General features: G+C 44.4%; 3 protein-coding genes across 3 annotated transcripts; all 3 read left to right on the top strand.

The window, feature by feature from the left end:
* The first annotated feature begins 62,641 nt into the window (after nt 1-62,641).
* MMP2 (matrix metallopeptidase 2) lies at nt 62,642-86,814 on the top strand. The gene is made up of 13 exons (XM_019749783.3): nt 62,642-63,177; nt 65,789-66,015; nt 66,950-67,098; nt 67,965-68,093; nt 68,307-68,480; nt 71,069-71,242; nt 72,086-72,259; nt 74,116-74,271; nt 75,294-75,435; nt 78,897-79,033; nt 80,113-80,272; nt 84,350-84,459; nt 85,923-86,814. The coding sequence occupies exons 1-13, from the start codon at nt 63,022-63,024 to the stop codon at nt 86,024-86,026; spliced, it is 1,992 nt and encodes a 663-aa protein (XP_019605342.1). The 5' UTR covers nt 62,642-63,021; the 3' UTR covers nt 86,027-86,814.
* A 2,039-nt stretch (nt 86,815-88,853) lies between these two features.
* On the top strand, nt 88,854-143,483 carry LPCAT2 (lysophosphatidylcholine acyltransferase 2). Its single transcript, XM_019749780.3, has 14 exons — nt 88,854-89,166; nt 96,033-96,172; nt 98,635-98,852; nt 100,170-100,282; nt 102,186-102,246; nt 103,152-103,210; nt 104,553-104,587; nt 107,445-107,499; nt 115,556-115,638; nt 117,662-117,787; nt 119,127-119,280; nt 134,343-134,441; nt 138,006-138,141; nt 141,625-143,483. Exons 1-14 carry the CDS (start codon nt 88,996-88,998, stop codon nt 141,807-141,809), a joined length of 1,635 nt encoding a protein of 544 aa, XP_019605339.3. The 5' UTR covers nt 88,854-88,995; the 3' UTR covers nt 141,810-143,483.
* Nucleotides 127,822-128,859, top strand: CAPNS2 (calpain small subunit 2). The gene has a single exon (XM_019749781.3). The coding sequence runs from the start codon at nt 127,964-127,966 to the stop codon at nt 128,711-128,713; it is 750 nt and encodes a 249-aa protein (XP_019605340.1). The 5' UTR covers nt 127,822-127,963; the 3' UTR covers nt 128,714-128,859.
* Nucleotides 143,484-144,179: the final 696 nt, after the last annotated feature.

Below are 144,179 nucleotides of genomic sequence, written 5' to 3'. Positions count from 1 at the left end.
CATCTGTTATCCTCCCCTAGGCTCAACTCATCTCTAGGCTCAACTCACATTGGCTCCCTCAAATATGCCAGACGCACCTCGTCTCAGCACCATGCTGGACCCTATGTCTACACCCTCTTTTCTCCCAGTTATCTTGCGTGGGTTGTATTCTCCACTCGTACAAGGCTTTCCTCAACCAGCAATTTCTCCTGTGGCCTTCCCAGATCACTTTATTTAAAATTGCTACCCACGCACCCCCACTTCCTGTCCCTTTTCTCTGCTTCATTTTTCTCCAAAGCACTTCCGCCTTTCCATGTTCCATCTATCTTCCTTATTTCTTTTCTGCATTGTCTGTCTCCCCTACTAGAAAGTGAGCTCCAGGAATTCAAAAATTTTCTGTTTTGTTCGCAGCTGCATTCCTCATGCCTAGAACAATACATTCATAGGAGCTCAATAATTATTGTCAAATGAAAGAATGAATCTGGATCTTTGAGAGTGAGCAACGGAAACTGACTCTGGAGAGTGTAAACAGATGCTGTTAGTTCCCAGGAAAGTTGTTGGGGTTCGGAGTCTGAACCAGAGCCAGGAATAGTGGACTCGGAACCAGCAGGAACCCAGCAATCTCAGGAGAGCCGGGCCACAAAACCGTAGCAGAGCTTCCTGGCAGAAATGATAGAAGAGTCATTGCTACTGGTGACAAATGACTTACTTCCTTGAGGTGTAGAGTCACCTGCTCGAGTTTCAGAGTCCAGGGAGCTGTGCCTGACTGCCTAGGTCTGTTTGTGTTCACCACTATCCTGGCCAGGGAAGGTGGACAAGGCCCGCTCAGCTTCCACACAGTGAGACATTCCCTAAAAGGGAGATCGCAATGCTTTTAGGAAGGAGGAAGTTGGATGCTGGACAGAAAAAATAAATAACAACAATAAATAATTTGGATATTTATTCCTTATGTTGTCTATTGATAGCAAGCATAGCTGTCAAGAGTGTAGTCTCTGCTCTAAGAATTATGGGAGAAAAAGATGAAAACCTCCAAAATGGGTAAATCTACTTTGTTGTTCACAGGAAAAGGTATACAAATGGTCTCTAAACGTATGAAAAGTTGCTCAACTGAACTCATAATAATAGAAATAATAATTGGAACTAGACCTAGATATTGTTTCTCACCTATCACATCACCAAAAATTCATAAATTCCTCAACACACTTTGCTGGAGGTGCTGCCGGGATATGGGCACTCGCAGGGATTGCTAGAGGAAACGCAAGAAGGCGTGACTCATACGGAGGGAATGTGGTACTATCTAACAGAATTATATATGCCTCTACCCTTTGCCACAGCCACCCTCTTATAGAAATATAGCCCCAAAAATGCACCTTTACAAATATAAATACCGAGTTTCTCTGAAAATAAGACCTAGCCAGACAATCAACTCTAATGCATCTTTTGGAGCAAAAATTAATATAAGACCCAGTCTTATTTTACTATAATATAAGACTGGGTCTTATATAATATGACATAATATAATATAATATAATATAATATAATATAATATAATATAATATAATACCAAGTCTTATATTAACTTTTGCTCCAAAAGATTCGTTAGAGCTGATTGTCCAGCTAGGTCTTATTTTCGGGGAAATATGGTAACATTTATCCACTGTGACATTTTTTGTTTTAGTCAAATATTGAAAACAACCTAAATGCCCATCCACAGAAGACTGGTTGAATAAATTATTGTATAGCCATACAACAGAGTACTATGCAACCACAAAAAAAGAATGAGCGAGACCTCTGTTTACTAATATGGAATAACTTCCAGCAACTATTGTTAAGTCATGTAACAAGGTACAAATAAATGTATATAACCTTGAGGGCACTATGCTAAGTGAAATAAACCAGTCGTAAAAAGAGAAATACTGTATGATTCCACTTCTATGACCTATCTAAAGTAGTCAAATTCATAGTAACAATAATTGTGGTGGTTTTCAGGGGTTGGTGGGAGAGAGAAATGGAGCATTGTTGTTTAATGGTATAGACTTTTAGTTTGGCAAGATGAAAAAGTTCTAGAGATCTGTTCCACAATACTTAGTATTACTGAACGGTACACTTAAAATAGTTAGGATGATAAGTTTTATGTTAGGTGTTTTTTACCACGATTAAACATTTTTTAAATGTATGTAATTTGCTATATTATATGTATATAATATGAGGGAATAAGAACATATATCATATTTGCTTATTTCTGTCAAAAGAAACTCAGGAGAGAACAGTTTCCCATGGGGATGGGCTGGAAAAAGGGAAAATGGAGGGGCACGGGAGGAAAACTTCACTAAATAGATCCTTTTAAATAAGGCTCTGACTTATGAACCTTGGGACTATTTTAAAAGAACAAAATTAAATTTCAAAAGGTCTAGAAAGCAAACCCTAACATTGAACTCAAATAGAAATGAACTCAAATGTATATAGGCACACGCCTACAAAAAAACAATTCTAGTAACTTTTGAACACAGTATTCTGACTGTCCATCCACATAGAGTAGAGTACAGTCTAAGAACAAATACAGTATGAAGAAAGCTTGAACTTCACTTAGAGATTTTTATTTTTTTATTTTTAGAGGCATCAATGTAGTAATTCTGAAACTATTTTGTGTGTATTGTAGGATAGGGCAAATGAAGAAATATATCAATATTGTTGCGATCCAGTGTCCTCACTGTGACAGGGGGGAATATATATATATATATATATATATTCTGAACACATATATATTCTGAATATAAATATGTTCGGTGTATATATATATATATATATTCAGTATACATATGTTCAGAATATATATATATATAGAGATAGATAGATCTATATATCTATATCTATCTATATCTATGTCTGTCTATCTATCTATCTATCTATCTATCTATCTATCTATCTATATATATATATATATATATATATATATATACATACAGAGAGAGAGAGAGAGAGAGAGAGAGAGAGAGAAGGACCCGTGATTTGGGGAGTCGAATTGAAGGTATCCTATAAACTCAGGAATTGTAACTGAACAGAAATGACATGAGGTCAAAATTGGTTGGAACTATTCTCCCTAAATATGGTTCCCAGAAGAGGCATTCTGTGTACCCTTGCTACTTGGACTTCGAAAATAGCCTTGGATCCTTTCCATGTGGTTTTTCCTTCATTCTCAGCACTTCTCATGCCCTCCTGTGACGGCCAGTTGTATGTGCCGACTTGGCTAGGCTGTGGTCCCAGTGATCTACTCAAACACTAAGCTCGGCGTGACTGCGAAGGTGTTCTCTAGATGTGATTAAAGTCCCTAATCAGTTGACTTTAAGCTTATCCTCGATGATCTGGGTAGGCCTGATTCAATCGGGTGGAAGGCTTTAAGAGCAGAATGGTGCCTTTCCAGGAGAGAAGAAATTCTGCCCATGCACAGCAGTTCCATGTGGGCCTGAGAGTTCCAGCCTGCCCTCCCTGCCAGCCTATCCCACAAATTTAGGACTTGTCTAGCCAGCCCCACCATTACGTAAGCCAATTCCTTGCAATACACCTCTTCTCCTGGTTCTGTTTCTTTGATTGAACCCTGGTTGATACACCTTCTCACAAACTTCTGTTTCTCCCTTAATTTAGTCAGTTTCTGCTCCTTATCACCAAGTAATAGAACCCCACTTAAACTTCAGTGTTGGGAAGGTCCCCATCACACTTCCTGTAGAGGCTTCTCAGCAGGGAGACGGTCAATCATAACCTCTACCCCATCAGACGTGGGCTCCTTGTTTGCAAAGGCCCCCTTCTTCCAGATTTGGGAGCCCCACTAGGATTCAATGAATAAATAACTAGTTTTATTAGCAACAGGTTGTAAGGTCAGGCGGTTCTGGTTCCTGCCTCTGTGCCCTGCTGGTCAGTCTCAGGATTTGTCAGAGGCCCTGAAATATTCATGAACAACTGCTTCAATGATTTTAACAGCTGCACAAATAGAGAGGGGGCCCACAGGGGAAGCAGGAAGGCAGGGGACCTAGGGTTTTCATGTCATCTTCTCACCTGTTCTCAATCCCATTAGACAAAGAAAGGAACTCTCATAGCCTGACAGTGGAAACTGCTGGAGCCCAGGGGCCAGGGCATCAGCATTCCCTGGGGGTGGGGGGGAACTTGTTAAATACAGGTTGCTGGGTCCCACTGTAGGTAATCTGATTCTGGGGTAGAGCCTGGGGTTTGGCATTTTAACAAGGGGTGCTAATACCTTAACTGCTCTACAGTATTAAAGCAACAGTCCCAAAAGAGAAAAGTGTAGGGAGTCAATGCTTTATCTGTCTAAAGAAAGCCAGCCTGAGTTGGATGCTCTCAGTCTCTTCTCTGAACTGCAGGGTTTGCCTGGAGCTGCTGGAGGTGCCTGGCTGTTCCGGGGTGTGTTCAGAAGCCCCTGAGTCATCAGTCTAAGCACCATGGTCACCCAGACCCATCTCACTGTCTTCAGATACCAGTCACCCTTATGAGACCTGATTTCCACCACTTTCCACCTGTGCATCTTGGCAAATGATTTAACCTCTCTGTCCTTAGTCTCCTCATCTATGAAATGGGTGTAACAATAGTCGCTGCCCCGGGGACTGCTGTAAGGACTCCACGGGTTGATGTGCATATGTGGTGTCTCCTAGTGAGCAGTTGTATCAGTCAGGATCTGGCAGGCAACAGAATTCAACGTGGAGGGGTCAAATGAGAAGGTTGCAATGAAGGAACTACTCAGAGATGTGTGGGCAGGGTTGTAGGAACCAGTGAGGGATGTTCAGGCTTCTGGAGGCTAGCAATAGAGAAAAACCCTTCCATCCCTTACTATGGAAGAGGCCAGGAGAGTTAGTTGCGCTACTGGAGGCCAGAGAGGTCTGGAGCTTGGAGGAAGAAGTGGTAGCTACAGAAGGGAGAAGCCATTGCCAGGGACGCTGTGCCCGTGTAGGGAAGTTGCATGGAAGACATACTCTGGCTTCTCTCTCCTCCTGCCCTCTGGTCTCCTGCTAGGCTTCCCATTGGCTAAAGCCAGAGAGCAATGAAACTGAGAGAGGCAGTGCACAGGAGTTCACTTCCTGGAGCACAGAGTGTGGAGAGAAGGGCAGAGTGAATGGGGGTAGAGCAGTGGCAAACAGAGAATCAGGAACAGTGTTCCATAAATGTGAACTGTCGGTACTGGTGTATGGTTGTTACTGAATGTGCATCCACCCTAGCTTCCTGGGACAATTTCAATGTATGCCTGTTGTACATTTTCACTCCCAAAGGGATGCCAGATAGGAATTATATGGTCACCCTACGTATTAGCCATTCCCAAAGAGAGACTCTGATCTGCAATGGGAAAAGAGTTCCAAAGAAATAATTTGGTCTTTTGCATGTAATGTGTCCAAACTAATGCTCTCTTCATTGATGTCCGTGGTGGTTACATGCGTGTGTTCAACTGGTGAACACACACATGTAGAACAGGGCACATTTATGTTTTACAGAAAATACTTTTCTGTATTAATATACATCCATAAGTAAGTTTATTGTTTTTAAGTATCCAAGCCACACCACTTTTGGAAGCTATCAGCTTAGCTGAGGCAAGAGCACCTGGAATAATTATATCACGAGAGCATTCTAGAATGTTCTGCAAAACCCCTCACACAGGAAACAGGGCGGTAGGTACCCCAGACCCGTGTACAAGAAATTCCCCAAGGAGGCTGTAAGGAGCCAAGATGGAATTAAGTCCCTGCCTCCACATCTGCTACCTGCTGGCTTTGTCTGTTTAGCAAACTACCCCCACGCCTCGTCTCCTCTTTGCGCCTGACATCTAGCAGGATCTTTGAAATTTATTTTCTCCTTTTAGCCTGCTGTATTTTTAATGTCTGAGTGAAAGAACAAAGGAAGGCGAACACCAGACAAGATCGTTTCATTCCTCCAATGAGCTGTTGTGTAGCCCAGCTCAAGCTCAGCCAACATAAATGTTTTAAAATTCCGCCCTTGCACGGAAGAAGTGCTGGTGTACTCATCAACTCCAAAGTCAGGCCCCTGTGTCTGTCTTTCATTTGGTGACATGAAAGGGCCCCGCATCAATCATTAACAACCTATTAACACAAGCAGCCCAGAGAAGTTTTCCTGGTCTGGTCAACCGCAGTGGAAGAAATTTCTGTCGTCCAGCTGGCTGGCCATCCGCGTGAACTGCCCGTGCAGGCTGTTTTCAGCTTTGAAAGGGCCTACTGATTCCCCTTTCATCTCTCTCCGAGTAACAGATACCTGGTCGGCCTGCTTTCCCCCTCCCCCACTGCAAAATTATCCACCTGCCTCCTCGGCTTCTGGCGTTAAGAGATGCTTGCACAAACACCGACGATATTGATTGTGTACAACTGGAATGCAGGGCTGGAAGATGTCCACCCAGCATGTGGGCCAGAACTCAGGGTTGTTTCATCCATGCATGTAAAGGGGAGGCGGGTCTTCAGGGGTCTGGAGAAGGCACTTGTCTGCCTGGTGTTTCTGAGTCTTGTATTTCATTGGTTTTCGTTCGAAGCAACACCAATCAACATGAAGAGGTTTTGTTAGTCAGCCCAAACCTGGTATTTTACAAAGCCCGCGTGGCTTGGACAAGACACATCCAGGAATGTAGCAGACCTGGAGTATTGGATTCTAGTCTTGATTTTAACCCTGATTCACCAAATGACCTTGAGGACAAGTCACTGGGCTGCGCTGAACTGGTTTCTTTGCCCAGAAACCAGAGGGTTGGTCTCTGACTTGAGACACTCTGACCACTAAGTCCCCGTGACAGCTCTGACACAGAGGCTGCCTGAATGTCTCACTCCCTCAGTGCTTCTGTGTCCTCGTCTTGCAAATGGGGACAATAGGACTGGCCTTTCCTTCCTCAAAGGGCTACTGTGCTGGTCAAGGATGGGGAAGCAGATTAAAGGACATTGGAGGAGTAAGAAATGAAAGCAGCAAGGACTTGAGAGCAGAACGCAGAGTTGCGCCACTCCCTCGCTGCGGCCTGGGCCTCGCAGCTTTTACCTGGAGGCTTTCGCCCTATACAATTGTGAGTTTCTTAAAAGATGAGATCACATTGTATCTACCTGGTACCTAACCCAGGAGCTGGCACCCAGTAACTAGTACTCACAATATTTGTGGACTAAATTGCCCTGAGAAATGTGTGACTAGTTAAGAGCAATGGGCAGTAGATAAATTAGCACATTTAAATTAAGCCATGAGAAAGAAGGAAATGGGCGTGGGGGGGAGGAGGCGAATACTATATACACCCCCTGCTGATTCTTCTGCCTCTTGCTATCTCAGCAGTCCAGTAGTAATTCTTTTTTCTGCACTGCTAAAGTCAATATCCTAACAGCGATATTTTAACCTCCAAATCTGCAAATGAGACAGGATTAACAAGAACCAGTATTCCAGTTGGGGAACTAGACATTCTACTTGTACTCCCAACCTACCCTTAGCAATCTTTATTCCCACCCTCTCCCCCTTCCTACTCAGCTGGCTCACACAATAACTGCTCTTTTTGAAGGTAAAGACTCTGTCTTCATTCATTTATTCATTCGGCAACTAATTATCGAAGGCCCACAGTATGTCAGGTACTATACTGGATCCAGGAGCTAGAAGAGTGAATAAGACATGAACGTCAGTCAGGAGAGGCTGGATCATGCTGCAAAGCCAACAAGCTCACCATCTCAGAAAAATAAAACCGTGAGTTAACGTCTCATTCATGCTGCATGTCCATCACCGGTCATCAAGGGGTGCTGCACCTTGGAGCCGCTCTGAGACTCAGGCTGGACAGGGGCGTCTGCATTTCTGCACCAACGGGAAGGGGATGTAGGAAATCATGTACTTGCTCTTTAAGCGTCCTCCTGGAAGGGACACATGTCACTTTGGCTCACATGTTGTTGCCTATGCCTAACTTTACAAGGGGCCTGGCAACGCAATCCTACCATGCACTGGAAGAGGGGAGGAACTGGAGTGTTTGCGATCTGCACTAATGACTCCCTACCCTCTGGGAGGTTACAGCCTGTGAAAGATTCAGGTGTGAAATCTGGAGCCCGGTAAGGGCTGGGCTTGGCAGAGGGCCACCCAGGCAGCCGTGGGAAGAGAGAGAAGAGAGGCCTGGTCCATGTCTCTGCAGCTGCAGAGGGGAAAAAATAATCTTTATCTTTTCCTGTTTAACAAAGATTTCTGAAGTTAAATGGGATAAAATCTATACTAGTCGATGCCAATGAAAGGACATATCGTTTTGGTAATGCAAGCAAAATTTTTAAACACTTTCTCTGTCTTTCTCATTTTGTTTTTCCAATATCTTTTCCCTTTTATCCCAAAGGAAGTAACGCTAAGTTTTCTCTTTCGAGTTTAAAGCACTGAGAAATTTGGAAGGCCTATCTATTGTTCACTTAACAAAGGTATCAGGAGCTCTTACAATATGCTAGGCAGTGTGCTGTGCTGTGCTGTGCTGTGCTAGGAGAATGCAGTGAGCTAAACAAACAAATCACTCCCTGCTTTGCTGCTTGAAGATGAAGACAGATATTAATCAAATAAACATGCAAATAGCCATATGATTGTACATTGTGACAAGTGCTATGTAGGCAAAGAATGGATTCCTGTAAGTTGTGTCAAAGAGATAGATGACAATCTCTACCTGCCAATTTACGAGCTCCCGGAAACCTGATCCAACCTATCATTTATTCATTCAGCCACCAGACATTGAACGTGAACCTCCCGTATGAAAGGCCTTGGAAAGGGCAGGGTGGGGGGGGGGGGGGACTCTAATCGGGAAAGAGTTACCTAAATTCAGTAAAACACAGGTCCTGCTCTGTCCAAGTTCACCAGCTCATTGGGAGGCAGAGAGGTAAATAGATGAATGGTGATACAGTGTGGTTGGTGCTACAATATAGGCATTTAAATCAAATGGGCTGAGTATTTAACACAGAAGGAATTTAATATAGGGAATTGATTTCCCATGGTTGAGGAAATAAGCCAAACATGTGATTGTGCAGAAGCCGAGAGATTGACAAGAGAAGGATGAAACTATCACCCCTAAACTGGAGAGACAAAGGGAGGAGGCAGGCGTGGAAGCCAGGGAGAAGGGTGACCCAGAGAAAGACGGAATTACCACAGGTCTGCTCATTGGGAACTGGAACGGTGGAGGAGACACAGCTGCCCTGCTGCTGCTACTGGAGGCTCCACCAGATGCAGAGAGGAAGGGGAGAAATACCCTGGCTTCTCCCTTCCTGCTGCCCCCCAGGCTCCAACAGTGCCTCTCATTGGTTGCATCCAGCTTGACTCAGGACCTGGGAAACATAGCTTTGGGGCTACGGCCCCTTCTCCCTCTGGCCTGCACTCAGAGTGGGGGAAGGATGGGGAATGGGTCCTCAGCAGCATAGGTGTGAAAAAAAATTCCAGAGAGCCGTGAAGGATGAGGTACATAGGCTGAGAGAGGAAGAAAGACATGGGAAATAATTTAGCTGTAGCAAAGCACTTTTTGCCTGGCCCCATAGCAAAGGCATCCGGTTTGGCCAAGGAGAGGCTACTGTCAGCACACACCCTCACCTCTGGATACTTGCAACACACAGTCACGTACACACATGTACACACCACAGCACTGGGTCCCAGTCTTGCAAGAACATGCTCCCCAATCGCAATCTTCCCTCCACCTAAGTCTGAAGTCTCTTTGGTCCTCACTGGGCTCATCTCTGCTCTCTCTCCTTGTACGGTCTTTGCTGTTTACGGGTCAGGATGGCGGAACAGACAGGGCCCATCCCACCAGCTGGTTCTGTCCAGAGGCCTGCAGCAGGCTCCTAAGGGGTTCTGCCACTTTAGTTGCTGGATCCAGAAGAGGTTCAGGAAATCCAAGGCAGGAGACAAGAAAGCCAGGACATCAGAGGCGTTCAGAGGATGTTGGATGCTGTCCCCCCAAAATTCAAGTTCACCCACAACCTCAGAAAGGTGACCCTATTTGGAAATAAGGTCTTTGTATATGTCATTAGTCAATGATCTCAAGATGAAAGCATTCTGGATTTGGGATGGGCCCTAAATCCAGTGACTGGTGCCCTTATAAGAAGAGGAGGGGACACAGAGAGATACGCAGAGATGGAGGCAGAGATTAGTCATGCTGCCACAAGCCACGGAACATCTGGAGCCCCCGCAAGTGGAAAGAGGCAGGAGAAGACTCTCCCCCAGAACCTTCAGAGGGAGCATGTCCCTGATGACACCTTGATTTTGGACTTCTAGCCTCCAGAACAGTGAGAGAATAAATTTCTGTTGTATTAAGCCACCCACTCTGTGGTTATTTATTATCGCAGCTCTAGAAGACTAATACAGGAGGGGGCTTTTTCCCAACCAGTGATTCAACATTTAAGAATTCGCACAGCAGAATCACAGCATAGCAGCCCGCATCTGGTGTAACCTCCCTGTATTCCTGATGGAAAACTGAAAGCCAGGATTAACAATGGGTCTGAGGGGAAGACACTGAGCATGCAGTGGGGGACGTCGCTTCTTTGTCCCCTGCTCCTTTCCCTGTCCGCTTCCCCATGCCCAGCCCTCTGGTCTGTTTGTCTGTGCTTTCCCAGCCACCCCAGGCCACCCTGCCTTGTTTGACTGCTAGAACCTCTGCCAAAACCCATATTTAGTTGTTGAAAGTTCCTTGCCTGGGCGCCTCTGAAGTTAATGATGGAATCTTTGAAAATGACATTCGAAGCAAAACATAAGCAGCAGAGACATGAAACCACCTCCAGTCCATCTGTTTGAGCGCGATCCACCTCAGAGCTCCCATTTCCCATGTAAAACAGAAGATATGATTTATAATTCATATCTCACCGGTACAACCCTGATTGAAGCAAACCACTTTGATGAAATGTTGGTTTCATGCTAGTGGAACACCATTCCAAATCAGAGAATATTTAGAACTCTAACTCCTCTGCTGCCACTTTGAAGTAGAAAGATTTGTATTTTATGTGCTTTTTCTAAAAAAAAGAAAAGAAAAATATGTACATGCCAATATGCATGTGGTGGAAATATAAAAACATTTACGTGTGAATCAGCCCCAGAATGTAATTACTGCTTTAAGCACTGAAAATATTTATAGACTCGTATCTCGTGCTGAAGACCTGGTTCCAATAATTCTCAGAAAACTGCAAAATTCATACTTTGTTTTCTTGGGACTAATTTAATTTATTTGAAATCTACAGCACATGAAGAACCAAATCAAAGAGCGTCAACTTTCCATCACCTCAGCTAATGAGCTAATAAAGTTGTTCTGAGTAGATGTATTATATGTGTATACTCGTGTATGTAGGACTCTGGTTAGCTGAGAAAGTGAGAGACGGAGTCAGAGAGACAGAAATGGAATGAGAACTAGATAGAAATTTGGAAGACAATTCCTCCTATTCTTATGGGAACAGCTAGAAAAATACCTATTACAATACACCTAAAATATCAGGCAATCAAGTTAAATTTCTTGCTTCCCCCAGTGACAAAAAGCAGCCAGTTTGCTGACATCATAATCAATAACTATTCATTCCCAGGTGTTCACTGAGCCCCTTCATGCCAGGCATTATTCTAGGGCCTAAGAGGCTGAAGATTCTGTGGTAAGCAAGACAGCTGGCTCCTCCCCTCATACAACATGTATTTCAGCGAAGGGTCAGAAAATAAACAACTGCATATGTAACATGCCTTTATAAAATCCATAATGAACAATTTAAAAAGCAGAGAACAATATAAAAATAGAGAGGAAAAAGGGTATGCTATTTTCAACTGGGAAGACCTTTCTGGAGAGATGACATTTGAACAGTTGCCTGAATTAAGTGAGAGAGACGATCATGCAAAGACCTGAGGGAAGAGCATTCCAGGCAGAAGAAACAAGAAGTGCAAAGGGCCTGAGGTTGAAACAAGCTTGCATCGTTTGAGGCAGAGTAAGAAGGCTGTGGTGGCCACATACACATTCGGTGTCCCTTGTACAGAGGAGATACGGAGTAGAGCGCCAGCGGACCTACTGGATTTGTAGCATGAGTCAGAAATCCACTTCTGACATCTTGACCCTCTGAGATCAGGAAATTGCTTGTTACTGCAGCGTAACCTAGCTTATCCTGCCCCTCCCAACCCTCGCAAAAAAAAAAAAAAGAAGAAAGAAAGAAAGAAAGAAAGAAAGAAAGAAAGGAAGGAAGGAAGGAAGGAAGGAAGGAAGGAAGGAAGGAAGGAAGGAAGGAAGGAAGGAAGGAAGGAAAGAAAGAAAGAAAGAAAGAAAGAAAGAAAGAAAGAAAAAGGAAGGAAGAAAGAAAGAAAGAAAGAAAGGGAGAAAGAAAAGAAAGGGAGAAGGAGGGCATGACTGGGACACAATTGGGAGGAATTGGAATGGAAATGACAATTCTCCTGAGATCTTTCTGGTGCTTCTTTGCAGACTGTTTCCAAGCACAACTCAGCACTCCCAGGGAGTCTGCTCTTGTCCCCTCCAAAAGCAATCTGATGCGATTCCATGTAATAGGAAGGGAAGCGAATCTATCTTCAGCGAATGTGGCCTGTAATGGTAGCAAAGTGCTTTGAAGATGAAAAGTTCCCTGTGAGTGCTAAGCATTATTATTCTGTATGAGATGTCAGTAGGCACTTGAAAGAAAAAAAGATTCAATTAAACTGCCGTGCCATTGTTTTATGATACAACCATCAGACATTTTCAAAAGGGTCAAGTCATGACAGGAATATTTAACTCCTAGTAGGAGCAGAGAGTAATTGGAGTGAACTGGAGGATGAGCCAGGAAAGACCGGGTGCTAATTTAGCAGTGGGATTTGTGGGCAAAAGAGTAATGGAGTCAGTGTACTCGCTGAAGGGGCCTGAGAGTACAGAACTGGGGGGGATGGATTGAAGGGAACCTGGGCCCTAGCCTCTGTACGTGGTCAGGTAAGACTGAGATAACCCATCTTGGACATAAAGAAGCGTGATGGGTGCAGACAGACACAGCAGGATCACTGGTGTTTTCTGTGCATCAATGTCTCTGATATAAGAAGCTGGGAAGCTAAGCTGGAACGCTAGGAAACTTACCACCTCAGCCCCATGCCCCATTTTGTGTTTGCTACTGGACTCCTGTAGTCATTCCGTGCTGGGCTTTTCATTACAAATGTGATGGAAGAGGGTGTGGAGGAAAATTACAACATGGAGGAGAAAGCACTCTTGAGACTGTTGGGTGGCTGGAGGGCGCCAAGAGGTGTAACAGTCTGAGCCTAAGGTTCTACCATTACAGGGTGTGAAGGGAGCCCGTGGCGATTTCGATCATACTCCTACCGTACAAAGAAAATGTACCTGCTTTATTCTGCATGATCGGCTTGATTGCCTGTCCAAGCCTCTTCCTGCGGGGGATGTGTGTTGGGTGGTAGGTCCAGGAATGCATATGTTAAGCTTTCTAATTAAAGATGATGCCTCAGTTTGCAGCATCTCCTCTCAGTTAAGACAGTCCCTCTAGTCCTCATGTTTATGACAGTATTTATCCACACTGTGCCCTCAAGGACTCCCCAGTGCCAGCTGCAAAATGGCTGCCGGTGTCTGCTTTGCTCCCAGCGATCTATGCCATCTGGCCATGTGAGCTGTTGCTCATGTGGAGATCGTGGCCCCCACGTTCCCCCCACCCTAGGAGGGTGGTCAACACTCCCGTGGCACATGGCTTGCTTCCCTACATGTCCAAGCCCTTTATTGTCCTCTTCTCACCTGGCAGGAAGGGGGCGCTCCACTTCCTCTTCCTGTCTCGCATGGACTTCCCCTGCCTCACACAATATTCCTTCCCAAGGTGCCATTCACCCTTCATTGGAGCAATCATGGTGGAACGGCTGCAGACAACGTTATTTATAGGGGAACTGGATGAAAACCACAGGCATTTAATATTTTAAAAATAATTTCTCCATTACAAGAGGTGCATTCCTTTAGCCTGTGCTCAAAGACCCCTTCTTGCTTGAACCTGCGGCAAGAAAAATGAAGCTCTACCCACAACCGAGCTCTCATCCAGGCTGCAGATTTATAACAGGAATAATCATCTTTATTAAGTGCTAAGTATTACATATGCTAAGTGTTGTGTCTGTATGTGTAATTCTTACAGAACCGAGATGAAAAGGGGAGTTATCAGCCCCATTTGGTAGATAAAGCAAATGATGATCAGAGAGGTTAAATGACTTGCCCAATGTCACACACTAGATAAGTGACCAAGCTGGGATTTGAACCCAAACAATCTAACTCTAGAATGGGGGTTGGCAAACTATGGCCCACTCCAACCCACTACATGTTTTGCACAGCCTGCAAGCTAAGAATTTCTAATACTTGGGGAAGGAGGGGGAATACGCAACAGAGACCATACACAGCCCACGAAGCCTAAGATGTTTACTGGAACAAATATATCAAATCACAAACGCCCTGGGCACGCCCCATGTGCACACAGCAGGTGAGGAGAAGAGAGGCATATTTAAGTAGCATCTACCGGGCTCCTCTTACGTTCCAGGCACCAGCTAAGCCCCTGTGTGGTTATTATCTTGTTGGATCATATCACAGCCTCCACCATAGAGACGAGAAGGAAAAAGAGGCCCAGAGAGTAAGTGACGTGGCCAAGGCCATTTTCTGAGTCACAGACTGGGTCTCTAAAGCTCATCTGTTTCAAGCTCCTTGCTTTATGGATTCAAAACAGAGAGCAGCCTCTTGGGGAGGCCAGGAGCAGCCCTTATCCTGTCCCTTGACCAGAAGTTTACCCCAATTCTGTTGGTCCTCCCCTCCCCCTCACTTCCAAATCCTTCTGTGTCTACCTTTGGCACAGCCCATTTCCTCTCCCCTCCTGACCTTCCTTCTCACCCACCACTGCTGTGCCTGTGTGGACAACTCCAACTACAAATTAAGTGAAGGGGAAACTGAATTGATATGATCTGAGCGAGGGAAGCACAAGGCCCCAATTTCCTCTCCACATTATACGGGAAGCTCTGGGCTCTGGGCTGTGTGGGGTGCCGGCGTGGGGCCTTTTGATGTTTGCCTTCCTGCAAGTAACAAGCAGGAGCACACAAGACACCTTCACCTCCTCCATGCAAACTCTCAACAGCAGGTTTCCAATCATGCTTGAAACAAATCCAGAGATGAAAAAACGAAGAAAGGAAGCGAAGAAGGAAGAGAGAGAGACGATTGTTGTCTCCCTTAAGGACAATGAGACCCTTTAAAACTAACTATAGGACACGTTAAAGAGCTTACAAACACCCCCAATGCAGCCCTGGGCTGAGCTCCTGTATCAGCAGAGGAATCAGCTTGAGCCAGGGCCAGGCTAGGCTCATTCAGGTTGGGGACGTGAGACCCTTCTCTACACACCTGAGCTGGGAATTCTGAAAACCAGGACCAGGATGCTGCCACCTGCCACAGACAGACTCCAGCTCTTAGTAGCTGGGGCACCAGTGTGTGAATATCCTTTGAGACCCTTATACCCAACTTGGGTATTAGTGGTTCAATTTGTAATGTGCCAGAAGTCATGGTGACATTTAGGCCCGAAGGGAAAGAACCAGTGAATATCTCTCTCTCTCTCTCTCTCTCTCTCTCTCTCTCTCTCTCTCTCTCTCTCTCTTCCTCTCTCCTTCCCTCCCTCCCTCCCTCTAACTTTTAATTGCAATGAGGTGGAGGAAGGTTAATGTGTGGCTCTCTGAGATTTTTGTCAAAACCACATTGAGCTTATGCTGTAGCACCAGAAGTTCTGGAACTTTCCAAGGTGCCAACTTAAGATCAAAGCTCTTACGTCATTGCAATACCTTCCTGTCTTCACTCACCACATTGACACCAAAATTTATTCAGGAACCCTGGAAAAAAATACATACAGACACGAAATAGCAGCAGTATTTTCCATTCGAAGAGAGGGGGGAATTAAGTAACATTCATTAGTCCCTTCTCTTAGTTGAATCCTTGATGGCATGATTTTTTTAAAAGATTTTTATTAAAAATACAGCTAACATACAATATTATATTAGTTTCAGGGGTACACCATACTTATTCAACATTTATATACCCGAAGAAGTGATGACTATGACAAGCCCAGCAACCATGTGACAATGTACCAGCTACCACAGTATTACAGACTACATTCCCTGTGCTGTACCTTACATCCCCATGACTTATGTGTTTGAGACCTGGAAATGTGAACCTCTTATTCCCCTTCACCTTTTCCCCCGTTTTAATTTTTCAATTACAGTTGATATTCAATATTATTTTATATTAGTTTCAGGTGTACAGTATAGTGGTTAGACATTTATATAATTTAAGAAATTATAGTTCAGTACTTGACTAGTCCAGTACCCACCTGGCACTATACACAGTTATTACCATATCATTGACTATATTCTCTGTGCTTTACTTTACATCCCCATGACTATTTTATAACTACCAATTTGTACTTGTTAATCCCTTCACATTTTTCATGCTGCCCCCTAATCCCTTCCCATCTATCACCCCCACAAATCCAGTACTCGTCTGACACCATACGTAGTTAGTACAATATTATTGACTATATTCCTTATGCTATACCCTACATCCCCATAACCACTTTGTAACAACCAATTTGTACTTCTTAATCCCTTCCCCTTTTTTCACCTACACCCTCAACCTCCCACCCTTCTGGTAATCATCAAAATGTTTTCTGTATCTATGAGTTTGTTTCTGTTTTGTTTGTTAATTGGTTCTTTGATTACACATATAACTGAAATCTCATTGTAACTGTCTTTCTCTATCTGACATACTCCCCTCAGACCCATCCATGCCACTGCAGAAGGCAAGAACACATTCCCTTCCCTGGCTGAGCAATATCCCATCGTATATATGTACCAACTCTTTATCCATTCTTTCATTGATGGACACCCAGGCTACCTCCATATCTTGGCCATTATAAACAATGCTGCAATGAACATATGATGCATATGTCCTCTGGAAGTTGCATTTTGGGTTTCTTTGTATAAATACCCAGAAGTGGGATTACTGGGTCCTTCATTGTCTTTTCTTATAGACTTTGTTTTAAATTCTGTTTTGTCTGGTATAAGTATTGCTACCCAGTTTCTTCTTCTTCTTCTTCTTCTTCTTCTTCTTCTTCTTCTTCTTCTTCTTCTTCTTCTTCTTCTTCTTCTTCCTTTTCTTTTCATTTCCATTTTCATGAAATATGTTTTTCCATCTCCATTCCTTTACTTTCTGTCTGTGTGTGTCTTTCAATCTGAAGTGAGTCTCTTGTAGGCAGCATATGTAAGGGTCTTATTTTCTTATCCATTTGGCCCTGCTATGTCTTTTGATTGGAGCATTTAATACATTTACGTTGAAAGCAATTGTTGATAGATATATAGCTATTGCCATTTTATTACTCATAATTTTGAAATTTTTTTCCCCGTCTTAAAGAAGTCTCTCTAACATTCCTTGTGACACTGGTTTGGCAGTGATGAACTCCTTTAGCTTTTTCTTGTCTAGCAAGCTCTTCATCTGTCATTCGATTCTAAATGATAACCTTGGTGGGTAGAGCAGTCTTGGTTGTAGGTCCTTATTTATCACCATGTTGAATTGTCCATGCCAATTCCTTCTGGTCTGCAAAGTTTCTGTTGAGAAATTAGCTGACAGTCTTATGGGAGCTCCCTTACAGGTTACTAGTTGCCTTTCTCTTGCTGCTTTTAGGATTCTCTCTTTGTCTTTAACCTTTGCCGTTTTAATTATAATGTGTCTAGGTTTGGGCCTGTTTGGGTTCATCTTGTTTGGGACTCTCTGTGCTTCCTGGACTTGTGTATCTATTTCCTTCACCAGATTAGGAAAGTTTTCAGCCATTATTTCTTCAAATAGGTTCTCAATCTCTTGTTTTCTATCTTCTCCTTCTGGTACCTCTATGATGCAAATGTTGTTATGTTTGATATTGGGCCAGAGGTCTCTTAAACGATCCTCATTTTTTTTTTTTTCTTTTTTGCTGTTTTGATTGGGTGTCTTGTGCTACCTTATCTTCCAAATTGCTGGTTTGATCCTCTGCTTCTAGTCTGCTGGAGATTCCTTCTCATGCATCCTTCATTTCAGTATTGTATTCTTCACTTCTGACTGGATCTTTTTTTTTATGGTTTCTATGTGTTTTTTTATGCTTTCAATCTCTTTATTGAAGTTCTCACTAAGTTCCTTGAGCCATCAAATAACCATTGTTTTGAACTCTGTCTCTGGTAGGTTGCTTGCCTCCATTTTGTTTAGTTCTTTTTCTGGATTTTTCTTCTGTTCTTTCATTTGGGATGCATTTCTTTGTTTTCTCATTTTGGCTGCCTCTCTGTGTTTATTTCTATGCATTATATAGATCTGCTATGTCTCCCAGTCTTGGCTGGGTGGCCTTATGTAGCAGGTGTCCTATGGGGCCCAGTGGCACAGTCTCCCTGGTCACCTGAGCCAGTGCTCCAGGAGTGTCCCTTCTGTGGGTTGTGCTCTCCTGTTATAGTTGAGCCTTGATTGCTGTTGGCATGTCAGTGGGTGGGATTGACCCTCAGGCTGACTGGCTGTGGGGTTTGTCCATGTTCACAGTTTATGGGTTGCTGTGTGGGAGGCTTACCCCACTGAGTGGGATTTGCCCCAGTGGGCTCTGGATCCTGTTGAGACCACCCTTTGTGTGTGCTGCTTGTGAGACTAATTGGGTGGTGCTCTGCTATGGTCTGAAGCCAACCTTCAAGTATCTTGGCTCTGGGGCCTCTTGGGAGGGGATCCGGTGCAAGCCCAAGTCAGCCATTGCCAGTGACTAGCCAAGGGCTACCTGGTAGGAGCTACAAAGTGATCTGCAGTTGTTTGCTGCCTGTGTTAAACCTGGAGGTGTGTGGGAGAGGCCACACTGCAAACTGAGGATGGCTGCCATCAGTACGAGGCCTGGGGTAACTCCACAAAAAGCCAGGACACCCGGACGCCTGCTGCCACCTACCAGCTCTTTTAAGGTCCAGCACTGATAAAGCCTCATGTAGCACGTGAGTTGGGTGAGGCAGAGTCTCAGGAAGTTACTAGAGTGGGAAGAGTTGTGGTCACCAGATTAATGTAAACTCCGGTTTGGTACCAGTTCTGAGCCTGGAGCAACTCAGCCAAAGTCTCAGAGCACACCGAGGCCCGTCGCTGCTCGCCTGAGGCCCATGGATTCCCATAGTTTTCTAAGAAAGTGTGCAATATGGGACGGGCTGGCTGCTCGCAGAGAAAGTGCCTCCAGCAGTGTGTGAGTTGGGTTGAGTGGGTCCAGCTGAGTCAGCAGGGCAGAGCAGTGGAGCTCACCAGACCAATCACATTCAGATTTGGCCTGTGGGGGTGGGCTCAACACAGGAAAGATGGTGTCTACCTGCTGGCTGCACAGGAGAAGGACCTCTCACTAGGAAAATACTGTCTGTCCTCCAGTCCTTCCCCTGGAACCACACACCTCAGTCTGCCCCCTGTATGTCTCCAATGACCCCAAGTTACCATCCCTCCGCTGGAGCCCAAGGTGAGTGCCTGCAAGCGAGTGAGTCTGTGCACAGGCCCTTTAAGAGGACGTCTGGGTTTCCCGCAGCCTTTCGTCCCACCCAATGGTCCGAATCTTCACTGTTTTTCACAGACAAATATTGTGGGGGCTCGTCTTCCTGGCATCAGTATTCCAGGCTGGGGAGCCTGATGCAGGGGCTGGAGACCCTCGCTCCTCCAGGGGGAACCAAGATGGCTGAGATATCCCTCCTGATTCTCAACCATCACCAGTAGGTTTGGGGCCGGGCCATGTCTCCACCCCTCCTACCAGTCTCGATGTGGCCCCTTCTTTGTATTTTCAGTCATAGGACTTCTGTTCAGCCAGACTTCAGATGGTTCTCCAGGTTGGTTGTTCTATAATTTAGTTGTAATTTAATGTCTTCAAGGCAGGCACAGTATTTTTCTGCTCTGCCATCTTGGATCTCCCTTCAGTGGGATTTTTTTTTAATCTTAGTATCCCTACAAATTCTGTTGTCATTATTTTATAAGTGGTGGAAGTAAGGCTCAGAGAAGTTAATTGACTTGTCCAAGAACAACATGTTATTAAGTGATGGAGCCAGACACCCAGCAAAGGCCTGCCTGATTTTAAAGCCTGAGCTTTTTCAGATAATATCCACTTGTATCCATTTTAAAATGGCCATTTGGCCCCTTCACTTTTGCATATTGTGAAAGCAAGGTCCTGTTGAGCCTGAATGTTCCTGAAAATGATATCAAAATTACTTAGACTTGGCACCTGCCTAGATTTATACTTGTCAGCATTGTCCACTCTGCCAGCAAAGTTGGAAGGCTCAGCTGGGGCTAAAGAATGCACTTCCAGACTTACTTACATGGTTGTTGGCAGACCTCATCTCCTCACTCACTGTTGGCTGGAGGCTTCAGTTGTTTGCAATCTCTCTGTAGGGCTGCTCACAACATAGCATCTTGCTTTCTGCAGAGCACAAGAGCCAAAGGAGAGAGGCCTGGAAGAAAGGTAGAGAGAGGGAGTGTGGGGGTGGTAAAAACCAAGATGGAAGTCACATTCTCAGATAAGACACACCATCACATCTTCCATTTTCTTTTGGTCACACAGACCAACCGTGGTGCAATGCGGGAGAGGACTACACACGCATGTGAATACGAGGAGGTTATATTGAATATGTATGGGCCATCTTGAAGGCTAGCTACCAACCATGGGTAGGCAAAGGAGAGCCAGGGTTTGGACGCAGATCATCAGTAGAAAGAGTTCCTTGAATTCAGGAAGACTGCACAGGTTTAGGAAGGCGGGCTGGCCCTAGACAGCAGCAGAGAAAAAGTTAAGGAATGTAACAGAATGTCCCTTGTGATCGCCTCCTGGTACCTACCCTGAGGGATAAATCTTTTTACCAATGGAGAGAGAGAGAGAGAGAGAGAGAGAGAGAGAGAGAGAGAGAGAGAGAGAGAGAGAGAGAGAGATTTACAAGCATGTAGTAATTAGCACTCCTACCCACAATACACACAGCTCAAGCCTCCCCAGATGTGCAAGGCGAAGTCCACTGAACAGATAAACATCCCGGCTAAGTATGGGCGCAGGGCATAATCAGGGAAGTGAACATACACAGGACTTTGCCAACTTCTCAAAGACTACTGCTTGTCTTTGAAAGTCACTGATATGGACAAGCCGGTCATTCCAAAGACTGACAGTCTCCACTGGCCTGTTACCTGAAACTGGGGGCCCAATACCATGTGGATGGTCTAAGTTATTATGAAGGTAATTAAGTGATCACCTCCATAGCCAGATGCCAACATGCAAGCCTTCATGCATGGCTGACTTGGCTCTTTCTGCAGGGAAAAAATCTTTAGTCTTATTTTCTCCCAAGCCTCGAGGTTACTTAGGAAGCCAGCTTCGATGACTTGTACACAGAGGCTAATTTGTACGGCCATTGCCCAAAAACTGGGGGACGCAATGACACGCAAAGAACACTGCTCGAGACAGTCAGCCATTGAATTCGATCTTAGTATTCCAGTCCATGAGCCAGCAGTTGTACTAGAGCCTGGTTTAAAAAAAAAAAAAAGAAAAAGGAAAAAAAAGAAAAAAAAAAAACAGGCAGGAAAAACCCACACACATTCTTTCAATTTCTAAAGGGAAATTTGACTCGAGCTGTAGAACAAAGGACGAAGAAATAGAAGTAAAAGAAAATCAAAGAAAAAGTGATTTGGATTCAAGGGGATCAGATGTTTTATTTATTGCAGGTTGGAGACCTTCAATCAGTCAAATGAAAGGAACATTTGTATTAAAATACCTACGAGGCAGAGAGAAAGGCTTGACCGGGTGTGGGAGAGTTAAGTTACAGCAATGTTGCTGAGAGATATGAACCCACCTTCGAGGCTATCTGTTCCCAATATTGAAGGTTTTCTGTGTTACAAACCTGAGATGAAAGGTAGTTGTTTTGACGTCTGGGTCTGGAAGCCAGACGCTGAAATTAGCAGCGATCTCGAAGTATGTGTTGCAGGGATGGGGAGCCCAGGACGGGGTGAAAATGTAGCTGCTTTATTAAAATGAAAAGACGTTAATGTAACACCGAGGGCCCAAGTCACCCATGCGGGCAGGGTGTGGATAGGGATATGAAAACACCTTCCACCAGATGGGAAGGGGCAGGAAAGGAGCAGTAGATGGGGTCAGGGTACCTGGGGTACAGTCCCTCCTCTGCCCCTGGGATGGTCACTGCTTGATGACCGGGACTTGGGTGTGTGGTGCCAGGCTTACAGGAGATGTTCCGTAGAGAGATGGCAAATGAACGCGTGAATGAATGCATGAAAGGGACCTTGGGTAAGCCCTCCTCCTCTTTGGGCCTAAGTCTTATAACATGAAGGGGTTGGATAGCTGAGGATTTCCCCGGGAGGTTGAGTACCGTATCGATGGGTTTGGGTGATAAACATGGATATAGCATGAAATCATGCTGGTACATACAGGGCGAAAGGCATCACTTCTGAACTCTCTTTCAAGATTTCTGGTTCCCTTTAAGAGACAGTCCAACGTGAGTATTGTCTTGAACAACCTCTCCCATAAACCTTGCTTCATAATAATAAGAGTGGAGGGCTCAGGTTCCCATCACTTCACAGACAATGGCATCCAGCTAAATTTCGTAACGTGATGTCTTTCCTTTGTACTGATTTTCACCATGACCTATTTATGGCAAATGATAGTTTTTCCTTTACAGAACTTATTTTTTAAGGTTTCATTGTCAGACAAATGTATATAAGTAAACACACGTTAATGTTAAAAAATAGTTCAAGAGGGATGTAGATATGGCAAACGTCTTGCTGGTGAGACCCAAACGCCTTTGGCTTGGGAAACTGTCCTAGAGGACCTCCAAGGTACCTTCTGGAAACACTGATCATCTGAAGTTTAGGAATACATACCCCTGATTTGTGTAGTGCAGACTCAGCCGTCCAGCAGAGGCAGCTCTATAGCCTGGACCTTAGGAGATAGGGTTCCTTCATCCATCCACTCACCCATTGTTTCAGAAAATATTTATCGAGGATATACTGTGTGCTCACTGCTGTTGCATGTACTGGGGGGGAGGACAGCTGGGGGGAAACAAACAAACAAATCTCTGTTCTCCAGACGTGTCTGAGGCAACGCAGGGACTGGGTGAAGCATCAGGGCACAAAAGGTAAGGAGGTCCCCACTCTCAGTGGCTGCACAGCCTGGCTCTGGCTTAAGGACAGAACCCCACCCTGACCGTAAGCTGACATAGCTGTCATCATTATGGGACCCATGGGCTCTGCTTCCAGAGGTTCCCGTGTAATTGGTCTTGGGTGGGCTCCCAGAATCAGTATTTTCCCAGAGTTCTCCAGGTGATTCTGATGTCCGTCATGGTAGTGAACCACTGAGTGAAGACCAAGGGGTTTTAGACCTTTAAAGTGTGTGGTCTGGCATTTTTTCAGTGGCATCTACCTTCTTAATCAGTAAGTCAAAAATTATTTACCAAATGAATTAATGAGTGAATAAGTCAATATGTTGTCACTCACCATAATGACAAAAATAGCTTCTTTCCTCTGTGTACTTACAAAGTACCAGGAGTTGATCTGAGCTGTTCATGCTTCTTGCCTCATTTAATCCTCATAACCCCTTACAAGACAGGTATTATTATTATTATCATCATCCCATTTTGCAGATGAGGAAAACAGAGGCAGAGAGAGGTTAAGAAACTTGCCCAAGGTCATCTAGAAAGCCCACTGTTTCTGTGGGATGAGCTTTGATGCCTGAGTCCTTGGGCACAGGAATCACCGTGAAAATGAGTAAAGTAGGTGGTCATTTGCACTGTAAAGACGGCATGTCAGAGTAGTCATGACTTCCACTAAAAAATACATGCTCCCTCATTCTCTAAATATGAGGCCCACTCCAGCTTCACTTTGCATCCATGTTTGTTAAAGCCATCACTATGCAACAATGTTTCTCTCTGTAGGAAAAACAGTGCCAGCACAAAAATACATAGCAACTGTCCTTCCTGCCAGTGTTAGGGGGACTTTCGGGAATGGTGGGTCGTGTGGAAAATTAGGAAGAGGAGCCTGTCCAATATCTCCAGATCGGACTTATCAGAAGCAACAAGAAATTCAGACTTCGTTGTTAAGACTCCCAATTTTCACATGGGCTCTAACTTACAAATAACGGTGTGGAGCAAATATGTGTTTTGCAAAACATGAATGAGGTCTCTTGGGAAAGGCAAAGCTGGGGAAAAGTGCTTCGGGTCCTGGCCTAAGATCATTGTGCGATCAGGGTAAAGCTCTTGGGTTTCTCTGTGCCTTGAATCTAAAGCTGTAAAAAGGATATAAAAGTATTATTTATTTGTTCTTCAAGTGTTAGTGACAATTTCTATATATTAAACACTGTGCCAGATGGCGGATTTAAAGATTAAATCAATATGCTTATCATTGAGAGAGAGACAGGAACAGTGAACTCTAGGTTTACAGGACAAGGGCTGCTGTGAAATAAGAGCGTGGGAGCAAGGGGGTGGGGGTGGAGGGAAAGTCAGTTGTTCTGCCTGGAGGAGATGACATTTCCACCAGACCTGGACGGCTGATGGGGACTGTCCCTACCAGCAAGGGCAGGAAGACAATGACTCTTCCTTGATACCAAAGTGTTCTATACACCAACACAGCGTGAATCTTTTCTGAGCTCAAATGCATGCATGCACACCCACTAGTAGTCTGCAGTGTGCAAATCGAGACTCCAAACTGCCTCTCTGTCTTGCATATCAATGATTAGGTTGGTGCAAAAGTAATTGCAGTTTTTGCAATTATTTTTAACCTTTTAAACTTTTGCACCAACCTAATACTTATCTACCTGTAAAAGCAGACCCATTGGTTTTTCCCCTGAGCTGTCCCCCTTCCTTTGTCTTACTGGACTCAGGTTAGACATTTTAGTGTCATCTCCAATTCTTTCCCTCTCTTACCCTCCACATGCAAACCAGAGACGGGTCCCTCAGGTTAAGTGGGTGTCCTCACCCAGCCCCCGCAGTCATGCTACCACCATTTATTGTTCAGCCACTTGTCTCCTGGGTGGACTCTCGCTGCCGTCTTCTCTCTGCTCCTCTGGTCTCTCTTCCAGTCAAACCACTGCTGTTCTCCCACCCAGATGTGACTACATTGGTCTCTGTAAACACCCAATGGCTCCCGCTGATCTTAGGACAAGGTCTAGCATGACAGCCACAGCCCTTGGCCCTCTGGGCCCCCCCCCCAGTCATCCTTCCTCACTGTCCTTTAGTCAGCACCCCTAAAACAGACGCCTTACCCTCCTGCCTGCCAGATGCTCCCAAAAGTGCCTGCCACAGGCTCTTCTCTCTTCCTTGTGTGACTTTTCTAACATGTTTAGCTGTAGACCCATGGTCATGTTCAAGCATTCCCTCCTCTGGAAGCTTTCTCTGGCTATAGCCCCCCACTCCATTGTCCCCCGCTTGCCCTCACTGAGGCCCAGCAAGCTGGGGATACGAGTTGGACAGTTAAGAGGGTAAGGTAGGCAGGGTCTTGAAAATCTGGGAGGGAAAAGTCTTTCTGAAAAGTCATTTTTGCAAAAGCCTCAACCCAGAAAGTCATTTTTGCAAAAGCCTCAACCCGCAGAACCCTTTCACCAAGCATGGAGACCCACCCACAGAAAGAAAGAGAAAGCAATTTCACACGTTGGAAAAAGGCCCGGGGCAGAAGAAATGAAAAGCCACCAGTTGGCAGTAGGTGCTGTGGAGGTTGAGCAGGAAAGCCAGATCAAATGGGAGGTGGGGACGTTTCTGAGAAGCATATGGACCCCAGCCCTGCACAGGCTGACACTGGCTTCCGAGGGGCGGGGCAGCCAGGCCTCCATAAAGCTCCAACAGCCTCCAGTCCTCGGGCTTGTTCAAGGCCAGCAATGGGGAGGGGTCGCTGCCAAGGCCGTTCTGAGCGGAGGCAAGTAGGCTGACCATTTGAAGGCAGAGCAGGCTGTGTCTGCATCAATCACCAGCAGGAGAATAATACTTCCAACAGGACCTCTCCCTTCCTGCCTTGAACATCCAGACATTCTACGTGTAAAGCAAAGCCTCAAACAACACCTGGGCTGGGGGCAGGTGACGAGAGAATAATGTCACCTAGCAGGGACTAGGACGCGCACACTATGGCCGTGAAGGGCTGGTGCCCTCTGCTCAGCTCCCTCTGATTGTCACCAACTCCGCTGATTTTTCTATAGACGTCAGATATTGGAATTTTCATGGGAAATCTGTTATTAAAAATCTGCTATTTAAAAAGCCTGTACAGTTCAAAGAAAGGCCACCAGTGTCCGAATGCTGATGTATAGGTGCAGGTTAAGCTCATTATTGGGAACAAATAAACATGGCCTTTCGGTCTGCATGACTCCATCTCTTTAGCTGAAAACCGAGATTCTGTCATCGAACTAGACGTTTCTTAATATCTAGGTATTTGGCCCTACAGGGCTTCAGTGTGCAATTTTATTCACAAGTACTTCTCTGTGTGATCCCTGTGTATCTGTATTTCTATGTGAGGGCAGCGTCCATATCATTGTTATTATTTTTAAGTTTGAGAACAAGAAGAGCTCTTGGACACCCAGTAGCCTTGTCTCCCTCCGCCATTCCCCCCAGTCCACCCCCCCTCGGCCACCACTGCTCCGCACACACAGTTTTAAAGTGCAGGCAACTGAGGTCCAGGGAGGCGACAAGCTTGTTCAGGCCCAAAGAGCAAGTTAGGACGTCCACTCTCAGGCTCCTCCCCCACCCTGTCTTCGCGCACCTCGGGTGTATTTATACAGCGTGCGCACCCACGCGCTGCTGTGTTTGTGTTTTCTCTGGTGCTGGAGAAAAAGCCCACCAGGTTGCCAGATGTGCTGAGCTCAAGGGAGCCTCAGGAAGTGGTTTGCCAGCGATGAGAAGCAGGCTGGTCTGGGATGTAATCTGGCCTTCCCATCAGCCTCGCCTTTCCGCCCACAGGAGATAAGAAGCCAGAGTGGAGGAAACTGACGCACAGTCACGCGCCACAGGAATGGTTTCCTTGGCGTCCTTTCATCTGGGCGCTTTGGAAGGCTTCCCCTCCCCCTCTTAGGCATGTAGGAAGCCCCAGGACCTCTCAGTCCTGGTGTGAGAGAGAGGCATCTACCTCTGGTGAGTCCTGTCCTTTTACCCTTCCGTCTGTTTCTCAGGGTCCCCCCTTTCCTGATGTCCTTGTTGAAAGAAAGCCCCTGAAACATGCATCTCTACTTTATGAGTCAGCCCTTGCATTTCTTCGAGAACTTGCAGAAAAGAGGGCCATCCCTAACTCAAAGGCATGAGGTTCTAGTGGCAGAATCTCAGCGGTTTGGCTGTGAGGGACTTCCCGGTACATGTCAGATGATACCTCTTGAGGGACCCTGTGCTTCAGCTTCTGGTAAGATGCCCTGAAGCTCCAAGGGCTCCATCTGTCTCTGCCTTTCTTGTCCCACGTGTCCCACTTATTTTCACGTGACTGCAGACCTCGGCTACAAACTCCCTGTTTTCACCTTAAATAATACACACATCAGTGTGTGTTTGTGTGTATGTATGAGAGAGGGAAGGCGAGGAAAGGAGAGGGAGAGTGAAGCACCTACTATGTGTTCAAATCCTCCCAATTCATCCTGTGAGGCAGGTTTTATAACCCCCATTTTCCAGATGCCCCCAAGGTGTGTCAATACCATCTTCCTTGGCTAAGTCCAAGTTGATCCAATGTTGCCGGCTGTGTGCACATTACTGTCACACGATGTGGGGCTGCAAGCCTAGAGTGCATCTCACCATGGGGTTTCATACCAGGAAGTTTGTACCTGGATGGATGTCTGGTCTTGGAAGACCACAGGGATTCACAGGTTGCTGCAAAATACTCTCTTCCTGGGAAGATGTGGCCACAGAACCGAATACCACTGTGGTCAAGCCGCCTGAGGATGGGAGCTCCAAGTCTGGGTCGAAGAAAACAGGGTGTCCCTGATGGCTGTGCCACCTCAGGCTAATGGAGCAGCCTCTCTGTACGCCTCAAATGGGGCAGTACTAACTAGGACAAGTACTAACTAGTACAAGTACTAACTAGGACAAGTACTAACTAGTACAAGTACTAACTAATACAAGTACTGACTAGGACTAGGACTAACTGCATAGGGTGGTTATGAGGATGAACTGACATAATAGTGTTTTGAGACTAACAGAGATCACAGATGATACAAAATGATTTTAAATGCTGCTCAGACAGGGCATTAAATAACATTGACTCACACAGTAAGTACATTATGTTCTTTCTAACTCTCTCTGGACCCTCCTAATTACATCAAGAAAGTCTCTGTTTGATGCCAGTGTGTCTTGAAGAGGTTCAGAACAGACCTCTCCAAGAGGAGCTACTTTGGCGTGTGGATTATTTTAAACTGAAGGCAATTGAGATCCTGTAGGCTCAAGAGAAACTTTTACCTCTTTCTGAAAGAATTTAAATTTGGGGCCTTGCCCATAATAAGAGTTATCACCAAAAATAACTTTTTATGGCCTATCTATAGGACACGGAAAACTTCTAATTATTGAACATCTGCTCTTCTTATCGTCCTGCAAATTACCCTTCTCCCCTCTGAAGCTGCGAGGCCCCTTACCTCATCCTTAGCTCAGAATGCCACGTATGTCTTATTTTCCTTTCTGTCTCTGAAGCGCGCCTGTATATTGGGTTCCTGTATGTACATATGTAATTAAACTTGGTTATTTTTTTCACTTGTTACTGTGTCTCATGTAGATTGATTTTTATTTTTTTTAGATTGTATTTTTAGACTTTCCTAGAATTGGAATCACGTAATGTTTGTCCTTTTGTGATGGGCTTTTATTTCACTTAGCACACTGTCTTCAAGGTTCATGACAGAATGTTTTTACAGGCATAAAATAAAGAGAATAGGATTACAAAGTAAACAACTGATAATAAATGATTATCCAAATAATTTTAAAAGATATAGTAATTCATGGGTTTTTATTAACCTTTAAATAACAACATATAGAGGTGTATCTAATAGTTATAATTTCAAGATAGTGAGTCTATTTTAAGATCTCTGATAGCAACTATAATGTGATATGAAATATCTGTGTTTTCTGTTGATGACAAAGCTATAAAAGTCATCCAGATGTAGTGCTGACACAGTTGTGGTTTGTTGCCTGCATTCAGAATGGAAGAAAATGCTAACTTTCAGATAGAAATTAGTACACAAAAAAAAAGTGTGTGTGTGTGTGTATGCGTGTGTATGTGCGTGTATGTGTGTATGCGATATATATATGTATACATTCTCCCCATGCAAACTCACAGACTCTCTGAATTCTTCCCATGGATCTTTCAGGGGTGCCCTGTGCTCCATGGACCCCAAGTTAAGGAGCCCCACCCCAGAGAAGAGACATTTTGATTCTCCAGCAGCTTATTTTAGTCTTGGCTCACAGGTGGGGCAAAGGCCAGAGACACTGACCCATTGGCATGGACAGTAGGCGGGTTTCTGGAGACCAAACAACCTTCACTAACCCCCATCCCCACCCCTGGCGTTGTGTTCTTGCAGCAGCCTATGAAAGGGAGTAACTAAAATAGAGAACAAGCCTAATTTTCTCTGAGAGCTGTTCCTTGTGGCTCATTTCTATTTGTGGTACCACAAAGTACTCAGATGAAGATGATGGGATGGCCTGAAACACAGGAGACCCTCAACATATGTAGACAGTGGTTTTCTAACCAACAGAGGAGACCCAGTAGTTAATTTTTCTCATCTGCAAACCCGCTTTGGATAACCAATCTTTAATTAAGATGCAGTTTTGTTTTGTTTTGTTTTCAAAAGCAATGTGTTCTAATAAATACCATCTGAACCGGGGTGGGGGTGCCACAGAAATTATAACTGCAGCTGAAAAACCATGAGACTTGCTAACCATGGAGGCCTTCTGGAAGGGAATAGTTTCCATGTGCTTCAGAAATGAGGACATGCCTCATGGACCACGTTCCCTGGCTTCAAAGCCAAGCCACCGTGCGGTGGGTTCTGCCTTCGTGTGGGGAGGGAGGAGAGGAAGAAGCAGGGCATTGGCTTAGATGACCTCTGCCCTGGCGTTTTATGACTTGAGAATCAAGAAAGTACAGGAGGTGAAGTTGGAAGTATTCTTTCTGTGGGTGAAACTTACCAGCTTTGGGAAAAGGAATTCCTTGAAAAGAAAGTGTTTCTGCAGTATGAAGTGGCTTGGTGTCCCTGCGACCTCTTCATACCCCCTACTTAAAGTGGCCAAAGAACGTGAACTTTGGAATCGTAAAGATGGAAAGTGGCTGCCAATTCGGGCCTGTCACTTCCGAGGGGGTTGACCTTGAAAAGGTTCCTTGGCCTCACAGAGACTCATCTTCGTTCTCTGCAGAATGGGGAGACTCCATCACGACGAATGTTCAGCCATAGTCAATGGTACAGCCTGTGCTGCTTGTTTAAAAAGTCAGGTACTTCCCAGGCAAATTTGTAAAGAGACCCCCAAGGCCCCCTCCACCTTACCAGCCACGCTGGCTCCTCCTCTAGTCCCCCCAACCCGCTCTGGTCTTCCTCTTGCAACGAGTCCCTGGCACAGACAAGGGCTTCCAGTGCTCTGCCTGGTGCCCTTCCTGATTGGCAGGTATCATGGTTTATTGATAGTTACATTGACTATCACTCCTGTTAGGAATACCCACTTTAAACGGTTGTTGTAAGGGTTAAATGAAATGATGCAGAACTGTGTGATATAAGAACGGGCCCACAGATGACACATGTACACACAAACACACACCCCAGGAATGAATGAATCCATATGCTACTTATAAGGAAAAGCCTTGGTTTTCTTGTAGATAGTGACGTTCTCTCAATACAGATACAGATACAGCTATAGATCCGGGCATACCTCATTGTATTACACTTTGCTTTATTGCTCTTCGCAGATAGGCATTTTCATCAACATCGAGGCAAGACCCTCCTCCAGCAAAAAGATTATGAGTCACTGAAGACTCAGAAGGTGGTTAGCAACTTTTAGCAAGAAAATATTATTAAATTAAGGTATATACCTTATTTTTTAGACACAATGCTGTTGCACACTGAATAGACTACAGGGTCACGTAAACATAACTTTTCTATGCAGCAGGAAACCAACAAATTTGTGTGACTCACTTTATTGTGATACTCTGGAACCAAACCTGCAATATCTCTGAGAAATGCCTGTAGAGATACAGATAGAGATACAGATTATGCATATACACACGCATGTATATGTGTATGTGTGTGTGTAAGAAGCAGTCATTATACCGGCTTTAAGAAATCTTAAAACTCATCCTAGTTACAGTTCAGTGCCTTCCACTTTACACAGAGGAAAACTGAGATCTGGCTTAATGTACTGACTTGTCTAAACAAGGCCATCTCTATGCATTGGAGGAGACTTGGCTTGAAGAATTGCTAGAAAGATTTTTGCTCAAAAATATCCCTTTCATCCAACTGCAACAAGCCTGAAATTCCACCATTCGCATTTTAGCCGTCTTTTAAAACTGAACTAAAGCTTGCCAAGGTGTTTCTGAAAGCCCACTGTCTTTAAGCTAGAAATGACCCAGGGCCATCCTGAGAGACTTAAGCACTGGGCTAGAGGCGTGGTGGAGAGGAGATTTAAAAAAGAAGCCGAAAGGACACCTACGACTTGCCAGAGATACATGTGGCCAACATTAAAACTTTGTGACAGGCTGGCTATGGATTATATTGTCCCACTGTGACAGTTGTACATTTATGCTACTGCATAATACAGAAGAACAAAATGCATAAATACTAACTGATCATTTCATTCAAAAAAACTTTGAGAAGAAAGCCGGACCCCTTGATGCTGTCGTTTGCTAAACAAAGCTAAAAGTCTTGCTTATATTGTTGGTCAAGGGTGCTTCAACTGGGTGGATGAAAATCTTTTTCACAGATCTACAAAGCGTGGATGGTAAAGCAAAGCCTCAAAATATCCAGGGGCAAAAATGTAGCTGAGACTGTTTCTGTTCACAGATGCAGATTGTTTCTCCCACCTGCGTAAATGCTAACTGTGGGAGTTCAGACACATTTGGATGTGTCTTATCTGCTGTCATTTAATTCAGTCCACCTACATGTTATACTGGGGATAGCTATAGATTAGACTATAGATTAGAGCTATAGATTAGACTGATCTCTACAAAACATAACAAATATAACCTCTAATAATTTGATGGGTGTAGTTTGGAAGGTTAGAATCTAAGGAAATAAAGAAGGGAACTTCTAGAAAACTAAGGGCTAAAATCCTGTCATTTTCTTCCAATATGAATATTTGTGATTTACTCATTACCAATAGACGGTCACTAAACAAGGTAGGCCTTTCCCATCAGCATCTAGTTTCATTGTCTTTTTTTCCGAATCCTGTTGTATTCCACTCTACCCGCCGGATGCCTGTTTTAATTAATTTTGCGCAGCATTCAAAGGTTTTGCTTTTGTGCCTCTCTGTTTGATTTAAATTCCTTTTTGCAAATAAATAAATAAATATCAAAGCTAATGAGGCTCTGAAGATTTGAGATGTAAATATCATATGCAGATTCTTTTTGGGGTCCCAGCTCAGCGGAAGACCAAAAATAAAACTTGGAAGTTTGATTAAGAAATCTCAGGCATGTCTCCCTCTAGACAATCCTTCTGCTGGCAATTTCAGTTATTTGACAAAAAATCATGCCCCACACACTCAAAGCCCCGGAAGCAAGTTCCTTTCAAGAGCATCTCAGACGGGCCCAAGACTGGGCTGAGCTGCTGTTTCTGATCCATCTTCAACTGACTGACTCATGTTTATCTTGAGAGGTTTCCTTCTATGTGTGTGTCTATATGTACACACTCACACACTCAATACAACTCACCTTCTATACACACACTTTCTCACCGGCACTCACACACACACACTAACTCATACAGGCACAATCTATATACACACTTTCACATACCTTGTTTCGCCGAAAATAAGACCTAGCCGTACAATCAGCTCTAATGCGTCTTTTGGAGCAAAAATTAATATAAGACCTGGTCTTATTTTACAACAATATAAGACTGGGTCTTATCTAACATAATATAATATAAAACCAGGTCTCATATTAATTTTTGCTCCAAAAGACGCATTAGGGCTGATTGTACGGCTAGGTCTTATTTTCGGGGAAACACGGTATATACACCAAACATGTGTACACACACATGCAAAATCATACACAGTTACACTCAAGCTCCCCCATATTCATACACACAGACACTCACACACAAACTCACAACATGCACATTTACACACACAGTCGCACACTCTTCATTCACTCATACCCATGTGCACATTCACACACAAATTCACACACACACACACATTCTCTCACACACCCAACACATGTAGCATTCTTTGACCAGTCAAGGTTCTCTGTCTCAAACCTATGCCATGTAAGTTTTAACCAGATTTCCCACAAGACATCCCTGCCATCCCAGGGCCCCTCCTGTCTGTGTGTCGTAGGGCTGCTGGGGGCACAGTTATTAAGCAATTGCAGAGTGCTTCCATGGGGCAATCTACTTTTGCCCGGGATATTTGTATCCTTTGCTGAGAAAGTCTGATTCATTTCCCAGAAATTTTCATCTGCTATTAATCTTACAGGATATGGTTAGTGTTGTGATATTTCAGATATTGTTTTCTTGTGGCGGGGGGCGGGGAGGGTGGATTTCACATGTCTGTCCCCTGGCAGCCTCTGAGATTACTCAGTGCTTATAAGCAGCTCAGAATTGTGTGACAGCATTTCCATGCAAGGGACTTACAATCATGTTTCATTAATTCGACGTGAATGAAGCCTCATTTCTGGCCTTGAGGAGCTTAAGATTTATGTGAAATTAATAACAGAACAGATGTCTTCACAATTTGGTTCCTCTGGAAAGAAAAAAAAAAAGGACCTGATTACTTTGAAAACTTCAATGCTTTAAAATGCAGACCCAGGGAGTTTTTACTCCAGGGTAAAGAGTTATGCCTTGATATCATCCACATCTCAGAACTAAGTGGAATTTAAATGTCAGATTTATATTAAATAGTCATATTCCCCATTATGACATATATAAACAACAGCTTATTACTTTCATTAATAAGACGTGTTGGACATTTAAACTAAAGCTTCCGAGCTAAAGCTGGTACCTCATAAGAAGGGGACACTGGGGAGGTGTGGGGAGATCTGCAAGCAGCCTGCTTTTTAGTTTAGTTTCTGATAATTTAATCATTGGTTCCTCATAGGAAAACAAAATGCATCTGTGCTCACACAAAACTCACCACTTTATAAAGCAGTTGAGTCATCTCCCGCAGATGTGTGTGCTGTGCTCTCCATTTCATGGGGCATTTTAAGTCCTGCCTCTTTGTTTTATGTTTTCCTCCTGCCTGAAATCCCTTTTCTTTATCTAAGCTTCTGTCGCACTAGGTGCCTCTCTAGCTAAATTTTAACTCTCCTCCAGTCTCCAGGGTGGCTGCACACCAGTGGGGGCTGGGTGTTTCCTTCTCAAAGTCCAAAGAAGGGAAGTGTTGTGGAAAGGTCACCCGTGGACATGTTCTGGAGGAAGGGCTGAGAAAACAAAGACCCCCCCAGGCCGGGCCAGGAGTACCCATCCCTCTGGCTAAGCAAGTTAATGAGCGTGTTTTGTTTTTTTTTTGGTGGGGGGGTTGGACATTAAATGGCAAAGCCCAGAGCTAAGGTGTTAGGTTCCAGAATCAGGTCCCTGCAAGCACTATGATGATCCTTTTCTCTGTTGCAACCTACTGTGTGCCCTTGAACTTCTCACCCTCCTCGTTTCCCTCATGGAGAACACAAGAGCATTGATCCAATCATCGGAAAGCTCCTCGATGTCACATTCCCTATTTCCTCCAAACTTGGGCTTTCCTGATACTTCTCCTCTCCACCTCCCTCCTTTCAAAGCCAGGCGGGGTTGGGGGGTCCCATGCTCCAGTCACCTCTGCTGATTGACCCACAGATGGTGGTCAACGGAAGCTTTCAGGTCCGGCCCTAAGGGTGTGGCCTTGGGCAGGACACAGAGTATGTTGGACCCTCTGTCTCCTCATCTGAAAGCGGACAGAATAACCCTCACCCAGGGGTGTTGTACAGAGGGTGCTGAAAAAGGAGGAGGTGAGGAGAGCCAGTACTCTAATAAGCAGACACACACACACACACACACACACACACACACACGTGTGCCCCATGAATGAGGGTCAGAGCCCTCCGTCAGCAGGTTTATTCTGAAGAACCCATCATGTATCTTTCCTTTTTCTCTTCTCTCTCACACCTCAGGACAGGCCTCTACTGATGCTGGCAGAGAGTTAGCACTGAACACATGTCACCAAGATTATTGTTGTTAGTTATTATTTCTAGTACTATTATGTACGTATCCTCACCCACACTCTCCTTGGCCAAACCTATTCATTTACCCCAAGGTACAAATGATTGAAAGCAGAGGGAGCACGAATAGCTGAGAAGAAGGACCAGAGTTGATCTTTTTTATAGGGGCCAAAGCTTGATTTCAGCAAAAGGCATGAAAGCCCTAATAATCACGAATGTGCTTAGCTCTTTCCAGTGTGCAGACCGCTTTCTTTTCATCACCTCGTCTGATTCTTAAAAAAAACAATGAAACCCAATTCTAGGAGTGAAATCAGGAAGGGAAGGTTATCTTCAATCACAAGTGAAAACATGGGGCCCCTGCCCCCTAAAGAAGCATTTACCTGAGGTTTCCCAGGTCCTAAATAGTGGAATTGGGGGAGAACCTGAGTCTTAGTTCAGACGTTTTTCTACTGAATGCACATGTGTATGCGTGGAACACATACGCTGAAAGAGCTACGCACATGCAGAATAACTAAGGTTTTCATGCCTTTTGCTGAATTCATGTCCATACATACACTAGTGGAAATACAGAGAAATAGAGAAACAAATTAACTGATGGGTCAAAAAGCCTAGCAAATCACAAACACTCATAGGGCCTTACATGACCCAGGTCTTGAGTCAACTTTACATACAAGTAGCAAAAGCTCCCTGGGCCGGAAATCTTTCAGCCTTGTGTCAAACCAACCTCAATATCAAATTCCCCAACATTTCTCTTCTCTGCTCTTCTTCCGTCACCCAAGGTAGGGCCACTGCACTGATGCTTTTTCTTATTTCCACCCTGATTTATCTCAGTCATGACCAAGAGGTTTCTCTTCCCTTGGCTGATAAGAACTCTATTCATTCAGTTAGCATTTTCTGATCTCCTGGGAGGTAGTTCTTATTATCTCTATATTACTGACCGGGAAACAGACTTGAAGCATTTAAGTAACTTGTTCCGAGCTGTACATCTGGACCCAACCATTTCCTCCTGTCATCCTAGGGCCCAGGTGGGATGTCACCGATTCTACCCAACTTTCCTCTATTTGAAACTGGAAAGAATGAGCGTTTGGGACCTACCCTTGAAAAAAGTGGAAAGGCAGTGGTGAAGCATGTGTCAATGAGACTACTTATTTCTCCAGAACCTTCCCCAATGTATTATCAAACTTTGTCATGTTTGCCACCCTGATCAATGAAAAACAGTATTTCATTTATCTTGAATTGCCTGTTCATAGTCTTAGAACATTTATCTGTTTAGTTTTTCTTACTAATTTATAGGAACTCTTTACATATTCGATAAATTCAACTTTGTATGATATAAACTGCAAATATTTTTCCATATTTAGATTGCTTTTAATGTTTTTTTGTTAGGCAGCCTTAAAAATATTTCTTTGTGGGCAAATTGATCAATATTTTCTTTTACGGCTTCTGGTGTTTCAGTCATAGTTTAAAAACTCCTACCCATTTTGAGATTATTTTAAAGTTCTCCAATACTTTCTTCCCATTCTTTTATGTTTTATTGAATGTATAAAAATGTTAATTTATCTGGAACTTATTTTGCTATAAATTGTGAGGTAGGGATCCAACTTTATATTTTTTCCAGATGAGTCCCCAGTTATTCCAAAGACATTTACTAAATCAACCAAGGCTATAGAGTTGTTTCAGATTGATAATATCACTCCCAATGCTTGTGAAAACCATTTTGCACAAAATTTAGGTGATACAAACAAAACGGCTTGTAAACAACAAGAGCTGTAAGCACACACGCGTCAGAGGGCTGCCTCGGACTGACGCGATGAAAGCTTGGTGGGAACACTTCATATCATGAACTTTGGATTGTGTTCAGGTTTCAGCCACCCAGAGAAAAACTTTGGATACATAATGAGATATGACAGTCCATAGCTCTGTAAACAAAAACTTGTCAGGTGAGGGTTGAGGAGGTTCTTGTGTGAGGTGCACGTTGGCTGCCATGTGGACACAGCCCCAGCTACGACAGCTTCTGGAACATGCTGTTAAGGTTGTGATTCCGCAGCCATGAGCACACCGCTGCCCCCCTCCCCAGGAGCCCACCTCACCCTTGACAACAACCATTTTAATGATTGGGTCCTACCTTGACCTTGAGGTGATCCTGAGACTTCTTCCCACAGGAGAAGGCCTGAGTGCCCTTTAATCTTCTTAGAGCAAAATTAGAATTTGATATGGCTACGCTCAGCCAATGGAAACGCATAAACTGTCTCACCATCATCATGCATTGTGCAAAAGAATCGCCGAGCACCATGAAACATATGAGAACCCCAGGCTTCCATTCATCTCTCGCTTGATGCTAAGGCAGCATATTAAAGTGATTTCAACTTCAGAGCAGAGCTCCCCAAAGAGTGCTCCTGTCTTAATTAAAATGTCAATGAAATACAAACGTGCGTGAGGGACATTTTCAGAAATCATTCCCTCTTAACTTCCCATAGCTGGCTGCTCCTCCCCCAAAGCCTGCCTGCTGGTCCACTCAGTGGAAGCACTGGACCCACCGCCTTCTCTGCCTTGGGAGAGCCCTGTCCAGACACTTGACCATGTCCATGGGAGACAGGAGGGAGGGAGCTGCAGACACCTGCTTGAGGCTTCCTGTACCTTGAGCTGCCTGAATTATAAAGCGAGAGTTAGCAGCACCTGGGGACACAGCCCAGAACTGCAGGGTGACACGTGGGGTGGAAAAATAAGGGGATGTTCCAGGAGAAGACGTGGGGCTCAGACGGGCTAGAGCCAGCATCCGTGAACCGAGGGACACAGGAGTGACACGGGAATGTTTTGAACTCAGGAGTTGAAAACGCACATGCCTATAAGGCTAGACACCTAACGTAACTGAAGAAGTGGGGAGGTGCCGGGTCGTAGGGAGGGGCGGGGCTTGTGCTAAACTAGAAATCATTCTCCCCTCAAAAGGGGCAGTTGTTACTCAGCTTCAAAAAGCTTTACATGTGGGGATGCAAGCCTGGTATTCCTGTCTTCTGAGTTTTTTCAAGAAAATCCAGAAATCTGATTTTTTTTTAAATGTGAAATCTCCTGATTTTGTAGTGGCTCCTTATTAACTATTTAAAACCCTTGTGTGGGATGAGTCTGTGACCAAAATAAACTGCGGATGTAGATGAACTCTGGCTGTCAGTCCTGGGAGGGGACTATTAGACTTCAGGCTTGTTCCTTCCTTAAGTTTAACATCCATCCATCCATCCATCCATCCATCCATCCATCCATCCATCCATCCACTGAATATTAATTAATGCCTTCAGGTGCAAGGAAATGTAATAGAAGCCAGAATGAGTCTAACTCAAGTTCAATCTTATCTCTAGCCCCATTCTGGTCTTCTCTTGACTTTAGTGAGGGAGGTAGGCAGACACAGTTTTTAAATAATACTGTGTGTATGTGTTTTAAGCACAAACCAGGAATCAAAAGTCAAGGTCGTTAGCCCTATCTTGGCTTCTAGATTGCATGTGACCTTGGGCTAATGTCTTCTTTTCTTTAGGCTTCTCTTTTCCCATAGCACTTGCCGGAGAAGCTTTCATGAGACTTTAAGCTGTCACAGTGACATTTCTGGTCTGGTTCTTAACCTCATTTCAGGCCCCAGGCTAATGCTAACCTGTGTGCTGACATCCCCTCGGTTTGGTGAGCTCGTCTTCACAGATTCTTCTGCCTGAATCTGCCATGACTTCCTCCCTGCATCCTGCGGGGACCATAACCACAAGAAACGCCTCCAGCATTGCTGAATTATATGTTAGCCGCAGGAGGACATAGGAACGTGGCATCCATTCTCTCAGAGACGGGTGACTGCTGGGACTGTAGTCGGAAGAACTCCTGCTAAGAGGGGGGACTTCCTCCTCTGTCCCCCAAACTCCCACCTGTCCTCGTGCGTGGTAGGTGGGGGTGCTGGAGTCTTTTACAACACATGCAAGGCAGGCCCTCTTTTATGGTGGTGGCCTTCCTTGTTGCAGGTGTAAGGACCCTAGCGTGATGCCAGCCCTGAACTATCCCCTACCTGAGGCCACTGATCCCTTGTGAAGACAAGACCTTGACTTCTGCCTTCTGTATCCCCAGTGCCTAGCACAGAAGCTGCACATAGTAGGTGCAACATTTGTAGATCAACTGCTCACTATCTTCACACACCCATGCACTCGTGGCACACATACATGTCCTCACAATCTCTGCCCCACCTTTGGCTCCTGGAGGCCACTTCTGCAACCCACCCCCAGGTCCCCTACTCACACTCACCTCCCAAGTGCAGAGGCTGCGCTTTCTCTCACACCTCTGTCAAAAGGTGCCCATGTTCATGCTAAATATTTGACTCTCATTCATGGGGCCCTCCCAGGAAAAGTTGTCAGGTTAGCAGGGAACTCCTAGGCCTCAGGCAGAGGAATAAATCTGGAAGGACATTTCTGCTGATAGGCAGAAAATTCCCCATCGTTCTCAAAATCCCGTCTTTGAGGAAGTGTTTACTTTTCTTGAGGCCCGTGGAGGGAACACACCCGTTTGTGGTGTGTCCAGCCCTGACTTTAACAGGAGTATAAAGCATTCGCTCATTCACGTCCAGAGTTACAGAACTGCAGCTGGCGTCTAGGCTATTCTGTACTAAAAGCTCAGGGTGGTACACTTAGACCAGGAATGCCTGCTCTCAAGTGTGTCTGTTTGTTCGAGTTCAAGGTTTCCACTTCCCTTACTTGCTTATCTTTTCTTTTACATCCCAGGGCGTGGGTCTCTATGCAGGAGATTGACAGTTAAGTTTGTGAACTTGTTACAACAATGTTGCTAACCTTTTTTTTTTGTATATCAGAGGGATTATTCCATAAGGAATTTGTACCAACTGGACAAACTTTAACCAAGTTAACCAAGTTTACTCTTTGGAAGTGCTGAAAAAGCTGTGTGAAAAAAATTAGACAACCTGAACTTTTCGCCAACAGTTCATGGCTCTTACATCACGACAAGGCACCAGCTCACACGGCCCTGTCTGTGAGGGAGTTTTTAGCCAGTAAACAAATAACTGTATTGGAACACCCTCCCTACTCACCTGATCTGGCTCCCAATGCCTTCTTTCTTTACCCAAAGATAAAGGAAATATTGAAAGGAAGGCATTTTGATGACATTCAGGACATCAAGGGTAATATGACGACAGCTCTGATGGCCATTCCAGAAAAAGAGTTCCAAAATTGCTTTGAAGGGTGGACTAGCATAGCTTCCCAAGGGGAGTACTTCGAAGATGACCATAGTGATATTCAGCAAGGAGTTATGTAGCACTTTTTCTAGGATGAGTTTGCGAACTTAATTGTCAGAGCTCATAAGTCTCCCGCACGTATTCACTGATTTGGGGCTGTTCAGGGCCTGTTTTCTACTTATCCAGCCTGGGGCCTGTACTCAACTGCTTTTCAAAATTTATGGGTCTGCGTCTTCTCCAGCAGATAATTTGGCCATAACTTAACATTTGTGTTTTTTCAACTATTTCAAAAAATTCTTCTTCCAAGGTGCTCGCTGCCCTCTTTGAAAGGCAGGAATGGGAGAGACATGCTCAGGTTTGCTCTGTCTTTGTTTAAGCCTGTTGCTGAGAAAGCGTATATATTTTGTTCATCTTATCTGTCTTTCCAGCTCTTGATCAATAGCAGAGTGTGTGTTTTTTTGTGTAAGAACTAACCAAATATATTCAACAGATTATACATTCATTTTACCATTATGACATCTTACAAACAGATAATCCACAAAAAATACGCTTTGGATTTCTTAAAAGTGAATTTAATTATAAGCAGTAATATGTGCTAGAGAATTATAATTATGAAAAGTCATGTTCTATAAGTCTGAAATGACGGATTATATTTCAAAGGCTTATTGCAGAGGAATTAAAGGACCCAATTTATTAGTTGTAAATGTATGATTATTGCAGCTTTGCTCAAAACACATACACAGACACACAGACACACATGCATACACTCAAGATCACAGTATATTCTAGCTGGATTTAGTCTAATCCTTTCAACAAGAATCGTATTTTGCACCAAAAGCTGCCATTCCATTAATTTGTTTGTGAGACAGAGACGAGCAACTGATCTTTGTCTTCTGATCCCGAATGGCAATAATTTCAAGTACTTTGCAGGCGTGTTTTGCATCCCTCCCGTCCTTGCAAAGAGCTTAAGAAGTGGACATGGATCAAAGAACAGAAATATTATTGTTGTGGAAAAAAATGGAAATATTTGCTGAGCACCTACTATATTCCAGGCATCGTACTAAGCACATTCTATGTGCTGTCTCGAGTAAGCCTCCCACAACAACCCCCTGAGGTAGATATATTGTGAATTTATTTTACAGATGGGGAAACTGAGGCTCCGAGAGGTCATCCAGCAACTTGCCCGGAGGAACGGTTCATGAGCGCTGGAGCCAGGGTTTGACTGCAGGCCTGTCTGGCCCCAAAGCCTATGTTCTCACCGTGGCCTCCTGAGCTTCTTGAAACCATACGTGACCCACCCAGGTGGGACTCACAGCCTCACTGGAGAGAAAAAAAGTGGTGGGCAGCCGGCATGTACGTGGTAAGAAGGGTGAGAGGGCTGTGTTTACAGCACTTTCGAAGGCAAAGGGAGAGCATTAACTGGGCTGGGTCGGGATGGGGACGGTGGCATTGGGGGAGGCCCACAAGGACGAAGCAAGACTTTGTGTGACACTGAACTGGGCCCTGGGGGGAGGAAGGATCCAGATGGAGGAAGAGCATGCCCAGAGGAGGAATCAGCCTGTGAACCAGACAGATTCCGAGGTGAACAAAGAAAGTGTCTCGTGTTTGCAAATATGTGACAAGAGCTTAGGGTGTGAGGGGAAGCAGGGGAGAGGGATGGAGAGCAGAGCAGGAAGTAGGCCTGGAATAGTCACAGTGAAAAGCTGTTAATGCCGCACTACGGAGCTTCGACTTTCCCCTGTAGACGATGGTGAGCCATCGATGGTGAATGAGCATGAGTTGGTAGCATTCGGGGAAGAGGTTGCCAATTCACTTATTTAACAGGGGCCGGGCAGGTAACGGATATGGGTGACGCAGGCCTGGAGAGGACACCTATTTAAAGGGTGGCCCCCCTTGGCTCCAGTCCACTGAGGACAGTGACAATCCACATCTTACAACGCGTTAAGAGAAGCTAGAAGAATAAGCAATTTAGGAAACTGATAACAAAACTAGTGCACGTCTGTCTTTATCCGTGCCCCGTACAACGTGGTGTCCTAGCTCTGCCTGTCACGCACTGCAGTCTGTGTTCTCACCCACTGAATCTGCTTTGACCCACTGAATGGGACAGAGGTCAAAGTGTGCCTGTTCTGAGCCTGGGCTTCACGTAGCCTTGACGCATCCACCATCCCCCTGACCCCCTCCCTCGACTGAGGTACTCATCCCTCCTGAGCTTCCTGAAACCATAAGTGACCTCTCATCAGTTTCTGCCTTGTCCTGGGGGGTTTCCAGCACCTGTTAGTCACCCCAGCAGACATCAGGCTCCTTTGTGGGCAGGGAGGGGTGCTCACTTGTGATTCATGGGGGGGGGGTGCCCATGGGCTGTGTGGCAGGAGCCTAGGGAGAGAGGTGGCATCTCGGAAGGAAGGTGCTGGAAGGACCCCTCCCTTTGCCATCACACTTATCACCACCCCCACTCCACTGCAGAGGAGCCAGTGAGGGGCCCTGGGCTGGGTCCTCTGGGACTCTGAATCAAGAGGCTTACAAAGGAGGCCAGCTTCTCTCGCCCCCACTTTGCACGGCTTGGGGTGATGTGCCTGATGAATAGTCCCTCGGGAGGCTGGGCCCCCCACAGCACTTTGGGAACCCCAATCTCTTCCCCAGTCCTCCCCCACGCCCCCCAGCTACCCGCCTGCAAGTCCATCAGAAGTCCCTCTTGGGTTCTAGACAGAGCTCTTATGTCAGTGAGGCTCCACGAGGTGCAGGAAGGGCAGTGCCTGCTGTGCTGGCCGCCCTTAGTGCTGCTCTCTGACCTGGAAGGCAAGGACCAGCTGAGTTTGATGAGCGTGGGCATAGGACAGAGAGAAAGTTCCAGAGTTGGAGACTAGGGCACACAGTTGGGCCTCCAGGAGGTGCCAGCCTTTCGTGGCAGTCTGTGGTCCCTGGGCTGTGGCTGGGCAGGCAGTGGACTCAGTCAAGCGGTCGCTTTCCTGTTGGAAAGGAAAAAGGGGAGGAGGGAGGCTGACGCTCTGGGCAGCAACAAGGAGGCAGGCAGTGTGTGCAGTGACCTCCGTGGGGGGAGGATGGGTGGTGCTTTCAGGAAAAGGGATTGACTGGATTCTTAGAAAAGCAATAGCCAGCGCTTCTTGCTGACAGAAGGATTGGGGTCAACAGCTGGATAGTGTGATTGGTTCCTGATGCTTTGGAATTCAAGGGCGGGAGGCGCTTGGGGCACCTGCTAACCCTTGGGCCCCCCTCCTGGTCCCACGCTATGTAGGAAGTTCTGATTGTCCATTTCTCCTTCTCACTTTACTCTTCTTTCGCTGGAGTGTGTTGTGGGGATAAAGTCTGAGGCATTGCTCTGAGCTATGCAGAGACCTCATGGAAGTGCCCAGGAAACAGACAAATCATCTCATGCTCAAAGCCACTGGCTTCCTGGTCTTTGCCTGGGTGCCTTTGGAGGGCAGTCACTTGCCCGTCTCAGAGTCGGGCCTGGCTTGGCTGGGAAGGGAGACATCCTGGACAGGGGCTGGTAGGGTAAAGGTCATCCCTACAAGTCAGAAGCTACCGACACACATCATGGGATCTCAGAAGGGCTGTGCCAGGAGAAGTCACAGGGACCCCGTTGTCCTCAGGACACCATCCAACTCCTTAGCTTGGCCAACCAGCACGATGTGGCCCCACTGACACCCCAACTTCATCTTTCTTTATTCCTGCTTCCTTTATTGCCTGGCTCTCTTCACTCTACTCCCATATGCAAGCACCGTGAGAGCAAGGGCTGTAGTTAATAACTGCTGCATATTCAGTGCCCAGCACAGGGCTTAATAAACATTTACCAGGTCAATAAACAAATAGGGAAAAGAGATCCAGACGGGGAGGGAGGCGTGGCCACGGAGGCCCAAAGAGGGAACCGAGAGGTCATCGACAGTGCAGAAGCCAAGCCTTGTCTGCTCTGGGGCACTGAGTGGCAGTTGGCTAAGAGCGCCGACTCGGAGAACATTGCTTCAACACTCACTAACTGTGCCTCAGTTTCCTCATGTGTAAAGGGATAGTCATCATACTAATATATTCTCAGGAGCTTGTTTATAGGATCAGAGGAACTAATACATATAAAATGCTTGGAATAGGGCCTGACAATAGCATAACACGTGCCAACAAATGTCAGTTATTATTATTCTAAACCTCCATGTCCTTACCTTTGATTGACAGGTCAGGGCCCACCCCAACCCAACTGGGATGAAAGACGGGCAAGCAAGATCATTATATTAATAATCAGACAGACAAACGGGTAAACTGCAGCATCATGTGACCAGAGGCCAGGAGGTCCTATCCTAGTGACACCATCTCACCTTTGCAGAGCCTCTGATTTGCAGAGTGCAGGTAGGGGAACCTGGGTCTCTGTCCTTTCAACTCTACCACATGCCACAGAGCTAGGAGGGAAGGTGCCTGCGGGCTCGCTGTGTGGCAGTGGGTGAGTGACGGCTGCTCTCTGGGCCTCAGTCTTCTCACCTTTAGATTGGAAATGAGAATCTCAGGTGTGAAGTGGGTGGCGATTTTTTATTACTGAACAGGTGGGGAGTGGGTACAAACACATTGGCCGAAGTCCCTTTTAAGGTCATACTTCTCAAACTTAACTTTCCCAGAAGTAAGAATCACCTGGGAATATTGTGTAAAATGCAGGTTCTAAAGATGCGCCGCTCCAAAATTCTGATTCAGTAGCTGTCAAGTGGAGTCCTGGAATGGCAAGAACGCCTCAGATGAAGTTAAAACAGATAGGCTGTGATTGCGCATGATTGCCGCTAAAGGGAGCTATGAGCCCAGAAAATGGTCTGATTCGGGCGTCTCTGAGCCTTGAGGCTGCTTTGCCAAGAGTGGCCACCAGGTGACGCAGTCTATCTGCAGAAGGAGCCGCTCATCTGACATGGAGCGGGGAGGGATAACTCCGCCGTACAAAATCAGCATTCTGAGGGGCACACGCATCCTTCTCTGCTGAGGTGGTTCTAGCCCTCAGGAGGAGGAGCCCTGAAGCAGGAGGAGGGGCAGTTATATTTCAAGGTGATGGGTGTCCAAACCCCTGTCCCCAGTAGAGCCCCATCTTCCAGTGGTCTTGGCACTTGCCCCCAGTGTAAAGGCCTTGCATTCAGCAGGTGCTCAGCAGAGACTTTTGATGATTTGAACAGATAGGCGCGTGTGCGCACACATGCACACACACCTGTTTGGTGAGCCCTGTGGGGAACACCATTATTATAAAGATAATGATCAATTAATTATTAAGTGCCTACTGCATGCGTGCCAGGCACTGTTAAGTGTTAATAAACATTAACAGATTCTCACCCCAGCCCTGAGGGATGGTTATCATGATTGTTGGACTAATAAAACCTCCATGAGGTGAAGTCACCAGGGGTCGCAGTCAGTGAGCCATGGCCAGTACGCGAACGTGTTTGCAGAAGGGCTCTGAATCAAGGTGGGCTCCCTGGGGGTGAGTTCTGAGCTGGCTTCTAAGTAGGGTAGAGTCATGGATCAGCCAAAGCCGGGGCTGGGGGCATTTGGAGAACATCCCAGAGCAAAGGAGAAACCAGTGAGCTGAGGGGGGATGTTTGGCTGCAGGGGTGCTGGGAGGGGTAGAAGTCAGGGGAGAAGATAGTGGTATTCGGGACCTGGCTGACAGAAGACCCCCCACAATTGAGGAGGTACCAGCTGCTGGGTGGGGGAAAGAATCAACTCGGTTCCGGCACTGCACTTCCGTGCTGTGTGTCCTTGGTCGAGCTACTTAACTTCTCTGGGCTCACTTTCCCTCACATCCACAGCCTAGTCACAGGGTCATTGAGAGGACTGCATGAAGGCGACTGCCACAGTTCCCGGTTCAGAGTGTGCCCCTGGAGCTTGCTTGTTTTGTTTTCCAGGGAAATCCTTCTCTGTGCCTCAGTTTCCCCATCTCTCCAGGGTGGCCATGTAGTGTGGTGGTGGGGTACAAGGGCTCTGGTGTCGGAGAGCCCCGAGGGGTATCCTGCTTCTGATGCTGGGTGTATGACCTTGAGCAAGTCCTCCTCTCTGTGCCTCAGTTTCCTCAACTATAAAACAGAGATGCTAACCATCCCACCTGCTTCAAAGGAGCACGGCTGGAATCCAACCTCCATAAAAGACCCGGCATAGTGCGTGCCCTGCGATCAGTGCTCAGACTCTTCCAGCAGTGACCTTCATTACACAGAGGTGTGATTGAATCATCTCTAGGATCCATCCAACTCTGACATGCTAGATTGTCTTTTGTTAGTGGCCTCTTACTTCCTATTTCCTTCCTTCCTGACCACACCTGCCTCTCATCCAGGGTCCCGAGTGCTTGGACAAGCCCTATAACCTCTGGCAATGACCCAGAGTTGGGCCACCCCCTCCCCAGACCATGTGTAGCTTCCCATCCTCCTGGAAGGCCAACCTACAACACAACATACACAGTACAACAAATGAATGGGCTATCCCTTCCCTGGAAAAGCATTTTCCCCAACCCTGCCCACATAAGGGACAGTGTCTTAACCCAAAGGAGCCCACGACTCTGTGGAGGGATTGTCACCGGATGGATAGCCTGGGAAGCCCAGAATCTGAGATGAAGATTCGTGAGCGGGAGGTTAACGAGGGATGCTATCAGGACCACCCCCATGGGACGGCAGGAAAGGAGGCAGGATGGGGCCGTGTGATCTCAGCAAGGCCTCATCCAGGCTCCTGTGGAAACTCTAAAACTGGGATGCCCTTCAGAGGTATTCAACTGGGGCAAGGAGATGGAGGCTTTATTTATACTGCTGCACCAACCCGTCATGGGTGCCGGCTGCTCCAGGAAGGGGACGTGACCTTGGAGGCAGGGGGCAGTGCTCTCCTGCCAAAGCAATTCCCTATTGCCTGCAGCATACCAGCAGCCAAGGAAAAAGGTCTTCCAGTCCAAGGGGGCCTTGGCAGCCCATCGCTGCCCCCACTGCAGAGGTCATTTCACGGAGGCCCAGCTTGTTTGAACATGTCCAAGTCCGGGGAGCGCACTGCCTGCTTTCCATCAGCCTTGCAGTAACCTGCGCCTGTCAGGGCCACTCAGACAGCAGCGGGAATGTGGTCCTTTCCTCGCTGATGCCCTGAGCCCATGGGGGCTGCATCTCTACTCTGACAGCTCTTCCACCTCGTGATGCCCAGACAGGAAGACCCACCCCCAGGAGCAGAGGAAGGGGTGGTTCTCTGCTACAGACAGACAGACTGACATTGTCACAGACTGGCACAGCCTCATCCACTGGGGACTCCTACCCCCCGGGTGGCATTGAAAATGTACCCCCAAATTGGACAAAGGCTCATGAAACTGAGAAATCCAAGGCATCTGGTTTTAGGGGTAGTGGCATCCAGGGTCTCAGTGCCCCCCAAGTCTGACTTTTGCTTCCTTATCCACTCTACGGGGCAAACTTTACCCCCCAGACAAACTCTGTCAAGTAGCTGCAGTGCCCCCAGGGCTCTGACTGGCCAGGCCAGGGCCACCTGGCAGGGAAGTGTGATTTCCCAAGGGTAGCTGAGTGTGCTGTGAACAGAAGAATGGAGAAGAGAGGTGCAGAGCAAGCACGAACAACAGCTGCCCCAGCACTACTCCTGTCCTGAGCGTCCCAGCCACAGGCCACACATCTGGACAAACACAAAGGCAGAGGCTGCAGCGGAGCACAGCAGGGAGAGAAAGGGGAGGTGCCTGGGGCAGAGCCCTAGGGGAGGCAGTGACCCAGGGACTCAGAGACCCGACTGGGCATGGTAGGGAGAGAATGGAGGGCCAATGGGCAAAGTGGGGTGGCAAGGAGAGATGTCAATGGCCTACTTGTTCTTCCCAGCCCAGCCAAGATCTTTAAGCTGTCCAAAGGTCCTTGTGTCCGCCCAACTAGTCTGGGCTAAGCCAAACATGGCTTTGCCTATCCTTTGTCTCCCTTAGGGAGTCAGTTATCTCAGCCTAACTTATGGACCTTCTAAGGCCTCATTTCACTGTTGGGAAGTCCCATCTGAAGTCTCCCCTAAGCTCTTCCTGCTGTTGATCACAAATTAACAACTCTGCTCCCAGACTCCCCAAAGTCTAAAGTGGTCTGTTCTTACCCGACCTCCACATGGCAGAAAGGGAGGACCTAGGATGGAGTCTGAGCCTTTATAAGACAAGAGAAGCCCCAGAGTCCTGAGTCATCCGAAATGACTCCTAGATAACCCAGCTCGTGACATTCTAACATGGAGTTAGGACTTCTATTTGTTTATCCAGATGGTATTCCACTTCCTTCCCTCCCTTGGATGGCATCGCCCAGCTCCTGTGTCCCTGGCTTTGGTCTGGGGAATCCCAGCAAAAGATCAGAGGGAGGGAAGAGAAAAATGCCAGGACATTTATTCCTGGATCCCTCCTTGGGAGGTCTCTTGGGCTGGCTGCTTCATTCAAGGTACCTGCTCTGTGCAATTCCCTCTCCTTCTGGGTTCCTGTAACTGCCCTCTTCTGTCAGCCCTCAGGGCCGGAGATGGTCACAGTCCTGGAGCTTCTAGCTTGGGTCCCTGCACCACAGGTTGGTTCCCCCTACACCCCACTCACACACTTCGGATTTAATCCCTTTGCTAGTAAGCTCTCCTCAAATTACATTTATCCAGCAGTGCCATCTGCTGCCTCCTGGGCTCCTGACAGTTCTGGAGAGGTCATGGAAGGTTATATAGGGTCTGCTGTCCATGGCAAAGAAATGGGGTTTATTCTAAGAGTGAGATGAAGTCAGGGAAGGGTTTTAAGCAGAGAGTAGCCAGACCTGCTGAGCCTCTGAGCCTGGAATCCACAAGCCTGGGCCTGGGTTTGGGGTCCTGGCAGGAAACCCAAAGGTTCCTGGGACTCCCCGGTCCCAGAGAAGGTTCTGTCTCCACCCCTCTCGGGCTGTGTGTGCTGGCACACTGGTGTGTCCTGAGAGTGCTGCTCAGATGTCCCTGGGACCTGAGGCAGAGACAAAATGAGGGAGGGCCGTGACCTCAGGCAGCAGGTCTGACTGGTCCTGCGTTCTCAGCTAAGTCTTTCACTAGGTCAGTTAGGGCTCTCTGGTTGCAAGCGACAGAAATTCAATCCACACAGGCCTAAATGAAACAAAACAAGAGTGAAAGGGATTAAGAAGTACAAATTGCTGGTTATAAAAACAGTCATGGGGATGTTCAGTACAGCACAGGGAATATAGTCAACAGTATTGTAAAAACTAGGTATGGTGTCACGTGGGTACAAGACTCGTTAGGATTAGCACTTTGTAACGTATATAAATGTCGAATCACTATGTTGTAACCCTGAAACTAATATAATATTGCATGTCAACTGTAATTGAAAATTTTTAAAAAGAAGAAAGGAAAAAACCCCCACACAAAACATGAAGTTGGGAGGAGGGGATGTATTGGCTCTGGCTGCAGGCCAAGCTGGATTCAGGAATTCAGCCCGTGGGCAGCGGGAGCTCAGTGTCACCATTGCCACTATCTGTGGTGTGACTGCACCTCAGGAAGCCTCTGTCCTTAGGGCACCTCCACCCTTGCACCACACCAACTTCATTTACAGCTGAAGGTATAGGCCGCATCCCAGATACCTCCATCGAAAATCCTGGAATTAATTAATCGATTAATTAGAATTAGTCAATTAATTAAATTGATTAATTAAAATTAATTTTCATTGGCACCAATGGACTCACAAGCCCAGCTGTGAGACATCGCCCAGCCAGCAGTATTAGATCCACTTTTCAGCCAGGCCTGGGTCACATGGACCCAGGAGCCAGGAGAGAGGCCACATCCTCTGAGCCTCACAGACCAAGAGTTGAACACAGGAGGTTCCCCAAAGGAAAAGTAAGGGGCATCTTCCAAAAGCAGGAAGATGGGCTCTTGGGAAGGCATGAATATGGGGACCACTACCTCCCATAGCTCCGTGTCTTCCTACGCTTGGCATCTTGCGTATTGTTTTTCTTCTTCATCAATACAAGCTTGATCTTGAGGCTGCTGGGCCCCAGCATCTGGAATACTGTTCACTAATGTTTTCCTGAATGAATGAATGAATGAATGAATGAATGAATGAATGAATGACAGAAATGTATGCCATGTCCTGGTGTCTCTTAATTATAATCTGTATTAATTTCCTCCGGCTGCCGTAATCAAGTAGCACAAACCTGGTGCCTTAAAACATCAGAAATTTATTCTCTCACCTATGTGGAGACCAGAAGTCCAAAATCAAGGTGTCAGCAGTGCCATGTTCCCTGTGAAGGTTCTAGGGAAGAATCCTCCCATATCTCTTCCAGCTTCTGGGGGCTCCTAACAATCCTTGGCATTCCCTGTCTTTCACCTGCAAGACAGAGATTCCGAGCGCTGCCTCTGTGGTCACGTGATCTCACTGTCTATATCTGTGTGCAAAGTCCATCTTCTTACAAGGACACCAGTCATTGGGTTAGAGCCCACCCTAACCCAGTACGACCTCATCTTAACTAGATTATATTTGCAAAGACGCTTTCCAAATGAGGACACATTTACAAGTAAGGGGGCGTTAGGACCTGAACTTTTGGGGGGACACAATTCTACCCACTCGATAGCCCCTTACAGCTGTATTAGGACTGACTAAAAGATGTGGCGGTCACAAAGGAATCTAAAGAGCAAAATAAATGAACAAACAAAGCAGAAACAGACTCATAGGTACAGAGAACAAACTGATGGTTGCCAGATGGAAGGGGGGTTAGGGGGGCTGGGTGAAAAAGGTGAAGGGATTAAGAAGTACAAAATGGTTGTTAGAAAGCAGTCATGGGGATGTAAAAAACAGCATAGGGAATATAGTCAATAATATTGTAATAACTATGTACGGTGCCAGGTGGGTACTAGACTTATTATTGGAGCAATCACTTCATAAATTACATAAATGTCTAACCACTATGCTGTACACCTGAAACTAATATCAAATAATATTGAATGTCAGCTGTAATGGAACAAAAAACATATCCCCAAAGTTCAGTGGTTGTTCTGTAAAAAGTTTGTTTTTCACTTACAAAGTTTACACTGGGTCTGGCTTCTTTCAGTCTGGGGTTCTCTGCCACATCAACATAGGGCTCCCAGGGTTATCACGGCATGGCAGAGAGAGCCTGAGGGGTACACAAGGACACTGGGTGTATCGCATGTGCTCCCCAACAGGTCCGTTACCCGTAGGCTCTGCCTGTGCTCTCCAAGTGCCTTGGGCTGTAGTCATTGCTGGGCACTGAGGCTTCTGTCACTGACAGCTGTTTCTGCAGCTGTTCCCATCTCTCAACGGGCACCAAGCAGCTACACTGGACACCGATGCCCTTGGAATGCCAAAGCTATACAGGTTGTGAAGAGCCACCGTCAACGCTGCCTTCTGCCAGAGGAGCCCCAAGCAACGTTGTTTAAGCTCCAACGTCTTGCAAAGACTTCTGGGCAAAGGTTAAACATCAAATGGAGTCTCAACGAAAGAACGTTCAGCTGAAGAAAAACGTCTTATAAGAGTTTATTTGAGCCAAACTGATGACAATTGCCGGGAAACAAAATCTCAACAGACTGAGAAAATGCTCCAGAGAACGGCAGTTTTGCATCTTCTTTTACACATTAGAATCAAAGGAGAGGACATAAGGAGGGTTACGTGAAATCCATTAGTGGTAGGTTAAGGGGGCAGGAGAAAGCAAAGCAGGGAAATCTCTGGGATTGGATAAAAAGTGAAATGGAGAGACAGACACACACTTCTCTTACATCGGTGGATGCAGGATAGTTAATAATAATTAACATTTAGGGCACATAGAGATGGTATTCGGGGAACAAGATAATGATGAGGGGTTCTGTGGTCTCTAGATGGTGCTTACAGTTGTGCCGTGAGGGGTCTGGCAAAGGAGATCATGCTGACATTTCAAAGGTATGTTATCTTACAGGCAAAAAGACCAACAGACAGGCTCACTTATGGCAAAGATTGACCTTTGTCAAGGAAGCCACAGGCCTAGGATGTGACGACCGCCATGACCTGCTTTCAGTTAGGAGTTTTTATGTTCAGACCATCCTCTGTGAAGGGCCCGCCATGCTGGCCTCAGGTTTAATGTGTGGCTCCTTTTTTATCCACAATTCCCCCTTTTTGGTTACATATTAATCCAAAGGGTGCATTGATAACCAGCCTTTTGGTTGGATAATGTGGGGCCACAGTGCCAGGAAGGCTCACTTCTAGGAACTCTCAGTGTTGTCATGTGTCTTGCTGAAGTGGTGGACCATTAGAGATGGGGCAAGACCATGACCTTGGATGGAAATCAAGGTCGAATTTTTCTCAAAAAGGAAAGGGAGGTGAATGGGAGGCAGTCAGACCTAATGGGCCTTCATTAAGAAAAAAACACCAAACCCTCTGGATCATTTCTAACCTGAAAGCTATCATGCAAGTTTTGCTCTGTCTCACTTTTCTGTATTTTGCATCCATTATAACATATAGTTTGAGGGCACACCGTATACCTTTTCAGATTTTATAATCTGACCACGAGATGAGTTCCCATGGACTGGTATTAGTACTATGTTACTTTAATATGGCCAACCTTCTCCCCATTGGAAGCCCTCAGTGTCGTTCATTATTCATCTGATTCCTGCGAGTTGTGCAATTGGGATCTGTTACCTTAAGGTTTAATAGGGGCCACGGCTGTATGAACACAATGGTATAAATTACAATTACCATCTAAAAACGTTCAGAGGACAGGAGGACGGTAAGTGTTTCACAGGTAAACTTGTGGTGCCTTAGCAGCCGCTGTGGAGTGCAATTTTTTTTCCTCTTTTTTTAGCCACTTCAGCTTCCATCTGAATTAATACAGTTAGCAGCAGTCCTTGTTGGGTTAGCGGGTAAGCACGTTCCCATAATTGGGGTCTAGTGTTTACATGTCAAATTCCTTTCTCAATATTCCTTTCCCACTAACCTTCTACAGCTTCCCTTGTTCTTCTCAGTTTGTCTCTTGTTTTACTCATTCGAAAATCACCAACTTATTAGGACAGACTACTTCCTTTTAACTTCTCTGAAAAACCCACACATCCCTTTCCTTCCTTCTGTAATAACATTCCTTCTAAATTTCAAGCGAGAAACTATACATATATATATATATATATATATATATATATATATATATATATATATATATATATATTACAAAAGTTACCTTATATACCCTCAGCAATGATTAATAGTTGGGCTATATAAGAAGAAGGTTTGAGAAAAGCCCAAAGAACAAGTATTATTATGACTAGTAGTTATTAGCAGACAGGTAACGACAATTGCACAAATGGTTCTTCAGGTTCAACATCAATTTGCAGGTATACGGGCCTTGTCTATGTCTTGGGACAGCTGTCTGGCGCTGAGGGCAGCAGCTATTCGTCCTTGGGGACTGTTTCATGTCCTGTAGGCAGAGGCGAGTGTCAGAGGCAGGGGCAGATGTCCGTTCGTGGTCAGGCATCTTTTACTTTTGGTGAGAAATGTGAATCTTTGCGCTAACACCTTTAAGTTTAGCTGCACATGGATTGGTTGGTAATACCAGATAAGGTTCCTTCCAACGAGCTTGGAGAGAATCTTTAACTGATGTCTTTTCCAATGGGCAAAAATCTCCCGGTTGTGAGGCATGGTCTTTGAAGTCTTCCTCTCCCGGAAACACAGTGTGAAGTATATCAGTTACTAATTTATCGATTTCTTTAAGCTGGTTGGTAAGTCCTTGGTAATAATGCAGAATGTCTCCGTTTAGTAAGTTTGGTTCGTATGCCCCTTCATCCAGAGGCATAGAGGGACTGGTGACTGTTTAATGAGGAGAAAGGTTATGTTTACCAAAAGGAGTAGGTCTCAGGTGGAGAAGCACTATAGGGAGAGCTTTTGGCCAAGGGAAATCAAAAGGTTCTGAAATGTTACCTAGTTCAGTTTTAATTGTGCCAGTTGTACGTTCAACCAACCCAGAGGACCGGGGTGACAGGCATAATGAAAATGCTGTAGAAAGGGCCAAATGCTACCGATGGAGTGCATCCTTTGCCCAGTGAAATGAGTCCCTCAGTCACTACCCTGTTTCCCTGAAAATAAGACCTAGCCAGACCATCAGCTCTAATGCATCCTTTGGAGCAAAAAAGTAATATAAGACCCGATCTGATATTATGTTAGATAAGACCTGGTCTTATATTACAGTAAAATAAGACCGGGTCTTACATTAATTTTTGCTCCAAAAGACCCATTAATGCTGATCGTCCAGCTAGGTCTTATTTTCGGGGAAACACGGTATGTAACACAGAAGGAATTCCCCAATTGGAATTTTTCCCCCAATAATAATTTACCTTCCATTAAGGCTGTTGCTCTCCTGAAAGGGAATGCCTCAACCCAGTGAGACAACATACAAATCATAACGAATACACATTTGTATCCTTGAGATGGTGGCATTTGGATAAAATCCAATTACCATACCTCAAATGGACCTAAAGGAAATGGGAAATGTCCTTGGGACCCTTGGAGTGATTTTCCAGGGTTATATTTTGGACAGATAGAACATCTGCTATACACTTTGAGCTACAGTAGGAGAAGGTTTCCAATAATATTCTTTACTCCATGAAATCATCTTTTCAAGACCCCCATGTGTGAGCTCATGCACATGTTGAAGTGTAAGGTAATTAAGTCTCTATAAGTAAGATTGCTTTCTGATTGGGTCCAAGCTACATCTGTTTGTCTGGGTCAATGACTCCCCCTTTTTGTTGCCGTATCCCCTTTTCTTCTTCTGTAGCTGTCTGTTGGAACCCTAAAAGAGAGTCTCTTGTTGATTTACTAGGAAACAAGGAGCATTCTTGGGTCTGGATAATCTGGCTGCTTATTGCTGCTTGTCTAGCTGTACCATCAGCTAAAGTATTTCCTTTTGCTTCCACAGTGGCAACATTAGAATGTCCTGGAATTTTGATAATTGCCAATTGTCTCGGTTGCTGCATGCATCTAATAATTTTGCAACCTGTTTTCCATTCTTTATGGGCTTCCCTGAGAAAGTTAAGAAGGCTCGCTGCTTCCACAACATTCCAAAGTTGTGAGTTTCACCACCCGGACTGTCAGTGTACATATTGGCTATTTGATCTTGGGCCACTGACAAGCTCAAGTTAGAGCAATTAATTTAGCTTGTTGTGCAGATCTTATTCAGATAAATAAAAACCTTCAGTGATGTCCACCATGGATCTTATTGCATGTCCAGCTCAGTAATGTCCCTGTTCATCTTTCAGATAATCTGTAAACCAGATTATGTCAGCATTACTAATAGGCGTTTTCGGTAAATCATTCTAGGCACAAGAAAGGGGGTCAGTAAGCAAAATGCAATTGCGGATGTCTTCATCCTGCAAAGAAGGTAGCAAAGTCGCTGGTTAAGACTGTTACATCAAGTTAAGGTAGCATTAGGCACAGACAGCAAGAGTGCTTCATAAGAAGCCAGTTGACTGACAGAAGGGTTGAGGTGATGAAAATGGGGATTTAACAGAAAGAGGAACATACATAAAGGAGAGCTGATAACTGTTTGTTCTGTTTGTTTGCACAACATGGCTGTAGCACAGATGGCGGTCATGCAGGGACGGGTCCCTTTGACTACTGAGTTTAATTGTTGACTATAATATCCTATAGATCTCAGATGAATGCTATGTTTTTGAGCTAAAACTCCAAAAGCAGTTCCTTTATTTTCATGTAAAAAAGGAAGAAAGTTTATCAGTAAGGTGTCTCAGAGCAGGAGCTTTAGATAATTTTTCCTTGGGAGCTTCACAGCTTGTTTCTCTTTCAGGTTCCATTGAATTGGATCAGGTTGAGCTGGTTTTAATAAGACATATAGAGGATGGGCCATTGACGAAACATTTAGAATCCAACTGTGACAGTAACCAGTCAGACCCAGGAACTCGCTGTTTTTGTTTTTGTTTTTAGAAGAGGAAAGGAAATTATTCCTCTGAGCCTGTCAGGGTTCATTAGGAGCCCATCTTTAGATGTTAGATGACCAAAGTATTTTACTTGGGATAAACAGAGTCAAAGCTTGTCCTTTGAGGCCCTATGTCCCTTTATAGCTAGTAGCTGTTGTAATAGGTAGATAGATTGTGTCCTCTTGGGAAGCTACTATATCCTAGAACATAAAGTAAATCAGCCACATACTGGATTAGAGTGGAATTTCTGGGAAATTCAGTATCATTCAAGTCAGCATTTAGTATCTGAGAGAAATAGGTGGGACTCTCTGTATACCCCTGAGAGTCCCATTACTGGATACCCATTACTGTCCAAGTAAAGCCCCGATCTTCCTAGGTGAAAGCGAAGATGTGTTTACTGTCTTTTTTTTCCTTTTTTTTTTCTGACAGGAATGCTGAAAAAGGTACTACATAAATCCATCACTGAAAAATATTGGCAATCCACAGGAATACCTAATAATAGGGTATGTAGATTTGGACCCACAGGATATCTTTATTTATAGCTCTGAGATCCTGTACAAATCTCTATCTTTTCCCATTAGGTTTCTTTACTGGAAGGATAAGAGAATTACAGGGGCTCATGCATGGAGTTATAAGCCCCCTTTTTTATGTATCTTGTAGAATGGGCTTAATTCCAGCTAGTGCATTAGGTCTTAAAGGATATTGGTGAATATTAGATAGAGGCAAAGTACTGTCAATAGTTATTTTAATAGGAGTGGCTTAGTCTTGCCAATATCTATACCAGAAAAGGCCCCGAGTTGCATCGGAACGTCCTATAACAAACGTTCAGTCAGTCTCAAGACTAGTTTTCTCTTGTGGAGTTTCCTTTAAAGTCATTATTTTCTCAGTTGGTTCAGTACCTGATTCATTTAGTTCTAAATACCTTTCACCCTTTTGGGAAAAGGATATGTGGGTATCATCGGTTTCAAGAAAGTCTCACCATATCAGGTGAATTGGGACAGATTTGACTAGTAAAAAATATATGTATGTTACATATAACATTCCCAAGTTGGAAGGGAACAGGTTCTGACTTAAAAACAGACATTAGTTGATCAGATGTCCCTACCATTTGTAAAGAAGCTCAGTCCAAGGGCTAGGACAGCTTAGTTGGGTAGTGTTAAGAATAGATAAAGTAGCTCCCATTGCTACAGTGGCCTTAGTAATTTCTCTTTTTATGGTAATTTCAATTTCTCCTAAAGTATTTGTAACAAGAAGGGGAAATGCCCTCTCAGTCCTTGGAGCAGCCCAATGCATGCTTCTGTTTCTTTTCTTTTTCTAGATCCCATTTCAGTTTTCTGCAGTCCTTCTGAAGGCAACCTGACTTTTTACGGTAAGAAAAGATTCCTCTCTCCCCTTATCTAAGAGACCTCCAGGGAGGTCTGACCTGATTGTTTAATTGCTGGAGCTGTAAGTTCATGATTTTGGCAGCTTTGTATTTTTGTACCTTTTGAATAGTTTTAGATAGTTGATCAGCCAGAATTGCCAATTCATTAGTACACGTGGTCAGCCAGTTTATGCGGTTTAATCAGAGTTCAAGTTCTTCATCTTGTCGTTCCAAAAAGGCCGAATTTATTATAGTAAGGGATCATTCTGATGACCTTTAAACTGTCTGGAGACAGACCTGTGCATTGTTTGAACGTTTCTTTGTAAAGTTCAAGGAAATCAAACCCTGCTTCATCAGGCTCTCTTTTACATGGCTGGATCTTAATCCTGTCCATTTTCTGGGGCAAAACATCTCAGACATGGCTTGGTAACGCCACTGGGCTAATTCTCTGCATTTTTCCTGGTCTGTCTCTGTTTTAACAAGTCCTCTATAGGGGCTTCTCGGTGCACCTTATTTACCCATTCTGTTGCTTTCCTCTCAGAAACCAGTAGGTATATTAACTGGAAAAGGTCAGAATAGCCAGGATCATATGTTCTAACAGTTAAATCAAATTCCTTTGCAAACTCATATGGTCCCGGAGAGTGAGGGAAATCTTAAGGTAGATTCCTTAATTCTGTTCTAGTCCAAGGAATGTGTACAATCACTGGTTTTCCTTTGCCTGGCTTTTCTCCAAAGGGAGCTGCCAGAATTTCTGTTGGATTTTGTTTTTTTCCCCTAGTCTATCGTGGTCTGGTTTTCTAGTCTGAGTGTCCCCTAGGTCAATAGAGAGCTCTGGTGAAAGAGGTGGAGGAGAGAGAGAGAAGGGGGAGGGGAAAAGAAAGTCCAGACAACGAAGAGCTCCAGCAGAGCAGTTGGAGAAGAGAGAAAAGTGGGGGTGTTGGCATTGAGCAGCGTCAGAAACTTTCCTTACTTAAGAGACAGTCTCTAAAATTTCCTTATTAACTTCTTGGAGGGCAGATAGTATCTCTGTGCTCTGTTTCAGAGGCTTTTGTGTGCCAATTGAGGTAAGCCTCCCATTCATTCTGTTTGATTTTAGAGATGGCTTTTTTCTCCTATGGTGCATGGAAAAAAAAAAATTAATTTAGGTGTAAAAATAACTCCATTTCGGTCATCTTAAGTTGCTATCACTTCTAGTTAAATCTTTTTTCTGTAAGTACTTGCAAGTAGAGTTTATGAATTGTAAGTCTACAGGAATATTAATGGGGCTGGAGGCTGGGGGCTTGTTATTCTGGGAGGGAAAATTTCCCAAGTTAATTTTAGTTTTCTTCCGAGATCTGTAAAGCCTGAACACATTTCTAGGCATATTGTGTAGTGGGTTGAAGTGTACTGCTTATGAGCTCCAAGGCGCTGTCACCTCCCGAGTCACTCCAAACTTCTTATGTGTCTCAGCTTCTTTCCCCACCTTTCTAATAAAACTGTGAGGACCCAGAGCGCGCTAGGTAATAAGCTTGTATATGCGTGTCCCAGGGCAAGTCAATTGTTTAATTGCAGTGGTGTTGGAATTTCCTATGGAGCCCTGCTCATTTTGAGGACTACCCTCAAACACCTCCACATTGTTTCTTAGTCACCTAGTACCCGAAATTTGAGCTGGAGGGAGTAAGTACCCCTTATCTTTGGAGCCGAACAAGTTCAGACTCTCATTGATCCAGCAAATGGTTTTGTTCAGACTCACAGTAAGTAATTTCAGTTGGAAAGCCAAAATTAAAAACCCGGTGGCTCAGGCGGTTGGAGCTCCGTGCTCCTAACTCTGAAGGCTGCTGGTTCGATTCACATTTGGGCCAGTCGGCTCTCAACGACAAGGTTGCCAGGTTCGATTTCCCGCAAGGGATGGTGGATCCTGCAACTAATGATTGAACACGGCACCTTGAGCTGAGCTGCCACTGAGCTCCCAGATGGCTCAGTTGGTTGGAGCGCGTCCTCTCAACCACAAGGTTGCTGGTTCGACTCCCGCAAGGGATGGTGGGCTGCTCCCCCTATAACTAGCAACTGCAACTGGACCTGGAGCTGAGCTGTGCCCTCCACAACTAAGACTGAAAGGACAACAACTTGAAGCTGAACGGCACCCTACACAACTAAGATTGAAAGGACAACAACTTGGGAAAAAAATCCTGGAAAAATACACACTGTTCCCCAATAAAGTCCTGTTCCCCTTCCCCAATAAAATCTTGAAAAAAAAACAACAAAAAAAACCAGCCACCCATTTCTTTTTCTCTGGTCCCTGAGTTATCTCAACCCTTGTCCTTAGCCTGGGTTATTTCAACCCTTAACCTTTAGTGCCACCTTGAGGATTTTTTTTTCCCCTAAGATCAGCTCAAAGTTAGGGCCTTTAAAAACCTACCTTAAAATAGGGAGGTTCAGAATTCCAAAAAAACTCACCCAAGGTCACCTAATGCAAAGTGGGGAGTCCATAGTGCACAGTGGGCCCTGCTGGTACCGAGCACCGGGTCAGGGTCCCCAGGGTGGTCCTGGGTGGGCTTCTTTGGAATCCTGCCAGCTGCACCAAGTAAATGTCAATGAAAGAACAACCAGCCTAAAAAAAAGTTTTATAAGAGTTTATTTGAGCCAAACTGATGACAATTGCTGGGAAGCAAAATCTCAGCAGACTGAGAAAATGCTCCAGAGAATGGCAGTTTTGCAGCTTCTTTTACACTTTAGAATCAAGGGAGAGGACATAAGGAGGGTTACGTGAAATCCACTAGTGGTAGGTTAAGGGGGCGGGAGAAAGCAAAGCAGGGAAATCTCTGGGATTGGATAAAAAGTGAAACGGAGAGACAGACACACACTTCTCTTACATCGGTGGATGCAGGATAGTTAATAATTAACATTTAGGGCACATAGAGATGGTATTCGGGGAACAAGATAATGATGAGGGGTTCTGTGGTCTCTAGATGGTGCTTACAGTTGTGCCGTGAGGGGTCTGGCAGAGATTATGCTGACATTTCAAAGGTATGTTATCTTACAGGCAAAAAGACCAACAGACAGGCTCACTTATGGCAAAGACTGACCTTTGTCAAGGAAGGCACAGGCCTAGGATGTGACTACCCGCCATGACTCGCTTTCAGTTAGAAATTTTTATGTTCAGATCATCCTATGTGGTTACTTTTGGTCTCTGAGTTTGTCGGGCCCACCATGCAGGCCTCCACTGAGCTTGTCAAGTTTAGTGCGTGGCCCCTTTTTCATCCACAGGGGCAAGTGATATCAATGAGCAAAACTAAGCTAAGTGAGTCACATGCAAGGCAATAGAGAATGGTGGGGACTGTGGCAAACCAAAATGCATGCCTCATCTAAAGGGAATAGCAACTATTTAGCTTCAGCTAATTGTTGCCATGTGGAAACTGGATTGCCAGAGCTTTGGGAATTTTTAAAAGGATAGCAAAAAGTCAGATTTTGACATGAAGTTTCCCAAGTTTCAAAATGCTGTTCCGGCTGGATTCAGCCCACAGGCCACGAGTTTGCAAGCCCTGCTTTAGTGAGACAACTTTTTCCATTTTCACTCCCAGCTCTGGCCTCTCCAACTTGGCTCTCTGACTCTCCACAGGCCATGGACTTGGGCCAAGTGGGGCCCAGACAGGAGGCAACCCCCTCCCCACTGACCTCAGACTCACCCTCTCCCAAACAGCCAAGGCTTCTCCCTAATCAGGCTGATAGGCCAGCCTCGCTCTTGCAGGGCAAAGTCCCTCCCAAGTGGCTCCTTTCAGACTGACCTCTTGCAGGACAGGAGAACATGCCTGCCAGGCAAGCCTGTACTTGTCTTAAGGCCACTGAGATCCAAGCTGCAGAGGCTTTTTCTGATATTAAGATAAAGGCCAGGTTCATCACCATGACCCCCAAAGCCCTCACAGGCAGATTGTTGCTGACCCTTTCAATCCATGGTTTTCTTCCTCAAATTGGACCCTGCTGACCGCCAGGCCCATCTCATCACCCTGCCCCCTACCTTTCTCAGATAAAGGGAACTCCCTTCTCCAGTGCATCCTGCTGTCTTTCATCTCTGGACCTTTGTATGTGTTGCCCCAGACTGTGCCTGAAACATCCCTTTCAACCCCACCCAACAATCCTTTGTTTTGTAGCTCTTCAGGTCTCAGCTCAGAAGTCGCTTCTTCCAGGAAGCCTTCCCTGACCATCTATACTAGTTTAGAGGCTGAGGTAAGGTGTTGCCAGGGCCCGCTGGAGTTCCCCAATCACAGCTTAGCACTTAATTATTCTTCCTGAGAGAGGGAGGGGACATTCCTGAGAGACAGGTAGCAGGACTTCTATGTTTCCAAGTGTATATCTATTAGGTTGGTGCAAAAGTCATTGCGGTTTAAAAGGTTAAAAATAATTGCAATAACCGCAATTACTTTTGCACCAACCTAACAGAACCTAACATTATGCCTGAGGCCCGGTAAATGCTTAAATATTTGCAGAAGGAAGAAAGAAAGGAGGCAAAGAAGGAAGGCAGGAAGGGAGGAAGGAAAGAAGGGAGGAAGGAGAGTGGGACACTCCAGTTTATCTGTTCTCATCTCTCGCTTTCCATTTTGTCCATCTCTCTCTACCTTCATCTCTAAACATCTACAATCTCTTTCTCCATCACGTAGCTGACGTCTGCTTCTGACCCTCGCTTCCCATCGCTGACCCATGTCCCTGGAAGTGCAGACATTCTTGCCCCCCGGGCGTCGTTCCAAGAACTGCTGTTCTCCGATATCGTGAGTCTACAGTGGTCGTGGCAGATGTTTCCCCGCAGGGGGTCTCGGGCTTTGTGCCCGGATTGGTGTGTTGGGGTAAAAATGTCGCGCGCTGCGGCTACACGCAGAGGCCTGGGGCAGAAGGCGGCAGGGAAAAGAGGCGGAGAAAGGCAAAGAGGATAAAAGAGGAGGGCGAGTGGGGGAGTGGTGCCGAGAGAGGCGGGCCTGAGCGCGCCCCCCCACCTCCCTACATTGCCAGCGCCCTCCCAGCCCAGCCGGCCACATCTGGCGGCTGCCCTCCCTTGTTTCCGCTGCATCCAGACTTCCTCCGGCAGTGGCTGGAGGCTGCGCATCTGGGGCTTTAAACATACAAAGGGACTCCAAGACCGGCAAGCACAGGCGGTGGTGGCACGGGCCGGGGCGCGGGGGCCGGACCATGCGCGGCTGAGCCGGGCAAAGCAGAGGCCACCGAGTCTAGTGGTCCCTTGGAGCGCAGCGCTGCGCGGCGGAGCAAGCGCCAGCCAGGAGGCGACTCAGCCACACGCGCAGAGCCAGTGACCCCTGGGCGACGTGTGGGCCCGGGAGAGCAATGACCGATGCGCGAGTGGCCCGGGGCGCGCTTGCCGGCCCCCTACGGGCGCTTTGCGTCCTGGGCTGCCTGTTGGGCCGGGCCGCCACCCGGCCATCTCCCATCATCAAGTTCCCCGGAGATGTCGCCCCCAAAACGGACAAAGAGTTGGCTGTGGTGAGTTGCTCCGCGGGCCTCAGCAAGCCAACTTTATAAAAACTAGGAGGCGGAGGGTGGAGGTCCCCCAGCCATACCTCCTCCCTACCCCTGGAGACACACAACATGGGGGAGGGGCTTCAGTAAACAGCCTGGTGGGGGTGGGGGTGGGGGTAAAGTCGGCCTGCTGGAGGAGGGATCTGTTTTGGAAACCATAGGGGATCTTTGGTAAGTGGAGAAGGTCTTTGATAAACAACTTGGCAACTTTCAGGACACAGCAGGGAGGAGAGAAACACTCAGGGAAGGGAAGGAGGTGCTTTGGCAAACAGCTGGAAAAGGCCCCTTTTGTAAATAACGGGGACATTGTATAGTATCTGGGGGATTTGGCAAGGGGGACGGCTTTGTAAACAACTTTTGGACACATCTGTAGGGTTGGCTCACCAGGCCTTTGGCAAGCGTCTTGGTAGGCCTTTGGCAAAAGGCCCAAAGGGGTCCCTTTTGTAAACGGTGGAGGATCTTTTTAACTCCCTGCAGCACTTTGGGAAGGGGATTCTTTGACGTACAATTTGGATAAACTCTTGCACACATTAGGTTGGGAGTTCCAGGCCAAGCAGGACTTGGCAAACATCTGGTAACCTTTGGCACACATCTGGAGAGGGGCCTTGGACAAACCTGCGTGAGGGGACCTTTGGGCAAATATTCAGGGCAGGAAGGAAAAGGAGAGCGCATCTTTTTTGCCTGGCTCAGTGGACAAGTTGGCCTGGAGGGTCAAGGGTTGGACCTCAGAAAGTTTCCTCGAACTTCTGCAAAGAGGTCGGAGGGCGGGAGAGAGGTGGCCAGTGGGGTGGGGATGGAGAGAGGGGCAGGCGCAGGAGGCCTGGCGCGTGGGGCGGGGGCGGTGGAACCCGCGGGTGGGAGAGTGGCCAGCCAGCCCTCCCTCCTGGCGGGACTCCCGAGCTGCGGCTCAGATGTTGTTCTGAGAGCGAGCGCGCCTGGCTCCAGGGGCACCCAGGCCTCAGCGGGATTCCGGGGCAGCGGAAGGGCACTACCCCTCACCCTGTCAGTGCCTCAAGCAGAAGACCCCTCAAAATGTTCCTTCTAGCCCACACGACATCTGCCCCTTATTGCTTTAACTCCCTAGAAATCCCCTATGCTCCATCAGCCTGATCCCCAACCTGCCCAAGACAGCACTTGTATGCCCCAGGTCACCCTGGGCACCCCTTCTCAGGATGTGACCCCCCCCCCTTTTCCTGCATCTAAGCCTCTGTCCCCTCTGCATAAATGGGTTGGGAGACCTTACATTTTTAGGAGGCTACTTTTCTCACGGGTCTGGAGCTGGCTGGCATTGTGATGTGGCTCTTGGTTGGGGGTGAGGGTAGAATTTTGGAGCATTGACAAAGCTACCTTGGTCCCCACACCTTCCACAGCGTGTGGAAGTCTATGTTGCCTATAGGTCATGCAGTGGGAGGTTTGAGAAGTGGGCTTCAAATGCCGGAGTGCACTCACCAGCTGGCCTAGTAAGTGTGGGCAAATGACAACCTCTCAGTCTCAGCTTCTTGTGCAAAGGGAGGATGATAATGGTACCTCTTGGACACTTTGAAGTAGCACATGGTAAGCCCTCCATAAGTATTACTCATTATTGTTATTATGATGATGATTATTATTATACCCTGTATCTTTCCTTTTCTAACTATCCCGCCAAACAAGGTTATGGCCCCTGTGATAAGGTCTCCTGGCTCCTTTCCCCATTCCAATGCAGCATCCATCACATATTTAATTTGGCATTTATTTCTGGTCCATCAGCCTTCTCACATTGGGGTTTGAACCCTACAGACTAGAAACATCTGTCGTGTTCACCAGTTTATCCCAACACTAGCACCAGGCCTAGAACATGGGACATACCAAAAAGGATTTGTTGACCAAATAAATGAGCTGGTTGGTGCCTGACTCTTTGTAGGGGCCTGTTTGGTTTCGGCCTCGGTTTCGGCAGAGCCACTGCACAGCCCCTGAAGGGCAGGACTATTTTCTTTTTGACAATGATCATTCCAGGATTTGAACCCAGGTCTCTGCTGCTGGAGCCCATGCACATAGCCCCTGAATCTCTATAAGAAAAGTGAGAAAAATAATCCTTATGTCATCAGCAATTAGGTGGATTAAAAGAGATGATGGAGGTAAAGAAGGGTGGTGGAGCGTTACAGTTCTGGTCATGGCTCTGGAGCCAGATTGCTGGGGTCCAAATCCAGCTCTGCCATTTGTGAGCTGTGTGATCTTAGGCTAGTTTCTTAACCTCTCTGTACTTTAGTTTCTTCCTCTGTATGACGGGGAGAGTAATAATAACTACATTATAGAGTTACTGTGAGCATTACAGTTACATGCTAGCTTCAGTGCTTAGGCATACAGTAAGCACCCAGTGCATGGTAGCCGTGCTCTCTGTGGCTGGTAAGTCTCTCAGCTAGTGGGTATCAGAACCCAGGTGGGTTTGGGAACCCAGGACTCTACCTCGTGCCCTTCGGCCCCTGGGTTATGTCCTCTCTGAGCTATGGGGCTGGACTGGGGACTAGTTATTGTAGTGCTTTGGTCAGTACTATGCCATCCTAATTGTGGCTGCTTGCCTGTTGCCCATTTCTTCCAGCAATACCTGAATACCTTCTATGGCTGCCCCAAGGAGAGGTGCAACCTGTTTGTGCTGAAGGACACACTGAAGAAGATGCAGAAGTTCTTTGGACTACCTCAGACAGGTGCCCTTGACCAGCGTACCATCGAGACCATGCGGAAGCCACGCTGCGGGAACCCCGACGTGGCCAACTACAACTTCTTCCCCCGCAAGCCCAAGTGGGACAAGAACCAGATCACGTACAGGTGCCGAGGCAGGGCTGGGGCAGCGGGGCCTCTGGGCTACGGGACACAGGGTCTCCTTGGGCCTCTCCCCACTCCGGGCAGCCAGGAGGTGACTCAGGAGGACTTAGCATCTTAAGAAGTTTGCATACAAAGTTCTTAGGAACCGGAGTCAGACAGACCTGTGCTAGAATCTCACACTTACTAGGTGTGGGGCATCGGGGCTACTTATTTTTCAGTGCCCTAAGCCTTGACTTTCCAATCTACAAAATGGGACTAAAACAAAACCTTCCTCATAGGTTGGTTGGGAACGAAGCTAGATCACATTTATAAAGGGCTTTCACAGTGTCCAGAGTATAGTAACAGTGTAATACCTGCTAGCCACCATTGTTACTAGATGCGGTCATTGGTGTAGGTGGAGGGAACTGGATGCTTGGTTGCTAATTGGTTTTATATTACAGTATAGAGTGGTTATAATTGGCTGTTGATCGAGCTAAGAGCTCTGTTCTGTACAGCTCATGCTGGATTTCAAGGATGAGGTCTCTGTCCTGTGTCCCATAGGCACTATGCATGTCCCTGTGTGTCCCCGCAGCAAGAAGTAAGGGATAGGAGTGCTGAGACAGGGCCTGAAGATGTTGGCTAATCTAGGACTGCACAGAGCCTCAAGGCATTCTGGGCAGGCCGTTCTCCCCGTGAGCTCTGCTCAGCACACACGTATACCTGCACAAGCATGGACACTCACAGGCACACACCTGTGCACACTCCAGCGCCTGCACCCCTCCTGCTTATGCACACACCCACACACCTGTGCACATACACCCACGCTTGCACACATTCATGCACTCACACAGTTGCATATACACACACTTGTACACATGCATATATGCTTGCATGCGTGTGTATACACATGTTCCTTTGCACACACGTACACATTCATATGCATTTCTCCTACCTCCAGGATCATTGGCTACACACCTGACCTTGACTCTGAGACGGTGGATGATGCCTTTGCTCGTGCCTTCCAAGTCTGGAGCGATGTGACCCCCCTGCGGTTTTCTCGTATCCACGATGGAGAGGCTGACATAATGATTAACTTCGGCCGCTGGGGTAGGAGAACTGGGGCCAGCAGGGGTTCAGTATGGAGAGGGGGTGATCTCGCCATTTGAGCGGCACGGGGTCCTGAGGGCAGCTGAGCGAGGAGAGGAGGTGTAGACACTGGAGCGGCTTAGATGGGCCATGTGGGTGTGAGGGCAGATGACCTGACACTGGGCATCCCTGGAGGCCGTGTAACCCTGAAAGCAAGTACTCTCCTGCTGTCCAGCCTGGCAGCCCTGAGACACATAGGGCTGTTTGATTTAAGTGAGTTACAATCAAATGGAACGTAGAATTCAGTTTCTCTAGCCACATTGCCGGTGCTCAGTAGCCCTACGGGCCAGTTGTGATGGACTCACACAGCACAAAGAACATTCCCGTCATCGCAGAAAGTGCAGTTGGGTGACACTGGGAGACACTGAGGACCTCTAGGTGTGAGAGTGGATCCGAAACAGCGGAGCAGTGTAAACATGAGAATGAGTGGAATAGAACCTGGGGTTGGTGGTGTGAATACTGGCGGTAGTGGAGGCACGAAGGTAGGTAGTGTAGATGTTGTGAGCCGTATAGTGATGTGGGTAAATAGCACAGCACAGAAAAGAGTGTAGACGTGTGGGTGGGTGGTATGCACCTGGGTGGCACAGTCAGCATGGGGTTGGTGTTATGGATACTCGTGGTGGACTTGCCAGCACAGTGTAGACCTTAGGATGGTAACAATCAAATCAGCAACTCTCTACTGACTTGCTGTGTCCCCGCTTCTGGATAACAGAACAGGGAAGGGGATAGATGCCACGTGGGCTAAAGGGCTCCAACTGTGGATGGGGTGTGGCTGGGTTTCAGGGCCCAGCATGGGCAGCTAGCAGCTGAGACCCAGTGTGTTTCAGAGCATGGAGATGGATACCCCTTTGATGGCAAGGATGGACTCCTGGCTCACGCCTTCGCCCCGGGTCCTGGTGTTGGAGGAGACTCTCACTTTGATGATGATGAGATGTGGACCCTGGGAGAAGGGCAAGGTAAGCAAGTGACCATCCACAGGCCTCCTCTCTGGTCCTCTGCACGGCTCCCTGTAACCTAGTAACAAGGACTGTGCCTCCCTTAGCAATCTTGGGCACCTCCATCTGCTCTGATGGGACCAGAGAGATGGGAAGGGGCGAGGAGTCATGCAGAATTCGAGTCTTCAAGGAAAGGCCTGGAGAGGCTCACCCCCATCCTGTGTCACCCCTCAGTGGTCCGTGTGAAGTACGGGAATGCTGATGGGGAGTTCTGCAAGTTCCCCTTCCTCTTCAATGGCAAGGAGTACACCAGCTGCACCGACACGGGCCGCAGTGACGGCTTCCTCTGGTGTTCCACCACCTACAACTTCGACAAGGACGGCAAATACGGCTTCTGCCCCCATGAATGTGAGTGCATCTGGCCCCAGGCTTCCCACCTCAGACTCTCGCCTTTCTGGGCTCCCTGCTATCCCCCGCCATCTACACGCCCCAGGTCTGGCACTGCCAGTCAACCAGCATCTCCCCAACTTCCTTCAAACCCCACTGTCCCTCTCACCTGTACAATTATTTACGTAATGTTGTCACTAAATCAATACTGTTTTAAGTGTCACCAGGAACAATAATATTTGTGAAATCACAGGTTTGATATGCTAAATATTTTTTTTTCTGACATACGTTAGAATGAACTTAGAGCTATTAAAATGCTTAGTGGTTCTCTGTAGACCCACACTCTACCCTCTGGCCGGGATTGGGGGCTCAAAGGCATGAGAACAGGCTTGGGATGGGTCAGAAGTGTAGCAGTAGGATCAGGCGTGAGACAGACACCAAGGCTGGTTGGTACCCAGCCTGGCTTGGGGATACAGACCCCTGGAATTTCAGCCATTACCCCTGGTTCTGATGACAATTCCAGTGGAGTGTGTGTGTGTGTGTGTGTGTGTGTGTGTGTGTGCAAGGGGACAGTTCATCTGCCTCTTTCGATTGCTGTCTGTCTTTGCTTGTGTCTGCATCTCTCGATCTTGGTAAAGGTATTAGACTTGACTCAGTATTTGTGTGTGTGTGTGTGTTTGTCAATGCTCAAGACATAAAATTTTCAGATGTTTTGAAGCCACGTAGAAGGAAAAAAAATTTTAAAGGTGTAAGGGTATTGATATACACACTCAATTCTTTTTAAAAATATCCTTGACACACTTCATGATCAGAAATCATAAAGTGATAGTATGTATAACTTTATACTTGGTCAAGCTGTCATAGTTGATGATTCTGGAGATTGAAAGTCCAGAACATTAGAGGAAAATGGGAGAAAATCCAAACGTTTTTCTAAATACTCCTTTCTCCTCTATCCTATGAAGACTCCTTGATTTATATATTTTACATGTTTGTGAATCTCTCTGACTCCATTGCAACTGAACACTGACCACCAGCCCCAGGATACTTTGTATTAAGTATGAATTCAAGCCATTGACTATTAATAAGTCAGTAATTTTAAATAGAAATATTTTATGTATCTTGAATTTCCAACAGGGATTCAAGCAGCATTAACCCTCCCATGTGTCAACCCCTGTGATTAGAACCAAATGCCTTGATGATAGAAGTGGAAACAGCTGTAATTCATTAGTTTGGGAAGGGTTTTTCCCTGCATTGGACATCAGCCATTTACTTGGTCTTAGCCAGATGCAAGTACGCACAGCATGCACGTGTTTGGGTCTTGGGGCAGAGGTTTTGGTTATTCAGCCCCTCCTGACTGCTGAGTCAGTGTCTGTTTCTCTTCATCCTTGTTGGGGGCAGGATCTGAAAGGATATGGGGGTTCCTGGGTGGCAGAAATGCAGCTGATGGGAGGCCAGAGGCTGGCCTCTGTGGAGGTCAACACTCAACCTTTCCCCCCTCAGAGGCCACCGAGGCATCTGGCCTCAGTTTTGCCTCTTTCCTTAGTTCCGTTGTTTCTGGGATTGTAGGAGAAGGTCCCTTGACTGGGGAGAGGGGAGCGGTGAGGATAAGGGACCCACGTCCTACAATGGGTGGCGGGGCAGGGATTGGGCTCCATTCTGGTTGTGGTGGAGTTAACAGGGGCTGCTGAGGTCACCTCTGGCACAGCTGTACACAGATGGTCCTTGTTACTCACTTGTGGTTTTGCTAGTTGGCAAATCTAGAGACGCACCATTTTGTAGCTTTGGGGTAGATGAGGGCACGGGAGCAGGGGGAGAACTCAAGACAGACGAGCCTCGGCTCTGAATCCCACTCTCTCCCCAAGTTCTCCAGTCACGGCCTCTGTCTTGGGGAGCTCAGAGTGGGGGCCTGAGGTATGTAATAAAAGGTCCCCGAAGACACCACCTCCTCTCCCTCCCCCATCCTCCTCCGCTGCTTCCTGCAGGGACCACAGAAGAGTCATCCAGGAAAGTGCCTGGGGTTTAAAGGAGGTGAAGCTCTGTGTGTGTGTGTGTGTGTGTGTGTGTGTGTGTGTGTGTGTGTCAAAGAGAGTGAGCAAGACAGATTGAGATTGGTGTGTTTTGTAATTTTCAGTTACACCCTTTATCCTACTCTTCCATTTATGGGACCATGAACAGTGCTGAAACCAACTTTCTCTGTGCCTCAGCTTCCCTACCTATCAAATGGAGAGACCCTTGTGGTCCTGCCTTCCATGGATGATATATTTAGCCATCCACACAGTGTGGGCATCAACCAGGCAGCGTGAACAGGGAGCCTGGGGTGGGGGCAGCATTCTGGAGGCTCTGTGCTGTGTGCCCTGTAGTCACCATTTCACTGTGGGTGGAGGGTTTATAAGGTCCCAGGGAAGGATGGGGTTGGCCAGGAAGCCAGGGGTGGTCCCCAGGAGAAGCAGCAATGTGTACATGAGTTTTAACATTTTGACAACCTTGCTGGTGTGAACTGGCGGGTTGGTGGCCAGCCAGCTCTGTGCCCACACAGGTGCCCATCTGATGTTCAGGTGGGCAGGTGGGTGGCGTCCATTCACATCCTCCCCCTCTCTCCCTACTCCTAGCCCTGCTCACCCTGGGTGGCAACGGCGATGGACAGCCCTGCAAGTTCCCGTTCCGGTTCCAGGGCACAAGCTACAACAGCTGCACCACAGAGGGCCGCACGGATGGCTACCGCTGGTGCGGCACCACCGAGGACTATGACCGCGACAAGAAGTACGGCTTCTGCCCCGAGACCGGTGGGTGTCGCTGCCTCTCCCTGCCCCTCAGAGCCAGCACCCTGCCTTCTGATAGAAAGCCCATGAGACCCCCAACCTCCTTTCCCCAGGATGGGATACTGGTTAGAATACTGAACAGCTGGCACAGCAGGGGCACGGAAATCACAATAGACGTTGGGTACCAACAGCCATCACAGCCGTCCTGGTGATGCCTAGTGTCATGCCCACCCAGGACCTGCTCCGAATGACCCACACTCTCTCAGCCTCCCTGTTAATTGTTTCTCTCTCCCTCTGTCTGATCTCGAAGTCTCTCTTTCCTGCCTCCTTTGTCAGTAAGGACTCTCTTCTGCTTTCCGCCCTTCTTCTTTCCTTCCTTCCTCCCTTCCTCCAACAGGTATTTATTGAGCCCTACTTTCTGCAGGAGACACAAATAGGTCTTCTGTAGGACCCTGTGTGGTGAAGCTCATGGTTTAGGGAAGTGTGTTGGCACCACTAGCTCCGCCCTGCCCCCTTTGCCTCTGGACCCTCTGTCCCCCATGCGTGGGAGGCTAATTAAAGCTCTGGGTTCTGGCTGCCTGGGTTTGAACCCCAGCTCTGACCCTCCCTAGCAGTATGTGCTCAGGTAAGTTTCTTAATCTCTCTGAGCTCCGGTTTCCCCATCCATGAAGTGGGGGTAACACACGGTCCCAACTGCACAGGGTTGTTGTGAGGGGGCTGAGGCGTGTATAGAGCACTTAATCCAGTACCCAGGACTGAGCGAGCACTCAGTGAGTGTGGTTGTTACTGTCCAGATCGTGTCGTCGTTACCTGGTGGTGCTGGGCTCGGATCCTCACTGCCCCTGACCCGTGTCCCTAACTCCACAGTCATGTCCACGGTTGGCGGAAACTCGGAAGGGGCCCCTTGTGTTTTCCCCTTCACCTTCCTGGGCAAAAAGCACGAGCGCTGCACCAGCGAAGGCCGCGGTGATGGGAAGATGTGGTGCTCCACCACGGACAGCTACGACGATGACCGCAAGTGGGGCTTCTGCCCTGACCAAGGTAAGAGGCTCTGGCCATGGGGCAGACTCACCACCCCTACCCCCACATCTGGGCTGGAAACCTTCCTGAGTCCCCACCCCCCTCAGGCAGAAACAGTGCCCCCCAGGTACCCACTTACCCTGGTAGAGACATTACTCTGGCTGAAGCCCTGCCCATCTGTGGTGGGGACACTGTCCACTCTAGGTCCACCCACTGCAGAGACACGGCCCATTCCTGGTGGGCGCGGGGCTTAGGCCATCCAGGCAGAGACACAGCCTCTAAAATGAGTCCCTATCCGCCCTGGTACCTGCTTTCACTGAGTCTACCCCAAATGTCATAATACTGGGATCAGGGTACTCCCTGCGAGGCGTTCCCACTTGAATGGACAGCTGCCTCCAAGGAGCTGGGTGGGCAGGAGAAGAGAGGAAAACAGGAGCACTCATCCTGGCTCCAACCCCGCTCTCCATGCAGCACTGGAGAGCCCCAGAGCCTTCCCTGCCCCGGTGGCACCAACCTTTGCCAAGATGTGAATGGGGGGGTCCTCGTCAGCACTGCATGCTGAGGACACAGCCAGGTAGGGCAGCTCTCTGCCCTCTCAGACTTACAGGTGGGATGACAGAGTGACCAGAAGATCGGCCGTGACCTTACTGTGGGGTCAGTGCAGTGAGCAGGGTGCTTGTGCCCTCTCTAGTCTGCAAGGCTCAGGGTCACTGGGCTCATTGATGGACCAAGACGGCCAAGTGAGAGGGCTGGTCCAGGGCCGGCCAGAAATAGGTCTGCCTCCCTTTATGTTACTTGTATTTTTTATTTACAATGAGATGGGACGTGGAGAAGGCCAACGGACAGAGGCTGGAAAGGAGTTTTCTTATCCCCGCCAAATGCCAGGCTAGGACACAGCCTGACTTTACCTGCTCTGCTCCAGTTTCTACCTAATGGTGGGATTCTCCATCTCTCAGATGGTTAGGGCTCCAGGCTGGCGAGGCACACCTGGGCTGTATATTAGTTCCCTATGGCTGCCCTAACAAAGTATCCTAAACTGGGTAGCTTAAAACAACAGAAATGTGCTGTCTTGTGCTTCTGGAAGCTCGAAGTCTAAAACCAAGTAGGGCCACGTTTCCTCTGCAGGCCACCTCACCCCACTCCTGCCTGTCATTACATGGCCTTTTCCCCTCTGTGTTCATCTCTGTGTCTTTCCTTATAAGGATATGAGTGGTACTGGATGAGGGGCCCATCCTACACCCGTATGACCTCATTTTAACTTATATCTTAATTACCTCTGCAAAGAACCTGTTTCCAGATAAGGTCAGCTTCACAGGTATTGGGGGTTAGGACTTGGACATTTTTTGTGGGGACACGATTCAACCCATCAACAGGGTGTGATATAGGGTTTTCCTGCCGTCTGTGGCTGAGTGTGGACAGCCACTCCATGTAGGAATGCCTTCACTACTTTCCCTGGGGCAGGAATGGCAGACCCTCAGGGCCAGCCTGTCCCCGTTCTTACCTATTTGGAGACCCTGCGGAGCAGGTTTTGCTGCTCCTCTGTATAGAGGAACACAAAAAGCCAGGAAGTACAACTTTTAACGAATGGGACTTTAAGTAGAGAATTTGCAGATGTTGCTGCTTCTCCCTTATAGCACATGTACAGCCTGCCCCGGAGAGGAACAACAGGGGACTTTGGCTGACCCTGCGTGAAAAGAATAGGTATGATCTGTTAATCCCAGAATTGTCAGGAGAAGGAAAAATCAATACGTGCCATTTCCAGGGCTGTCAGTCCCACCATGGGATGTCGTCAGAAGTTTCCATTGCTGGGGCCCGGGCCTGACTCCTCCCTTGTCTCTCCTTGTCTTTCTGCCCCCTCCCCTCCCTACGGCCCTCAGGGTACAGCCTGTTCCTGGTGGCAGCCCACGAGTTTGGCCACGCAATGGGCCTGGAGCACTCGGAGGACCCTGGTGCCCTGATGGCACCCATTTACACCTACACCAAGAACTTCCGCCTGTCCCAGGACGACGTCAAGGGCATTCAAGACCTGTATGGTAAGCCCCAGCTTGGGGCTGTGAGGTGGGGTCTGGGATGGAGGCCCAGCGGGTGCAACCAGCAAGGTCCCATCTATCCAGGATTGCAGGACACAAGTGCAGGAGGTGGGAGTGTTGACCTGGTCTAGAGGACCCTGGGATCGTCCCTTGTGTCTCCAAATAACATCAGTGTTGGTGCCCCTGTTGGTTCCCCAGCGCCATGCTGTGAGGCATGTGGGGTAGAAAAGGGGCTGTCCGTCTTCTAAGCAAGTAAACTGAGGCCCGAGAACAGTAACCTTTCTGGCCCAAGGTCACCAGTTTCCATCAACTAAGTTAGGTTTAGAATCCAGAAGAATTAGCTAAATACAGTGTAGAAGTGTTCCCTGTGTGGGGAATGACCTTAATGACACAGGGGTGCAAGTTTCTAGTTTTCATAATGATTCCTTTATTTTAATATGTAATGGGAACAATACACCTCGTACCTGAGACCAGTGATTGATTTATTATTAATGCTTACAATGAGGCTAGAGTTTAAAAAGTAAGTCCATGTTTTAAAAAAAATAGTAGATATATGGTACCTGGACCATGCCAAAATAGTGAAAGTGGCGCTTGAGCCATGAACCTGGGGAAACACTGGATTTGGAAAGAACCCGAGACTGAATGAGAGATGCTAGATTCTAGCGCTGCCTCTGCCACTCACCAGCTGCAAGAGCTGGAGCAGGTCTTTACCTCCCTGGACTCAGTTTCCTCATCTGTGAAATGGGAATAATAATGATGCCGACCTCCCAGGGATCTAGTGCGGACTGATTTGGGTGATGTCAGTGAAGCACGTTATAAAGTGCGAAGGGCCCTGGGATTCTGGTTTCTCTTCAGTCTCCTCTCCACATCCAGGCGTTGTCTCCCTCTCTCACCCAGGCTTACACTAGGCCAGAATAGTCTTTCTTCTGATGCTTAGCAAGGTGGGTGGGCAGCCCTGGGGGGCTCAGCCTGATGGGAGAAGCCATGGAGCTGGGCAGAGTCTGAGGTCAGGTGTCCTCCCCCAGGGGTCTCCCCTGACATTGATCCTGGCACTGGCACCGGCCCCACCCCCACGCTGGGACCTGTCACTCCAAAGCTCTGCACACAGGACTTAATCTTTGATGGCATCTCTCAGATTCGTGGGGAGATCTTCTTCTTCAAGGACCGGTGAGTGCGGGAGCTTGCTTCTTGTCCTCTGCCCTCATTCTTCTTGTGTCCCACCCGTTGCCCAGGGACCGCACTGGGTGCTTTGCAGAATGCCCTGTAGAGACAGTCCCCCCCCCACCCCCACCCCCGATCGCAGTGGCTTACCACCCCAGGCATTTCTTTTGCTCTCTCTTCGTCTGTGGCTCTCCTGGGTGTCTTGGCTTCAGGTTGCAGTTTGGGGTAGGTATGCTTTACCATCACTCATTCTCCTGGGATGAGTGGCTACTCGTGGCAGATGGCAGAAGCCCAAGAGGCCAAATCAAACCACATGAGCACATTAAAGCATCATGTTGCAGAATCTCCCATTGACTGAAGCAAATCACGTGGCCAAGCCCAACACCAACTCTGGGGGTGGAACTGTGAAGTCACATGACAACAGACATGATGTGTGTTTCTAAAAGAGGGACGGAGGGAAGAATTAGAAACAATAATCTGGGCTACCACAGGCCTTCTCCTGGAATGGCCTTGACCTCAAATAGCCCAAGTGCTCTATGTACAGGGAAGAAGTAACCAGAGGGTAGAGAAAGGGGATATCCTTCATGCTATAAAGGCCTGCACTTAATTGACCAAGCTCTGAGACTCACCCAGCTGCCCTTGGCCTTCTGGGTAATGGCAGACAGGATCAGGACTGCATTAAAGGACCCATCCATCATCCAGCTGCACATACATACTTGTACACATATCCATCCATCCATCCTTCCATCCATCTGTCCATTTATCCATTCATAGAGCATGGTAGTTGACAGAATGGGCTCTGGAGCCAAATTGCCTGGGTTAGAATCCTGGACCTACTACTTACTGGTTACATGATCAAAGGCAAGTTAATTACATATCTTCTTTGTGTCTCAGGTTTCTCATCTATAAAATGGGACTAACTTCCCAACCTATCTCACCAGGCTGTTGTGAGAATTAGATGAGCTTAGTGCCTAGAACAATGTCTGACACAGAGCAAGTGTGTTCAGTCCTACTAGCTATTATTACCAACAAATAAGTACTTGGTCTCTGCTGTACCACGTGCTTCACTAGGCTTTAGGGACTGGGGAGGCAGAGGACATGTTTGGGGCACAGGAGCTTCTTAATGCCTAGAGCAGTGTTCTCGAAGAGCGGTCCATGGGCCTCCTACCTCAGCACCCCTTAGGGTGTGAGTGTTAAAAGTGTGGGTTTCTGCTCCCACCCCCAGTCCCTCTGACTGGAACCTCTAGGAGTGGGCCCCAGGAATCTGCATTTTTGCAAATGCCCCTGTTGATTCTGCTGCACATTAGAGTTTGAACATCACCAGTCTGGTTTAGGAAACAGAGGCAGAGAGAACTGACAGTCGTAATACATGGCAGAATGAAAGGAATGTGGTCACAGAAGCATTAACAAAAGCTTTGTGGACACATCCGAGTCAAGGAGCCTCCACAGGTGAGGCAGCACTTGAGGGGCCTGTAAGGAGAAGTGGATTCGGGTGGATAGTGATGGGGCTGACAGGTTGGGAGGGTGTTTGAGACAAGCGGAACTGCAAGGGCAGAGCCATGGAGAGGTGAAAGTTCCTGGCTTAGACGGGGAGGAGCAGAGAGCCTGGTGAGGCTGGAAGCTGTTCCACACACTCTTGGAAAGGGCCTTTTTTACTCCCAGCACTAGATTTGGTGCTGGGGCACAGATGCCAGCAGAGAGATGACGAGAGAGAGACTCGATGCAGAGAGAGAGAGAGAGATGAGACTCAAAATGCAATGAGAAGTCAGGTGCTGTCAGGCCTTGAATGCCCAAACCAGGATGTAACAACAGACGTCCTTGCTGTCCTGCAGCCCCCATTACAGGGACGGGGAAGAAGTGAGTCTGGGGGTCCCGCTTCCCAGCACCATCTTAGCCTGGAATTCTTCCCACGAAGGGGAGCCCTGACCACACATGCTGATCTGAGCTGTGTGGACCTAGGACAGGGTGCAGAACCCAGGCCCAAGGTGCAGCCATCCCTGACCTGACACATCACACTTTCAAAAGGAAGTTGATGAGTGTGTAGTGGGCTCATTAAATTAAGTGGTGAATATTGAAGCCCCGATCAAGTACAAAAATTGGTGCTAGGCCTGGGGTGGAGGGTGGGAAAGGTAGTACTGCAAGATGATTCAACTCGGACTTGGGAGTGAGATCTGAATTCGAATCCTGGGAACCTCTCTGAGCTTCATTTGCCAAACAAGGATCATTGTGATACCTTCCTGTACCAGGATGTTTTGGCTGCAAGTATCAGAGAACCTCAACTCAAACCAGCTTTAACAATGGAGAGAAATTTCTCTCACATGGCATGAAGTCCAGGGTTAGGGCTGCTTCCAGCGACAGAGAGAGGGCCCGTGACTCAGTGATAATTTTGTCCATTGCCGTCCTCTGACTTCATCCTAAGGCCACGTTCCTCATGGGTAGAGTGGCTGCCAGTGGCAAGTTGGGTGACAGGCTTCCTTGCCCACATCCAGCAGGGGAGAGAAGGAGAGAGAGAAAGAGAGAGATCTCCACATATGAAATGCAAGTCAGTCTGTTCAATCTCATTGTGCCAACATAAGTCATATGACAACGGCCAAATCAATAACCATTGCCAGGGAATGCTAAAGCTCTGACAGGCTTAAACCAGTGGTTCTCAAACTTTGGCAAGCATCAGAATCATCAGGAAGGCCCGTTAAAACACAGTGCTGGACCCAAGCCGAGAGAGTGATCCACAGGTCTTGGGTATAGCCTAATTTGCATTTCTAATGAGTTCCCAAGCGATGGTCTGGGGATCACACTTTGAGAACCAGTGGCTTAAACTAATCAGAATGGGGATTCAGTCCACCTGCAAGTGACGATGGATCATAACCGGGGGAGTTCTGTAAGGAAGGATGGTAGGAAAATGAATAGATCATAGATTCTGCATAGATCACCAAGAGTGCATATTATCTTATTGTGAGGATTACAGTTTACAAGACATATAAAGTGCTGGCACTTAGTATGCCCTCAATAAACAATAACTCCTGCCGCAGTGTACAAATCCATTCCGTTTCAGTTCAGGAAATGCTATTGAGTGCCATCAGCCCCTGCCTCAGTTGGCTTCTAATCTAGTAGTAGAAATAGGCTATTTAAAAAAACCCATCAAACTACCATTCCAGGCACTCAGTGTTGATGATTTTGAGAGGCTCGGAAGAGGGGGAATACAGTATGGACAGCAGTAGTTAGGGAAGGCTTCCTGGAGGAGGGAGCAAGTGAGGGAGAGAAAAGGTTGCTTCTCAGTGCCAGCATCTTGCAAAGGGGGCTCTGCCCATTCTGCAGTCCTTCTGCCACCTTCCTTTGATCTTGTTCCCCCCTCTCGGGGCGTGATCTCCAGGATGTTTCTGAAGGGAGTTGGGGAGATAGCTGTACCTGTGGTTACAGCTGCAGAGTGACTGACGGGGTGGTTTCCTGTGTCCCTTTCCTCTCCTCAGGTTCATTTGGCGAACAGTGACGGCCCATGACAAACCCACGGGGCCCCTGCTGGTGGCCACATTCTGGCCTGAGCTCCCAGAAAAGATCGATGCTGTGTACGAGGCCCCACAGGAGGAGAAGGCTGTGTTCTTTGCAGGTGTGTGGGGAAGGTCCTGCCTGGCCCTTGGCTCCACAGATCCCTGCGCCATGGCTCCTGTGTACCTGTGGGTGCTTCCTCCACATTATGGACCCACTCTTTCTGCCATCATTTCCCAAAGGGTGGGATGCATGGGGGTGCAGACACCAAGCATCAAATAGCACTGGCCCATCAAGGGAACGTTTCATTACCTTTTAATTATTTTTCAATCCTTTCGGTTCCCTGTCTAGAAGGAAAATTGCAGTTCAGTGCTTGGTGTCTCTACCACCTTTCTAGAGCTAGGGCCTTTGGCAGGCAACAATTTTAGTTAGAATTTTTTTAAAAAGCCAATTTGTTTTTGTCTTTCAATTTTAAAGTACGCTGTTTCTAAAGATTTCATAATGAACTCCTTGAAAGTAAAATATTAAATAAATCATTGTACAAGGAGTCACCATAAGTGGTAAAAGTCATCAAGGGTCGCATGGCTAACATTTGGGGAACCCTGCTCATTCAGCCTTTATTTGAGCACCTGCCATGTGCCGGGGACCCAGCCCCTGCCCTCACAGAGCTCAGAAGCTAGTTGGGGAAACAGAAGGGCAGGCTGTTGTGGGGAGACCAGTAAGGGCTGTGGCTCAAGAGGAGGACCGTCAGGGTCCCTGCCCTGTCTGAGCTGGGGGCACAGGGACAGCTTCCCAGAGGAGCCGAAGGCTCGACCAACCCTGTGGATGCATGTTCCCCAGTTTGGCTCCCCATTTCCTCCAACCCAGAACCGTCATGGGTCAAGGTCAGGGCAGTACTGGCCCCCCAGGGCATCTTTGTGCAAATTAGGGAAAGGTACCTCTTCATGGCAGGCGTGGCACTTAGAGGGCCTGGCTTGGTGAGGCGAGCCAGGGCCGGGCTCATCCCCCACTCTCCTCCTTGGCCAGGAACATTTTCTAAGCAATTGTAAAACTGTCTATGTGGGCTCTGATCTGGGCTCCGAATCTGAAGTGAGCAGGAACTTGTCTCCCTGTTGAGAACGGCCACAGATGACGGGAGGAACAGGCTGGCCTGGGGCATTTCAGCGCCCGTCACCAACACACCCTTTGCTTCCACCCCAGGGAATGAATACTGGGTGTATTCAGCCAGCACCCTGGAGCCAGGGTACCCCAAGCCACTGACCAACCTGGGGCTGCCCCCTGATGTTGAACGAGTGGACGCTGCCTTTAACTGGAGCAAGAACAAGAAGACATACATCTTTGCTGGAGAGAAGTTCTGGAGGTAAGGGGGTGGGGGGGTGGGAAGGAGGGCAGCATAGCCAGCTGCGTGGACATAGAGGAGACACTCCTGGCTCGAGTTCGGAGGCTGGTGGGTCATGGATGCCCCCTCTCTGGTCTCTAACCTGCTAGGGCTGCAGCGCCGTTGAGAAGTCACCAAAGGACGACCCATCCTTGTGCATATTACGTACAATTCTGGTTAGAACCTCCCTTCCCTTCTCAGAGGTTTTTTGATTGGGCCCATGTCTGTTTGGTCTGGAGTGTCACAATTTGGAATTACTCGCTGAAGAAGGGGATAACAAAAATAAAGATAATAGCTGCTGTTACTAACACTCTTCCAAGGGCTTTATGAGGTGGGTATTATGATTATTAGTCCCATTTGATAGATGAGGACACTTGGGTTCAGAGAGGTTAAATATCTAGCTTAAAGTCACACAGCAGGTAATGGTTGGATTTGAACCCTAGAATTCTGGCTCCGAGAGAACATGCTGTTTCTCACTATTCTACATTGTACCTGAGATAGTGGGGTTCCAAGAAATGGGGGTGGTGGAAGCAGGGATGGCAGAGGGCAAAATAGGATGAAGACTGACAGACAGATGCACCAGTTTCCCTCAGGAGCCAGTGTCCATATCAGGCCCCGTGGAAGCAGCAGGCACCCTCTGGCATGTCTGCAACAGGCCCACTGGCAGTGGGTGCAGGCTGGCAGGGGGCCAGCTCGGAAGCAGGTAGCTCTCTGCTCCGGGTCATCTAACGGGAAGGATTCAACTCTGAGAGACCATGGTCAGGGCTAAGGGTCAGGGAGCCCAATAGCTAGGAATGGTCGGTGAGAAGCAGCCCAGACCTCAGGACTTTGATTAAAAATCTTCATATCCCCAGATAAGGAAACTGCTCCAAAGTGAAATAATATGTCTAAGTTATTAATATGCTGGTGTGTTGGCCACAGAGCCCGGGTGAGAGCTGCTTCTCCTGTCCTCTATCCCCATCCCCCTGCACTGTGCCCTCAGGGTCATTTGGTGGGGGCGGAGAGGTGGTTGGGTGTCTTCAAACACCCTTCCACCTAGTGTCCCCATGTTCTTCCTGTGGCTGCCACTGCATCCGGGCCCTTGTCTCTCACCCCTTAATTGATCCTGCTTTCCTCCTAAGGCCCCTCACTTCTCCCCTTCCCACCACTGCTACCTCCAGCTTCCCTGCATTCAGAAGCTGGTTTTGTCGCAGGTTGCCCGTGTCCAGGTGCAATTCCAGACGTATTGCTAAGATACTTAGCAACGTAGGCTAATTGATATCTCAAGCCTCAAAAATAAATAAATAAATAAATAAAGTCAGGAAACCACAGAGCGGGCTTTCTGCCCATGGGCTCCGGAATACTCCCAGGTACTGCAAATGGTGTCTTGACCTGACAGGCGTTCTGAATCTCCAAATCTTAGAATGTGGATAGTGAGGGCACAGACTCACAGAGATGGGAATTGTACAATCATAGAACCCTAGTGTCTTCAAATCATGGAGGTAGAAGGACTTTTATAATCACCCTCCATCGCATTCTGTGTATGTAAACATATAGGAACAGATGTGTCCATGTGTGACTATGAGTGTGCACACCCACGCATGTACACACACACACACACACACACACACACACACACACACAATCAGGCTATAGCAGTGCTTTGCCGGGTTTCTAGCAGAATTATCCGCCTCCCAGTTCTTTTCCGAAATAAGCTCACCTCCCAAAGCCAAGGTCCAGGACGGACAGCCTGCTTTGTAAAGGAAGCTCCATGAAACTTCCTTAAAGGCGGCAGAGCTGCAGGGCCTGTCAGAAGCTCTGGGCTGGGTTTCCAGAAGAGACAGATGTCTCTCCCAGGAGAGATGCTTCATGAGCTTGAGGCATTGGTCCTAATGCAGCATCTGCAGGGGTCCTAGGACCTCCTTGCTGGAGAAGGAGAGAAAGCCCTAGAGTGATAGAGGACGAGCATCCCCTAGTTCATGCCAGGGAGTGCTCAGCCCCTGCTTCTGGACTCTTCCACTAAACCCTCAAATATCTGTTCAATATCTCCTATGTGCCAGGCACTTAGCTAGGTGCTGGAAGACAGTGATCAAGAAATAGTCACTCCTATTTCATGGAGTTTACAGTAGGGTGAGGGAAAGAGACACATTTGAATAAAATAATAGTAGCTCTCATGATGGGCCCTGTACCACATTCCAGGCTGTGCATTTTACCCGTATATTTCAGTTATGGTAGATACTATTTATTAGCTCCATTTTCCAGGTGTGGAAACTGAGGCTGATGTGCTTCAGAATACACCACTTGGAAAGCTCGGACACAAATGTCTGTGTTCTTAAACACCTGATTTACTGTAATTTCTACAGTCTCAGAGAAGTAGAGAGTGTCACAGAGAAAACTTTCAAAACAGTGTACCAGTGAATGGGAAACACTGTAGGAGGAGACTGTGGGGACAGAGAGGAAAGTGAAGAGAGGGGGTCCCCTTCAGAGCCGGCATCTTCTGATGCCTCAATGTCATGTTCTTCCTGCAGGAAAAGAACTTGGAAGCAAATTGATTCACTTATTTGAGCCTCAGTTTCCTCATCTTTAAAATGGAGTTGATTCCTGCCCTCCCTATCTTCTGTGGGTTGAGTGAGAAAGAACTGAGGACAAGTTCAAGATCACAGAACTTTGAGCCATCATCACTTTAGAGAGTGTAGGTGGAGGTGTCAGTGGAAGTGATGCAGGTGGGATGCTGGGCGTTTGAGGTGGGACACTTGCTTTTCGTATCCCAGGTCATGAGGAGGCACATTAGGTTTTGCAAGAAGAAGTCTTATGATGCAGCTGGGATTAAGGAAGGCTTTTCTGGCAGTTTTCAGGGTACCGGGCAGAGAGGAAACACCCCTGTGGAAGGGAGTTCAGAGGAGAAGCTGTTGTTGGCGTCTGAGGTGGAGCTTGTCGGGCTGGTCATGGGGAAGAAGGGAGTCAGCTATGAGGTGCTGTAGAAGCATGCGTGGCTGTCACCAGGATGGCATTCAAATACAGATGTTATCTTGTTGACTGCAATATCCACAGGCACACAGTGGGGTCTCGTTAAATATTTATAGAATAATGAATAGGTTGAGTGTAAGTGGAGAAACAAAGGAATCAAAAGGACCCCAGCATTTAAAAAGTTCTCCCAAAAATTAAAAAGACACAGGTGTTACTAGCCAGGAAGAAGTATATGCCAACTAATACTCAAGGTATTTACCCGAATTAAAGGCAGAGCCCAGCATAACGATGCAGCCAGGACTGAGGTGGGGGAGGTCCACTTCGTGACCAGCAGGGCTTGGACTCATGCACCAGCTGGCATTGTAACCTCGCTGTCCCAGCTGACGTCATCTCCCAGGACGCAGACTGTCATCTCCACCTGACAGATAAAAAAGTAGTAGTTTGTCCGAGCTACGCAGGAAAAGAATGATGGGGCAAGTCCCGTCCCTGGACTTCTAGTCCTGTGCTCCTCACATTGCACTAGGGATCAAAGTTTGTAAAGGGACTAGTATTTCCCAAATACCCACCAATGACTAGATATGGCGCTAGGCACTCTGTGTGTTATTATATTTCGTATATCAGTATACATTAATACATTAAATGAAATAGAGCCCCAGCTTCCAGCTGGTAAACCTGAGACTCAGAGAACACCTCGCAGCCCTGGGGCCAGAGAGACCTGGGTTGGACCACCACTTCGAAGCTGGGTGTCCTTTTTTAAGGGTCTGGTCTGGAACATGGGTATTGGGGTAAGAAGAGTGTCATGGGATTGCCGTAAGGACTGACTGAGAAAGTAAATGAAAAGTGGTTAACACTCTGCTTAAAGACTAACAATACTCATAAGATTGTTTTTCTGGGCCTGTGAAGGTCCTATAATGACTGAGTGGTGGAGCTGGGATTCAGACCCAGTTCTGACAACGTGTCCTTCCATTCCAGTCAGCAGCTTGCCTCCCTGAAGGGCTAGGTCTGCTTTCCCAGGCCCACCCAGGAGCCATCAGCTGGGCCCTCCCCTCCAGGTCCAGGGAGGGGTGGCTTTTAGGGAGGCCGCACTGCTTCACCATGTCTGGGTCCTTGCAGATACAATGAGGTGAAGAAGAAAATGGATCCTGGCTTCCCCAAGCTCATCGCAGACGCCTGGACCGCCGTCCCTGATAACCTGGACGCCATTCTGGACCTGCAGGGTAGTGGTAAGCTGCCCAGGCCTCTGTCCGCTTTCTAGGACTCCCCGCCCCCAGCCAGGGCCCAGCTCCTGCAAGCACACACTCCTTCATTGTGCGTGGAGGCATGCAGTGCCCGGGAAAACAAACCAGCCCCTTCAGCCCAGTGCTGGGAAGGCATCCAGACCCCTGACCTTTGCTCACTCAGCGGGCTCCAGGCAGTAAGACCCAGAAAGGCCCCTCACAGCTGCAGGGCGTGGAGCCAGGGAAGGGGAGGGCGGGAGGCCTGTGGGGGACGGGGAAAACACGAGCTCTGTGCCCTGGATTCATTCCAGGGTTTCATCCAGGCCCTTTTGGTTTCCACAGGAGGCCTCGTGACCGCCTCCCATTAGCAGAAGGATGGCTCCATTTGAGACAGGACAAACTTTGTCATGGCCTCTTGCTGATGTGGCAAAGATCCCCCACTCATCTCAATTTGCCTCTGGTCCCTTGCTGAATAAAAACAACCAGCATCATCGAGGGATAGAATTTGGAGTTTGAAAACCATATTCCTAAGGAGGCTTCTGTGAGCTCTCTAGGGTGCTGGAAATAGTCCAGTTCGGCTTTTTAGAGGATAATTTAATTAAATTCCACAAAGTTTTTTGTTTTGTTTTTGAGCCCCTATCATACGCTGGCTAAGTACATGGCCCTGACCTCCAGTAGCTAAAGGTCTTACATGTCCAACAAAAAGCAGTATACAGTCAGGTGCTGGGTCAAGGATTATCTTCAGGAATAAACATCTATTAAGCACCTACTGTGTACTAGGGTTTTAAAGGAAGTAAACGAGATCGTGTATGTCAGGAGTCACAATTCCAAAGCCCATAGGGGCCAGGCCAGTAGCACAAATGAGTGAAGTAGGCGAGGCAGACAGTAGGGAGTGGTGGGGTCTGTAGTGAACCAGAGAGCACATGGCTCATTCACAGGGCAAAGCTGCTTCCCTGCTTCTGGTGGCTGCTGTCCTGCAAGAGCTGGGTCCAGTGTTGCTGGCTATTCTGGTCCTTTTAAAAGGAAGCAAAACACCTGTGTTTTCATGTGAAATTTCCAGATGTTTACACATTGGCAACTTTTTCAGAATTTAAAACAACACAAAACAACTTGTGTGAGCCAAATCAAACCCGTCTGTGAGCCAGTAGAATGAGCAGCCCCCTGGTTTGCTGCCTCTGGGATGTGGAACGTGCTCAGTTTGGTGATTATGCGCAGTGAAATACTGTTATTTATGTTAATAATAGCATATATTATCTAACTTCATCCTCACCACAAGCCCTACGAGGTTGCTGTCTTTATAGAGAGTTTACTTCCACAGCCATTTTCCTTTCTCCAGCCTCAGAGGGGTCCTCTCTGGTTTAAAAGCTTCTTCCCTATGGCAGGCAGACTTTCAAAGCTCCCAAGAACCTTCCAGGTGCCAGAATGTCCAAGGATGGGGTGGTCACAGCCTTTCCTCTTTCTCGTCCCAGGTTACACCTACTTCTTCAAGGGTGCCTATTACCTGAAGTTGGATAACCAAAGTCTGAAGAGTGTGAAGTTTGGTGGCATCAGATCTGACTGGCTGGGCTGCTGAGCTGGCCCCTGCTCCCACAGGCCCTGCCTCTCCGTCACTTCTGCACATTGGGCCCTGAGCATCAGGGAAGGACCCAGAAGGGCCTGGCAGCCTTCAGCTCTGTGGTTAATCAGCATTCCTAACCCCACCTGGTAATTTAAGATTCCGGAGAGTGGCTCTGCCCCGTGCAAGGAAAGGTGCTGACTGTACCCCTCCCAGGTTCCCCTTCCCCCTTCCATATCCCACTAGCCCTCCAGAGCCACCCCCAAAGAGATGCTTTGATATCCTCCATGCGGCCCTGCCATGGGCTGCCCTGGTGCTGTTATACTTCCGGCTCCTCTCCCTCCACAACCTTCTGTGGCTTACAGCACCCTCAGAGCCAACAGAGACTGTCTCAAGAGGGCACTGGTGGCCCAACAGCCTGGCCTGGGGCAGTGGGAAAGAGGCATGGCCAGGAGACCTCCCAGACCCCTGGCTTCTTACTGCTGGCTGCCTTAGAACCTTCCCTACATTAGCAGTTTGCTTGGTATGCACTTTGTTCTTTTATGTTGATGGTTTTTATTTTTCCACTTTGAAATTGCGTTTCCTGACAGAAGGACTCAGGCTATCTGAAGCCACTGCACGATGCGTCTCAGCCCACCTAGCAATGGTTTCCTTGTTCACTCTATTTAGTATGCTCCCACCCCGTCACTTCCTCCACTGGATGGAGGAAAACCAAGCCATGGTTTCCCGCTCAGCGCTCCCCTCCTCGCCCTTCAACAATTCCCCATGGGAAATGTCAACAGGTATGAATAAAAACACCAACTGAGTGGCAGTGTTTGCCTCTGTTTCTGCAGAGCCTAGAGAGGGGCTATAGCCCCAGCCATAGAAGGAAACTTACACAGTCTAACTCTCTGCTGGGCACAGGTGACTTGCTGAAAAGGTTAGAACAGCCAAAATAAACAGCATCAGACCCTCAGAGGGGATAAGCTGGAATCTCTCCCATGGAAAAAGCCTGTTACTGTAATTGCAGCGTCTTGTTCAAGGTTCCCTTCCTCTTTGAGTCTCAGGTTCTTCATTAACAATAATCCCAATTCTAATACTACTAATAATACTGAACAACAATGTCCCCCTCCATTAATAGAGGGCTTACTATAATATGTGCTGGGCACTGTGCATGCATTACTTCATTTAACTTTGACAACAACCTAAAGAGAGGGCTGTTATAATTAGCCCAATTTTTACTGATGAGGAAACTGAGGCCCGGAGAAAAGTGATTTGCCCATAGCTGTTAGGTAATAACCCAAGTCAAGGCCAAAGATGACCTAGAGGCAGAGTTTTAGCCCTCAGCCCAGAACCTCCATCAGTAGCCACCTTAAGTAAACAGCTAGGGGACAGATGTGGGTTTGCTTTCTAAGCACAGCTAGCACGGCTTCTATTAATGGATAAGCTCCTTACCCTTCCTTCCCACCAGATTGTCACCCCTAAAATCCTCTTCTCTGTAGAAATTCTGTAGCTGCTGCAAAACAGAAATTTAAGGCCTACAAGTGTTTCAGAGGCCCCGTCTGGCTTCAATAGTCTCTTGCTTCAGACCTCTAATGGTAGGGTTGGAGGGAAAGAGGATGAGGAGTGGACAGGACTCTGGAGGTGACCTTGGTGGGCCTAGAGTCAGCTTTTTTCCTGTGGCCTCCCCAGTGGCTCAGGCCCTTGAGAGCCCTGGGGACACAGCCTTCTGTGCAAGTATCTGGCTACAAGGGTCTGCCAGCCCCATAAGAAGACCCCCGAGGCTGGGGAAGCTTATAGCATGGCTGTAATACACTGTTACTAAGGTTCTCTGTTACACTGAGAAACTTCAACTGCTCCACAACATAATACCTAAAAGGGGCCATTTCTTGATTGCTTTTCTATGAAAACTACACGTGCATTCTTTTAATTGTTATTACAACCCTATGGAGTAGAAATTTATCTTTTACCATTCCTAGATGAGACTACAAGCTCAGAGAAGTTAAGTGAGTAGCTGAAGGCCATATATCTATTGTGGGGTTGGAAGATTCTAGAATTTCCAGTAGATAAGTTTGAAGGAGCAGCTGTCCCAGGGCCCCCCCGACTCAGATTCTCATCATGCGTACAGCCTGCTGTGAGAAGTTGATCAGAAAGGATAAGTCATTGACCCTCTCCATCTGACTCTCAGCCACTCAGGGTTTGACCAACTGGTCTCAGGTTCGCAGAAAACCCCTCTCTGCCCCCTTTCCCCGACCACACATATAGGGCCAGACAGGCAACTAGTGTGGAGGACAGTAGTGGTTTTTGCCTTTTTCTAGTAATAGCGGCTCAATATTCCTTTGGAAAACCATTTCCCCACTGTCAGTCCATGTTTTCAGTGGAACAGATTCCACTCCTGGTATCAATATATTAGGACTCTTTCAGCTATAACATCCAATCAGAAGCCAAAGAAAAACGGACACCAGATGTAAAATCCATCCTGGATATATTATCTTAATGGAACAGCCCAGGGGTTTCTCTTCTAATTGCTGGATTCAGGTTCTGTTTATCGAAGTTCTGCTCATCCCCATTTTACAGGCGGGGGCAACTGAGGATCATAGAGACAGTAATTTGGCCAACATTACAGAGACCTCAAAAGCGATTGGAAGTCCAGGTCTCCCTGACCCTAAAGCAAAGAACTCTACCGAAACTGTCTGTCATTGGGGTGCGTTGCTCTAAAGGAGAAACATTCACTTCCACGGGGCGGAGCTGTATTGCCCAAGAGGAAGAGCCAGATACCTAAGAGGGTGGGGCTGGGGCTCAGGGGGTGGGGCCAGAGCTTGGCCGCGTTCAGAGCCAGGGGGCGGGGCGAGGCCGGATGGCGTTAAGTAACTCGGGCGCCTGCGCGGAGGCCAGGTAGTGGCGCCTCCGGCTGGGACTCCCTTGCGATTCCACTCAGCGTTGGCGGTTTCGCTGGCTCCCGCGTTCCGCGACGGTCGTTTCTGTCCGTTTCGACGCCCGGCTCTGCCATGAGCCGGTGCGGCGAGGCTGCGGCCGTGGCGGCCACGGTGCCGGGCGCGGACGTCGGGAATGCGGGGCTGCGGCCGCCCATGGTGCCCCGCCAAGCGTCGTTCTTCCCGCCGCCCGTGCCCAACCCCTTCGTGCAGCAGACACGGATGGGCGCTGCGAAGCGCGTCCAGGTGAGGGGCGTAGGTCCTAGAGAGGATGCAGGTCAGGTGACGGGCGTGGGTCGTAGAGAGAAGGCGCGTCCAGGTGAGGGGCGTGGGTCGTAGAGGAGGCAGGTCAGGTGACGGGCGTGGGTCGTAGAGAGAAGGCACGTCCAAGTGAGGGGCGTGGGTCGTAGAGGAGGCAGGTCAGGTGAGGGGCGTGGGTCGTAGAGGAGGCAGGTCAGGTGAGGGGCGTGGGTCGTAGGAGGCGCAGAGGAGGCTTATGCAGGTGAGGGGTGTGGGTCGTAGAGGAGGCAGGTCAGGTGAGGGGCGTGGGTCCTAGAGAGGATGCAGGTCAGGTGAGGGGCGTGGGTCATAGGAGGCGCAGAGGAGGCTTATGCAGGTGAGGGGCGTGGGTCCTAGAGAGGAGACAGATCTAGGTGCGGGGTGAGGGCCTGAGAGGAGGTGCATCCAGGTGAGGGATGTGAGCCTGAGAGGAGGCAGATTGAGGTTAGGGGTCTGAGAGAGGACATGTTCTGAGGGGCCCGTGTGTCTGTCAGTGGAAGTGTGTGTGTGTGTGGGGGGGGGGGCGTGAGTCTGAGAAGCAAAGGCTCTGAGGAAGAAAGATGTAGATCTGAGAGGGGAGGGCTTATTCGGGGGCCATGAGCCTGCAAGGGACAGAGATGTGGGGCTGACGATTGAGGGCACATGGAGGGGGGGTGTGAGAAGCTGCAGAGAACATGTGGGTCTGAGAGGAAGGTCCTAAACAGGAGGAGGCTGAGCAGGCCAGTGATAGAGGAAACAGTCTATGCTGAGAAGGGGGAAGGAATCTGTGAGAACTTCAACTTGAGTGAGAATGTAGCGGGAGGCCAGCCTACCACAGGGAAGTCGGGCTCTCTCTCTCTCTCTCTCTCCCTCCCTCTCCCTCTCCCCCCACCCCCCGCCTCCCCTTAGGGAAGGAGAAAAGTCAGTCTGGGTTGGGAAGAGTAAGAGACAAGGCAGAGAACCCAGGTTTGGAATTAGAACAAGTAAGGCTGTGACGATCTACCTGAGCAGGAGCATAAAGAGCAAGAAATCAGAATCTAGGAAAAGGGATAACGGGAGTCAACTTAAGACGTTTCAGAGTTTTTGGTTCTGAATCAGTCTTCACCCAAACCCATCTCCTAGATTCAAGGATAAGAGGTAGCCTAACTTTCTTCCACTGTGAAAAATGGCTATGTACAAAACGGAAGTTTCCTTTCCTTTTTCATGTAAAGTGCTGTAATGGGTTACATTCACTCTTCGGACTTCCTCTTTTGGTGAGGTTAGTGATCAAAGAACAAGATAGACGATGCACGCTACATTTGTCCTGTGTGTTCTGTACGAAAAATGGTTTTGATGTTTTCCATCTCACACATTTCTTTACTTTGGATTTGAAGTAGTGTAATTTTTGCATAGCCTACTTGTATGCACTGAGACCTTTGTTTGCCTTCTACAGTAGAGGCAGGTTAAGTACTGGGCGAAGCAGCATGCGGTGGTGGGTAGAGTGATGACAGATGGGTGTCTGGTGAAAGAAGGGCGTGGGAGAGGAAGAGGAACAGCATGTAGTAATACCTCTTTGTAAAGAACCTACATGTTTAAAACTTAGACCTTCGTGACGTTAACTATCTCAAAACTTTTGAAACACTTCTAAGTACATTGACTATCATTTAAGTTAATTTTCGTCCTTTTTAATCAAATCAGTCATATTTAAATGAAAGTATGTCCATCTATTTGGCTTTATATTTTGGACAGAGGATCAAAGGGACATATGATAAGTATACTACTCCTAGAGTAAATTATTAAGTGTCTTTTTTTTCTTATAGCATGGCCTGTTACTGTTTAGACAGCACTTCCAAATAGCTCTACAAGAGCTGTGATATGATGCAAAGAACACTAGTCTTAGAACATATCTCAGGCCCTGCCATTTATTAGTTGTATGACTTTGGCCGAATCACTTAACCAAGATGATGGACTTCACTTTCATCATCTACTAAATTGGAATAATAATACATTAAAGAAGGGTTAAAATTAAATAAGATAATGTGTGAAAGAATCTGGTATTGTTTGATGATCTTAATATTGATATTTATGTTATTTGTTGTCTACAAATTGTAAAAGTACTTAAAACTAAGTACTACAAATTAAAAAGTACTTAAAATTTGCTACTTGGATTGAATGGAATTGAATATAGTCAGGTATTTTTTAAAAAATTAAAAATCCATACAGATCAGACACAGAACAGGTTTCAATGGCTTAAATGGTCTGGATAAATTGAAAAACAATGTTGGCTACATTATCCAGTTTAAAAGAGGGATATACTTTCATTTGAGTATAACTTAATATTATTAATTCAGACTAACCTGAATTTGAACTCAAATTTATCTTGAATGATGATCAATGTCTTGCTTAAGGACTGTTATTACTTTTGCATCTCATTGTAGGGCTTAGCTTTGCTCCTCTCCTTCTCTTTTTGACTATTTAAGGGTCTGCTACTTAGTGGCATAGAAAAAAGTAGCCTGGCTTTCAATTCCTCCGTAGAAATAGGAATTGAAATGAATGTTTGATAGTAATTGTGTGGTAATTTACCATGTCAAAAATATTTCTTGAATGCCTACTATGTGCCAGACACAATGCTAATCTCTAAAGATACAGCAGTGAACAAGAAAAATAAGGACCTTGCCTATCTAAAGCTTCTATTTCACTGAAAAAAATTAAACAAGTACAAAAATATATAATTTCATGTTTTAGTGCTACGAAGACAAACCAGAGAAGAGGATAACCTTGACAGAGTACTGAAAGAATGCCTCTCTACAGAGGTGACATATTACCAAATGGAAATATAGAAAATCCCCTTAATTTGTCAAAGACTGACTCAAAATTGGTTTACTGTTAAGTACTATTATTTGTTGCAAACCTGGAAATGACACAGAAAAAAAGTTGCCCAACATTTGACAACTTGTCAATTAAAATCCATCATTAGCTGCTCATTGCAAATGTTAGTAAATCTTATATGAATATGTTATTACTTCATTCTAACTCTATCTTCAGTGTCTATGCTATTGTCCTTTCTTACAGTCAAAATTATTTCTTGGTCATTTGCAAGGCTGTCTTTATTTGACCTTGGGGCCTACCCACTGTACTCTTTTCTCTGAGGGTGTTTTTGTCAAAAACAATCAGAGGCAGTTGCTTAACAGCACAGCTGCCTGAAGCAGTGAGTAATTATCAGAGCAAACAATAAGCTGGCCAAAAAGCTTATAAGAAAAAGCTTGTAACTATATGCTATCTAAAAAATACACACTTTTGATTCAAAGACCCAAATAGGTTGAAACTGAAAGGATGGATATGGTATACCCTACAAACAGTAACAAAGAACTAGAGGGGCTCTATTAATATTTGATAAAATAGACTTTAAGACAGAAAACTAGAGATAAAGGAGGCCATTTTATGACTTCTTGATTTATCGAGGAGATATAACAATTGTAACCATATATACACCTAACAACAGAACGACAAATACACAAAGCAAAACTGACAGATTGAAGGGAGAAATAGACAACTCAACAATAGTAGTTAGAGGCTTCAATTCCCCACTTCCAATAATGGTAGAACAATGAAACAGAATATCAACAAGGAAATAGAAGACTTGAGCAACAGTATAACCATCTGCACCTAACAGATTATATTGAACACTCCACCCAACGACAGCAGAAGACACATTCCTCTCAAGGGCCTACGGAACATCCCAAGATAGACAATAATATTAGGCCGTAAAAGAAGTCTCACTAAAGTATTACAATAATACATTGTTCTCCAACCACAATGGATTGAAATTAGAAATTAGAAATCAATAATAAAATTTGGGAAATTTGCAAATGTGTGGAAATTAAATCACATACTCCTAAAATAATCACGGTTCAAAGAAGAAATAAAAAAAGCTAGCAAATACTTTGGCATGAGTGAAAATGAAGACAATATATAAAAAACATGTGGCTAGCATTGTTTCAAAGTCTGAAAAGACATTATAAGAAAAGGAAATTATAGACCAATTTCCCTTATGATCACAGATACAAGAAATTTTGGTGAACTATCAGCAGGTCAAATACCGCAATATGTGGACAGGATAATATATCTTTCCAAGTTTGGTTTATACCAGGAATACGAGGTTGGTTTAACATACAAAAATTTATATTCCAACATAATTCATCATATTAGCATATTAGATAAGAAGCATATGTTCATTTCAGTCGATGCAGAAATTTTGTTAACTTATTTGACAAAATTCAACATCTACTGATGTTTAAAAAAAAATTTCAGTAAAATAGGAACAAAAGGGAACTCTTTCAACCTAATAAAGGGCACCTATTTTTATGTGTGTGGAAACAAATTCATTCTGAAATTTATGTGGAAATGCAAAGGATCTAGGTTAGCCCAAAAAAACTTTGAAGAGGAAAAGTTGGAGGACACACAGTACCTGACCAACAAACACTTGGAAAATGTACTCAGCATCATTTGTTCATCAAGGAAGTGTGAAGTAAAACCACAATGAGGTATCGTTTTTCACCCACTTGAATGGCTGCAAAGACTGACAACACTGAATACTGGTGAGGATGTGGAGCTACAGGAATTTTCGTCCTTTGTTACTGGAGATGTAAAATGGTACAACCACTTTGGAAAACAGTTTGGCAGCTTCTTTATAAAGTTAAGCATACCCTCACCCAACATTTCCACTCCCAATGAAATGAAAATATATGTTCACATGGAGAATTGAACATGAATGTTCATAGGAGCTATGTTCATAGTAGCTCAAAAATTATAATAGCTAAATGTCCATGAACAGTTGAATGGATAAATGAGTTGTAATATATTCACACAGTGGAGTAATACTCCACAATTAAAAGGGCTGTGCTACTGATACATGTAACCGCAAGGTTGAATCGCAAACACATGAAGTGAAAGAAGCCAGACATAAAAGATTTCATTCATATGACAGTCTAGAACAGGCAAAACTATGGTGAAAGAAAGCCTATCAGTGGTGGCCAAGGGCTGGAGAGGGTGTATTGACAGCAAAAAAGCAGGGGGGAGCTTTCTGGGGTGATGGCAATGTTCTATATCTTGATTGTGGTGGTGTTTGCGTCACAGAATACATTTGAAAAAGTCATAATTTGTACATCTACAATAGGCACATTTTATTTTATGTAAACTGTCTTAATAAAGTTGATATTTTAAAAAGACTCCCAACACCAAGTGTTGCCAAAGATGCACAGTGACTGAAGTTCTCATACGTTGCCAGTGACCCTTTAAAATGATACGACCACTTTGGAAAACGGTTTGGCAGTTTCTTATAAAGTTAAACTACGTCTGTCACCCAGCAATTCCACTCTTAGGTATTTACCTAAGAGAAATGAAAGCATATTCACAAAAGGCTTGTATAAGAATGTTTGTGTTGGCTTTATTCATAATAGCCCACAACGGGAAACAACCCAAATGTTCACCAAGAGATTAGGTAAACAAATTGTCATATAGTTATAGAGCAGAGTAAAATTCTGCAATCAAAAAGAATGAATTACTGATATACAAAACAACAGCGTTAAATTTCAGAAACCTTAAGTGGGAGAAGCTAGACACACAAGAATACATAATGTATGATTCCATTTATGTGATATTCAAGAACAGACAAAACTAATCTATGGTGATACAAATCCAGCATTGGTTACCTAAGAGGGTAGTGAGAGACGTAAGGTGACGTTTCTGGGTATGGGTGTGTTCTGTATCTTGATTGGGATGGTGGTTAAAAGAGTATATTTTTACATTTATCAAAACTCATTGAATTATACACTTAAGATGTATATATTTCCTTGCATGTAATTTTTACTCCAGGCACACACACATGTATACAAATAATTTGGCAGAGTGCAAAAATAACTGGAATATTTTTGACATGTCTTTAAATGACATGATCATGCTTAAATTCACATTAAGGGCCTGGAGAGAGAGGAGGACAGCACTGTTTGAGTAGTGTAATGAGCCAATAGAAAAACCGGCAATTTGTTATACAGAAGGACATTTTGTTTCACTTAAAAGGCAATATGGTATAGGGTTAAGAGCAAGGGCTTTGTAACCAAGCCGTGTTCAAATCCTGGTGCTACCACTTAGTTACTGTGTGATCTCAAGCAATTTAACTTAACTCCCTCGGTGTCCTTCCTTCCTTATATGTAAAACAACTTAAGGTTGTAAGAATGAAATAAGTTACTACATGCCAAGTGCTTAAAGTGCCTGGTACATAGTAAGCATTCATATATTATTTGCTATTCTTATTTAGTTTTCATTATTTATTTTATTTTATTTTATTTTTTCCTTCCCCCATCTCCATTGGTGTTATTAGTTAAAAAGGATGGGCCAGTATGTAGAACGGTAACATTTACCTCTTCACACTCTAATCCTTTTCATTAACATTTCTCCAACTTACAACTCTCAAAACCCAATTTGCCGTTTTACCTTGATAGCTTCTGCTTGTCTTTCAAGACTGGAGCTCCAGCCTTGAGCTCCTCCAAGGAAGCTTTCCCTGACTGTTAAGTCAGACACACCTTTTCTCTCTTCCTCCACCATTCTCTATTTCCTTTCCTTGACATCCAGATCAAGTTGTTAATAGTACTTGGTTTTCTTCACTGTTTGTTTTGCTGCCTGTGAGGCTTTGTGGGGTCAGCTCCAATGTCTTATTTTCCTTTGGCTTAGATTCCTCGTCTGCCGTAGGCTAATGCTCAATTCATCCTTGAGTGACTGCAGGAAGAGTATAAAACTTCCCTCTTCCACGTTTCGGTTTGATGCTACAGCATTAAAATAATGTCCATTCATCTATTTTTATCAACTTTCACTTTCAGATGTTCTTTCTTGGAATTATCCTGCTTCCAGTTCGTGCCATATTGGTTGTAGTAACTTTATTACTGTCATGGCCATTTGCTGCAATTTTAACAGCATGCTGTCCTGAAAGGTTGACCCATCCAATAACTGGTTGGAGGAGGTAAGAAATAATTAAATCTAAATGTTGGGTAAATCAAGATGAAGAAGGGTTTATCATAGTTTAGTTGGTGATCCAGTTAGTTTAACTTCTACCTACTCAATTGTAATCATTTATTTTTGTTTCTCAGATGAAACTGTTCTTATTGCATGGAGACATTACTGCCCACGCACATGCGATCATCTGTTGATGTTGTAATTTCCTAATATTAAAATATTTTGTTTTCTGAGTTACTGACAAAAATGATAGACCCCTGCTTCTCAAAGACCCAGTTAATACACCTGCAACCATTGCCGCTGAAAATCCCAGGATTTCTTTTGCTCTTCCTTCCTCAGTTTTCACATTTGCTTTTGTCCCTTTATAATAACTACATACTTTATTCAGTGGTATTATTAAGTGGACCAGGTATAGTATATGTATTCATTACTTCAGTGATTATTAGTCACAATTTAATTATTAATCAAGATAGCCTCGCTTTTTTGAACATTAGCATGGAGGCCGACTGGAAGTGCTTCTGAAGCACTATGTAGTTAGCATGGTGTTAGAGAATTCGACTGAGTATGTATTAATAGTCATTGGAAAAAGTTCATTCCTACTGGGCAGAACCAACTTGTGGCCATAAGTATGTCCCAAAAGTGAAGGCTTTTCACGTGGACTCCTTGGATTTCATAGGAATCCATAGATGGGTTTCAGGGCACTGTTGACATCTCTGAAATTGTGCACTTGTTTTTTTTTTTTTTTTTGTATGCAAGGGTCTATTCCTTCCATCCAACTCTCAAATGAGAATATGTCCTCCCAAAATTTTGAGAAGCACTGTTCTAGAAAGTTTTTAAGAAATATGCAATTTGCTGCTCAATTCATGTTCTAGTGAACAAATGTCACCATTAAGTGCAAGGCTAGTTTGAAGTGGAACTACATCCAAGGCTGGCAATGCCCCCAGGGAAATAATACCACCACAGTCCTTGCAACGCATACGCCCTTGATTTATAACACAAGATTGTGTGTCATTAAAAAGATGCTGCAAGAGACATTTTTTATCACTCACTGATTCCTTTCAATTATCTCTTTGGTTTTTATTGTTAATAGTTTTACGAAAACCTGTGATAGTGGAATAGTCTAAATATCCAGAAAACAGATGTAAATGTTGGAAAAGAAAGTTCTACTTTTGTCAATTAAGGCAGTATGTCTCCCTGCTCTCAAATAGGTAGCATTGGAGTTACCATGCAGCACTAGACTATTAGCCATTTTTTAAAAAACATTTAAATAGAAGCGTCTAATGACTCTGAATATAGGATACTTTGGAATGTCGTTGTCAGAAGCTACATCACTATAAATCGAAATTAGCAGGTGTGGTAACTCCATGAAAGGGTGAGCTTCTGATCTTTACATAAAAGACCTCAATTCTGAACTAAAGTGCAAAAAGGAGAGACACAGTTATTTCTCTGCAGCCTCTGGAAAAGTACTTGGTTTTGTGTGTCTCACGTCTTTTTACTGTGAAATAAAAGTCGGACCAACTTCCTCAGTAGCTACTTAATTGCTCCTTACTAGGTTATTACAAGATTGTTGAGAGAATTAAATAAGACGCCCATCTTTTAAAGTTCTCATTAGCTGTCTATGGGAGAGATGCGTAGTATTTTATATTCACGAAAACACCATATGCTTTATTCACATATTGAGAAGTCCATCCTCTGTTTGCCTTTCTAGGAGTCTGTTTTTGTTTCCCTACTCGCTTGAGCTTATCAAGGACAGAGACTGGACTTGTCTGTGTGTCCAGCACAGTTCCCTGGCACAGTTTGGTGAATTAATTAATCTTTAGTGACAGATTCTTTTTCAAAAGTAAGCAGATAGATTTCTGGCATTGTTTAATTGCATCACTGTTCCAAGGAAGTGAGATGGTGAATTCTCTTGAGTTTCTTGGTGATGTCTAAGAGCTGTCATCATATAGGTAACAAGGCTTACTGTTAAAAAATTCTCCCTAAATCACTTAGAAGACAGTTTCAACATGGGAGTTCTGAAAGTGTTTGGGAGATAGCACCATCTTCCTTAGACAGGTAGAGATCTCCCAAGGTGATTACTTTGAAGGGCAATTCTGATTTGAATTCCTCAGAGAGGATGTGTGTTGAAAATTCACTCTCTTCACTTTATAATCACAGAAGAATGGAGCCATTTATTGGCCACACGCCCTTGGGAAAATTACTTCTCTGTGCCTCAGTTTTCACACCTGTAAAATGGGGGATAATAATAAATAATACCTATTTCATAAAATGGGGCTGAGGATGAAAGACATTAATATATGTAAAGGATTCCGAATAGCGCCTGGCAGGAAGGGCTCCATGGCACTGTTAGCTCTGCTTCTTCACTCATAATTTAAAATGAAGTGTTCTGATATGTTTTGATTTTCGTACTGTGGTTGTTAGCTGCAATGACCAAAGCTAATTCTGTCTTTTTTATACGTATTTTCAAAGGAAAATGGCTCAACCAGCTTTGAAGTTTCTGGGTCATGTCCTGTTCTTTTCAATGGGATTTGTAGTTTCCGTGAAAGGAAAGATCGCAAGCCCTGTGGAAGCACCAATTTTTGTTGTTGCCCCTCATTCAACATTCTTTGATGGAATTGCCTGTGTCGTAGCTGGGTTACCTTCTATGGTATCTCGAAATGAGAATGTGCAGGTCCCTCTGATTGGCAGTAAGTACTTGTAAGATAACACAGGAGAAATATTTTCATGATCATGCTATAAATTTAAGAAAACATGTATAGTTTACTGGTAGACTTCTAAAATACTTTAAAATAACACAATATTTCAAACATATTTCCTTTCTTTTAATGAGGTACTATATTCCTTTCTTTTAATGAGATACTAATGAATTTATGAAAAAAGATTAGAGACTTCCCTATATATGTACCCTTATAATTCTTTTAAAATCTTACCTCAATCACTGTACCATTGCAGCTTTCTGTTCTTGTATATGAAAGAGCAGTTTTTCCCATACCAAACTTGCTTGATTTTTTTTTTTTTTTTTGAGAGAGAGAATTTTACAAAAGAATTTGTGAAAACAATGGTACGTGCTAATTTATGAATTTCTCTTCAGGGTATTAGGCTGATAAACACACTACGTTTTTTTCTCTTAACTCTGTTTTCTTCATTATTGTCCCCAAATGTCCACGAGGGACCCACGTGTAACTCTTTGAAAATTATGATGTGGAACAATAAGTGCTTCCTGCCATAAAAAATAATGAAGCAAGGGCAGTGTTTTTCCCACCAGATGCTTGGGTCTCTCCCTAGGGTATTAGTCTCCATGTAACTGCTCCCAATCGTCCCAAGGTCATAGCAAGCATCAAATGATGAGAGAGTGGGTGTGAAAGTTTCCTGATGTTGCCTTGATACTCTGATGAAATAATAGTTGTTCTTGCAGCTAAGAAAGACACACACTCTTTTCTTTTTTTCAATGGAACTCCCTGCTTTGTGTAATAAGGCGTTTCCCTGAAAAATTGTGTAGCAATAGATTTTTGGTAAATTGAGATTTAGTTTGCAGAGGCTAGGATGTTATGTGTTTAGAAGACTGTTGGGCTGAAAATTTTTATAAAATGAATAATAATTGCTTCCTACTCCTGTGTACTAGGAATTCACATCATCAGTTTTCAGGATATCCCTAAAATAAAACAAGAGAATCATGTAGTACATTCCAAAGGTCTAATGTCAACTGAGGAAGAAGACATTTAGCAGAAAATTGCATTTGCTACTTTTCATATTCCTGCCGCTAACGTCTGTTAAATCAATGAAATATTTTTAGGCATAAATATCCACCTCCCCTTTCGAAACTGGAAGCTTTAAATTAGGGTTGTTTTTCTTTTTTTACGTTGTCATTTTTTTTATATGCTGTCATTTTAATTTTGCATAAAATTTGTTTTATGATTTATTCAGTATTATTTCTTTGGTAGCTTTAGCAAAAAAAAAGAAAGAAAAAGAAAAAACCTGGTTGTGAATTTTCATTTATTTTAAAGGACTGTTACGGGCTGTGCAACCAGTGTTGGTGTCCCGTGTAGATCCGGATTCTCGAAAAAACACAATCAATGAAATAATAAGGCGAGCAACATCAGGAGGGGAATGGCCCCAGGTAAAACACAGTAGGTGTTGATTTAAGATACTGAGAGTTCATTTATTGTACATTTGTAAGTGTATTCATTTAGATCCACAGATAGCAGTGTCTTGGGGACACCTATGCCAGATGTCTGTAGCATAATAAAAGCAGAATAAATGAGTGAGCATTATGAAATCCCCTTCCCATGAGATACTCCATGGAATTAAATGTATCATCCTTTTCTATTCTCTAAACTCTTTGAACCGATTTTTACTTTGTGTTACAAAAAGTCATTCTCTACCTCTAAATTTACCTTTTAGAAGGTGAAATGGTAATGCTCAGTTGTACTCAGCAACATGGTGGGCTTACTGAAGAAATAATTAAGATCTTTAATCTTATCTGAAATGTATTTAGATAGTGCTTTTCAGTTCAGGGGGGCATGTCAGAATGTCAGGCCATGCAGAACATTTTCAAACTTCGCCATCTCACCACCCCTTTCCTCTGCGATGAATGATTTTTGAGGGTGAGAGGGTGGCAACATTTATGGGATAAAGAAAGCCTCATGGGTGATGCCAATTAGTATTCCTCTACCTTTGCCCAGGTGAAAACAAATGATCGCTAGCAGAACTAATGGTCTCACGATGATGTGTAGGTGTTAGAATACCCAGAAGAGTATGACCAACCATTAGGTTTTAGGAACCAAGGCAAGTGAGGAATGGTTAAAAAAGTGACTGGAAAGAAATGGCATTTGGAGTAAGGGTTTTAGATTTTTCTTTTTGGGCCCAAGAAATGTATCTAGGACTGGTAGATGAAAGTTAACACATAGGTAGATTTCAGCCCATTTTACTCATCTCGAGGAACTTTTCTGTCCAGAAGTAGAATGGTCTGCTGGGGAACCCTTTTCTGGAATTTTCAGGCATTAGCTAAGCAACCACTTGGGGGGGATATTGTAGAAAGAATTCAAGCATTAGAAATGCTAGATGCCTTTTCATGCCCCTTCCAGCTGTAACGCTTTATGATTCTTTGTTAATAGAGTCGCTATAGACTTTGCACTGAGTGAATCATATTTGCTATTGTATCTCATTGTCATAGGAAATGGACTTTTTTTAATTGGAAGATGGAATTTCACCTATTCATAATTTTATTTTACAAATAACCCGTTAGGGTGACAATTTGGCCTAATGATGTTTTCTTGCTCTAATTATTATACAACATATGTCACAAACTACTGGGAGTGCAGGAATTTTCTTTTTTGTTTTATGTACTTAGTAATGTATGCATTGCTACATTCTAAATCCTTCTGAAAATCAAGCTATTTATTCAGCTAATGGAAACTACCTGTACTGCATGTCGTTCACATGGAAAACAAAAAGGAGTAGGTAAAAGCTAAAAACACTTTCTCAAAAAAAGATATTAAATTGTGTTTCGTATGTCAACTGATTCAAGGAAGCATAAAGCATGTTATAAACAGTCCCTCCTTTTTCCTCAGTACATAAACTGTATGTTGTGGGACTGAGTATCATTTAATGTGAAAACTGAAGCAAAGAAGTAGGAAATTATTTGGTTAAGGATGTCTGAGCAGTAGAAGGAAGAATTTAATATTGCCCGACTGTACGCCTTGAGCATGACTTAGGTCTACATCTTCTTTTAAGTCTATTCAGATCTTAAATATCATCATTAAGAAACCATGGCTACGTGTATACTGTATTCAAAGCTCTAAGACGTTTTCTAATTATCTTAATGGTCAGACTACACTTGTTTCAGCAAAAAGCCAAATACCTGTAATCTGATTCTGGCTTTCATTAGACTCAAGGGTTAGCCTTTTATTTCGTCTTTGTTATATAAGAATTGGCAGCTATTTGTGAAGCAATAAGAAAGCGAACAACGAGTTAACCTATTAATTAGACTGAAATATTAAATCTATTCCTTTTCTCCCAAGATACTAGTTTTCCCAGAAGGTACTTGTACGAATCGTTCCTGTTTGATTACTTTTAAACCAGGTGAGATAAATTAAATTATGTATTGTGACAAAGCAGTATGAAGATTTCTCAAATGATTTGCTAGAAATATATAAAATAACTATGTTTGCCCTGAGCATTTCTTCTTTTCTGATAGAATGTTCTAAATGTTATGAATCCATAGGACTTACTCCTTTACCTTCTCTTTTGCTATTATAGCCCCTTCTACCTTGGAGTGTCTGTGTCGGGTGTGTGTGTGTGTGTGTGTGTGTGTGTGTTGGAGCAGAACCAATCAATGGCAGATTTTTCTTTTCCTCCAAGGATACTGTCTGAAACACATGGGGTTCTGTGTTATCAAGTAGAAAACCTATTTCAATTATCATTACAATACCTTCAAATGCCTTCCAAGTTTCTCTCTTTTTCTTTTTTTTTTTTTAAATATTATCAAGTCGTGAATTTCACAGTAATGTGTAATTTCATAATAATTGGCACTAATTTACAATGTTTCTGTATTAGCTGCCAGAATACTCAGAGCCAGGTTAGAACTTAGTCTGGCAAGCCTGGACGTTTTGGCCTCAAGCATTTGGTTTCATCTGGATTTTCTTCTCCTTATTTCCTCTTTGTCTTGGTTTTTGTCAGTACTTAAAAAACAAAACAAAAAAAACACCTGTTAAATAATAGGTATCTGGAACATGAAAACAAGTGTTGATGTAAAGAGAAATAAATACTGAATTGCCTTAGGTACATTTACTATTTTGTTCACATAATTCTGAATTTTAAAAATCTCTCATTTTGGTAAACAGTAGGGATTTACTAACGTTTGGCAAATAATTTACGTGTAATTCTTAAGACATTCAGTACATGTGCACCATTTATTATGTTCGCCTTATTTGTAAAACTTGTATTCATAGAAAGAACATGTTATAACATCTCGTTAATGGTTACAGGAGCCTTCATTCCAGGAGTTCCCGTGCAGCCAGTCCTTCTCAGATACCCAAACAAGCTGGTAAGCATCGTGTTTCACTACGGGAAGACTTTCAAACCTTCCAAATATCACACATTCTCTAGGACCCCTTTTACTATTTGAAAAAAGTTATGAATAGACCAATGGTGGAAGCAGGTAGGGAGGACTCACGCTCCTTGCCACATTTAGTTTTTAAAAGTTGGCCAGATGGGCATGCAGTTGTGGATAACAGCATTCCAGGCTGAGTTTGCTCCTGTTGAGCTATAGGAAGACATTTCCTTGGCTCCTCCCCTGTTGTCGCTGTGATGGTATGACTAAGTGTCCGATTCAGGGTCGCATTAGAAAACTTGCATAAATGTGCGATGTTTATTAAGCCTAGAAGGAAACTTTTCCTGATTCAATCAATAATCATTCCTGGTTTAGCAAGACTGAAGTAGCAGGTTAAATTGGGGATAGGCTTGGTGTTTAATGATTGCCTCAGTACTTACGAGTAGCTGTGTGACTCTTGGCAAGTAGCTTAAGTAAGCAAATGTCTGGGAAGCACCTAACATCCTATAGCCAGTCCACAGCTGGCTCAGGAGGTAGTCCCTTCTGCTCCCGCTAGGTGCATTGTTGTCTTCTGGGTATTGATTATGCCACCATTTCCCTAAACGTAGGTTTTTGGAGGATGTTTTGGTTCTAAGAGGAACTTTATTTACTAGGGAATTTATACCAAAAGGCAAGATGTAATTGTTAATTATCTGTGTTATTTCAGATTAAGAGTTCTTGATCAGTTCAGCTTTCGATTCGGTGACTAGTTTGTCGATCGTGGACATCTGTAATTAAAAAATTAAAATCTGCCAAACTTACTTATTATTGTACTTCTGCCTACGGGTTTGCAGTTGTCGTTTATTCAGATTCTTTCACTATGTACTTCTTTCCTCTTTCTTCCCCATAATTTTTTTTGGCAGTGGGGAGAACTGATATAGTCTGTCCTTTCACTATGTAGTACTATAATATTTTCTCCCACATAACCCTATTTTTTGGGTGAGGGGGAGAACTGGTGTATTCTGGTTTTGTAAGTAAATTATCCAGATGTGTTCATAATAGGAGAAAAATCGGTAAGCATGCACAATAGTTTTTTTGTGTGTGTTTCTTTTTTTAAAATTCATATCAACTTAATTCCATAAAAAGATAGGTAGTTACATATGGAAAACAGCTCTTTGCCATGGAGACATAATCCAAGGGCAGTGATGTCTAAGAATGATGATGTGCTTGTTTTACTTTTCAACATACTGCTTTTAATTCAGAAAGGAAATACGTCAATACCAATATTAAAATAGTCTTTGTTTTATGTGGTATTTTTTCCTCTGAACTGACAGTTTAAATATTTTTGTTGTCGTAGGATACTGTGACGTGGACATGGCAAGGATATACATTGTAAGTCGCTCATATCTATTATTTATAAAGTAAAAATTTCTAATCAGATCCTTAAATCTTGTAACTGATAAATATCTATAGAGAACGTAACTATCTTTCCCATTAACACCCAGGGTCTCCCACGTGCAGAATTCTAGTTTGTCTGTCATGTTCTGATCGGTCTAAAAGTGTTGATCTACCAATTCTTAACAAATATTTCAGTGACCTAGTTTGTATCATCCTTAGCTCTGATTCTGTAGTTTCATTTTCATTGCAGATTTAGCATTATCTAGTGTCTCCATCGTTGTGTTACGGTATTGGTTTCAGCAATCTAGAGCAATTTAGTCCTATGGCCTGAAATTGTTGTGATGTGTCTGAGCTGAGTTGAGAAAATGGCTAACCAAGCTTTCAGTTCTGTTCTTGGAAGTGAAAAGCACAGGGCTCAGCAGTTTCTAAAAACCTTTAGGAGAGGAATACAGTTTCACTATTAAGCAAGCTGAAGTGAAATAAGCCTTTAAATAGAACAGAACATGGAGAGTCTTACTTTCTCTCCGGAAGCCTGTTTACATTTTGGTGAGAACCTGGATGTAAGGACTTTAGCCAGGGACTTTCCCAGTAATGCCTTTCGATTCTATTATGTACAGAATCCAGATAACCTTGTCCATGGGTTGCCAGTTAGGTGACAACCACTTGGAAATATTTAAAAGAAATTCATTATTTGCCTTCATGTACACTGTGGCCTTCTTAGATACCTTTTAGACAATCCAAACAACTTCTGAAAGTCAGATTTTTTTGCACTTTCAGAATGCACTCCATTGTGTGTGTGTGTGTATTTCTTTGAAATAATAAATTTAAATCATGATAGGTAACTGATGGGCCAACTGTGTCTGTTAAGTGTTTATTAATGTGTGAGACATTTTATGTTCCTCTTATGCTGTAGTCTTTGGGAGCTGAAGTTAAGTAAACGACACCAAAAATAGCATAAATTTTAAAGGATATCTAGACATTATGTTATCTCTAACTCTTCAGGAAATCAGTTTAGTCATTTGGCAAGAATACATGTTTCATGGCACCACTGGTTTTGGACGACTGTTTTTCAACTTTTATTTAAGGGAAAATTAGGAGAAACAAGTAGTGTGAGGGCATTTTAGAAAAAGACGTGCCTGCAAATTGGGTGGATAAAGTATTTGTATTTCCTAAGATGTCCGTGGAGCTTTTCCAAGGTAAGTTCCTGAAGGAGACAGTGACTTTGGGTTCACTGTTCAGTAAATAGGACTTTTTTTTGGCTTTGCAGCCGTCTGGATAGCTGTGGAGGTGAAACAGGAGAAGGTTTCTGGAAGGGGGATCAGGGTTAGAAAATAGAGGGCTTTCGTTAACCGAGCCTTCTAACTTAGGAAGTGTGTGATAAAGGGGAAAAGACAATAGGAGAGAGAACTCAGAAAAGAAAGAGAGGAAAACAGTATTTTCAGAGTTAAAGATTTCTTAGGACTTAAAAACAAACACAAAATCTTCAAAAGGCACCACTCTGTTTTGTCCAAATACCACGTTGCACTTACCTATGGGAACTCACATTTCTACCTTATCGTCTGGTCTACTTCATGATATATTTAGCGTTGTGTCTGTTACTTCTAAATCAGTTTCTCAATTGCCCTTGCCTCAGGTTCTAAGACATTCTGCACCAAAGCAGATATCCAAAGAGAGAGGAGTAATAAACTTAGGAAATAAACTTAGAGAAGGAGAAGCAAGCTATGGAAAAACTGTTTTATGTTGCTTGGTTTGTGTGTCATGTGGATGAGGTTTAATGAGATCTTAGGTGTTTTATTTATTTTTTACAGCATTCAGAATTTTCAGAATAGAATTATCTGCTCAAATCACTGAATCCCAAAGCTCAATTTAAATAATTAAAGAAATTATTATTTTATTGTAGATACTATAGATTGACTTTGCTTGCTAGGGGTGATAGGAAAGGATTTTTTCCTTTTCAAGATGAAGGTTTTGAGAACTGATACTTGTATTAACAATTTGTAATTAATTATGGAATTGGTAAACCTATTTCCTAAATTCCTTCTTTAACTAAATTCCTTGTTTAAATTCCTAAGTTTGTTTTGGTCTTAAATAAGTCTCTCCAAGTAATCTTTACAGATAAATGATATTTTAATTTCTTAATAGCAAAAAAAAAAAAGGTTTGTTGGTTGTTTTCATAAACATGCAGTGTAATCCACTCTGCCAGATTTCTGGGTCATCTCTCTAAATAAGGCTAAATAAAAAATCCGATAGAAATCTTATCCAGAAGCTGCAAGTTGGAACAACTATTTCAAAAATTATCTTTAAGAAGATTGGTTATAACCACCTTAAAGAAAGCCTTGTCTAGTTTTACAATGAAATTTGAACACTTTCAGAAAATTTCCCCATAATGAAAACATTTACTAGTAACTGAGACAATTATGATAAGCTTTCTACTTTTAAGAAAGACCCACTGATTATTGGTTTTTAAATATCAGAAAAGAGTTTAGTATTGTACTGTTCTACTCAGGAGCTTTCCTATAAACACATGTATGTACCTTCAAAGGTGGGCTTGGGGATTTTCTCTAGGGACTTAGGCCTAGGAGCCCGAGTCGTCAAAGAGACTTCACATGTGCAGTGTAGTCTGCTGAGCTATGTCTCTGATTCACAAGTACCATATGGCGTTGCATGTGGTGATTGAACTTTGAATGTCAAGAATAGTTGTCTCAGCCCAAGAAGTGTTATAACCACCCTGTGGCATTTATAAACACAAAATAGGTATAACGTGTGACATGGGTGCTGCATGTTTTGTGAAATAATGTTAGCGACACTTGTAACTCCCATATAAAGGGGACCCTCTCTTTCTTATCTTCAGCATTCAGCTTTGTATCCTTACTTGGTGCCAGCCCTTCACAAAGGTGGAAGTTGAGGTAAGTCCTTCACAGTGTGGCTGTGGAACTTGAAATTTGGCCTTTCCTTTTATTTTGAATTTCTTGTCTAGAGAGACCGAATATGCAAAGGTTGGAAGTTAAATCCACCGTCTTTAAAATAAGCCCTGTGTGCAAATTGTGTATCTAGACCCAGGCTATCAGATGCAGCCCTTAGAATTGTATTAAGAAACACCTCTAACTTCTGGCAACTCCTACCATGGAGTAAGCAGCCTAACCAGTCTGGCTGGTCAGATTTGCATTGCCTGTTCCTATCTTTTTATTCCTTTTAATGCTGACCTCTGCAAAGTTGAATGGTACACCTTCACACCCTGACAAAAGGAGCTCTAGAGGCTGGTGGGGCCCCACACTCCCGGAAGAGGAGGTTCTGCGAAAGCTGACAGGTGCTGCCTGGCGTGGGAGAAGCGCAGAGGCCAGAGCCCTGACTTTTGGACTCATTCTGCATAGGGAATGCCTGAGGAAGTCATACCTGGGGGCGCTCATATCATCAGTCACAGGACAGTCTTTTGGTTGGAGTTGCAGTGGCTGGTGAGGGGAGTGGGGGAGTAACTGGATCATTCTGAACATTCTAACCAGATTGTTAAGACTCTTAACAGAACTTTTCTTAGTTTCTAAGAATGATGTGGAATGGACCCCTGAATTCAAAATCTAGTTGGTTCCAGTGATACCCCCAGGTAGCTGCTGAAGAGAGAGGTCAGAGACAGATATATGTATGTAAATGTAACCCTTCCTCTAAATGGTTCCTTCCTCTAAATTTACCCCTCTCCCGCTAAAACAAGATCTAGCAACAGATGTGGAAATGCACATAGAACTGCACTTTTATGTGTAGCGTATACATCAGGGGTCAAACTGCGTTACGACACAAGCATGCAAATTCCTCAGTTTTTTACCTTGACCACTATTACCACGTTTTCTTTCCCTGTCATGGCTGGCTTTCTTTCTTTCTTTTTTTTTTTCCCCTTTTATTTTTTTGTTTCTTTTCCTTTCCTTCCTTTCTCCCTCCCTCTCTTCCGTTCTCTCCTTTTCTTTCTTTCTTCTTCCTCCCTCCCTTCTTTTTCAATTACAATGTTTGTATTCTCTAGCCCATTCTTAGACCTGTTTGGATAATATATTCTGGCAAAGAGAAGAATATGTCCTTTGTTCAATAACTTCACGAACAAAATGGCTTTCAAACAGTTTCAAATACCTGCATCAGAAGGGATTTTTGATGCCTTAGAATTGTGTTGCAGGGAAACAGGATGGGAATTTGCGACTTCAAATTTGGTATTCTTAGTTTAATCATAGTATTTTAGATTTATGATGCTCCCTTTCACGCAGGGGGCTCCTAACAACTTCATGATTTTTGAATATTTTAATTCCCTACTGTGTTGATGAAACTGAAACTGCATGCCAGCAGCTCTTCGGGCTCTAAGCATATCCACACCCTGGCTCAAGGCTGGACCCTGTCTCTGACGCGCCAACCTTTCCACCATGTCTGAGGAGGCTCAACGTGTGCTGCCCCAACACATGGTTTAGTTAGCAGTCTCAGCTCACTTAGCTGCACCACTTTCAGCTATCTTGGTTGTTCAGTGGCCCCCATCTCTCTTTCCTTCTTTAAAATTGATGGAAATCCTAGGTATTGTTTTTAATATATATTTTAGAACTTTGTGGATATTAATTAGGTGAACCTGATTCAAGATGTATTATTCGAGAATATGGCATGGGTTTTATGGTTTTTAAAATCAACTCTGAGTGGATTATTAAAGTGCCCTTTTAGACACTCTGCTATTATGGTCACAGGTTATCTCACTATGTTGACTGCTGTAGCCTTTAGTGTCACAAGTCTCCCATCAAAATGATGGCTGTCAAACTTTTTAACTACCCAAATCATTGGGCATCTAAAATCTAGAGAATGTAATATTGAGGAATATTTCCCTTACCTCTTCTCTTCTCTCGCGCTCTGCTTTCCAGACACAGAGACTTGTTTTTAAAAAGGTTATTGTTTTCTTGACTCTTTAATCTTAAAAATACAATGTAAGTGCCAAACCTCATGCCCTATATGATTGGTCTTCTGGAATCCTTGAACAGTGCTGCCGTGTGCGTCTGCAGAATGGCTCTACTCAAAGTCATCGGCCAGCCACTTCACAAGTGTATGGCTTAGGGGCATAGGCAATAAGATAGCTCGTGGGAAACATTCCCAAACATGACATAGATGAAGAGCCTGCCAATTTACCTCATGAGAGAGAAGACATGCAAAGTCAGACTCTGTAGCGCTATGTCGGCAGCTGCTAGTTTGTGAAGGGAAACATGGCCTGTACGTTACCTGTACGGTCCGCTTCCTTCATCAGAGGCCATATCTCAGTTGGCGTTCAAAGCATGTTGACTTTAAAGTCCACGCATTATATTGTAAATGCATCAACATTTTTTTTCTGTAGGCATACAGACATATTTTGCTTCAGGAAAGCTCCTTTGCAAAGCTTATGGTGAGCTTCTCGTGGCTCACATTAGACCTACAACACTTTATGGCAGGCAAGTCATTGCGTTAAGTAACAGAAAGAGATTTTCTTTTTTCGTTAAAGTTTTTTTCTGATTTAGGAAAGGATTGTCATTAATAATGAGTGTCAGGATCAACGTTTATAGATTTATATCACCTCTAAAGTCTCCAAAGAGCTAATTACTTAGGGAAAGTTCACATACATTTATGTAGTTTATTTAAATATCCAAATGCACTAAAATAATTTGCAGTTTTGAATCCAAAATGAGCCTTTTAGAAAACCTCCATTGCACAAATACACACACACACACACATACCACATCACATCACATCACATCACATCACAAACGTACTTGTTCTAACAAAATTATTTCTTCTGGAACGTGGTACAGTTCTGGAATTGGTAAGTCATAGTAGTAGAGAAATGGAGTGTTACAAAACGTGTGTTCACTGGGGTTTTCGTTTCAATCCTGCCACGACCTACCTGTATGTGCTTGAGCAAATTACGTAAACCCCTCTAAGCCTGTGTTTTCACTGGTGAAATGGGGATAACATGCATTTTATAGCGCTGTGAGAATTTAATAAGCTTACTTACGTGCTGGCACACAGCAAGTGTTTCCTAAGCATTAACTTATTTCCATTATCATCTAGATTTTTCTGTTCTTTTGGAAAGGAAGCAGCAAATGTTGTTCATAAGTCCCCTCCTTGTTTTGCTATTTGTCTTTTTGGAGACTTAAAAGGAGGATCATGGGAAGCACATTTGTTAAGAAGGGCCTGTTAAAATTCTTCTCTGTTACTCGGAAAAAGATGCGATTGTATATGTAGCGTTGCCATTCATCAGTCTTTCTCCTTCTCATAATCATATTTTTAGGAGAAAGGAATGTGCTTGATGTGGTCAGGAAACAATGAATAAACTAGTTTTACTGGGACGGAGGATTTGTATAAAGGACTGGCTCTGGATAACAGGTGGCCTACATAACAGGCTGAGGAATTTTTACTTTATCTTGTGAGCAGCCCAAGAGGAGGGAGGAGGCCTTGGGAGCAAAAGCGCAAGGAGAGGAGTTGGTGTGGAAGCAGGTCAGTTAGTCTCCTCCTCATCTGGGACAGGGTGGTGAGAGTCAGCATTCTGAAGGGGCCAGAGGACAGTGAAGTGAGGAGGGCAGTGGAGCTGTGCAGCCCAGGTGCGTGGGGAAGGGAATCGCAGTTTACACAGGCTGTTGTAGGGGAGGAAAGACGACCTCTCCTCACCTACGTTCAATGTCTGGGACTGTTAATATAAATATCAACCATATTTATATTATATCATCGATATTTTATTAATTAGGTTAATTAAGCATTAAACATTTTATTAATCACTCCACTAATTAAATTATTAATATTTTATTAATTATTTTAATCATTAGTATTTTAATCGTTGATATTAATACTGTATTATTAATATGAAATTCATTAATTTTAATATTATGTGCACAAGGGCATCATAGGGATAAAAAAGTGAGCCCCCACCCCAAAAAAAGTGGTGAGATTTGAGAGCTCATATACCATCTTAATAGAGGAAGTAGGGAGCAGGATGTAGGCCATGTAGGGAACGGAAATGAGTTTTAGGGAAGACAAATGGGCCCTTCAGAGACTAGATAGGAGATACTTGAGTGTGTGATAAAGTTTGTCTGCGTGTGATGTCGGCTTCTAGTCTCCTGGCCTCTGGTAAGAGTCAGTCCCTCTGTTGGATGAATCTCCCCAGGAGGGGATTTCTGACAATTGAGTTCCTTTTGGGGGATCTGTCTTTAGGCAGATAAGGGGTTCAGAGAAGTCCTCTCCTTGTATTCGTTGTTTTTCGAGTGCCTTCAGCTCAGAATAATCCATATACCAAAGTGGCGTATTTTGGGGTGGCCTGTCCTGACCTCCTTCACTGTCTTCTTTCTAAAGTTGAAAGTAAAGTGCCATTGAGATGAAAGTGGAATTGCAACCTGAGAAGCATGGACTGGGATGAAACAGTAAAATGTGATGGCAGGAGATCAAAACGGGACGTCAAAGGGTTGCCAGGCCGCAGTGTGGTGTGATTTAGGTTAAGTAACTTGGTGCTTCCCCACCACATGGACATTAAGAAAACAGACTCAGAATTAAAAATACAGATTTTGGCACACCTGCAAAGACAAAGGGAGATCTCCGGCAAAAAGAAAACAAATAAAAAACAATTTTTATATTTTGAGGCAGTGTGGTCACTGTGGGAAAAGAGCATAGTTTCCGAGCAGCTATGAGGACCCTGTGGGAGTTAACATGGATTTGTAGCAGCCTCAACCCATACGGTTTTGTGCACCCCGCAGCAGTCTGCAATAGGGGTGGGGTGGCAGGATCAGGAATGGGACCGCGGGTTTGTGCTCGGTGCCATGGGTGTGGCAGAAGTGAGAGATTGTAGATGACAGAAAGGCCCCGTGGGTGTGTCTGACCCCCTAAGACCAGCTGGATGGGCAGACAGATGCTGCAGGAGGGGCTGGGTAAAGAGGGGTGAGTGGCTTCTGAGCGTGGCCATCAGGTGCTCGCAGTCTAGGTCACACGAGGTGAGGGGAGAAGTAAATACTCCATGAGGGGAAGCTCTGCCGGAAGACCTTGTCAGAGGAGGAGATTAGAGTCATGCATTTGTTTCCGTGGCTGAAGCGGAGTTGAGAAGAGCATCTGTGGCCGGGTGCAGGGGCTGTGAAATCAAGATGTCACATGGACGGTCAGGGTGGCTACTGCATACAATGAAAGAAGATGGAGGTGGCAAGGAAAACTTGGGGACCTGAAGTCACTGGGGTATTTAGATGTGTCATCGGGGACAGTAATAGATAATGGCCATCCTGGCTCCCTATTTTTGGTTGATCTTCCTTCCCAAATAAAGGGTACGCTCGTGCTGTGAGCCTTGAGTGCAAATGTGCTATGGAGGGCAAGGTCTGACCCAGGGAGGGATGACTTGTCATTAGAATTTCCATTGCACTGCTTCTCAGGAGGCATGGGGGCCTCCAAGGCCCATGAGTGTCAAATCTAGACTTTTAATTATTTTGTCCTCTCAGTGGAATGTTTTTCCTCAAGAATAAAATGCCATGCCAATATGAGAGTTATTAAAAATCATTTTATGGAAACTATTACTTACACTACCAAACCCATAGTTCATTGTAGTATGCTTGGTTAACAGTATAGCTATAATTTATTTTTCAGGGGTTTCAGTATGTTCTTTCATGACCTGCAAATCGAGTGTGTTATAAATGATCATTTGGCTTTTTTTAAAAATAAAGAATTATATGGCAATTTAAAACTTTAATTTATTATACTATTTTGTTAGAGATTTTATGAACATTGATTTTAACATAGTGTTTTCTTCCTTGGATTTCATACTAAGCAAATATAAGGGATTTTCCTGGAACAGGACGGAAGGAATTTTTAGACATTTATTTGCAAAGATTGTTGCTCTGGATATATAAGTGATGTGGGGACCTCTGGTGGCTTAGTTTATTTTTCCATTTTCAAGAATAACGATACTAAGTAGAAAGCTAGATATAGAATTCTAGTTCGACAGGACCTTAGAGATTATCTAGTCAAACTTTTTTCATTTGACGTGAGAGGGAACTGAGGCCCAGAGGCTAAATGACTTTTCCAGGATCACACAGCAGAGTCCAGGCAACCGTGCTCTTTCTGCAGCCTGCCACGGTCCCTTGGAGAGGATGTTACAAAAAACAAACGTGCAAAGGAAAATGACATAGACTCATTATCCTGTGATTCCCATCCGGTCCATCCTAAAAATGCCACTTGGGTGCATGCTGTCCTCTACTTCCTCACGTCCTCTGTTCGTGGTCTTACTATCTCTCCAAGGTGATTGCAGATGCCCCTCTCAGGGGTTCCCCCTGCTCCTAGCTGCTTCCTCTTTGATTTATCCACTCCCTACAAAGTCATTGCTCAAAAGCTTGGACTGGGTCATGTCACTCCCTTGCTCATCTCTGAGTCACCATTGCCCGAGGCTTCTTAACGTGACTAACAGGACTTAAAAACTGGTCCACCTGTTTTCTGACAGGGGTGTTATTTTAGACAAATCTTTCTTTTAAACTGTGACCCTGCCACTTGTGTGTGGCTTTAGCTATATTGTGTATTCCCTTCTAGCCACATTCTTCTATCAAATGGAAATTCGATAGAACTTACTTCAGGGAAAGGTTAAGAGACTTAAAGGATGGGAGCTGTTCTGGGTGGATGTAGCTGATTGTCGCACATTTCTCCCCCGCTGTGTCGAGAACCCCTGGCGGGCAGGGGCTTCACTGGCAGGTCTTCAGGGCTTAGTGCAGGGCCTGGCACACAGATGCCTAAGCAATGTTTGCAGAATGGAAGTGGCCATGGAATCTTGAGCAAGTCATTTAATCTCTGTGAACCCCAATTCCTTGTGACTAAAACTGGGAGGGTTAAGGAAATGGAATAATGCCTGTAAAGCACCTAATGTGGTACCTGGTTCGTCGTTATCATTCAATAAGCAGGAGCTGTTGGCGAAATCATGTTTACCCTTAAAAAGCCAAGATCAACTATTACTCTTGTGTGTAGCCTCTTTGGCTGCTTTTCCCTGCCCCCTGACCAAATTAATCCTTTCCTATCCCTCACTGTCATACTCCAGGAAGGATGGGTTAGTAGGGAAAGCAAGGGTGTTAGAATCTGACAGACCTTTGACTGAATCCTGGCCTTGTGACCCGCGTGCCTTCAAAGAAGTTAATTAAGCCTGTCAGCCCTATCGGTAATCGGGGGTGATAAGGGTGGTGATACTTAGCACGTGTTACCTCGGTCTGTCCTGTTAGAATGTCTTCTTTAGAACAGGGAGAGAGTCCTCGTGACCTGCCCTGGTATGTAGTGGGTGCGCAAAACAAGTCATGGCTTCAATATGGCACCCAAACCTTGCTAATGTTAGAAAACTATGTATAAAAACGAGGACAGTACAAATGAGGCATCACAGACTATCGACTGGAGAAAAAAAGTTAAAACGTTAAATGATAAGGCAAAACGTGGGAGTGGGGAAAAGCTAGAAAGCCAGTACTAAGGGTTAAAAAAAAAAAAAAAAAAAAGCAAATGAAATGACAAAACATGAAGTTTGATCAAATGATAAAAATATGGCTGATACAGGAATGGATAGAGAAGGTTACAAAAGACAAAATAACAGTAATAATAACACTTTCACACAAAGGGATGGGAATGGTAGAAAATGCAGCTCTGAGACTGAGATCTTAGTAGCTACAGCTTTACAGCTTCCAGAACTCCAGACACTGGCTCATTTCACCCTCACCACAACCGGGGAAGTAGGTGGTCAGAGCCTTCCTTTTGGAGTCGAGGAGACAGTTCAGAAAAAGTACAGGACATATCACTTAACACACAGGGCGACCAGGGCTTGGCGGCCGCTCTCCTGAGTCCAAGCGCAGTGTTCTTTCCATTACATCCTATAACCTATGGGCTAGAAAGGCAGACTTCATTGAATGCTAGATCGCTTATGAATTAATGTATTTAGCATGTAGTGTCTGAGGCCTTTTCCAATTGTTACAGAAAAGTGTATTTGTCTTTTAGTTTATGCCTGTTCAAGTCCCGAGTGATGAAGAAAAAAGTGATCCCGTCCTTTTTGCTGGCCGAGTCCGGAATTTGATGGCGGAGTACGTGTCTGTATATGATCAAAATCCGTAGACAGATAGACTGAACATTATTAGTAAATAACATTTAACATAGCTTCAAGGTTTGGGGTTTTTCCGTACCTGAGTTCCTCATTCCCCAACTTCTTTTGGTAAGTAAAATAACGTGCCCAGGAGGAACATGGTGCCTGAGACAATCTACAAATACTGTCCCCAGCTGCAGCCCCAACCTAATAGAAATGTGTCTTTGCCAGAAGGGGTGCGGGAGGGTGCAGTAACCAGAAGAGAGCAGCCAGTGCCTTCCACACACAGGGTGGACTCTCCCAAGCTGGCCCTCACCATCACACGAAGCCTGTGACAGTGGTAGCGTTCCTCCCGCTGCCCACCTTCTGTCCCCCGGCCTCCATGGAGCTGCCAGGGCCGAGGGTTTCAAAGGCGTCAATGATTATAGCACCAAAAGGAGAACGTTTGCAAGGGAATACAACAGAGGCGTAGAAAAGGGAGAAAGTCACCCCATTCGGGGATGACTATAAATTGGGGATTTAGAAATTGCACAACATAAGGTAGATGTTTTTCTACACGGGAAGGAATTTGAACTGGCCACCATACTGATGAGATAAATCACCTCTCATCCTGCCATGAAAGAGCGTGTGTGACACCATGCACCACCGGGCAGCCTCACAGCCGTCCAGTGTGCACCCGCTCCCCGGGCACCACCTCTGCAGTCCTGTCCAGTAGTAGGTTTGCAGGCAATAGGCCAGTGGATTTTATTCTCTGAGTAAAAACTCGATGGGAACTCTGAATTCAGCTTCATAGCGAAATGTGGCTTTATAGCAAGCACGCACCTATATATTCACATATACACACACGCATATTCATAGTAATATTGCACAGCAGAATAACTTTATTTTCAAAAAAGAATAGATGTTTAGCAAAAGGAAAAAATTGTGTTGCGTGTATCTAGGTGTGCTTGTTTCAGTTACTTCCTTGTCCGGCTGCAGTTTTGCTCGTATACTACGTTCTTCCTTAGATTTTCATACCAGCTAATGTCCAAAAGTGAGGAACGAAGATAAGTATTACTATTTATTAATCAAAACATCCTAGTTGTAGATAGAAAAAAAGTTTTACTCTTACTGCATACATTGAAAATGTAATGTTCTTAGTAATGATTCAACAAAATCAAATACAGGGGAAGACATGATTTTATGATGTTCCCTGACTATCTGTGAATAAAAGCTTAGTGAAGAGGAATCTTCAGGGAGTTATTTCATGTACTGCACAGCCTTTCTTCTTGGTGCTCAGTGTTTTTTTAAGTTATTATTAATGTATATTTTTTTTTGCAAATCCAGGTCACTAATTATTAGCTCTTTCAGCTGGAGGCAGGGAGTTCGGGATGTGCTCTGCTTTGAGCATGGGGGATGTTTTAGCTTTGGAAGAAATAGGAACTTGTTATCAGTTCTCTTCCGTGTTTTTCGATGATTGCTATGTAGCAAGAAGGTGGTCTTCATGTTTTAAAAGATGAAAAAATGCAGATGGCTAGCAATTGAGGTTGTTTATTTATATTACATACAGATGCCGTTTATCTGTTTAAATGGTTCTTCCACGGGCCATGTTGGTTTGTCCTTAGAATAACCCCGTGGAATAAGTAATTCTTCCTACGTGCAGGTGAGAGCAGTGAGGCTTAGGTTAAGTGCCAGAAGGTGCACGGCTGGCGAAAGACCCCACCGGGACTCGAACCTATGTCTTCTCATCACTTTCCATGAGACTGACATCCACTGTTATTATTGTTACAGTAGTTAAACCACAGAGCAAAAATAATCAGCTGACAGAAGCATGCAGACATGAGGAGATTCACTCAGGCCATAGTAAGTCAGTGAGGAGGTAGTAGAGAAATACGTCTCTTTGGCAATAAAAAGCCAAAGCTGCCGGTTTAAAAAGTAGGAAATACGTTTCCATTTACTGTTGCTTGTTGACTAGTTCAGGCCAAATGAAAAATCATCACCTTTAAAAATTGTTTGAACTTCAGTTTGCTTTTTAATGCTTTTAGAGCTCTGGGAATTCCAGTCACAGATCACACGTATGAAGACTGCAGACTGATGATTTCAGCAGGACAGCTGACGTTGCCGATGGAAGCTGGCTTGGTAGAATTTACCAAAATTAGCCGGAAATTGAAGTAAGTATGTTTTTAAATTACCACGCTTTCATACAGGTGTCCAAAAGAGATCTGCCTTCTTGTATGTTTATTTTCGTTAATGCTCAGCCCCAGTGTTTATTAGGGAAGCCGGGGTTGTGAATGTATGTTCCATTCAGTTCGGCTGGTTTTGGTTTTTCAAGAACAGTTAACTGCAAATATGTGCATTGGTCATAGGAGACCAAGAGATAGTAAATGTGGGTGAGTACAGATCTGCCTCCCTTCTCACAAATGGCTAGGAAAAGTTTTCCATCCTGGCACCTTCTTACAAGAAGGACAGCATAATTGGATGATACTGGCCTGTGGTGATCACACCTCTTGTGAAATAGGAATCGACTTGTAGAGTAGCAATTCTGACTAAATTTGAAATACCCTAGACCTACCTTTTTCTTCTGGGTATGTAATTTTTTTTTTTTTTTTTTTTTTAAGGCAAAAACACCCCTTTGTGCTCTTATGATGTAGTTTAAACCATTTAGAATATTCCCTTTGAACTATCTGGTATGAAAGGTATGACTCCCCAAGTCCCCCTGTTATTACAGTTCATTCAGTTTTTATCCTTTTAGGGATTTGCAGAATTTATTGATTTAACAGACCCTGGCACCCTCCCTAGGAGGGAGCTGCAGAACCAGTATTAAAAATTATATTTTGATGATAACGGATACGGCAAATATTATCTGTATCTTCTACATAAAATGTTTTGATGTTATGTTCACAATTGTCCTATAGGTTTGAAAAGTTTAGATAGTCACTGAAATTGGAGACAAAAAAGTATGTGTTAAGTCACATGTTTCATCTCAAAGATAAAGTTTCTGATGTAAGCTATAGTACGTTTGCCAGTGTTAATCACCCTGATTTTTCATAACTAATATCAGAGAAAGTGTGTGTAGTCTAGCGAATCTCCCTATCACAACATTTTCTGACATATGAATTCATTATCAGCCTCATAGCTCCTTGAAAACAAAAGTTGTGTTTTTTTAACAAGTCAGTGAGTACTATTGACTAATTAAGTAATATTTAGATTAAAATGTGATTTCTTATTTTCTTCTCATGAGTCCTTTATTCTTCTACCACATTGCTCTTCTTCTCAGTTACTTTTCTTGCCCTCAGATATTCGGGGAAATTACAGTTACACTAATATCCTTTAAAAAATTAGAGGCCTAAGTACGTGTTCAAATGTACTTTAAAATACCCATTTTATTTTCCTTTTCAGTTTTAACACATAAAATATTTTTCCGCCAGACAAATGAATAAAACAATGTGCATCAAAATGTCACCTGGATTGTAAAGCGCTAATAACACGTGTTTGTAATTCTTTGTTTAGATTAGATTGGGATGGTATCCGTAAGCATTTGGACGAATATGCAGCTATTGCGAGCTCCTCAAAAGGGGGAAGAATTGGAATTGAAGAGTTTGCAGAGTATTTAAAGTTGCCTGTTTCAGATGTCCTGAGACAACTTTTTGCACTCTTTGACAGGGTATGTTAAAATTTGATCTTTAACACACAAACGTTTTTATGCTCCCCTCAGAGCACCAATATGGCAGGCAAGGAAAGCTTGTTAGGTCAGTGTTAGAAGAAGCAAGGCTGAGCCTAAGGAGTCATTGCATGATTTTGTTGTTTTCCCCTTAATAGTCATAATAATACGCGTGTGTGTGTATGTGTGTGTGTGTGGTTGTGTGTGTGTGGTGTGTGTGTGTGTGTGTTTTGCAACAGTTATGATAATGTCTATCTTAAACTCCAGGTCAGATATAAATATTGTGACAATGTAATCATGTTTGTAACTGGAAAGGTTTATATAACTGGCAAGAATTTTTAAATTTATGTCAAAAGTCATATATTGAGGACCTGGGTGGTACTATTCTATTCTGAAGGTTTCTGGACTTTCCCAAAAATGTGTGAACACCAAATAGATTTTATTTTCAAACAACATTTTATAACAAAGGTTTCCATTAAAGCTTGGCCACTTGCCATTATATTGGGGATACAATTTCCTGCTTTTGAATATATAAGTACATGAAATTAGATAACTGAGTTGTCAAAAAGTTGCCTTAGAAAAGTGTATCAAGATTTCAAGTTCTCTATTTTTTTCATTTGTTTTTCATATATAAAATTCACTCTTTGGGTTACAGATATATGAGTTCTAACCAATGTATAGAGGCATGTAACTACTACCAGTACTCTCAAGATACGCAACAGTTGCAAAACAGGATATTTTGCAAAGAAATGATAGCTCAAGGACAGAAACCAGGACAGGCCTTTTTTTCTCTCTTTTCAGAGCACTCTCTTGTTCTCAGTGACTTACTCTGTAATCACATAGATGGACTATCTTTAACGAGTGCATCTCGTTATGCAGTTAAGCAGCTTTCTCCTGTATGTGGTGTGCGGACCTCTCTCCTGGGCTTGCTCGCAGCATCCAAATAATCTGTCCTTGTGCATGAAAAATAATCTTCACTGCGCCGTATGGCAGTACCGCTGTGGTACAACTACAACGTGTAATGAAGATTTCGGGGAAAGGAGAAGAAAATTATTGGCTATAACTGTGCAAGTTGGGAAGACAAAGGAACTTTTGTGCTGTTACTAGTGTTTCTGGGAGATTTATGTAGCAGCTCCCAGTATGGCTCTAGAAACTATGCAAGTAATTTTAAAGAAAGTTTCTACAAAGTCGAACTTGGTGGCAGGAAGGAATGTGGCAGGGACATGCAAATGAGGACAGGAGATGGGGACGTGGGAAGTGACATGAACAGGGACCAAGGGGGAGGTTTAGAGCGTATCTTAGACTTCCTGCTCATCGTGATTTTTATTCAAAATTAAAAATAGTATCTATAAAAGTTGCCCTCTCTTTCAGGTGTCAGACTGTCACAACTGGCAGTTACAGGGTTGTTAGGACACCAGTTCTGTCTTTTGGTGACTGATGCTACCTGCCACCAGCCCCATTGTTCCTAGTGCACTGTTAAGTATGGGAAGATTTGGGAGTGGGGAAGGGAGTGTGAACCAAGGATTAAAAGAACCCCTAGTTAGCTGATTGACTGACTCTGAACTGGAGAAGACAACTGGCTCCAGGCAGTCAGAAGACGGGTGAGCGTCTGTAGCCGATTTGGTCAGTCACGTTTCTGCACGGGCTGTTTCAGTCAGCTGGCTCAGGTATCAGTGATAAGTGTGAGTTTTCTTCACTTCTTTGTATAGTGTGACTTGGCTTTAGATAGAGACCACAAGCTGGTCTTAAAAGCACTTTTCTTTTGCTCTCCAACATACTGGAAGGTAGAGAAAATAGTCTGGAGAATTAAAGACTAATGCATTTGACCTTCCTTCTTTCCTTCTTTCCTTCCTTCCTTCCTTCCTTCCTTCCTTCCTTCCTTCCTTCCTTCCTTCCTTCCTTCCTTCCTTCCTTCCTTCTCTTTTACCCCCTCTTCCCTTCTTCCCCTTCTTCCCCTCCTTCCCTGACTCCCTGTCTCCCTGTCTCCCTCTCTCTTTCCTTTTCTGTTTTTAACATACCTGCATGTCTGTGCTTGTGTAGGTTTGCTTCGTTTTGAGAAGACGTTGAATTATGCACTTGCTGCCACGCCCTGTACACATACCCACTTCCATGCCAGGCTTATTTTTTCAGTCTCTTTAAGTGATTGAGCTGGGGAATTTTCAGTGGGAAAGACCAGGAAGTTCAGTAACTTCCTAGTTTGTTTCTCTCAGAGTAGCTTATCTTGCTAAACTCAATGCCTCAGGAGGGGTGGGGGCCAGAGGGAGGAAGGGTGGGAAAGAGAAAGGGGTGGGGAGTTCCTGTTGCTCTTTCAGTAGCTATCAATGTTTGCAGCGCCATGGCTCCCACAAGCCCTTCCCATGCTCTTTTCCTACTTTATTTTCCTTTTCCTTCTCCTTCTTTTCCTCTCTCAATCTTTCCCCAAGTCCAATGTAGTTGTGCTTGGTATTTGGGGGATGGAGGAGAGACCTGAATATCTCCCCACATTCCTTTTCTCTTTTTTCCCACTTACATTCTTGGCTCGTCTTCAAAAACATCATCATGGCTTTTGTTTCAATTTGTTCTAAAAAAATATGCTATCTATTTAGCTCCTTCTGAGATTCTGACATGGTCTTTTAGATTCTCAGATATTTAACAGCAGGTAAGGTCCAACAAAAATGTGATATTCATGATCCAAAGCATGGGATAAGTCACTCCTTCGGGATAATTCCCTTTGGAGAGGTCCAATCTTTGCGGGGGAAAAAGAAAAGGAAAAGAAAAAGACCCTTTACATCTTTAGGTTCAGTGTAGCTTCTTTATTTTCATGAATGTATACTGAACTCTCTAGATCAGAGGATAACTTGGGAGTAGTCAAAAGTCCAGAGGAATTAGGGTTGAGGGCTGAGACAATAGTTTAAAACATTGTCTTCTCGACATTTTTTGTATTCACAATTCAGTGTTAAATACTACGTTTTGTGGCAGCACACTTGGAGAGATTTAAATACACTTACTGGGTTAAGAAACCGCTCTGTCTAAATCAGGAATGATTATCAGACAGTCATTTTTAGAGCTACAACAATGTCTGGCAATGTCCATGCCAGCATCATCGTTCCTTCCCCCCACCTCACCCCCGTCATCACAGTTACTGAGAAACCCATGAGCTGCCCGGCCAACAGTGTCTTATACCCCTGGGAGGCAAGTCCTCAAGTAGTTTAGTATGCATGTCATCTTTGTTGCTCGTTTGACAATACACCGTGTTATCTGCCTCTGACCTCTTACTAGTAGCCGAGTCGTATCTCTCCTGCATTGCATCTCACCATACATTCAGCTTGCTGTCCCACCTGACACATATCACCATCATGGTCTGTACCCTCCCTGGTGGCAAAGCTACCAGTATATTTCAGGGGCCGGCGGACTTTTACTGTGAAAGAGCCAGATAGTAAATATTTTTTGACTTTGCAAGATAGATGGTCCCAAACTTTTAGAACAACGTGTAAATTGAATAGAAAAATTCATCTATGCCACTCACAAAGATTTCTTTGTTTATTTCCAATCAGTGAAGCCATGTAAGTGCCTTGTTGTAACTCTCAGCATGAGCATAAAATCAGCATACTGCGGCACCCTACCTTCCCTAACAGGAAGGGGCAAGCAAGGATGCTTGTTATTATTGGCACTGATGATTTCACATTTGAACTAAGACCAAGAACAGGGCCGACAGGAAGAACTCAGGATAAAGAAACGCATTCATTCCACATAATGTGAAACGGTAATAAAAGATCTTCAGAAGTTTACAATAGCCACAAATGCTGGATTGTCAAAGTGCTAAAGTATACTCACACCTTTCCTGTCTAATATTTAAACAGAGTACGTAGTCATGCCAGAAGATCCCAGTGCCAGTTAGAAGGCAGAAATGGGAAAAATCATGACAGTTTTCAAATTTTTTGCAGAATGGAAAAAGTAACCATCTACATTTTATTAGGCTATGGTCTGTTATGCGCGTAATGGTCTTGGTATAAAGTGAGAGATTTTAGCTCATGCCAGATTTTAGCTTAGGAATTAGGATTCAGTCTCTCTCATCTGTAAAGATAAACGATATTCCACCAGTTAGAACTGTGGGAGGATGTCAACAAGAGGTAGACAGGTTAGTCAAGAATGAAGATTCGGAGTGAGCCCCTTTCAGTCAGATGTGGACAATCCTACAGAGCACCAGTGCTTGTGATAAGCACTGACTACAATCCTCCAGTCCACTCCTTAAACCTTACCGCCACTCTTGGTTCTCATCAGCTTACCAGGGGTCAGCAAACAGCAGTCGCTACACCAAATCCAGTCTGACACCTGCTTTGTGAATAAAGTTTTATTGGGACATGGCCATACCCATTCATCTATGTATTGTCTCTGGCTTTATCGCCACAGTGGCAGAGATGAATAGTTGCCACAGTGAAGTCTTCTATCCTTGACATTTCCCGTTCAGGTTTGATATGTAATAATAATATTTCATAACTCATGTGAAGAGAACTCACCTTGATTCCATCTCAGCTAACCAGAATTTGTTCTATGAAATCTACTCTATAACGTCTATGAGACAATGAACAGGAAAAGACTATAAACTTTCTGAGTGGGATGGAGGACATTTTCTATTCAGTTGTACAAGTTGCCCTGAATGTTTGGTTGTCATACATGTCGGAGCATTTCCCTCTGCAAGTCTCAGATTAGCATAGCTCCCCCATTGAATCCCTCATAGTCTGTTCTCTCACTGAGTGTTGTTACCCTAGGAATATCCACTGAAGCATGAGAATTAGATGCTTTATTTCTGCCTCCTGAATGCAAGTATACCGAAGAGATGCTTAAAGGAAATGCAGCAATGAAATTGCTGGAGACTGCAGCAATGAAAGCGTAACTTTTTGACAAGAGCAAGGGAGCAATGAGAGCATAAGGGAGTAAAGAGCAGGGCTTTGTAAAGAGCAAAGTGTGTCAGACCAATTTAATTTCCTCCTATGACAGAGTGACAGTCCAAGATGGTAAAGAAAAAGAAATAGATATTATCTCTATGGACACTAGAAAGGCTTTTGATTTCATCCAGTATGACATTCTCACCCATAAATTAGGACAGCCTGGTCCAGATTATGGTGCATTTAGGTACAAACCCCACTGAAAGAAGGGCTTCGTTCACAGGAGGGGTTGAGTGTCCTTCTGTATTATTCTAGACCTGGTCCAGTCCCACCACCTTGGAATTCTCTTTAGAGGTGCAACATACTTGATAGGTGGCAGTAGGAATACTTTTGAAAACCAGACAATGTGTCAAAATGGGGATAAGAGTAAGTAAGCATGTCTTTGAAAGTTGTGGAACCTGACTGGAGATTAAGAAAGATTGAATTAAATTAATATATAGCGTAAAAAGACTCAGGCACCAGAAGGAAACTAAGTGCCGGGTAAGAATGTTGCTGCTGTCACTGCTTCATGGCACGTGAAATTCCAGACTCACAGAATTTTAGAGCTAAAACGACCTTTGGTGTCAAACGCCATCTTCCTTATTTCGCAGAAGACCGCCAGCCCTAGAGAGGAAGGCACATGCTCAAGGCTGCATAGCTAGTTATTTGCAGGACTGGGACTAGAACTGTTGACTTTGTTTCAACCTAACTTTCTTAAGGCAGAATTTACATATCATATAATTCACCTATTTCAAGCATACACTTCAATGATTACTTTTAGTAAATTTACCAAGTTGTGCATCCATCAGCATGAATCAGTTTTAGAATAGTGCCACCCACCCAATGTGATTCTTTGTGTCTTTAACTGTTAATTCCTGTCAACTACCTACCCCCCAGTCCTAGGCAACCACTCTAGAGTCATGAGTCCTTCTGTGTTATTCTAGACCTGGTCTAGAATAGAGACTTTCTGTCTCTAGATTTGCCTTTTCTAGACATTGCATATTAATGGAATGATACAATATATGGTCTCTTGTGCCTGGCTTCTTTCACTTAGCATCATGTTTTTGAGGTTCATCCATGTCATGGAAAGTAACTCCGTGTAAAGGTAGTAATTCATTCCTTTTTATTGCTAAACTGTGCTCCATGTATGGCTATATCACATTTTGTTTTCAATTCACCAGTTGGGGGATATTTCAGTTGTTTCTGCTTTTGAACTATTCTGAATAATGTTGCTCAGGTATGCATGTGTCACTCTTTACTTTGTAAGTCCAATAACTCTTCCCCCTCAAATTGAGGTTAATTTTTCCATCAGATGTGGCCTCTTCCCCTACCCTTTTCCTCCAGATTTATACAGTAGAACTCCCCAGACAGCGACCAAAGTTCCTATTAATGTTCTAATAAATAGGCTTAGGGGATGAAAGAGGCCAGAGAAGGAAAGATTTGTTAATCTAGCTGTCTTTTTTTCTGTGATGGCTTATGAGGAACTGTTAGCCAAATGCCCTCCATCTTCATAGAAAACAAATGAGAGGAATTCGATTTAAATCTCAGCAAAAAACACTTCCGATGGGCATACGGAAGCACATTTTATATGCCAGTGGATGCTATCACGTTAATTTCCAATATTATAAAAATAAAGCCCATGTAATTTTCTCTGAGAGAAGCGTATATGAATGGGTTTAAATCTGTCAGAGGCCAGATGGCCCCTTGTGATCCTCTAAAAGGAAGACAGTTCTGTTGTGGTGCTGCTTCTTTGTGGTTATGGAAGGCATTTGGCCTTTGGTGCTCCCAGAGGCCATTTTGTTGTGCCCATGAGACCAGTTATTGGAGTCATTATGCCATAAAACCAATCATACGAAAATTTCACATAAACCACTGGGTGTGGCGGAAGGAGACATTGTTCCCACGTCCTGAACAGAGCCGTGTTCCTCAGCTACTGTTTTCTCTCTTGTGGTAGTTAGAATCATCATCATTCAGTTCTAGAACTGGACAGTTTACAAAGTAATTTCACATCGAGTCTTCTTTTGACTTCATATTTGAGCTGTTAGGGGTTCCCACAGTAACCTAGGAGATAGACTGTCACATGGCAGTCTTAATATAAGACCGGGTCTTAATATAATATAATATAATATAATATAATATAATATAATATAATATAATATAATATTAGTATCCAATCGGGTCTTATATTAATTTTTGCTCCAAAAGTCACATTAGCGCTGATGGTCCAGCTACGACTTATTTTTGGGGAAACACAGCATAGCCACTGTGGAAAACACTATAATGGTTTCTCAAAAAATTAAGAACAGAATTACCATATTATCTAGCAATTCAACTGCTGAGTATATATCCAAAAAAGTTGAAAGCAAGGACTTGAAGAAATATTTGTATATCCATGTTCATAGTAGCATTATTTATAATAGCCAAAAGATGGAAGCCACCCAAGCGTCCATCAACAAATGAATGGATAAAATGAATGGAAAACATATACATACAATGGAATATTATTTAGCATTAAAAAGGAAGTAAATTCTGACACATACTACAACATGGATACACCTTGAAGACATTATACTAAGTGAAATAAGCCCGTCACAAAAGGACAAATATCACATGATTCCACTTACATGAGGAACCTAGAGCAATTTAATTCACACAGACATAAAGTAGAGTGGTAGTTGCCAGAGCCTGGTGGAAGGCAGTATCGGGAGTTATTATTTAATGATTACAGAGTTTCAATTTTGTGAGATGAAAAAATTCCCGGGGGACGGATGGTGGTGATGGTTGCGTAACACTGTGAATATATTGAACTCTACACGTAAAAAAATGGTTAAGATGGTAAATTTTATGATAGATGTATTTTACCACAGTTAAAAAAAAATTTTAATAAAAAAACAAGACACAAAAACGTATTTATTGTATGATTCCATTTATTTAAGGGACAAAAATGAATTTGTGGTGTTAGATGCCAGGATAATGGTTACCCTTAGATGAGGCGTGTAGCTGGAAAGAGGCATAAAGAGACTTTGGGGGTGCTGGTGACATTCTGTTTCTTGACATGGGTGTGTAGTCTGTGAAATTCTTTGAGCTATCCCTTTATGATTTGTAGTTTTCTATATGAATGTTACGCTTCAAAAAATATTCCAAAAATGTAGCTCCTGAGCCCCCACAGCAGACTACAGAATCAGAATCGCTACGGGTGGGGCCTGAGAACACTGCATTTTAAAAATTCCCCTTCCAGGTTTTTTTCTTAAGAACATCGGAGTTTGGAAATCTTTGCTAAAGGAAGGGGATTCTGTAAATATGCTTCCATTGCCCAACAATTCTGCATTTCTACCCTACCCGTGAATATTCCTTAGAAAAAAAAAATCGTTGCTCTCCTTGAGTCATTTACCCGTGGTTAGGAAAATACATGTCATATTTCAGGTGCTGGGAAAGAGAACTTAGATCAATGACATATGGAAATGTATAGTTTAATATATTCATTTATAAATATTATTTCTTCTAATTTGTCCTATGTACTATAATTTATGATTATTTATTAGATGTGTTAGGAATATTTATGAGAAAAGCTCACAATTTTATTGAGGCCCCTTAAAAATGGCAGGTGCTAGGACCTAAGGGAATCCAGGCAACTTCTGTCTGAGGAAAGACATCACACCGTGGGTGTGGTGCAGCGTAAGCAGGTACAGAAAAGCCAGTTCTTCCACAGGTACGCTCTGTGGACTCCATTTCAGCTCCCTTCATCTATCTGCAGAACTTTGGCAGCTTGTTACACTGAAAGCATGTTTCTTGCAAAGGCTATTTTGGAAGGAGCAGATCGAGGTCTTGGGGGAGCTCTTGGAGGCCTTCTTGGAGGAGGTGGTCAGAGAAGAGGAGGAGGAGGAGGAGGAAATATTGGCGGGATAGTTGGAGGAATTGTGAATCTTATCAGTGAGGCTGCAGCAGCTCAGTATACCCCAGAACCACCTCCTACTCAGCAGTATTTCACCAATGTGGAAGCCAATGAAAGTGAGGAAGTTAGGCGTTTTCGGCAACAATTTGCCCAGCTGGCTGGACCGGACATGGAGGTGGGTGCCACTGACCTAATGAACATCCTCAACAAAATCCTTTCTAAGCACAAGGACCTGAAGACGGACGGCTTTAGCCTTGACACCTGCCGGAGCATTGTATCTGTCATGGACAGTGACACGACTGGGAAACTGGGCTTTGAAGAATTTAAATATCTGTGGAACAACCTCAGGAAATGGCAGTGTGTCTATAAGCAATATGACCAGGACCGTTCTGGGTCTCTGAAAAGTTCTCAGCTGCGGGGGGCTCTGCAGGCAGCAGGTTTCCAGCTAAATGAACACATTTACGAAATGATTGTCCGCCGATACGCCGATGAGGATGGAAGTATAGATTTTAACAACTTCATCAGCTGCCTGGTCCGCCTGGACGCCATGTTTCGTGCCTTCAAGTCTCTGGATAGAGACGCAGACGGCCTGGTTCAGGTATCTATCCAAGAGTGGCTGCAGCTGACCATGTATTCCTGAAGCGGACACTGAGAAGGCCGGACCCGCCCTGGAGGGCAGGACCGCTGGAAGCCTGTCCCTCCTGTCTGCACAGAGGCGGACACCCCGTCGCACAGCTGGCACTTCCCGGCGAGCTCTTTCCCCACCCTCCATATGTCTGAACTTGCACTGCTTTTCTACTGCTCCATTAAAACAGGTTTTCTTTCATGAAAAAGGTTTTGAGTGGTTTGTATACCAGCTTTTTGACATACTGGATTTATATGGATTTATACACTTGATGGGGGTACAGGGCAAGCTCTAAGAGAGTCGATTTTAATAGGTTGCTGCTTATTTGGTGAATGAATTCCAAGGAACAGGAGATTTGCTATTGTCATTGGGCTTGTTAAGCATGAAATTTTGGAGGAAAAAAATGGAATCAAGAAAGCACTCAGGAGATACATTTTTCCCATTAAAAGGGTGAAGGGGAGGGACGTTCAAAATCTGTTTTTCTCTTAATTTTACATCTGGTCTCTCTATTACATAAAAGAAAGGAGAAGTGTTTTCCTGGAAACCTATTTAGCTGTATAGAAACAGGTTCAGAAACGTGGATTTAAGCAATTTCGTATAAGGGTAGTGTTTTTTGGCATGGTGAACAACTATCTGAAATTCTGGAATGCGTTGTCGTTGTCGTAAAATAAGCATGCAGTAATTTTGTTTTGTTTTGATCCATTTGTAAAGAGGGTCAGGGGCACTGGAGAATGAAAGGGCGTGCCCGTAGCCCGCCATGTCTCTGGCTGCCTTGACAATCAAAGTGATCAATCTTACGTGTACTTCATATGAATCAGACTTGCCCAGCTGTGTCAGCCAGCGCCTGTCATGTCTTGCCCTGCCTTGAAGCAAGGAACATGTTTTTGTTCCTCTCTGAAAACTGCAGGCAGGAAAGAAGTAAACAAAGAAAAAAAAAGAAAAACTTACATAAACCCTAATCAGTTATATGCTATATAAAGCAATATAGAGATATGTAAATATATACAAATATCGCTGACTCTTTCTTGCAGTGGTTCTCGGCCCTGGCTACAACTTAGACTCACCTGGGCAGTCACGCCTTTCTTGTGTGTGGCCATTGGTTTGGTTTTATCGTTTTGATTCAGGTGGTTATAGTGGGGCAAGCAGAACCCAGAATCCGGTTTGTATAGACTCAGCTCGAGAGGCCGTATTTCCAAGTGCTCAGTTCCCTGCCTACTTCGCTGTTTTTTTAATGCATTCCCTCTCTCTCCCAGGTCACTTTGGAGGATCCTCCTGAGTTGGAAGATCAATTCTTCCTCTTTTGACTCCTTTAGAGGAAAGTTCTAACTGTGGAAATGATGAAACGCGCCTGTTAACCGCCCTCAGCTGCCTGTGGGAAAGCCCCAGTGAAATTAGGAGAGGGTGGCATTTGGCCTCCGTGTTCACCTTCGTCACCATCATGTAATATTTATGAGACCACATGTATATAATTCTGCACTCAGCCGAGCCCAGAGGTCACGTCCACTTCTCCTCCAGGGACTTGTAATTTCAGCTTGGTCTGGTGTGCTGCTAAGACCAGGTGTGGTTGTGTAAGAATGAGCCGCTGCCAGCAACTGCACATTAACGTCAGGCACCCCATTTGAGGATAAGCTTACTAATATGTTAGGCTCAGGTGTAGGAACATTGCCTGGGAAGGGGAAAGCTGCCAGCGTGCCTTTTAAGGTCTCAGAATATTAAGTTATAATTTCACCTTTCCACACGATGGTTGTGGAAAGGGAAGTGTAGCCACACTTTCCCCCCCCCCCACTTCATTTTAAATGTTTTATAATAGTTAAGACAATTATCTCATGCTGAGGGTGGTATGGAGTAATTTTCCCTCGCTCCTCAAAGTTAAGGAATCACCTGCTTTTATGCTTCTTTTCCATGCACAGTCAAAACACCCTGAAGGTACCTATATTTTTCTTCTGTTCTCTTCGGGGAACACAAAAGTTTGTATGTTTATACAAACAAATTTTATACGAACAAAGTTTGCATAAAATTTGTACCAAAAAAACCTCAATCATTGGAGTGAATGCTAGAAAATTTAGTCTAAACTGGATTTTTCCAAATAACCAAATCTTTGGCATTGTGCAGAACAAGTAATTGAGTTTCTTCATTGTCATCCAATAGTTGATGTTTTAAAGGTGCGTTTTCAATGTAAGGGGGAGTATTTACATGATACGTTTTTTTAAAATTTTGCCATTTCTACATGGAAGACTACCTAAGAATTTAATGAATTTGAATAGTACTATCCCTTGGGTTTGTAGAATATCTTCAAAGACTCTGGACGTTTTCCCATTGGCTGCTGCATACCATGTTTCTCTGAAAATAAGACCTAGCCAGACCATCAGCTCTAATGCGTCTTTTGGAGCAAAAATTAATATCAGACCCGGTCTTATTCTACTATAATATAAGACTGGGTCTTATCTAACATAATATAGTATAAGACCGGTCTTATATTAATTTTTGCTCCAAAAGACGCATTAGAGCTGATGGTCTGGCTAGGTCTTATTTTTGGAGAAACACGGTAGTAGTTTCTGTTTTATGTAAGCATTTTCAAATTATTTTGAAGGCATTGACTAGCTAATTTGTAGTGATGGTGTCATAGCGATTATAACACAACCAAGAGAAAACAGTCCCTGTCCTTGGGAGTCTACCACCTCAATATGTGTTCAGAACCATATCCTTAAATGTCGGCAGACATAAAAAGTAGTAAAAGCATCTGATGCTGTAGGAATAAAAATGTTGAATAAATCCAACGGTGAGAAACCTTAGGGAACTGACAGCTGGGAATCAGACACATGAAACTCACCATTTATTCCTTCTGGAATTTTAAATGGACCAAGTGGCCTGGACCTTCCCACTGGTCTTAGAAGCCAGTGTAGGGTGACCGTGGGGATGGAAAGGCACTGGGGTGCTGTGAGCCCAGCCCTCAACTTCCATGCTTTTCTCATCCTACTGACCGCACGGTAGGGATGGGGCCCACTGTCTAGAGTTTCTGTGAGGCTTAGTCACTCCTGTTGTTTTTTTTTTTGGTTTTTTTTTTGCAGTGACTTAATGTAACTCCTTGGTTCTAACTCTGGGCTGTCCTGGCCTCCAGATTAGGGAGGGATCAGGCCCCCGTCCAGAAAGCTGGTCTCCTCCTTTGAAACATGGCCCTGAATTATCTTCAAGTATAGATTTTTTTTTTTAAAAATTCATAATTCTTTCTGAGAATTTGGATAGGTTTTTAAAGGAAAGAACAACGCATTTGAGGAATAATTTTTATCATGGAAACTATTTGCAATTGAAAACTTAAAGGAGTGTATTTTGCTGTCTTCTTTTTTCTTCTCTGTTTTTGAATAATATATTTTATCAACCTACTTGCCTTAATTTGAATGACTGAGAGTCAGATTATCCAAATTTCAATTGTAGTTACGATAATACTGAGTTGTAGGACCACAAGTAAAACATCTGTCTGGTTTTTTATTAGTAAAAATGAAGAAGTTGAATAGATGATTTCTAAGACTTTTTTTTTTTTTCAGTTCTAAGTTTTATTCTCAATTTGGAACCTTAACAATATATTATTTTATTAATCCAGCCATAAAATCTTTTAGAATAATTTCCATGCTGGTGTTTTCCCCTTCACATCACTAGGATGAAAACTACATATAATTTCTCATGTGATTGGTTATCAAGGGTCTGCTTTAGCGTTTTTCAAGAACACTTGTACATAAGACTGTTAATGAAAATCAGGGGTCCATAAATTACCTTGTATTTTGAATAGTGGTAATATTAAGGGTCCCTTACATTTCTATTTCTCCATCTGAAAAAAATGAGTTACAATGCTCCACCTGTGTCATACATAGAGTTTGGTAGCATAGATAAAAATTGGATGCCTCACAGTAAACATACAACATAAATTCAATCTGAGTGTGTTTTCAGTGCCCATAGATCTTTCTTGTATCTGGTCTTCAGAACTTCTAGTCAAGATTTCCATGTTGCTTCATGGAGGAAGCCGATTGCCCAAGAAATTTACCTAAATTGAGCGATATATTCACGGTTCAGTGAGCTGTCCCACCTCTAAGACGAATGGACAACAGCCCTCCTTAGTGCTTAAGAAAATTAAATGGTGGTGGCCCAAGGAAATTATGTCCCTTAAAACACTACCTTCTCTGAAACTTCTGGGATGATGAAAATGTAGATATTGATTGTGGTGTATACATTTGTCAAAACACGTCAAACTCTATGCTGAAAGATAGCTGCTTTTTGTTGAATGTCAATGGTACCTCAAAAAAGTGGATCCAGGAAAAGGAAGAAAACAGCTCTCTTATAGGTAACCAGACAAAAATGGAAGTCAGATGACCTGAGTTTTGCCTTAGCAATAAACCCTGTTACTTTAGGGAAATCTTGAAACCTCTCTCGTGTCTGCCTGCTCCGATGGGAAAGGAAATTCAATTATTGATCTTTTTAGTTCCCACCCTGCAGGAAGATAAAGTACTATGGTGAAAGTGATGTGTGACCTTTTGAGTCTTGGTTGCTTTGAGACACTGATGAAAGCTGCAAAATTTTTCCCTAGAAAAATGTACCACACACAAAAAAATGCACAGCATTTCAGCAACTTCACAGCCGCCTGTTTCCCCGGGCTCACCCACAAAACCCCAGTGAAGCATGCTTGCATTTGTGTTTTAAGTGAACCCAAAGCAGTAGCTAAGGATAAATAAGAAAAAGCGTCTTTAGCACTTACCTATGTGTGCAAGTCAGTGGGAAAACAGCCACAGCAAGAAAGCAATCCTTGCCCTGAAGGAACTCTTGATGGTTGAAATGTAGACACTTCCTCAGAGTAAAAGATTACGCTCTTATGGATGCCAAACATTTGTTAATCTAGCAAGTGCTGCGCCGGCTTTGTTGCTACTAGTTCCTAGTTTATCTGGAAATTCATCACTTGAAGATTTTTGTGCCAAACTGATGCTGACACCTGGGACTGTAGTCAAAGTGCTGTTACATTTCTCTTCTTCCCTCCTCCTCCTCTCTCTCCTTCTCCACTTTTCTCTTCCACGCCCCGTCTCATTTCTCCTTTGTCCTCTTCCCCTCCTTTCCTCCCTTTCAGTTCTCTCTGTCTTAGCTCTTGCTTCCGTCCTCCCTCCCGCTCTGCCTTGCCTGTCTCTCCCTTTCTTCCTCCTTTTCTTAATCTTTCTCCCCATTTCACCCTCTCAGTGTGCCTGTTAGGTGAGTGGTTAATGTGTAGGGCAAACTCTGCATTCAGCCCGCCGGGGTTAGAATTAGCCACCCCTTCTCTTACAGTGTCGTCACGAAATACCTCCTGAGGTGATGGAAGTCCTAGATCCTGCCCCCCAGAGGGGCTCCCCATGAGAACTGAGCTCAAGGACCCACTGTGTGCTATAGAGCCGCTCTCATGCAGCCTCAGTGAAGCAATGTTTACATTGATTTCTAAACAGAAATATAGTTTTCTTCCTTCTGAACTGGAAATGAGTGAGCCACCTGCCTGCTGTCCCATAGCCAACAGGCTCGGCTCACGATGATGCCGAGCTGCGTGGCATACCTGAATCCCGCCCCCGCCCCCGGGTGTGATTGACAGCAGTTCAGCTGGTGGCGCTGCTCACTGATGTCTCCCGTCCTTTCACAGAACCACGATGGCAGCATTGACTTCCGAGAGTATGTGATCGGCCTGGCTGTCTTGTGCAACCCTGCCAACACAGAGGACATCATCCAGGTGGCATTTAAGGTACTGTCAGCCCCACTGAAAGCATCTTGGTCCGCCTCCCCAACAAGTGTTGACTCTAACCGTGTTATTTGAGAAATCAGTCAATCTATTACATGAGTTTGTAGATCTGCCATGACGGGTACACAAGGGTAATGGGATTAAGACAATTTCTACTCCGAAGGAAAAAAACACAAGCATCAGTTTAAGCAAAACAATGTCTTTGGAAGCAGCCCAGGTAGCAGCGCCAAGATCGAAGAGCAGGTGATTGCGCAAATTAGCTTAAAAAATTATCTCTTTTCAGCCTCCCTATGTTGAAGCCCCAAAGTGAGGTTTATAAACAAACACCTGTCACCAATCCTGATTCATCACGTGGAAAGTTCTGATCTGTCCTGATTCTCTCACTTTGTATGTCCGAGATATTGTAGTGGTATTTTCCTAAAGGAGTTTCATTTTGTTGTGGAGGTGTCGGATGAACTCCATCACAAATGCCCCAAGTTTCCACGCTGCGTGTTTTTCAGTAGTAGCACATGTATCCTCACAGCAGTATTGGGCGACAGGTAGATAAAGTCCATGGCCTCGGTCCCCAGCACAACTTGTTGGAGATTTGAATTATGTGGACTCCAACCCCGTTTATCACTTACCTGAGCCCAAAAGAGGGAAGAATACATTCCCAGTTCCCAGCGTGTGTTTGGGCTCTTCTGAGATGAAAGGTGCTTCGTGTAGCTAGTATTTAAATGGGATGCCCCCTTCGGCATCCTAATCTTGTGTGGTCTGTTCTACAGTGAAATGAAAACTCAGTCTCCCTGCTTGTCTCACCGAGCCGTGGCTGCTGGTCTTACCATTCGGCCACACGGCGGTCCCCTGGCTTCTGTCACCAGGACAGCTGGAGGACCGTCTCTATTCCTGTTGCCCACTCTCATTTCTTCCTGATTTTCTCTGAGAAGAATATCCCATTGTGACCCCAATAAGGTTTTTTTTCCCCTTCTATTATCTAGAGTGACTCTGTTCCTCCCAGAGCCCTTTCTCACGTCTTGGAGGCCATCAGGGATAGACATAGGAATGTCCGTGTGCTCTGTCATTCCCACAGCAGTCCCCATGTTTACTTTTTATGTCAGGTTGGTTTAAGCCGAGTGAACTGCAAGGCCTGTAAAGAAGCTACAGGCTGATGCATCGCAGATGGTCAGACGGCCAGGGCCAGGACTTCTCCAAGTTTAAAATTTTGGCTTTTGCAGACTTGTTCATCCCCAGACCTAAAATTATAAACGCAGCTAACTTATCCGATCCAGATATTTCTGTTTTGGGATTGTGTGTATAATTATAAGTTTAGTTGGGCAAACCTTCACTTTTGGTTTACCAATGAAAGACCTGATAGAAAGTTTAATCACAGTAATTACTGTTTTTAGAGAAGTCTTGAGATTTTATCTAGCCCAGACCTTGGTTTGGGGGTTGGGGGAGAGGAAAGGAGGACCTGAAACTATAATTAGCTCTTTTTTCAGTAAGACGAGGGTCATGCTTTATATTGGGTGTTTTGTAACCTTCTCGGCTGTGTTTAATGTGCTTGAAACTATTTCGGCATACTTTATATGTAGGATGCACTCACGTCCTTTTATCTGGGTAGCTCTTCACAGTTCACTTCCCAGCTTTGATCTCATTTCATCATCACAGTGACCTTTAGAGATTGTAACGAGAGGCATGGACTCCGGCTGAGGAATCAGCTGTAAGGATGGGGAGTGCACTCAAGAGAAGACACACCAGGCAGCTCCAGGGACGTCTCTACACTCTTCCTTGGTCACTTAACAAGAATGAGCAAAGTCCAACTCTGTGCATCACTCCTGTGCCAGGAGGGTCCAGATGGTCTTGGGCCGTGTGTTTGCTGGGGGAGACAGGGTGTTTTGAGTGTCCCAAGTATTCTGTGCAACCGGGGCAGTTCACTCCCTCAACAGAAACTGGTGTGTTCAACTTTCTACCAGAGCCCAGAGCCTGAGATCCATCTTAGACCTGGGAACTTTGTAGCAGGGCGACTACTGGGAGTGATGAGTCACTGAGGGAAATTGAGGGGTTTTGTGAAGGGAGCAATGTGACCAGGAAGTCAAAGTCCCCAGTGTGGACGTGTGCAGGGAACTCATACAGAAGTGAGAGTCGCCAAAGCACCAGATGTGCTTTGGTAGATGAGTTGGTGAGAATGGTTTAGGACTGGAAGACCTTGAAAAGAGCTTAGAACTTGTGTGTCTGTGTGTGGGCGGGGGCCATGGGACTGAATCTTGGCAGTTAGCATTTGAAGCCCCAGGTCCATAAAGAGTCCTGAGGCCAAAGTTTGAGAAAACAAATGCTAATTCACTTTTCACTTTCCAACTATCTTAGCCCCTATTCAGGAGCTAAGTGGAAAAAAATGGATTAGAAGTCAGGGCTTTCTTAGCCGCGGGCAGCAAATCACAACTTCAAATTATATGTTTCTTCTCCCACCCTAATGGACAATTGTAACACTACTTAATAGTTGCTTGTTGTTCATTTCATGATTACCACACCTTATCTAATGTCTGGGTGTTTTTTTTTCTGTTTTTGATCATATATTTGGTCAGAAGTAGATACCTTAGCAGCAGGAACTCTAGATATTATCTGCCTGGATTTGGATCCCAGCTCTTACCAGTTGTGTGACTGTGGGAAAGTTACCTGACTTCCTGGTGCTTCAACTTTCTCACCTGTAAGATGGGACTGATGATAGCACCTACCTTACATAAAACTAACGTAAGGGTGAAATGAGTTAGAACATGTAAAGTGATTTGAATACTTTTGATCAGTGCCTGCACAGAACGAGTGCTTATGTCATTAAAATGTTTTGATACTGGGAGAGGATTTTGAATATGGGATATTAATTATCCATCAGTTATCCTTGTCTGCTGCTTGATGTAAAAATCCTTCCACTCTATCAGCACCGACCTCTACTTGATATACAAGTCCTGTCTTTGCTTCCTTATAAATTCTGGCCTGTCCTGGCCTTCCTGCTTCTCCACTCCAGACTCTAAATTGGTTTTCCTGTCTCTAGTCTTCTCAACCTTCTGCCCCCAGTCCATCGTCCACTCTGCCTCAAAGAGCTCAGTCAGTCACATAGGATCACACCACACTCCCTCCCATCACGGCCCTACAGGGTTAGGGGAGGTATTCTGTATCCATCATGCTCTGATTCCTCTTGTCCCTCTCAGCTCCTGACTTGAACCCCTGGCAACACCTGCCTGTCCTCATAAATTCCAGGAATATCTCTTCAGGTTCTAAAACCCAATTCAGATGTCCACTGCCCTGTCCAGCCTTCCATGCCCTTTGGGTAGGACTCTTGCTCTCCTCCATAGGACTCCCTTGTCCCTTTGTGCTTACCCGGCTGTTGTAGCCCCTCCTTTAATCCTGTCTCTTTTCACCACTAACCTAGAGGGGTTGCAAGGGCAGCAAAGCCCATGCTTTCTTCATGTGTGTACCCCTAGCCCTGGCACAGTGACTGTCTGAATTATTAGAGAGGTTATTTTCCAAGACTATTCCGTACCACTATTGCTCTGAGGGAGCTAATTCTTACATTTTCCTTTCTATTCCCTGCAGCTCTTTGATGTCGATGAGGACGGCTACATATCCGAGCAAGAGTTTTCTACCATCCTGCAGGCTGCCCTTGGAGTACCTGATCTTGATGTTTCCGGTCTCTTCAAGGAAATAGCCCATGGGGATTCCGTGTCCTTTGGTGAGTGAGCACTTGGGTTCCTCCTTCAGCTTCCAAGGGGGGCATCAGACTATAGATCGACCCTCACACAGAGTGTCGTTGCCCTCTACTAATTATATTAACAATAGAAATGATAGTAATCATGATGATGAGAGTAATAATAGTCGTGGTGGTGTAAGGGTGGGAGCTAGTTATTGAGGGCTTACCATATGCTCAGTGCTCTTCTAAACATTTCATAGACTTGACTCATTTATTCTTTACAGCAAGCCAGTTTGATCGGTACTTTGAAGTATCCTTATTTTACTGAGATGCAAGGAATTTCAGTAACTTACGTAAGCTCTTCCAGCTGGAGAATGTCAGAGGCAGGACCGTGTGGCTTTGCAGCCTGCACCGTGCACCTCCACACCTTAGCTGCTCTCAGATCTCTCAGAGCTGCTGCCACTCCTTTCTCCTGTCACCGTGGCCAAGCAAAAATGGAGCAAGTTAACCCACCTGGGTTGTGACCGCACTAGAAACCTGGGCTGAGACACCAACACTAATAGTGGCAGCTAAGCCATCGTTTGGTGCTGACTGTTAGCAGCTTAAGTAAGCTTTCGCGTTAAATGTCTCGTGTCGTGTTGATGGCACCCCTGTGACAGGGGGCCTATCGTGGAGGAAGACCTTGTGGCCACATGGAAGGCTCATCCATCAGTGACCGACCTTTCTCGCAGTGGCTGAAGTCCACATATCAGAACAAGTCCCATAGGGCTGAAGGATGGTGCCTCAGTTTCCACAGATTTCACAATGCAGTTGTTGAGAAACACAGGGCAGCAGAGAGACCTAGGTGATTGATTCCCTGCCTCAGCTTTGATGTGGTCACAGATGGAGGTCGGCGTATCTTCCCTAATGGTCTCCCTTAGGCTGGAAGAGGCTTCCTCTTGAATATCTTTTTCCTTATGGTGTTCAAAGAGTTTGAGCTTATTAAGTTTTATGGGATGGGGGAATTAGATCACGTACTTCTCTTACTCTGTTTTTAATTACTGTCATTTTGGCTGCCCTTTATTCTATTTTAGGTAATTAAGTGCCTAGAGCACTTACTCTATTGAGTTCACTTAAGAAAGACAGGAAGATACAGAGGAAGGGAGAGAGGGAGGGAGGAAGAAGGGAAGGAGGGAAGGAGGGAAGGAAGAAAGCAAGGGAAAATGGAGAACTAAATACTGAGATATCACTTACGACTCATAACCCCATGTGTACTAATTCTCCAACCATTTTTCTTTCTTAAGTAAGATTCTCTATTACTCTGAACTACCAAACTTTGAAAAGCTATTTGGAATAATTACGTCAATAGAAGATAATGCTAAAAATTATTTGTAGGGAATAATATTTTTGCCTGTCAATTTTAATAATTTTTTAGGGGAAATCTTTGTTTTTGGAGTTCAACCTTTTTTCCCCCCATAATATATAGAATTGCTCCTTGTTCCCAATATTATACAAATCTACTTTTTTTTTTTTTTTTGCAGGAATGTTTGAGCTATTTAAGTATGACTTTATTAAAAAAGAGGTATTGAAGTGTATCATAAATGTGACCATTTAAATTGTTTTCATTCTTGGTTTTCCATTAGCCAAATTCATGCCCAAATTCCACTTATAACCACGTCATAGCATTTCTTGTAGAAATGAATTACTCTTTAATGCCACTGACATCCCCAAAGAGGACAGAGCACAGATCTTGAAATTACAGCTTTTGTTTTCAGTAGATCAACTCTCATGCTCACTTATCTTAGAAGGCACTTAAGTTCTCTGTGTCTCTCCATCATTGAAACAGACTCATGCAGATGAACCTTTATTTGGGGTGTTAAGAAAACAATTCATAACTTGCCTGATTTGGAAATATGCAGTTGTCTAGTAATGCAAAATAATGTTACAGTTGCAAAGAATGATGTGGGCTCAGTCTGGTGACTTTCCCATCACTAAGACCCGTTTTTATCTTCAAGAGTTTTAGGTAGTCTGATGCGCAATGACTCTTGGTTAACAGACGATTTTAAGAAAATAAATGGATAGAAATAGGATATTCGGTTAAAATCCTTTTATTATAGACCTAAATAGCAAGCTGATTCAAAGACCAGGCTCCCTTTGCTCTATTAGGTCAGTAAGTTTTCCCTACCTAAACAGAAGAGGATAGAGCAGGGGCGTCCAAACTTTTTTCAACGTTTTTTACCAAGGGCCATATGCGGTAAAATACACAAACAACCGGGCCACTCACTCAAGGTGAAATACGTATTGCCTCACCTGGTTTATTTAAGTAAACTAAATATATTTTTGGAATTTGCTGTGGGCCAATAAAAAATGGATTGCGGACCGCAGTTGGCTCGCGGGCCGCAGTTTGGACACTCCTGGGCTAGAGGAAGTTTTTTTAATTGAGGGTAGCATCACGTTTCAGCAATTGCGGGTCATTGGAGGCTTGCAGTTCAAACTCTGATGGTTAACTTAGTAAGCCTTCTGTACCTCTACCTCAGTTCCTAAACCTAAGACACCTGAGATAAAAAGAGGTCTGCTACTCAGAAGTCTTGTGATATGATTGGTATGTATTATACACTCTGCTGGTCTTTATGGACCGTAAGTCAGGGCTCGGCTTTTCAACACTATCTATTTCTATACCAGAATTAAGGGTTGCAATAGTTTTAAAACCCAGTAATGAAAAGTCCTGGGTAATTGAATTTTTAAAACTTTTTTTTATTATTATTACAAAAAAGTAACAAAGATACAGAAAACTGAATAAGATCTAAACAGAGGGCATAATGAAGTCTTATAAAGTGAACACTTATGTCACTACTGCTTCAGGCCAAGATATCAAGCTTTTCAAGAACTCTGGGTTACACCTGGGGGCCCCTTCCCAGCTCTAACCCCTTCCTCTCCCTTACAGTAGGGGCACTGCTGACCTGACCCAGAAAAGAGTCTCTATCCGGCTTCCCCTTAGCCTTTCACCACAAAAGGAGGCATCTTTACTTGTTATATTTTAGTTTTGCCTACAGTTTTGAAATCAATATCATGCACTCAATACAGTAGGTGCGATTTTCGTATCTGGCTTTTTTCATTCAGCCTTATGGCTTTAAGATCCAGCTGCATTGTGACAGCACAGCTATTGCCGTATAGCATTATGTGCCATGAATATGCCACGGTTTATTTATCCATTTCTACCGCTGACACATGTGAGCTGTTGCCATTTTTTACTTATTAGGAGTAATATTGGCCTGAACGTTCTCATCCATGTCTCCCACAATACAATATGCGCAAATTTCTCCAGGTTATACACGTTGGAACAGAATTAGTGGGTCACAGAACATGCGTATCTTCAACTTGGCTAGATCATGGAAAAACTATCTTCCAAAGTCGTCGTACAAATTTATAAGGGTTGAGTAATAGCGTTTGCAATCATTATGTTATTAAAGTCACATGTTACTCTGTCTCATTGCCAAAAGAAGATTCAACTCAATTGACTGGATTTTGTTTTGTCTCTTCTTCTAGAGGAATTTAGAAGTTTTGCCCTAAAGCACCCAGAATATGCTAAGATATTTACGACATACTTAGACCTCCAGACGTGCTATGTGTTTTCATTACCAGAAAAAAGCCAGCCATCTCCCTCCAGTGCAAGTAATAAAGTCAGTCCTGAAAATCGTGATGAGAGTACCTCAGACAAAAAAGATGACTGAAAGCGTGTATTCCCAGTAAGGAAAACGCAGTGGCCTTTACTTGAAATTGTAAAGTCACTTATCGATAGTATTGTAAGTATGATGACTGAGTAATGACGATGTTTAAAATGGAAAGCTTTTTAGTAAATACGATAGATTTTATTAAGATGCTTTCATTCACATGTGTAGAGCGAGTAATAGTAATATTTTTTTCTTTCCTGTTACATTTGTGCTGAACTGATTGGTTTACTGATGATAAATGTTTTTATGGATTTTCCAGTTTAATCTGCATACCCAAATGAATGCAATAGTCTCACTTACTTCCTGATAAGCATTAATCAACACTGTAGAGTTTAAAAAAATGCAAACATTCTTTAATCTACTTTCCTCTAAGGAAATAAAGTAATAGTGTGTTATCTCTGGTCCCTTTCTATTCTGGAAATAAGAATGAAGAGCCTGAGAAACGAGGCATAATTTTACACTTTTAACGTCACAGATTCATTTTTTTCCATTTCAATTTCAGTTTCTTGACTATGGATGGGTTGGAAGGGAGAGCTCCATTAACCAGATGAGACTTCCTGAAAACTCCTAATCTCTTTAGTATGCATCCCTATTGTAGATTTCCTTAACCACCTGATGAGGAAATCATACCTTTTTGCTTGATGTTTTACAGACAACGGCTATGGCGAGAGGCTAACATCGATTGCCTAATAAGACAATGAATTGTTTGCCCCAGAGTTTCGTTTAATTTGAGTTGGATAGTTCAGAATGTAGTTCTTGCCTAATAAATGAATCAGATTTGCCCTAGTGGTGTAATATTAGAAGTAATATATTTTGCCATCCACGTGGGACTTTTATTTTGTTAAGTGTCCTCTCAAATTTTAGAGCTTGTCTGAAATATCTGCAGAGAAAGCACAAAAGGTTCCAAAGTATCACCCAAAGCTAGGGAATCCCAAATCCGACTTAATTAATGCAATCCCACACTTTAACCCCCTGGCAGGAGTCCAACGGTGACATTTACCCTTTAGGTTAAGCAATCATTTCCCTCAAATGCCTTTTCTACTGGATGTTATGCATGTGAGCATATTGTCAATATTGTTTATGTTTGAAATTTTGAACCAAGAACCAATTTTTTAATATAATGTACAAAAATAGTTGATTCAAATTCTGAATTCAGTCTTTGAATTTAAACTCTTTGTTTTGGTTACTGTTTTTGAATACAATGGTGATGCACCGCAAGCTGGTGTTTTAAGGCCATTTTTGAAGTTTTTGAAAGTCTCATAAGAGGTGTTGGAGTTCATATACAAGAGTCATGATTGCAAACTAGTTCTGCATATTAAGCACTTAGTGTTCTAATTTAATGAGCAAATATGTATTTGGATAATTACTTGCTAAAAACTTTATGTAAGTATACATAATTGTTTGCTTTTTCTATAAGGCTATTTAGACAAAGCATTGAATGAGCTGAAAACAATTGCTTACGTAAGTAGGAAAGTACATGTTTACAATAGTGTCTGTCATGTGCAATTGAATGTATGTAATACTCAGGTACCATGATTGTCTTTTATCATAGAAAAGCCACATGTTAATCCTATTAGTCATGAAAATAGCATTGAAGATTAAAAACTTTCTATGAAGCTCTTGTAAGTGATCCCATTGTTTTCCTGTTTTAAAATAATATTTTATGCTCTTTAATCCGACTTCTGCCAATGTAATATTCCTATTTTATTATGTTACTGAATAAACAGAATTGCTACATAAAATTCTTGGCAATTAAAAAATTCTGGTTTTGCCATTTTGTCTCAAATGTAATATACCTTTTTAATATCATGGTTTGAATTTGTTTGCATATTTATGAATATGATTAATCATTTTTGTTTGCATTTAAGCTTTATGAAATGTCAGACATGATTTTACTCTAATGAAAAACTCAGATTTTAGCTAAAGTTGCAATACTTAGTATTTATAAAGTAGCTGACTTTTCACTGGTGGGGTGAACGTAATAACACAAGTCATGATCCTCAGTGTCACTACAGATGAGGCCACTACTTTTATGCCGTCGTAACAAAGGTTTCCTTCAAAGAGGCTTTTCTCCTCTTAGGGTTTAAAGTAAAGAATTGAATTTCGTTAAATCAGTTAAATGTGGTTTTATATAATAATCAGGAAAAATAGATTACTCTTTGAAACGAGAAATACTAGATCCTAAAAACCTATAAACCTTAAACATTTCCATCAGAACAGTTCTATTGGGGCATACTGACATCCTGAATGCTTACAGACCAAGTTGCTTGCGTTACGTAACATATGTAATTCTCTCCCACTGCTTTTAGAGTTCTGGAAGGCTGAGTGTGATAGCTCGTAGTGGTACCTGTCAAGGATGTTTAAAAGAGA

Source organism: Rhinolophus sinicus, chromosome 8, assembly GCF_057876585.1.
Source record: "Rhinolophus sinicus isolate RSI-liver-muscle chromosome 8, RSI-T2T, whole genome shotgun sequence".
Taxonomy (NCBI): domain Eukaryota; kingdom Metazoa; phylum Chordata; class Mammalia; order Chiroptera; family Rhinolophidae; genus Rhinolophus; species Rhinolophus sinicus.
This window is presented reverse-complemented; position numbering and strand designations above follow the sequence as displayed.

Coding starts and splice junctions, on each gene's coding strand:
- MMP2 (XM_019749783.3), top strand. CDS start 63,022: ATGACCGATGCGCGAGTGGCCCGGGGCGCGCTTGCCGGCCCCCTACGG. Junction 68,481..71,068: donor CGGCTTCTGCCCCCATGAAT/GTGAGTGCATCT, acceptor CCCTACTCCTAG/CCCTGCTCACCCTGGGTGGC. Junction 74,272..75,293: donor GGGCATTCAAGACCTGTATG/GTAAGCCCCAGC, acceptor GTCCTCCCCCAG/GGGTCTCCCCTGACATTGAT.
- LPCAT2 (XM_019749780.3), top strand. CDS start 88,996: ATGAGCCGGTGCGGCGAGGCTGCGGCCGTGGCGGCCACGGTGCCGGGC. Junction 100,283..102,185: donor CAGGAGGGGAATGGCCCCAG/GTAAAACACAGT, acceptor TTTTCTCCCAAG/ATACTAGTTTTCCCAGAAGG. Junction 138,142..141,624: donor TGGGGATTCCGTGTCCTTTG/GTGAGTGAGCAC, acceptor CTCTTCTTCTAG/AGGAATTTAGAAGTTTTGCC.
- CAPNS2 (XM_019749781.3), top strand. CDS start 127,964: ATGTTTCTTGCAAAGGCTATTTTGGAAGGAGCAGATCGAGGTCTTGGG.